This window comes from Mus caroli, unplaced genomic scaffold (assembly GCF_978045245.1).
Source record: "Mus caroli unplaced genomic scaffold, Mus_caroli_1 scaffold_9, whole genome shotgun sequence".
NCBI lineage: Eukaryota > Metazoa > Chordata > Mammalia > Rodentia > Muridae > Mus > Mus caroli.
In genome coordinates this window covers 91,563,084-91,707,262 of record NW_028227264.1, presented here as the reverse complement: position 1 = coordinate 91,707,262, position 144,179 = coordinate 91,563,084, and the positions used below count along the sequence as shown (strand labels likewise).

The 144,179-nt window shown below is 39.5% G+C and overlaps 1 protein-coding gene across 6 annotated transcripts; it reads left to right on the top strand.

The window, feature by feature from the left end:
- The first annotated feature begins 53,006 nt into the window (after positions 1 to 53,006).
- On the top strand, positions 53,007 to 143,231 carry LOC147002716 (uncharacterized). 6 transcript variants are annotated; one of them, XM_085843387.1, is made up of 12 exons: positions 53,007 to 53,062; positions 53,405 to 53,550; positions 56,008 to 56,067; positions 81,518 to 81,629; positions 82,339 to 82,447; positions 83,045 to 83,172; positions 84,780 to 84,905; positions 114,626 to 114,830; positions 125,740 to 125,884; positions 134,238 to 134,446; positions 142,622 to 142,782; positions 142,883 to 143,230. In XM_085843387.1, the coding sequence occupies exons 3-7, from the start codon at positions 56,028 to 56,030 to the stop codon at positions 84,856 to 84,858; spliced, it is 468 nt and encodes a 155-aa protein (XP_085699513.1). In that variant the 5' UTR covers positions 53,007 to 53,062; positions 53,405 to 53,550; positions 56,008 to 56,027; the 3' UTR covers positions 84,859 to 84,905; positions 114,626 to 114,830; positions 125,740 to 125,884; positions 134,238 to 134,446; positions 142,622 to 142,782; positions 142,883 to 143,230. The 6 variants fall into 6 exon arrangements, with proteins under 6 accessions (XP_085699513.1, XP_085699510.1, XP_085699508.1 ...); XM_085843384.1 differs by lacking the exons at positions 53,007 to 53,062; positions 53,405 to 53,550 and having other exon boundaries at positions 55,510 to 56,067; positions 134,347 to 134,446; positions 142,883 to 143,231; XM_085843382.1 differs by lacking the exons at positions 53,007 to 53,062; positions 53,405 to 53,550 and having other exon boundaries at positions 55,510 to 56,067; positions 142,883 to 143,231.
- Positions 143,232 to 144,179: the final 948 nt, after the last annotated feature.

Sequence of the window (144,179 nt, the reverse complement as noted above, 5' to 3'; positions counted from 1 at the left end):
ATATGCAGCTAGAGACATGAGCTCCACCATGTGTTTTCTTTGATTGGTGGTTTAGTCCCAGGGAGCTCTGGGGGTACTGGTTAGTTCATATTGTTGCTCCTCCTATAGGACTGCAGGTGACAGCTATATCAGGGTCCTGTCAGCAAAATCTTGTTGGCATCTGCAATAGTGTGTGGGTTTGGTGTTTGTTTATGGGATGGATCCCTGGGTGGGGCAGTCTCTGGATGGTCCTTCCTTCAATCTCAGCTCTGAACTTTGTCTCTGTAAATCCTTCCATGGGTATTTTGTTCCCCCTTCTAAGAAAGATCAAAGTATTCACACTTTGGTCTTGCTTCTTCTTGAGTTTCATGTGTTTTGTGAATTGTATCTTGGGTATTCTGAGTTTCTGGGCTAATATCTACTTATCAGTGAGTGCATATCATGTGTGTTCTTTTGTGATTGGGTTAACTCACTCAGAATGATATCCTTCAGATCCATCCATTTGCCTAAGAATTTCATAAATTCATTGTTTTTAATTGCTGAGTAGTACTCCATTGTGTAAATGTACCACATTTTCTGTATCCATTCCTCTGTTGAGGGGCATCTGGGTTCTTTCCAGCTTCTGGCTATTATAAATAAGGCTGCTACGAACATAGTGGAGCATGTGTCCTTATTACAAGTTGGAACATCTTCTGGGTACATGCCCAGGAGTGGTATTGCTGGACCTTCTGGTATGTCCAATTTTCTGAGGATTTGCCAAACTGATTTCCAGAGTGGTTGTACCAGCTTGCAGTCCCACCAGCAATGGAGGAGTGTTTCTCTTTCTTTACATCCTTGCCAGCATCTGCTGTCACCTGAATTTTTTATCTTAGCCATTCTGACTGGTGTGAGGTAGAATCTCAGGGTTGTTTTGATTTGTATTTCCCTGATGGTTAAGGATGTTGAACATTTTTTTCAGGTGCTTCTCAGCCATTCGGTATTCCTCAGTTGAGAATTCTTTGTTTAGCTCTGTACCCCATTTTTAATAGGGTTATTTGATTTTCTGGAGTTCAACTTCTTGAGTTCTTTATATATATGGCTTGCTCTGTAAGATCAAGAATCGGCAAATAGAACCTCATAAAATTGCAAAGCTTCTCTAAGGCAAAGGACATTGTCAATAAGACAAAAAGGCCACCAACAGATTGGGAAAAGAATTTTACCAATCCTAAATCCAATAGGGAATGAAACTAAGCTTTGAAGGCTGCAGATCTGAAAGGTCCAGCCTGGAAAGCGGTGATAGAGAGGACAGATGCAAATCTCTATTTCCATCAGGCCTCACCATCTCCTCCAGTACTGTCCTTCTCAGTTACCTCACAGCTAGTTAACGAGCAGAGTGAGATTATTTCCCCCATGCCTTTGCTAGATGTTCCTGTTAACTCAGGGCCTTTGGTTGTGGTACCCCTCTCTTTGGAACACGTTCTTTCCCACTTTGCCTGGGTAATTATCTATTTGTCTTGGAAATTCCATCTATAGTTCTCCTTTCTCAGGCAAGCTTTACCTGGATTGGCCATGTTTGCTTCCCATAAGCTCTCATAGTCCTCAGTACTTCCATTCATATTACCCATCATGGTGGCATTTTGTATGAATGTTCAATCAATGGAGGTTTCCTTAGAGTGATGAAGTCTCTCTTGTCTGTTACTGAAATTTCTGGTTTCAGCACATGGCCTGTTCTTGATAAATGCCTACCAAGCAAATGAATGGACATTTGTGTTTCTCAGGTTACACTTAAGAGTTTCTGACAAAGGGCACTTAGATTAGGATGTATTTTGTTCCCTGTCTGTGCTGGCACGGAGTGTTAGCAATTAGAGTGATTTGTTCTCATAGTCTATAACTGTGCTACTAATGGCTGCTGAAAAATGGAAACTTGTCTCCTTCCCTGTTTTCCGGAAGTGTGTTTTGTAAGTCCTGTTATACAGTTAGAGCATTTGGTTTGATGCATGACTCGGTGATCACCACTGTAAATGAAGCTGAAGGAAGTGAAGGTAAATGTGCGGTAAGTCTTTGGTGTGTGCAATCACTTCTTTAGAAGTCCAGTAATGTTAGTAGGGTCAGAAGTAAGGTTAGTACCATGATTTCAACGGGGGTAAGAGATTAAAGGATTGTAAATTTGCTTTAATCGGTATAGTATTTTGGAATGTTGAGGGAAAATTATGGGAGCTATTCCTGGTGTGCAAAAAGCTCATAATCTGGGTAGAAGTGGCTTACAGAGACAGAAAATCTGGATGTATAACACACACACACATACACACACACACACACACACACACACACACACACACACACGGGGCAGGGACAATGTTAGATGCTCAGCTTCTCCAGTCTCTACATCACCCACTCCTTCCTCAGCTACTCCGTTGACAGCAAATGTACTTGCTCATCTTGTCGTTCCTATGCCCTCTCCTGTCTTTCAATGCATTCAGCACTAACAGGAGATTATTTTTCTTTCCTCTGTAGGTTCACTAACTTTTCTCCCCAGAACAGAAATACTGTGGGATTTTTGTCCTTTTTCACTGCTGCATCTCCCATGCATAGTATAGCACTGGCCACGTAGCAGGAGTCTAATTAGTGAAGGGGGAGTATGTAAGCCTTGAGAGGACCTCCCATGGACACTGCAATCTCAAGCACAATCTCTAAGCTGTGTTAACCTTACCTTATCCCCCATTGGAATTGCTCTCTATATGTCAGTATTAACTGAGTTGCTGAGCCACTGTTCCTATTGCTTCTTTGAGTGCCCTGAGGAATGGCATACAGCATGCCCTTAATAGATGAGTAACAGACAGTGGTCTCTGACTATGTTCCTGGTTGAGTGAGGTGGCAGACACCATGATCTCAGTATTCCAGAGGCTAAGGCCCAAGGATTGCCAATTTGATGATGGCTCTGGCTGTAGTGTGAGATCCTGTCTCCAAAGCAAGACAACAGAAGAGTAAAGAAAGGGTGTCTGGAGAGGCACAGGCTGACTACCCACGATGCTATGTCTAGCATTCACATGCAGAAGGAGAGGGTCTGCTCCATATAGAGAGGCATGAGAAGATCAGGATAGGACTCCTATCATCGAGTCACCCAAGGACAAAACTGTGAAGGAGTGTTCAAATCCAGGCAATCTGAGGTAGCCACCTTTACCACACATGGAGAGAAAGCTTTCATTTTCCAGCATATTCACATGTTGGTAACTGGGAAAAACAAGTCACAGTGTTTGGCCTTAGTGAAATATTATCTTGTGGGATGTTAGAAATGTCCCTGGTTTGCATCTTGATGGTGGGTATCTTGGTAAATGCATATGCTAGTTCTGTGTCTGTGTACCTTGAGTATAGTAACTCAATTCCATCCATTTCTGCTTACCACCTGAAAGCTATATTTCAATTTTTAAAAAGGGGAAAAGGTCTGTGGTTGTGTAGGTGTGTGGTCACGAAGGAAGCTCTCATGAAGGAGGCTCTCTTGACAATGATGATGTCAGGCGAGCAGTAGAAGCATTTAAGAAGGGAGAGATTTGAGAGGGACATTTGTCACCCATAGGAGGTACAGAGAACTGGAGCTCCAGAAAGTACGAGGTTCTTGGTTCTCCTGATGCTGCTGAGAGAGTGGGGAAGAAATGTGTGGGGTCTCAGCAGGGAGGGCAGGGGGCTTGAGGACTTTCTTGGGGCCACTCAGTGCTGAATCTCCACACGGTGAACTATTAAAGCACTTCAAGTAAGAGAGCTCCTTCTAAAGATAAAGGAACAAAGGACAGAGCAACAAATCCAAGAAATTTCTGCTGTCTGGGCAAGGGGTAAGCTCTCATCCTTGGGGAAACTGGAGATCAGTTTAGCTCCATTTGAGTAGACGTGAGAAAGCTCTAGAAAAATAGAGATTTCAAATGTAATACCTCTAGAATCAAACACTTGTGAGGATGCTTTGCTGAGCATGTGGGGCTGCTATTATTGCACAAAGGTCAGAAGGGCAGACCTGAAGAGGATCTCAGACGAAGGGAAGGGATTCAGTAAGCCTGTTCTTGTAGTTTTGGAAAGTCACAGTGTGGCATCCTTCCTCCCTCTCTCTTTACTCTTTTCTTATCCACCTGTCCATATCTCTCTTCTTCTACCCCCTCCCTCTTCCCCTCTCCCTTTCTCTTTTCCATTCTCACTATCTTCTTCCTTTCCTTCCTATCCTCTCCTGCTTCCCTTTCTCCCTCCCTCCCTTTTTGGAAAAGCTTTAGTGACCCCTTGAATAATGGCACCCCTGATTAGTCTTTAGATATTAAGAAATTTGTATTTCATTACACTGTAGTCAATAAATTGTTACCGGAATCAAATTGTTCTAATGTATTTAAATGTATTCTGAATCTTTTATCTAATTGGATCTGTGAAGCAAAGTAGCTTACTTATTTTTCTGCACAGGCACTTTCTTTCAAATCTGTAATAAGATTGTTTTAGGGTCAATAGCACCTTCACAGAAGGAAGGCAGAATCATTGACATTATAATCTCAGGTAAGCTGTGTAAACAAAGACCACAGCACGCCTTCATTTCTTTAATTCACACGAAGTTGTTAGGGAAATTACTTATGTTCACAGTATGTATTCCTACTTCTGGGTCTTTAAGACTAAAACAGAAAGAAACAACGTGAAAATATTGAGTGAAAAGTCAACAGTTAAAACCTCCAAACTTAACCTACCCACCATCAATTAAGCAATCAAGGAGGGGAGTCGGTTTTGAGAGAGATTTCAGAACATCTTTAATTAAAGGAGAGACTTCATTATTATCCTGTACAGATATTGAAGTTGTAATTGAAATTCTAAATACTATTTTTAAACTAGACACTAAGATTAAAATTTAATAGATCGTTGTATGCTACATGAGGGTTTACTGGACTCCTTTTATTTCAAATATAAATTTGAAATAAAAGTCATTTTCACCTCTTAGTAAAGTAGACTTTGGTAGGTTAACAAAAAACAAAAGTAAGACACATTTCTCTCTGTAAATGCATATGGGAAAAAATATCAGAAAATACAGTCTTTCCTGACCTCTAAAAAAGGGAATGAAAAGAAACAGGGGAAAGTAGAGATGTGTGTTCTCTTTGATCCGATCTCTGTTCATAAAGGAAACTGGGGTTATGGAAATTGGTGTCTCTTTGATGCGGGTTTTGATTAGAGTATTTATAAGCCCTGGTGGAGTTCTTGCAGGGAAGTAGAGATGGAGAAACCTCCTACCCCAGACCTCCTTTGGTTCCCATGTACCTGGCATAATTACAGAGAGTGCAGAGGAGCTCAACTTTTGTTGAGGGGTTAAATCAGATTGCAAACCAGTATTTATCTGAGATCCACGGGGTGCATAACTTTGAACAGCACTCCAGGCACAAACAGCCACCTCTCTGTGCTCTGCTCCGTAGGTACCAGACTTAAGTGTGGTTAAGAGCTTCCTACTGGCAAATGTTGCCGTGGTTATTTTTTAATCCAAGAACTGGCATTAGATCTGATCCAAAGCTCTTGCTGCTGTGGTAGAATTCAAAAAGGTTGGTGTGGAAACTTATTTGTGTCCTGGGAAGACCACATCTGTGCTGTGTCTTGGTATTATCCTTTCTGAGTTCTTCAGTTTCCAACATCAAGTGGAAATTTCATTCTATTAATGATCCTGGTTATGCCCCTAGAAAAACAGTGAGGGCTGTGTTTCCGTACCCTTTAGAGTTCTAATTGGATTTGGGATTTTCTCCTTTTGCTTCGGTTATACATTGTTATTGCTATTAAGCTCAGAAGGCTCTCTCTGCTCCCTTGTATGGTTCTTTAGCCCATATTGAGGCCAGACTGAGCAGTCAGCCATCCTTCTGAACCTGTTTCCTAACCGTCAGAGCCTAGGCTGCTTCACTTCGGAACCTCCTTCTCTCCTCCTTTTCATCCTGTGGAAATAGAATCAGAAGTCAGTGGAATGGAGTTAGAGGAACCAGTACCCCAAAGATGATCTTGGTATCGAGGGCTTTTTCTTAACAACAAAAAAATCAGTTCCTTAGCTCATTTCCTGGATTTTTTTCACTTTAGTGAGTTCGAGATGAATTCTGTTGATGAGATCTTTTGACTATAAAGGTGACTAGAAAGCATTAAGGAAAGTGCGAAAGGCCAGGCATGGTTGCTCAAGCCTGTAATTCTTTCACACTGAAGGTTAAGACAGGAGACCCATGAATTTAAGACAAACCTGGATTATATAATAAGATTCTGTCTTGAAAGCAAAGAAAAGTATTAAGCTCTCCCCCTGCCCTGTATCTGTGTGTCTGTGTATCTGTGTGTTGTGCAGTGTATGTGTTTGGGGGTAGATATGTAGTATATTAACTGTGTGTAATGTGCACATTTATGCATGACAATGAGGAAATTTTAATTTTATCCCTGATGTATTGTTGTGTGAGGAGTGTATTAATAAAGTTCCACACACTGAGAGGATTCAAAATAATTTATTTTGTCACAACTCTGGATGGCAGAGATCTGTTCTCTGTGAAGATTAGGGGAAGGATCAATCCCGGGTCTGTTTCTTAGCCTTTGGTCATTTCTTGGCTGTGGAATAACAGCACAGACCTTCCATAGGAATCTTTTAGCCAATGTCTCTTTCTGCGGATTAGAGCCCCCTTTAATAAGGGCTCTAATCATAATGAATTATGGCCTACCCTAATTACATCATTGCAATTTAGTCAGCTCTTGAAATAGCACTTAACGCAACTTAAGATGTGTATAAGTCAGCAGAGAGATTCCTATCATGCGCAAAGCCTGGGTTCAGCCTCTAATAGCAAATAAATTGGTTGTAACTGCAATCCCAGCCCTCTTGGAGATGGAGGCAAGAAGATGGAAAATCAAGCTTGTTCCCTGCCACATAGCAAGTTCAAGGTGAGCCTGGAGTAGAGATCCTCTCTCAGAACATGAAGAAAGGCCCATGCTGAGGTACTGCCCAGTACTTCAATCTACAAATATGGTGGTTGACATAATTCAACCAAGCACTTCTTCAGTGAGGTGACAAGAAGAAACAGATTTGGGAGCTCCCAGTCTCTCCCCATGTCTCATCTTCATGCTTCTCTCAAATTGGATCAGAAATACTGTTGAGAAATAGCCTCTAGGATTTCTATGCTCTGCCCTTGAGGTCAGGCCAGCCAGGCTGATTATGCTCAGCATCGTTCACAAAACACAAATCCTGCCTCCTGCTGACTTTTACTTCCTGACCATAAGTGAACACTGGACCAAGACAAATATCTTTGATGGACTACTGGCAAAGTTTATTTCCACTAAAAATCCAGCCCACCATCATTTCTCTCTAATGGCTCAGATGGTGCCTGATCAAGGTCTACAAATCCACTGAGCCTGTAGTCCTCATCGCTTTGGGAGACTAAAATGTCAGCTATCTTGTTTACTAGGCACTCTGTCATGCTCCCCTGGGGCCTGCTTTATGATCACCTTGTCTGCGAGGTGTGGTCTGTGCATAATCTGAAACAGTTGGCTACCAGCCGAACAATCCTGATTTAAAGAAAAAAATCTGTATCCCTGGACTCCCCTTATGAGTCTCCTGCTTAGATAAAGGGGATGAAATGAAGCTCTGAGTGAGAAATGGCGTGGGTCTCAGAACATTCATATTCATGGAACTTGAAGGGACATAGGCAAGGTTGCATCTGTGTAGGAGAAACTTCTGTCAGGAGAGGATTTCACTGAGTGGCTTCACAGTTACTCTGAGTAGCTCACACAGCAGAATAGAAAAGTATATTCATATGAAATTTGTCAAGGGCATCTGCATTTCTTGCACTTATGTTCAAGGTGTTGAGAATTTGTAGAACTGGATACAGATGAAAAAGAAGGAGGTGCTTCATGTAGGAGCTTTCAAACTTTGCAAATACGGGGTTGATTTTGTAGACATGAACATTAGCTACCAGTGTCTAGCTGGGAGTGGGGTCATTTGTAGATGGAATATGAAGGTATCCTGACATGCGTATAATCAATTAGAGGCTAGCAAAAGGTATTGCAGACTGTTTGACCATGACTTACAGTGGAAGATAAACTTACATTTGGATGTAGATCATCTGCACTCACATACCTATAAATCTGATGCCAGCTTTTCAAGCCACCCCCTTACTATAACCTTTCCCTCCTTGGCCATTTTTCTTCCCCTTTTCTCCCTCCTATCCATCCTTTCCCTTTCTCCTGCTTCCCTTCCCTTCCCTTCCCTTCCCTTCCCTTCCCTTCCCTTCCCTTCCCTTCCCTTCCCTTCCCTTCCTTTCCCTTCCCTTTCACTTACTCACTTCCCATATTCTGTCTCCCCTTCTCCTCCTGTCTTAGATTATTCCCTGCTGCTCTGATAAAAATACCCTGACAGAAGCTGTTTATACTAGAGGAAGGATTTAATTTGGTCCACAGTTCTGGGATCCTAGCCATTACAACAGGGAAGTCAAGGATTTTGAAGCAATAGGTCACATCACATCTATAGTAAAAGATCAGAGTAAATGAAAGCTTGTACCCTCCACTTTATGCAGCCCAGGCCCCCACCAGTCACTATCACCCAGTGAATGGTTCTGCCCTGATTAAGATGGGTCTTTCTACATCCCTCAGTGTAATCAACAAAGTTTCTCCCAGACACTCCACAGGGATAACCTTTAATCTAAGTAATCTGACTATCCCTTGGGAGTTGGAGTTGATAGTACTAGCCATCACATCTCTCCTCTGGGTTCCTGTACCCGTTGTCTCTCCACCCCACTCCCTTTCCCTCCTGCTCCCCTCTTCCTGCATCCTGGTTTGTTGTACCTCATTCTACCCACTTCTATTTGACTTCAGTCATTTTGTTTCTTCCCATGACGCCTTACACCAATGCATTGATTGTATGATCCACCCTCTGCATCTCACTGTGTTTCTCAAAGGTATAGCTCTTGAGTGAAAGGAATGGGGGAACACTGGACGGGGGTAAAGGTTTCTGAACATGCAATGATTGGAATTTAGTTCCTTTCATCTTTAATAAGTGGTAAAAAATATTCATACAACAGTGAGTTGTTTTAGACTTCATGATTTACCATCAGTAAAGGGTCTATAAACCTATTTTATATAGCTGCATATTTAGGGATGTGTAACATTTCTTTGGTAAAAAGTGGGAGAACACAAGTACAAATGCTTAGGGAGCATACCAGGCAGGAGATTTGGCCCAGGTTCTGTGGCTGCTTCAGAAACCCAAGATGTGTCTGACAGTTGTCAGCGTCATCAGGTTGCAACACAAGACTTCAGAATAGCGATAGTTTTGAGAATGCTGCATTGCACATGTCTGTTCAATGTCAGCAAATGCCATTTGAGACACTTGGCTCGGATTTGAAACCATGTAAGGAATGTAGTGTTTTGAATGCACAAATAAAGCTTTCAACTATTATAGAACCATCATGTTTTAATTACTCAAAACATTTTTAAATAATCTATATTGTATGTAAGGATTTCTTTTTTGCCTGCATGTATGTTTGTGCACCACATGCATGTCTAGTACCCGAGGAGGCCAGAGGAAGGCATCATATCCTCTGGGACTGACTGGAGTTACAAACAGTTGAGAGCTACCATAGGGATGCTGGGAATCAAAATCAGGTCCTCTGTATGAGCCACTAGTGCTCTTGACCGCTGAGTCATTTTTCCAGGCCCAGAGAATAAAATATCTTTATAGATGTGATGCAAATGTTTCTAAGCACACAAGCTTCAAATTAACATCTTTGGATTGTATTGTGTTAAAGTATTTGTCTTTAAAAATTGTCTTTTGGCAATTTGGTGGTTTCTCAGAAAATTGGGAATAGTGCTATCTCAAAACCCAGCTATACCACTTCTGGGAATATACCCAAAAGATGTTCCACCATCCCTCCAGGACACTTGCTCAGTTATGTTCATAGCAGCCTTATTCATAATAGCCAGAAACTGTAAACAGCCTAGATATCCCTCAACTGAAGAATGGATAAAGAAAATGTGGTTTGTTTACACAATGGAATACTACTCAGCTATTAAAAACAAAAAAAAACCTCATGAATTTTCCAGGCAAATGGATGGAACTAGAAAATATCATCCTGAGTGAGGCAACCCAGAACCAAAAGGACATGCATAGCAGGAGCCTAGCATAACTGTCCTCTGAGAGGCTCCACTTAGTATCTGATGGAAAGAGCTCCAAAGATTCACAGTAAAACAGTAGATGGAGCTCAGGGAGTCTTATTGAAGACTTGCAGGAAGGATCAAGGGACTGGAAGAGGATAGGGACACCACAGGAAAACCAACAGTGTCAACTAACCTGAACACCTAAGGGTTCCTAGAGGCTGAACCACCAACTAAAGAGTGGATCTGGGTCCCCTGCACATATATAGCAGATGAGTAGCTTGGTCTTCATGTGGGTTCCCCAATAAGAAAAGGGGGCTGTCCCTACAACTCTTGCTTGTATGCTAGTGGATCCAATCCCATTCCACTAACTGGGCTGCCTTGTCTGGCCTCAGTGGGAGATGATGGGCCTAGTCCTGCAGAGACTTGATGTGCCCGGGAGTTGTGGTAGATATCTAGACAGGGGCTCCTCTTTCTCAAAGGAGAAGGGGAGTGAGGAATGGGGGAAGGATCTGTGTGAGGGGGTACTGGAAGGAGAGGGGGTACTAATTTTGGGATGTAAGCTGGATAAATTTAATAGAAAAATTTTAAAATTTCTCATTTGAGTTGCAGAGTTGAGTTTCACTGAAACAACAGCATTAACGAACCTTGGCTTGAGAACAGAACTTTCAACAGATTCTGAAGTGGCCCTAAACATGATTTCTGCATTTTGTCTGAGTATTTATGGAGAGCAGCATTTTCAACACTGACAATTATAAAACCAAAATACCATGCCAGTCTGAAAAACTGTTGAAGGTGCTCTAGGTCCTGCAGCATCAAATATTCAGCCAAGATTTAGATCCTTATGCAAAATAATGAAGCATCTTATTAGTATGCAAATTGTACTTCATCTTTAATAAATTGGTAAAAAAAGTATTTGTTTTGAATTTCGTTGTGATTCACAATTGATAAATGTTTTACTTGTATTCCTAGTTTATAAAGTTTATGCTGAGGGTTGTATAAAAAAAATCATGTCATAAGAAGGTTGGGAATGGAAAGATTTTTAAGAAGGCATGCTCAGGAGAACAGCAAGTGGGTCTCCAGGGCTGTTTAGGGAACGTCACAGTTGGGAAGGTGTGCAGAGGCCAGATTTATTGTAAAACAATGTATAATACAAACATTACCCCTGCTATGCCAAGAACACCCCTGCCCCAAACAGTAATACTCACACTACTGCTACTGCTGCTGTTGCTGTTGCTGCTGCTGTTGCTGTTGCTGCTGTTGCTGTTGCTGCTGCTGCTGTTGTTGCTGCTGTTGCTGTTGCTGCTGCTGTTGCTGCTGTTGCTGCTGCTGCTGCTACTGCTGCTGCTGCTGTTGCTGCTGTTGCTGTTGCTGCTGTTGCTGTTGTTGTTGCTGCTGCTGCTGCTGCTACTTCTACTGCTGCTACAGAAGCTGCTTGCAGCTACTGAAAGAGTGATGTATGCCTGGCTTCCAAATAAGCCTTGTTTACTTTTTCGATCTAAGGACACAGCCATGTTGAGAGGTTCAGAATGCACTCAAGAAGTCAAAAATAGTGCAGAGCCATCGAGCTCTAGGGTCATCCCTGATACCTCTCTATGAAGCAGGACAGAGCAGGCTTGCGTTTGTAGGGTGATCAGCCTTCTGGTGACATCCAGGGGTCTTCCCTGATCTTAGTCCTGACTTCTCAGGACTACTTCCGCACTTGGCAAGTAGAGACACTTAGTCCCTCCACCAAATATAGGAACAATTCTGCTTAAATCAAGGACTGGTGCTCTAAAGGCACTGCTTCCCCTCTTGTAAATCTGACCGCCAAAGGGTGTTGTAAGTCACCAAGGCATCATTTTAAAATGTTATTAATGGGTTGGGGAAAAGGCTTGTGAGGAAAGGCTGAAGACCTACGTTTTTCTCCCCAGGATGTGAACCCTGGAGAGAAGAAGGCCTTAATCAATGTCTTCATGGGAGCCGGGTGTCGCTCCTTGACTCTAAGCAGCTGCTCTCAGCTCCCACATTTGACAGATTAAGAGGGTTTCTAATGAAACATTAGGAAGCACTTCTTGCCTTTAAGGATGTTTTTGGTCTATCTTGTTCTTGCCCCACCCCCATCCCCTGAGGAAAGAAGAGATAAGAGTCCACCTTTAAATATATAATTTTGGTGAATCAGATCCTCCCTGTAAGCAAGGGACTCACAGCTTCCCTAGCATCCCTTTTTCCTCATTCCATGAATGGTATAAATCTTTACTGGGTAAGTGCCTAAGGCCAGTTGAACTCTGGAATTAATGAAAAAAGACACAAACCCTGTCCCTTAGGAGATGACATTCCCCAAACAGTCAATCAAACATCAACCGCATCCCTTTTTAGGTCATATCTTCTTGAAAGAGTCCCTAGAAGGATTTTCCCCCCTATTTCCTGCAAGTCAATTTACTGTGCTTCACAGATAGTTTCTCTCAGACCTCAGAACTTCAACTAATTAAACTTCAGCAAGCGGCCGCAGGACCGCCACCCCCTGACCTACTTTTGGGGCCACTCTGTTATATTTTGCTTCGGCCTCCTCATATCACCTTCTTGGAAGGTCAACAAAAATATTTCAGAGCTATAATTAATGATAACAGCATTTGTTCCTTCGTTTTCTTTTGACGCCACAGAAAGTTTCCCTCCCGTGTGTTCTGAATTAAGATGACAGTAATAGACCGAGGTGGTTTCTTCGGACATTCTCTTTCTAGATGAGATGATAATAACAGTTTCTCTTGTGAAAGCAGAGTATCAATCAAAAGGGAGGGAGCAGGGAGGCATTTCTGTGTGTGGAATAAATGTCTCCAATCGTTATAAAAATAGAAACTAGTATGTATTTCCCCAGTGTGTCGGGCTCTTGTATAACGGTGACATCTTGGTGGAGTCTGTCCATTGAGATGGAAAGTGCCAGAAAGGATCAGTTGAGAGCCCAGATGCTGTCACCTATTCTGCCCCTGTCATAGACACTTCTGGGACTGCAGATGAGGGCATCCAAGGGGCCATGTGCTCACAAATGAAGCTCTTTCTCCAGCCTGCCAGGCTGCTTCTCTATGCAAACTGCATTCCCTAACAAGGTAACACCTCATTTCCTTCCCACAGGAGTAAAGCGCCTCTCTCTAAAAGCTCAGGGACTGTGTCACTGTGTTTACAGTATTTTAATTATTATAGACCCATTTGCTCAATTGAAGAGGCTGTGGATAGCACTTAAATACCTGAATGGTCTAGCCTGTGTTCAGAGAGTCACTGAGCTCTGAAATGCTCATTTGCCAAACCCCGTTGTCTTGGGCCATTAGGCAGTACCAAGATCTATAATGATTTGGCCATTTTTAGTGACAAGCACAAAGAAACGGTTCATTATCCTTAGCACCCACAACTAAACAGACTGGTTACAACCCTTAACCGAATGGTTGCTTTCTCAGCTCTGCCTGAAATGGAACTTAAAATAAAACAAACGCCACACTTTTCCTCCAGCAACTGTGTTCATACTTTCCTCTGAATGTGCATCATGACCCTAGCAGAAAGTGAATGTAGAAATCTCTCTTGCGTTTTGGGTAAACTACCACCAGGCAAAGTTCTTGCTGCTTGAGTAGAAAGTATCTGTACCAACTGCCCATATGAGGTAATGAGCTTACGTGCACTGGCTGGTCAGTAGCCACACTACGGCTCAGCATCTATGCTGAGGACTAGATGATTCAGAGGAAAGGTAGAAAGTGCATGGAGATGAACGCAGGTCCAGGATGGTTCTCTGGTCTGCTTTATATTTCTTGGGTTGGCAGGAGAACTAATTTGATAAACACTAACCATTAATGAGCTTCCATTCCTAGAGTGAAAACAAGGAAGGATGCAAATACGTTAAATCCACAACAGAGAGGTTTAGGATGTCTGGAAGGGAACAGATAAAGGGAGACGAACAGAGCAAAGGTACAAGAGATGCTAGTGAGTGGGTGGGGTCTGAGTCATCTCAAAATCATGGAGCCAAATACTGAATGTTCATCTGACATATAAGCTCTCTCACATTGTCAAAACCTTTAGTGATATCCAGAGTGGTTCTTGCCCTCCTATATCACTCCTTTAGTAAACCACAGATCACCTTCTAAAACTCTACATTATGTTTACTTGTTTATTTTCTATGTCTGTTTATGATCTAGCTTTCTCCTTTTAGATGAGAAATTTGTAGTATTGGGGATTGAACCCAAGGCCTTCTGTGTGCTGGGCAAGCACTTTACCAACCGAGCCATTTCCTTGCTCCATTGAGGTAGTTTTGACCATTTTACTTCGTGATGCAGTGTTTGAATTAGAATGCCCCCCCCCCAGGCTCATATGTTTAAATGTTTGATTCACAGTTGGAGGAGCTGTTTGGAAAGGGTTAGGAGGAGTGATCTTGTTGGAAGAGGTATATCACTGATGGGTGTGGGCTTTGAGGTTTCAAAAGCCCAAGCCATACCCTGCCCTCCACCTCTTCTTCATGCTTGTGGATCAGATGCAAGCTGTCAGTTACTGCTCCAGTACCATGCCTGCTACCACGCTTCCCCCAGTGATGGTCATGGACTCACCCTCTGAAACTGTAAGTGAGCCTCCAATTAAATGCTTCTTTTTATAAGATACTTTGGCCATGGTATCTTTTCACTGTGACTCAAGTGGACAGTGGGAAGTATTATTTACTTACTGAATTAATAAATGTGGCAAAGACAACTGCTATCACCCAGGGACGTGGGGGAAATTCAAAGACTTGTTAGACTGACTTGGATGGTCTTATTTAAATTTCCTAGCCAGTGTCACCAGAAGGGTAGTTATTAGCAGCCCTTTCTCTCTTGAATATTATCCTTTTTAGTAGCCTAGCTTTTACCTGCAAAAATCTCTGACTTCTCTCCCTATTCCAAATGCATGGGATATGTTGTATACAGTTGTTTTTGTAGATGAAAAGATGGGGAGATTTGTAGAATCTCATTCATTTAGGAATGGGAATGTTTTTGTGTGTCTTCAGTTTTTAAAAACATCATTATTTTGCTTCACTTGAAAAGTGTCTTTTTTTTCAAGTTACAGAGATGTAGATAACACTAAGCAGAATCTTAATATTACAAATCCCCCTTCCTATTTCATGTTTTTCAGCTCTGGACTTTGTAAGCTGACAACTCCTGCATTCAAGTGGCTGAATGCATGCAGACTGTTATTGGAGAGACAGTAGACAAGCTCTCGTGGTCCAGGGCACCAGTGTAAATGGATGAAGCTGGCTTGCCAGCAAACGTAGGGAGGGGTGAGGACTAGGATGAACCAAACGTTCTTGCCTCATCTGAATTCAAGTTCACATTTTCAAAGGTAATGGTGGCAAAGTGTAATTAACACATCTTTATTACCAGATTGGAAATGCTGTTTTTCAAATGAGGCTGCAAAATATTTTAATCGAGAGTGCCATATTTATTGGATGAGTTCTTAAACATTTCTTTGTTAGTTCTGAAACAAATACGTAGAATTGTGTGAATACATATGATATGAATATGTATTTATATATCCAATGTATTCATTTATCACATATCATATATCACATTTCAATATTACATAGGATATTATATATTATAAATATTATATGTTCAATCACATACACATGCGCATATATATATATATATATATATATATATATATATATATATATAAATTGCATATGGAATTTCTGGGGTAGTGGTAGAGAACATGTATATTCCTTAGATGTACATATCATTTATGGAGGGTTATATATGGTTATATATGGAAAAATAAGAAGACAATTGTTTAAATTTAAATCATTTTGCACAAGCTAATACCTAGAACTAGAAGTAACAAGGAACAAATGTCACTGCTGTGCTGCCCTGAGCTTCTGCCGAGATCAGTGACTATGAGGCCTTCTGACTCATCACACTTGTGTGTAAGCAAACCCAATTCTGTTGGTGCTGGATTCAAATCTTGGATCAGCTTCATTAGTTGTAGGACCTTGGAAGTTACTTGGCTGGTCTGTTGTGGTACCCTCCCCTGTCCAGGAGGGTTTGTAATGGCTAATGTTGGTTGGTTAATTGGGAACAAAGGGGAGATTTACACAATTGGAGATGCACTTTAAGAGTATCTCAAAGGTTGAGTGAGTGAGTGAGTGAGTGAGTGAGTGAGTGAGTGAGTGATTGTTGTTATTAGAACAGTGATGTTATTTCACAAGGTGGGAAAGCTGTGCTGACAGGTTCTCTTCATTATTCCTTTCATCTTTCTTGCCACATATGATAGCCACTTGTATAGGGCAAATTACAATGGCTGAAACTGATTCTATAAGCTCTATACAGATCATCTAATTCCATTTTTTTGGAAAGAAATTTTTTGTGGACTAATATCTTTCCAATTTTAAGCAACTGAAGTACAGAAAAATGCCTCCCTTTTTTTGTTAATGACTGATCTGATGTCAACTCTGTCTGTAATATTTCACAGTGTTGTGAAATTTTGTAGATCATAGAACAAGACCTGATCAATGGATTCAATGGATTCCTTCTCCCTAGAGATATGATTAAAAAAGGAAATTGGCTCCCTTCCCCCCTCTTACACACACACACACACACAGACACATAAATACAAACGACTTTATTACCATCATTATGAAGGAAAAGAATAGTAAAATCTTATTCTTTCTGTAAAAATAAAACAATTCCAATATCATTCCAAAGCAAGCACTCTAATCCCCTGTGCACATCAACACATGCTCGGCACTGCTCATGGAAGGAATTGTCAAATTCACTTTGCCAACAGGAAGATTAATCTGTCCCTTCATAATCCTAACAAAGGAGACCGTCATCAAAGACGCTCAGATCCTTCAGTGAGAGATGAGGTTGCTTCTACTGTCTGCAGGTCTTTCCTAGGCAGCCCAATTGTTTGAGTTCATTTGTAGGAGTTGGGTAGAATCAATAACATTCTAAATGAGCTGGCAGAAACTCGAAGAAGCTGAATGGAAGTTGGGTCCGAATGCAGCTACTCACTGGTCTGAAGGTCCAGACTGGTTTTCACATATTCCTGAACACGACATTTCTCTCTAGTTAAAATGAGAAGAACACAAGACTTCACCAAGCTGCTGATAGCCAGATTAAATTTCGAAACAAACCACTGACTCTACCCTAGCTTCCTTAGATGAAGAATAGCCTTGACTAGCCAGAGAGAAAAGACTACCAAAGGGCCATTGGTCAACAGCTCATGATGCATAGGGATGGTTCTGAGGTTGCTAAAGATGATTTACCCCCAAATCTTCTATTTCTGGATTGGGATATTTTTGTATACGTCTGCCACCTGCACCTACCTATTTTATTTTTACTTTACTTTGTTCTTCGCCTTTCTTGTTAAGCAGCCTGAGCTGTGAGTACTGGAGTATCGGCTGTGTGTTACTAAGCCTAGCTTCTCTCACCCTCCTTACTGGAACTACTTCTACTGGATCCAAACACAGTCACAAAAGTGTCAGTTTGATTGTTTTTAAAGTCTCATCACTATAAAATAACATTGTATAACCTTTGGATATCAAAGAGCAGTACAGCCCTATCTAATGTCTCACATGGCAAAGATAAAGTGACACAGGATTGTCACAAAACCACAGCAAGAATATAAAAACTTGTCAAATTTCAGATGTCAAAACTGTAGAAAATTTTTGCCATGTGCATCAAAGGTGCTAAAGAAATGTTATGAGTCCGATTTGCTTATACATACCTATATCTAAGAGATATAGAATCCCAGGGAGCGACATACCATTATCTCTAGGATAAACTATCAGTTGAAGGTACATGAGCTCACCATCCTGCCTTAAGTGTTCCGTTCTGTGGCAGGCACTGTGTCTAAGTGTTCCATGTGCATCAGATCACAGCTGAACAGAGATTCTTGCACAAGGTCACAGAGGCCGAGCCAGGATTTCATCACACACAATCTGAGTTCACGTTGCTGTGGTTCAGAACAGACAATAAATACTACTGTGAATTGAAAGACTCACAGTCTAGCACAAGCTGAAATCCACCTTTCCTTTTGTTATACAGTCTGGTGGTACCCAAGAGCTGCCCGTTCTTGAGGGCTGTGGCTAATTCCTGACTTGTGGGGAATAAGAGGAAGGCTGGGGGGAATCTCAGGAAAACAATTTGAATAGCTCATCAAGTGCTGAGCTGCCACATATTTCTGTTTTCCCTCTTCCTTTCTCAGACTGACAACTTGAATGTGAATGCTGATCCAGTCACACAGGAGTGTGGTCTTGGGGCTGAAGCCATGGGTTGGATGATGGCGCAGAGAGCTCTAAGCACCCACATGAAGCTCTGTCTATGTCTGGGATCCTTTATCGTACTGATATTCAAGACTTTTATGTGTGTGTGTATGTATGTATGTATGTATGTATGTATGTATGTATGGTATATACCTGTGTGCATCTGTGTGTATGTGTGTGTGTGTACAGGTGCATGCCTGACACAGTGTGCACACAGAGGTCAGAGGGCAAATGGTGGGTTTAGGTTCTCTCCTGCCCATTTGCAGGATTTAAATCAGGTTCATGTCTTTCAACCTTCATATCGACTCCTCTACCTGATCGGGCATCACACCAGTCTCACAGTCAAGACTTCTTAAAATCTTCATTTGGTAATATCCCACTTCATTTCTGTTTATTTAATCTTCCTCTAATTCTGCCCTTCCCATTATTCTCCATCTCTTTATATCCTGTATTGTTCCACCATGTTGTCTAGATTGCTCGTCTGTTCACATCCTGCATCCTGCATCCTGAATGCCTCTCCTCTTCCTCCCTCTCATCATCATTGGTGGCTTCTTTCCTTCTCCTCTCCCTAGATCACTTCCAAACTCTGCCTACAGCTTCCTCATTTTTTTTTAAATAGTCAGGATGAGAATTCAGAATGCACACAGTGAGCTGCAATTTTGAATGCAAATACGGTAATTGTATTTGCATGGTAGGATTACGGATAATTTCATGACTACCCTGTCACTAATAATGCATTACAGTGCTATTTGTTTTCAATAAAACATAATGGGAGACTGCTCATTTGTAACTCTTTCTAAATCAGAAATAACCATTTTGTACTTATTTATAACTTTTATTAGTTTTGTTTGTTTGTTTATTTGTTTTGAAGACTATGCAGGTTTTTCTCACCATTGATCATGTTATCAAACCTGTCACAGCACCAAAGAATAGTAACCAGGATTAGGAGGCTAAATTATTTTATCTTATTTTTTAAAAATCAAAAATCGGAGTTTAATCCCCTCCTAAACTAATGATTTGGGGCTAGTCTTCAGGTCAATATTATAAATGCCAATGACTGCTCCATGCAGGAGTGATGCTAATTGAAAATTAATATTTTGCTCATTTAATCCTAGAGGCATATTGCCCAAACTCCCTTTCCTTGCACAAGGACAAAACATGTACTGGGAAGGAAGAAATGAGAGCAAAGAGCCTATGCTATCCATTCTTGACTTCCTGAAGTTTGTACACAGTGAAGATCCGCTGGTTCTTGAATTAAACCTTTCTCTCCTGGGTGTGGTAGAGCATGGTCACCGGGCAGAGACAGGCAGGAGCTGAGTTCGTGGCCAGCCTGGGCTACATAGAGAGTTCAAGGTTCATCTGAGAGTTCAAGGTTCACATGGTGAAACCCCATGTATGCAAATAAGGGCCAATGATGTAGCTGGGTAGCAAACAGTTGCTGTAGTTGTGGTCATGCACAAGGCCCTGTGTTTGATTCCCAGCACTGGAAAACAAACAGACAAACCAAACCAAACCCATTAGCTTTACCTCCCATTTACTCTGTGGCCACCTGCATCATTAGAGTCCCACCCTATTTTACAGACCCAGAGTCATCATGTCCGTTAGCCTGTTTCTTAACATTGTTGGCCAAAGAAGTCTATTGTGAAACAGTTAGAAGACCTGGCATTGTCTTTCATCAGTGCACATTTTCATTTTGAGGCAACTCTTAGCTTCAAATACAGAAGTGGTGGTATTGGCTTTTCTGTAAATCTTGAGATTATGCGGGTTCCAGCGGAGATTTTTATTAGGACAACTGGGAAAGAGAGATTCTGATTAAAGTTTCTTCAAAGAGGAATATTCTTGGCAACTAAAGTAAAATGCACCTTCATTTCTGCAGTTGAAGTCCAAGCAAACAGGGACCCTTTTCGAGGCACTCTGGGAAATTCTCTTGAGTCCTGGGAGCCTGGTGTATCTGTGCGGGTTGAATCACGGGGCTATTAATTGGAGCGGCAAACCAAGCAATTTTCTGGGCTTATTTATTAATGTTACCTGGGCTTTCAAGGGCAGCCTACCAGGTGCTGTATTTTATACATCAGGCTTTAAGAGTCTTTAACTCTTTCATGCCACCTGATGTGTTGCTCAGAGCATCTCAGTTTGCAGTCAATAGCAAAAAGCAGGTGGCTTTGATTGGCGATGAAAAAAATTGCCCACAGTTTCTCGCCAGCTATCAAGAAATATAATAATTAAGTTATAGTCTGTGAATTATAAATTGTGTTGTCTCATGTAGGTAGTTCAGGTGTTTGTTGTCTGTTCATACAGTAAATCTCTCTTTTTCCCCCCTTCTCACTCCTTTTTTCTTACAGTATTAAAAGCCAGTTCAATGGCTTCCTTATCTGAAGAGACCAGCTGTTTCCTGACAGTTGGATCTAGTCTTTCCTTTCTAAATCAATGTCTGTCATAAGGAGACAGAAATATGTGTGTGACTTACAGGATTTGTCTTCATAATGATGAATGTTTAGTTAGAACATTGATTATAAAAATAGAATCCAGACTCTGAAAAGCAATTTAAAGCCATGGTATCTGTCTGTGACGATCATTAAAAGCTAATGAGTATGTTTCTTTGCTGTACTTAATCTTTCTGCAGTCTGACTGGCAGCATTAATGTCGGAGAGATTACACTCAGAGTACGGCAAGCATTTTGTTTATTGGTCTCCAACTTCTATGCTAACTATCTAGTCCATTATTGAAATGGGATATATGCTAGAATCTGCTTTTTAATTAACAGACGGGAGGAAAATAACCCAGATTCAGGCGAATGGAAAGGAATATTCCAATGGTCCGTGCATCCCTTACTCGAAGATACATTAAGTGTGGTTAGGGTTTGAAATCTTTGTAACAACAGTTGTTTTCCAAAGAGATGCAAGTAGGATGTACACATCCTTCTGCTGCTGCCTTATAATTTTATCAAATGTCTGATGAGGCTAATCAATTGATTCTCCATGCCTCTTACTCAAATTATAGGCCTTTTTTTTTTCTTTTTAAGGACTACAAAAAATTTTTACATTTTTTTCTCTAGATTGAGTTCATCGTAAAGCAAAGCACCTGAAGCTCATTTAAGAAATCTGAATTTAAAAAAAAAAAAAGAACTGCATGCTATTATAGATAACAGATTCAAAGCAGCATATGTTTTTAGGTCTGGGATCTAGTTCAGAGACATTTTGTTATCCTAACCCTAATTAACTTGTCAAAAGAAATAAAAAAAAAACATTTAAAAAATCAGCTGGAGGGAGTGGCTGGAGAGATGGTTCCATGGGTAACATTTTGGGGTCTTTACATCTAAAAGTCACAAGAGCCTCATCTATACCGGAAATGCTGACTCTTCTTAACGGAGAGCATCAGTATCCTCAGAAACTCCCAGAAAACTGCCCGACGTGTTTCAGCGGTACTAGAGTTTCTGTCCAGCTAGTGCAGACTTATTTAAGTGACTAAGACAGAAGTTCAACCATAGGTTCAGTGATGGGCTCTAGAGTTTGAAGCACTATGATCACTGCCTGGAGACAGAGGGATACCTATGTCTCTCGAGCCATCACCACCGTCTCATTGTCTCAGGGCAGCGACCACACCTTTCAGTGTTCACTGATTATAAAGATAGGCTAAGCTCTTGAAAAAAATTAGAGAATCCCTTCAATCACAATCAAACTAATCACACAATCTCGTTTTCCAGGCTCTGCGACGAGTCAGACATTAGCTAACGATGATCATTTGGTGTGTGATCTACTTAATCAAAGTCTTAACATTAAGATTCCCCCTTCCTCCCCAAAGTCTTCATCTTATCTATCAATCGAATCATACAGCTAGGTTCAGTTTTGCCGTCTTTTATCTTGGAAGCAGACAGTCCTGGAAAGCCCTTCTTTGCAACATTTAGAACCGAGAGTTTTTGAAAGAACGAGGTGAGGTGGAACTGCCGAGCAAACAACGGTTGCAGGCAGTGCCTTGCTTCTCGCTGTGCTTTCAAAACCCTTTTCGGCTTGTCTTTTAGCATTGTTGGATGGAAAGGTCATCGAGTCTACCTCAGTTCTAAAGGGCTCTAAAGCTCCCCCAGGGTTCCGAGACTTGCTGTGGAGTAGTTCCGCAATCAGTAGCAGGATACAGCCTGACAGTTGCAGGCAGAACCTTTCTCTGGATGAAGGAAGGTAAACTCCGAGCCTGGAAACCGACTGAACATCAAGTCACTGCGTTTCCTTTAGTCTCTACCTGCACAGTGTGTGGGCTGGAAAGCCAGTGTGAAGGTTGTGTCTCGCCATTCCATGATTTCCGGGAAGGGGGGGGGTGCCTCTCAAGGATTTCAGAAGAAAAGTAGTATAAAACAACACGGTGACTTCCTTAATTGAAAGTTTTCTTATTGTGGTGCTGATGCCGATCTCGTGATTCCACTTAAGTATTTTATAGTGTCTTTTTTTTTTTTTTTTTTTTTTAGGAAATACAGAACAGCTACGATTGAGCCCATGGGATTCGAGAGAGCAGGGAGTGAGGATCAGAGCAGTCTTAGAATTGTCCTGCGGGTATGGCAGCATTTGGTGCCAAGGATGAAACTGTCCATATTCATAGTTATGACCATCACAGATCAGTCTAGAGAGGTTAAGAAACTAGAATTACATCACCAGGAATAACTTTTGGTGGCATCTATTTTTCAGTCATTCAGTTTCTTCTCATTAGTTGGAATGGAAAACGTTATTTTAAAAGTGAGTTGTTTTTTATTGCTATTTTTAATAAATAATATAATTATATAGGAAATATGGGGAAGCAAATAGAGAAAGGGAAAAAAATCTGTTTCTGCTAGGGATGGAACACTGGCCTTAACTGAACCGTGGAGGGTTTTCTCTGTTCACTTGAGTAGGACTTTCTCGTATTTGACTTGTAAGTAAGATGGAGAGCTTACAGAGACCCAAAGGTGAGTCTATAATGCAGTTACTACTTACAAAATGCTAACTCTGTCAACATCATGCCAAGAGCTATAAAGATATTAAATAATATACAGCTCACAAACACTGCTAACGCCTGTGAAGTAGTTCCTGAAAGCCCTGATGGACTGCCCATTTCACAAGTGAGGGAGTTAACAAATAGACTCAGCCCTTGTGGGCATTGGCCTTACACATGCCACCCTGGGCTACCTGACTCCATGGCCTGTGTTCTTCACCTGGATTTTATACCTCCATTTGCACTCTTCCAACATTCTAAGGAACACCTTGAAATATGAGACCTTGGGACATTGGCAATGCCCCCCAAACAGTGCAATGGACAATTATTTGGGCCTCTTGTGCTTCTTTGAGATGTGTTGAGCAGTTAGGGGTTTCCAAGTAGAGCGGCTGCAAAATCCTAGCTTCTAAATTGCTGTCAGGAGATCATGGAATTAGATATGTACTGCCACCGATGCATCAGACTCCCAGGATATGGTCAAGGTGATGGAGGACTTGGTAGCTTATTGGCTTTCCTTGAGTAGAATGCACCAATCAGAGTCTTTCAGGGGCATGACCTGCTTTTTGTTGTTTTTAACACCCAGAATGGATACATGGACTAGAGACATGTTTTTAAATTGCAAATCACTGCTAAAAATATTTTTGTTGACTTTAAATATTAAATAATAGCATACTTTAAAAAAATTACCAGAATACAAAAATCTAGAATTCCACCCCTTAGGAAGAGGGATAGCAGATCATGGCTTCTGACTCTGCGTTTCAGTGTGTAGACACTTGCTTTCCATTGTATAGCCTTGACCACATTTCTCAATGTTTATGTCCTCATTTCCCTGTTCATTAAAAGGAGGGTGATAACTTGACACATCTTTAAGGGGAGTGTGAGAATTCTTTTAATAGCATTAATAATTCTGTTACCATGTAGTGAGTATTTAATAATATCTGATGTTTACATAAGTGCCAAAAATAAAGATGTTTCCAGAAACGACCAAAATGTCCATCCACAGGTTCATGACTAAATAAATATTAGCGAATTGCACTGTGAACGATTATGCAGCCACAGAAGTTAATCGGGTGAATTTAAAGTATATCACAGAGGGTGCAGTACAGTTCAAAGTTCCGTTCTCAGGCCTCAGCTGATACATTGACAAGTACTCTGTGTTTATGAATTTTAAAAGAAAGTACCTCCTTAGGAATTACTGGACAAACACCTATTATACATTAACTGGTGAACAACAGTGCGCAGAATTTCTCTGCTTACCTCTTCTTAGCCCCAAGGCTTTTATGTCTCTGAAACCATTGCCTAATATCTTTAGGGATTTTCTGTGCCAATTTTCCGTGCCAACCCTGTATTTGTCTCCTTCGTTAGGCTGATCACAGTTTGCAATCCTTTTATTCCCATGTAAATCTATCTCTACTTTCTTATAATAGAAACATATAGGTTGAACCCCTGTCTGTTCTCACCACCACAAACCCAATAATCAAGCACACAGTATACACAGAAGAAGCATGGTGGTGCACCCAACGGGGACACATAGAGGGGTTCACTGTAGACTGTTGGCTGGGATTTGGTTATGAGAATGCTATGGTAGCTGATTCTTTTCAGACTAATTTTTTTAAATAGTGCGGCTCACATTTTGGCTACTACATAGAACTCTGTGAGCATTCAGACTTGGCTAAGATGTCTTAATATTCACTAACTCATTTTGGAATAACCATTGCTCTTCGTGACCTCTCCGTGGAGGACTCTTGACAATGAAAGATGATGGTTCTATGTCCTCTGGTTCTGTCTTAAGGAACTTCCAGTCTCATTAGAGACTTACTAGTGGACCCACACTTTCTCTCCTCTCTGTCTGGTTTCTATTAAGCATGATATCTGGTTATGTATATTTTGCTAGTGAGTTTGTTTAGAATACATTTTCTGAAAATCTCTCACGATGTGCTGAAGTGTGGCCCCAGGTGCTTTGGAAGATCGCTTAATTATTAATAGTGATGAGAAAAGTCTTACTGTATGGGACGTGAGGCAGGAAGGCAAAGGAAATTAGCACAAGGCAACATAGGCTAGGAGAATCATTTGTTCATCCGCGTCATATAAGCAGAAGCCAGCACTGAAAGTAGAACAAGAACGGATCCTGACACGTGACAGTACTTCCACAAGATGAAAATGTGTTGCCCCGAATTGAAACTGGCCAAGTGCTTGCCTCAGGCATGGTGATAAACCTAGCTTCAGAACCATGCAAGCCCAGTAGAAGCCTTTGCAGTGTAAGAAAATGGATGGAGTTTATAGATCTTGTCTGTACACACACACACACACACACACACACACCACATTCTGATATCATTTTACTCTGACAACACGCAAGGGCCTCACTCCCTTGAAACAAAGCTTTCCAAACTTTGTCACTTAACATTTTGGGCCAGAATGTTTTTGTTGTGAGAGATTGTCAAACATATTTCTAATTTGCTTTGTTGTCTAAAACATTCTCCCTCCCTCCCTTCCCTCCTTCCATCTCTGTCCTTTGAAACCTCAACATCCAAGTAGTATAATGGAAGAATTAGGGTTTTGGAAACAGATCCTCTTAATACAAATCTTGGTCTCAATAATTCCAGAATTGCTTCTCCCAAACCCCTTTTCGGTCTCTATCCACTAGATACAATACTTAATTCTACCCACAACTGCAACAACCAAAAGTGTCTTCAAACTTTGGCAACTGTCTGTTGGAAGTCGAAGTGCCCTGGATGTGAGTTGTTCCTAGAAACCACCTTGATGGAGTAATGAGAGCTAAGATTAATGCTGCCGGTTCCATTTGTCTAGCACCTCACTGGGCCTCCAAAGCCATCCGAAAGTTTTAGAAAATCAATTCTGTTGTCACCAGGGAAAACAGTATGAAAAAGTGGATGGTTGTGACTTAACAGAGATCTTCCAAGGGCTCTCATCACAAAGACTTGTTGCCCAGCAGGAAGCTGAGGAAAGGAGGAACATTCCTCATGGTTTTTAGCTCCTTTGATGCCACCTGCAGTTCAAGATCCCAGGGCACATTTTTTGTTGTTGTTGTTGTTGTTCACTCTTTGCACCTCCTTTTTAGAAAAACTGTCAAAAGAAATGCTGTCTGGAAAGAATAAAGCATAACTTAAATTATTAACTATAGTGAGTTTGCTGATCTCTTATGTTCCTGTTCTTCAGGGGCATGGGAGGAAGCAGGGAGGAAACAGTCAATGAAATCTCTTTCTCCCTCTCTCCCTCCCTCCCTCCCTCCCTCCCTCCCTCCCTCCCTCCCTCCCTCCCTCCCTCCCTTGTCTGACAGTCCAAAATCCTTTGGTCACAGCCTGTAGATGAAAACCCAACTGATGTTTAAACACATTCAGAATCCTGGGCAGCTGGATGTGTGAAATGGCCTTGAGGCTCTTAACATTGTGTGACCAGTCCATTTAATGGTTGTCTTAGCTTTGTTCAAGATATATTCTTTTGTCATTTCAGCTATTGATCTTTTCCCGTATGTGATGTCTAACATGCATGCGTGTGTATGTCCCTCCTATCATCCTCCCCCTCCTCCTTCCCTCTCTACACCCTCCCTCCTCCTCTTTCCCTCTTTCTATTTCTCTCTCCTCTCTTCTGCTTCTTCCTTCTCTCCTTTTCTGTTTATCTCTAGCACATGAAACCTTGAGCTCAGGGGCTAGACTAAGAATAATGGCTTTAGAACCAGACAATTCTAGTCCTGGTGTCAACAGGTTTACCACTTTCCAAATTCCAGTGGAGTTCAGGATGCAAAAGAAGAGTGCCTACGATACCGGCTAAGCCTCTTCAGTTATGATTGGTGCAGAACCTTCTGCAAGATGACATAAAGGAAGGATTTTTAGGGGAAAGGCAGTAAGACCTAGGGGTTAGGTACCATAGTAATGGTTTTCCTCTCTCCACCATCACCTACAGAGTATATTCTCAGATGAGTAAATACTAATGGAAAAGTTGGGAAATTAAAACATAAGCTATACAGATGTCCTATTCGGCATCTCTGGAGCAAGCGCATGAATGAAGATATGAATGTTCCAGAGCAGGACAGTGAATTCCATGTGTAAGCCTTAAGGCTACACTGTCAGTCTGGCTTCTTTCTCTCCAGGTCAAGCAGCAGTTTTAAGTTTTTGTCCCTGATTGGGGTGTGGTTCAATACCTGAAGTCGTAAGTTGTCACTGTACTGAAGGAGAATGGATAGAGTTAGCTCTGTAGCATAAACTCCATCAGTTCAGCCTGGGAGCTGAAGGCAAAACCCAGCCCATACTGTAAAAGGGGATGGCCTAGACAGTGATCAAGAAAGTACAATAAGAAACCAAACCAGAGCCAAAGGCAAAGCTCATAAATCTGCTAGAAGCTGAAATACTAATTAAGTCACCAGAAAAAAAGCACCTTCTGCTGTAGTTTTCTCCTGTCACATGCTTTGAAAAGGACATCAGGCTATTTCCATATTTTAATATATTTTTGCATGGTGTGTGCATATGTCTTACACTTTCTCCTTTCGATTTCTAGAGATAGTTTATATACCTATGATCAGTGCATATTTCACCTTCTCATGTTCTGACCCTGTTTCTTTTCCTCCTCTACCATCTTTCTCTACATAAATAAGAGTGTGTTATATATATGTCATTGTCTTTTTTAATGTCATATGTGGATCTTAGTGGTTTATCCAGATGTGCATTGAAAAGATGCTGTCACACTATCTCATTATATCTTGTTATCCAAATGCATGTGTTTGTTTCTGAGATAGTGGGTGGGAGAACTGCACATTTTATGCTATAATTTACATCTTTCCTTATCTGATTCTTCATATCTCTACTACTGATCAGCTTCTCCATTCATGTGTTTGGAACTCAATACCTTCATCTCCATTTCTTTTCTAGTAATAATGACGCTTTAGGTATGGCATGACCAGTGACAGACAGCTGCTGTACCTGAATCACCCGGGTTCCTGTCACCGGAATTTTATTGTCACTTTTGGGTATTCTGTAATTTCAGTTTATTAATAGCCTCTTTGATTGAATGACTTTTTGATAGAGAGCCATTAAGTAGAGATTCAGCTAGTGGGTGATTTTTCTGGTTTTGTTTTGGTGCATTGAGACCAGGTAACATTTTTAATTTTACATTTACTTCTTAATTTTTTTTTTAAATCTTTCCTCTGGGCTCTAAAGAAGGCCTTTTTTCTTCTTTTAAAGGTTATTCATTAGATAGCTGAAAATATAAACATTCTGTTTTCCAAATAAGAAAAGTTATCTGTGTATTAATGAACCATATTTATTGCTCTCAGGATTATTGTAGGCATTGGGGATATATATATACATATATATATATACGTGTATATATATATGTATATATATATATATTCAAATATTATAGATAGTGCACATACTTATGTAATATATCAATGTGCCTCATTTTCTTTTCTCTTTTCTTTTACACAAGGACTCATGCATTTCAGAATGGCCTAAAATTTCAAAAATATCATTTTTCTCATTGCAATACTGACCTTGGGTTTCTGATCTTCCTCTATCCACTTTCCAAGGGCTAGGATTATGGGCATGCCCAGTTTAATTCATTTCTTTTCTCCCATTAATTAATTTATTTATTAACTTTCCATCCTGATTCCAGCTGCCCCCTCACCTTCTAGTCCCCTCTTCATATAGCGCCTCCCCCATCCCCCATTTTCTTTTGAGAGGATAAAGCCCTCTTTGCCTCAAACAAACACACCCTGGCACTTAAAGACTCTGCAGATCTAGGAACATCTTTTGCCACTGAGGACAGAAAGGCAGTTCAGTAAGGGAAACAGGATCCATAGGCAGGCAACAGATTCAGAGACAGCCCCTATTCCGGTTGTTGGGAAACCCACATGAAGACAGAGCTATACATCTGCTACATGTATGTTAAGATCTAGTTCCAGCCCTTGTATGCTCTTTGGTGGGTGGTTCAGACTCTGAGATCCCCAAGGGTCCAGGTTAATTGATTCTGTTGGTATTCTTATGGAATCTCTAACCCTTCTGAGTCCCTCAACCCTCCCCCCAACTCTTCCACAAGACCCCCTGAGCTCCGCTTAATACTTGGCTGTGGGTCTCTTCATCTGTTTTGGTCAACTGCTATATGGAGTCTTTCCAAGTACAATTGAGCTAAGCTTCTGTCTGCATAACACAGTATCTTTAGTTGTGTCGGGGATTGGTTCTTGCCCATGGGATGGGTCTCAAGATTTGTCAGTCATTGGTTGGCCACTCCCTCAATCTTTGCTTTATCTTTGTCCCTGGACTTCTTTTCTTTCTTTTTTTTTTTGGTTTGGTTTTTCAAGACAGGGTTTCTCTGTGTAGCCCTGGCTGTCCTGGCACTCACTTTGTAGACCAGGGTGGCCTCGAACTCAGAAATCCGCCTACCTCTGCCTCCCGAGTGCTGGGATTAAAGGCATGCGCCACCACGCCCGGCTGTCCCTGGACTTCTTGTAGGCAGGACAAATTTTGTGTTGAAGGTTTTGCAGAAGGGTTAGTGTCCTTATCCTTCCACTGGGATGTTTTGTATTGTATAATTTGTAATTTTGGCCCGAGGGCCATTGCTGTGTTCTCTGGTAAACACACAATGAGAATCACTCTGTACCTTGTATCTTTAAAATTATAAAGAAACTGCCGGGTACTAGTTCTTACTTTATATGGGACACTTTGGCTGATTTCACAATATCTCTTCTTGTCATTTTATTCTCATTCTTAATTTCTTTTCATTTTCCATTCCTTTTTCTTTTCTTTTTAAAATTTGAGACAGAGAAAGTCTTACCACAATAGTTCTAGAAAGCTCAGTACTTTCTGTGTAGATCAGGATGGCTTCAGATTAGCAGAGATCTGCCTCCTTTTGTTTCCCAGAGTGCTGGATTTAAAAGCACAAGTCACTAGGCCTATACAAGCTGGAGACTTTCTACAAATATTTTTCTTTTTGAGGAAATTCGGTCAGTTTTCAGTAGTGATATGACATGTGTCTTTGATTCTCGGTTTGGTACTTTATGTTTGATTTCTGTTTTGATTATTTTCAAATATCAAATATTTCACATGTAGTCTTTTCTTTATTGCTTTATATGTATCTCTTTTTTTCCTAACAGGTCTGAAGATTTTTTCCATGTTGCTTACATTATTGAAACTACTGTTCATGTTTTATTGATTCTTATAAATATGTTTTTCTAAGGAGCTTGAAGCATTTTATGGTGTGTGTGTGTGAGTGTGTGTGTGTCTGTGTGTGTGTCTGCATGTGTGTGTGTTTGCCTATCTTTGTAACAACTTTTCATGATATCTTTTATCCTCACCCATTAATCCCTTACCGTGAATTGCAATCAAGAGCTTTGCCTTCCTTCTGGTCCCCTTTCCTCCACCTCCTATCCCATGGTAGAATTGCTTCTTATCTCTTTATGACTACCTTGCCAGCACTGAATAAATCTTTCCTTCTTTTCCACTGTGTGTCAGCTTTCATTGATTTTCTTTGGTCTCTGTCTGTGAATAATATTAGAAACATCACTGGGAGCATTTCACAGTCCATCTTAGATCCTCAAACTTTTGCCATTCAAACCATTTCTAATTCCCCATGTTTCCACCACTGCAGAGTTCTCTTTCAGACAATGCCAGCATTTGTTTAACTCTGAATCCTAACTTGGAATAGATTCACTTTCCACTATTGATCCATTGCAGTAGTATTTTATTTTAAGTTATTCCTTTGTTGGCATATATTTGCTACCTAGTAGAATCTTCATGAAGTAGTCATAAAAGATGTTTTGAATCCTTTAATATTTAAAGCTAATGATTTTCTTTGGACCTGAGTGGAGTTTTGACCTCCTTGATATTTTAAGATGGAACTGTGTGTCCTTTGGGGCTTCAGAGGTTTTATACTTACTGCTTTGGGGAGCTGGAATCAATGCTCCTTATTTTCATGTTTACAACTTACCTTATCACTTTGCCTGGGTCCCCAAGAATCCTTTAGCCTTCTCTAGTAATGCATCAGAACTGACACTTTGGAGACAGTCCACTCCAGGAATGGTGCACGTTTCTACCAGGAAGTCTGGTGCATTTTGCTAAAATTGGAAATAGTTTCTTTATATGCCTTAATGTTGTTCTGCTTAATTAATTTGTGTTTTTTGATATTGCAGCTATGAATTATGAACTGATTATGTGTCAATGTGTCTGTTTATGTAAATATTCTTAGGCACCCTCTTTCTGCTTTCACTACCTCCTTTTTATCTCTTCTTTACCTTCCCTTTCTTCCCTTCTGTTTCCTTTCTCTTGCTCTCCTTATTTCTGCTCTTCCTATGGCCTGTGTGACACAATGCTAGCGGAAGCCATACTCTTACACTTGGGCTGATTCACCTTTATTCTTTGGTTCTTTTTTCTTTTTTCTCTTTCACTTTCTCCCCAGTGTAGCAGTGAATTAATTAACCGGCTCTCTGCTCCCAGCTTCCAGCCATCCGCCCATAGAGCTCTCTGGATTCTCAAATGAAATTTACGAATGGACTCGCATGCACATGCACATGCGCAAGCGCACACACACACACACACACACACACACACACACCCCAGTTAATTTTGATATACCTTGACTAGCTCAGTGATTGGGCACTAATATTCCTCCCCTCAGCTAGCATCTTGCCCTCCAGTGTTCCTTGCTTAACACCTTCTTTTTTTTTAATTTTTTTTTATTAGGTATTTTCCTCATTTACATTTCCAATGCTATCCAAAAAGTCCCCAGTACACTCCCCCCCCCAACTCCCCTACCCACCCACTCCCACATTCTGGCCCTGGCATTCCCCTGTACTGGGGCATATAAAGTTTGTAAGTCCTATGGGCCTCTCTTTCCAGTGATGGCCGACTAGGCCATCTTTTGATACATATGCAGCTAGAGTCAAGAGCTCTGGGGTACTGGTTAGTTCATAAGGGCCCCCAATGGAGGAGCTAGAGAAAGTACCCAAGGAGCTAAAGGGAACTGCTTAACACCTTCTAATTCTATGTTTTATCTTTGCTGCCCTGTTACCTTCTGGGTAGCCCCCCCACCATAGGGCCGTTTTCCCCTTCCACCTACATTTTGGATGATTTTTTTCTCTAAGTTCCAAAACCCTATCTCACTGCCTCTGAGTCGTGGTGAATCTCTGTGTGTCTCTCTGTCCCGTGTTCTGGAATCCTAAAAGTCCTGCTTTTGTCTGCCCTGCCCAGCCATTAGCTGCTGGTGTCTTCATTTACCTATCGGAACCAACTGGAAGCAGCGTCCCTCAGTGTCCTATGTGAGACACTCATGTAAGCAGCTTTGGAGGCCAAAATTAACTTTATAATATAAGCAACATTAGGTCAGACCCACTTCGCCCCAGGTCTTTGGAACTCTGTGTTTTTATTTCACACTGCTTTCTACCTATTCTTTCATTGGGTCCAGTATTCTAAGTTGTTTCGTCACACTGTAGAGCAATCATATTATTGTTTCATTCACAGTTAAGCATGCCTTTATGTTTCTGTCTACCCTGTTCTAACTTAACCCTCACACTTCAGGGCTGACAATGTAACACAGTGGCTGGAAAAAGTATTTATCACTATACTTACAGTTCTCTTCCTTAACATTTTTTATGGTAGTATTTCTGTGTGGTATTCTCATATATCCCTCTTTTCAAATAGTTCATCTTGAAATAGGTTTCTATTTCCACAACCACTATTTGTGGGGAGGTTCTGTGTGCAGGAGACCTTGAATTAATCGGCTATAATTTGTTTTCTTCCTAGAAGATTGCGTGTAGTTTTAGCTTTGAAACAGCTCCCTAGATCAGAGGCAGATCCAACTGTGAAGTGGTTTATGTTGCCAACTTTCTTAACTCTCTACAAGCACAAGCTGTCTTTTTTTTTTTTTTTTTTTTTTTTGTATTATTCTTCATTGGCCTAACGTCCTGCTTTTCAGAACCAAATCAAACCCAGGGAGTTGCCAGCTATGATGTCACATGCTTGTCATTTCTGCACTTCTTAAGACAGAAGCTAGTTCCAGGCCAGCAGTAGATTTAACTGTAAGCTTAACGAAGTCTAAAATCACCTGAGAAGGGAGTCTCAATTGACAGATTTCTTAGACTGGATTGGCCTGAAGGCATGTCTGCAGGGAAGGGGATGGGGTGGTACCCAAGATCTCTCAGACACTGAGCCACCAACCAGGCAGCATACATCAGCTGATATGAAGCTCCCAACACATACAGCAGAGGACTGCCTGGTCTGGCCTCAATGGGAGAAGTTGTACCTAACTCTCAAGAGACTTGAGACCCTAGGGAATCGGGAGGCCTGGTGGGTGTGGGTGTGGGGCTGTGTATGGGGGTGGGGACATACGCTTGGAGACGGGTTGGGGAGGAATGGAATGAGAAAATGTCAGAGGGCAGAATGAGAGGGGAATAGCAACTAGACTGTAAAAATAAGATTAATGATGATGATGATGATAATAATAATAATAAAAAAGAGTATGAATGGCTTTTGCAGAGGACATTAATTAGGTTCCCAGCACCATTGCCATCCAGCTTAAACCACCTGGGCCTCCAGCTCTAGGTCACCAACATACACATCATTTTTAACTGAAATAAATATTTTTTAGGAATAGAGACTGCTATCACTAGCATGAGCCTATGAACCAGCCAGGAAGCTATGTTTCTATAGTTTCCCCTTTAAGATCCTGCTGACTCCCCTCAGTATTGGGCTGTAGCCTGTAAGCTGAAACAAACCTTATCATCTCTTAAGTTGCATTTGCTTAAAGTGTTTTATTACAACAGCATAGATAAAACTAGGGCAGCCAACCTAAGCTGCACAGTGAGATCGTCAATCTAAAAACTGTAAAAAAAAAATCCAGGAATCTGTCTTGTACCAATTTTATCTCTCATGTTGGATGACTTAGGTCTTTTCCTTATATTTGTATTATAAAGAATAATATGTGTAGAACAATAGCTTGCCATATAGATCTTGAAATGTCCCTAATTCATTAATTTGATTCAAACACTTATTTAAGATGCTTTAGTAATGCTTTTTAGTTATGATCAGAAATAACTACTCACTGTGCAATGCTAGGGTGTTTGCACTTATTAGACATTCATTTGGCTCAATTTTCTTTCTACTAAATTTTAATAATCAGAACATTATATGTGATTATTTTCAATACCAATTAATAAATAAAACTAAATTTTTCTTAAAATATGTATTTTGTCCTTTGTTTTCAAGGACTATGAGAAGTAACATTCTGAATCTAAAGAATTCAGTGTTTAATTTTGACAGGTCTTTTCTATTCATAATAAAATCAATAAAAACAACTAGGCACATAGTACAAATGGCTTGTCTATACTCAATGGCCCTGCCTAGTCTCTCAGTTTATTAGTCAAAAAATATTTGTGGCTACATAAGATGACCACATGGTTAGAGGACCACTGGAAATGCATGAAATTCAAGGAGTCCACAGCTTGCTCCATTTTGCTTGGGACTCTATGTATGATTGGAAGTGATTAGAAGACCTTGACTAAAAGCCCTACTGTAAGTCAGGAATCTATAAAAGAACAGAACTGATAGAATATATAACATAATATACAATATATAATTTTATATTTTATATATTGTATTATATATATAATTTATAATTATATAAATATATCATATATCATACAGCATATGCATATATCATATCATATATAACATATGTCACATATCACATATATGTCATACCACATATATCAGATATATCATGCCATATGTCATATATCAAATATCACATATCATATCTATTTTATAATATATAATTCTATATTATTTGTAAATTATATAATATAATTATGTATTATATAACATAATATATGATATATAAAATATGGTATATGATGTATATCACATATGATCTATGGTCTGTGATCTGTGATATAGAATATAGAAATAGAAAGTAAGATATAGAATAATGACTATATTTTAATATATACTATACCATAGTATTATGATTATAGTATTATAATACATAGAATATTTAATATACAATATGCTATGTTATATAAATTGTTACATATATTATATCTTATATATCATATGGTATATAATATATCTTAACGTAATATATCATAACGTATTACATATACAATATATATATAATATATTATATATATATACACATATATAATATATGTATGCATCTTTGTTACTTTATATTTCTACTTTAGGATACTGTGGCCAAGGTAATTTATATAGGGACGTATTTATTTGGGGCTTATAGTTTCAGAGGGTAAAATTTTATGACCATCATGGCAGGAAGCATGGCAACAGGCTGGCAGGAAAGGCACTGGAGCAGTTTCTGAGAGCTCATATCTGGAGACACAAGTGTGCAGTAGAGTGCCAACTAAGAATAGCTTGGGCTTTTGAAACCTCACAGCTGGCTTCCTGCTTCAAATATATGAGCCTTTGGGTCCCTTCTCACGAAAACCACCACAGTGCTAAAAGGGGATATGTTAGATTGGCTCACATTTGCTGCCTCCCAGCAGAGGATCCCTTAACTGTTCAGCTCTCAGAGCAGTGCTGATGGCATGGAAGATTCCTGGGAAGCCGCTGGTCTTCAGTCTACTATGGAATCCTGAAGTAGGTTCTTACATCAGTGAAGAAATGGCACAGCAGCAGGAGACATGAACTTGCCAGTGAGAGAAAAGACAAACAGGCAAAATCAGTTTCTTTCTTCCAGGTTCTATTATCTGGGCAACCACCTGACGATGCCATCCAGACTTGGGAGGACTTCTTGCTTTAAACAATCTGATCAAGACGAACTTTGACTGCAGTGCCTAGTGGCTTGGGTTTCAGTTGATTCTATGTACAGTTGATGACTGAGATTAACCATCGCCAGTCCCCACTTTGTTGCTGAAGGAGAAAAGCTTGAAACAGATCCTCAAAAGTAGCATCCAGGATATGACAATGGCTTTCAAACTCAGGACTTCTTGTCCCATCTACTCTGGTCTATAAAATCCTTTCATGGTTCTCTATCTCTCCTAGAATATCACTTGGAACTTCTAATTCAGGATCTGGCCTTTGTGCTTTACCTTCCTGCCTTTTCACCTTTGTCTGTTGTCTGGTCTCTGTCTTGCTTTTACAGGAATAGAAATCCTTATTCCCATAACACTTGGTATATGCCTCCACCCTGGGGCCTTTCCCATGCCTTTCTTCTTGCCTGTATATTTGTCTCTGAGCTTTTCCTCTTCAGGTACTGTTACACTTTATACCTCACCTTATGTGTCTCTTCTTCAAGACTTCTCCCCTGGCCTTCTTGACTACCTGAGTTAGGCTTTCTTCTCTTAAAATCTACCTTTCTCTCTCATGTTTTGATTTCCCTCTAGAAACTACAGACTCTGTGTGTCTGCCTGTTTGCACTACTAGCGTTTATCACAGTGTCTAGAATATAGCAGGTGTTTAATAAATCATTGTTGAATCAATAAAGCAAATGGAACAATTAGTTAGGAAGCTATCACCAAACCAACCTGTAACAGCCATCTGCATAACTTTTATCACAGAACAGACATTTCTTTGAGAAAATATGATATAAAGCAAAGATGTGTTTAAAGAAAAAATATAGAAAGAAGGAAATGAGTCTATTTTAGTGTCCTTGAGGAAATTTTTTGATGTTGTAAAGTTGTGCATATTTACATCATGTGTTGTTGGTTGAATGTGAAAGGTACCCAGGAGTCTCAAATTTGCACCCAAACTACCCAAACTCTTAAGTTATAAAAAATGAGCAAGGGTTTTTTTTTTTTTATGTGTTTTTATTGAAGATGTATTTGGCCTCTTGTGCTTTAATTGACTTAAATTTACAAGAAACAGATCAGATTTTCTCACAAATTTCTTATTTAATCTCTTGGTCCAGCACTACATCAAGCAGCCAAGAGCAGTGTGTAAAATAGACTTTTTATGTACTGTGGTTGGGGTCTTTGTCTTGTGGAATGAGATGTGTCACAAGTTCAGAGCACTGATTTCTCAAATTTGCCCTGTGTTAATGTGCTTGATGAACATGCTTACTCTGAGTTTGCAAGAGAAGAAGGGGGAGAGATAATGGCTGGAGACAAAATGGCTGTATTTGTTTAGCTGTACTGTGACTGATGAGGAAACTGGAGAGAGACAGGGGCAGATCCAAGGCTGCACCTGATCTGTGTCAAATCAGGTTTTCTCATGATCTTGGTGTAGAGAGAGGCAGGGGAGGGGAGAGGAGGGGAAGGGAGGGAGGGGAGGGGAGGGGAGGGGAGAAGAGGGGAGAAGAGAAGAGAAGAGAAGAGAAGAGAAGAGAAGAGAAGAGAAGAGAAGAGAAGAGAAGAGAAGAGAAGAGAAGAAGAGAAAAGAGGATTATTATTAAAAAAAATCAATTTTCTAAAAGTGCCAAAATAGTGTCTTGAATACATATCAATATTCAAGTCCATGGACCTTAAATGTATGCATATGTGTGAATATGTGTATGTGTGTGTGTGTGATAGTGTGCCTGTGTGTGTGTGTGTGCCTGTGTGTGTGTGCCTGTGTGTGTGCATGTGTATGTGTGTGCCTGTGTGTGTGCATGTGTGTGTGTATGTGGTACATGTTATTTAATATTTGGTATGTGCACAAACGTATATCTGGGTACCGTATTAGAACATTGAATGCTCAGCTCTATTTCTCTCTATCTTATTTATACCCTTGATTGGATCTTTTAATGAACTTAGAGTTAGATTGGTGGCCAACAAATCCCAGCAATCCTCCTGTCTCTATCCCACACAGTCCTGAGGTTATGAACATGTATTAACCATGTTGGTCTTTTTACGTGCATGTTGAGGAATATGAACTCAGATCTTCATGCATTCATCTCAAACACGCAGAGCCATTGTGCCTCTCTAAGCCTCGGTATCTTGGTTTCTATATCATCAAAATTAGAGAATTGCTACGAAACCTCAGTTTTTAGTGAATCAATATGCAGATAACAGGTAACTATTACATTAAATAGTTCATGGATTGTTGTAAAGAACAGATGCTACAATGTGTACATATTAAAGGTGCATGTGTCAGCCCAATGCCCTGCTTGTCCTGAGCCTGATGGAACCATTTGTCTCTGCTTGAAACTGGCTTTTTCTCCTCCAGAGGGCTCTCAGGAAAAGCACCATAGAAGTAGATCATGTCAGCATTACCTGACATGGAACATGGGCTGACTTTTTTTTTCCTGCACTAAGTATTTAAGTGGCTTATAAAATGACCCCTGTTATGGTTGTTGTTGTAAATGACAGACAAACTTTCACACTCCTGTGATTGAAAATTGCAGCTACGGGCACACCAAACTTCTGCTAATGTGTTGACGGGAACAGTATTTATATGCTTGCCTCAAAGTCTGTCAGTGTAAAAGATTTGACTATCAACCAGTAAAATAACAGTTTTTATTTTATTTTAGTTTAGTTTTAGTGCAAAAATGAGCAAGTCAAATTCAGTCTGACTCATGAAGGAGATTTAATCCTTCAGAAGGAGCGAGCAGCTTCACAACCCTAAAAGAATATAACATAGTAAGCTGAAATGATGCTCTGAACCTGTGCAGTCTGAATTTTTCCATTAGAGATGCTAAGGGCTTGGGGAAAGGAAGAGGCAGCTGACTTTAGTGGGATCACTAACATGATCTTTTACTTCCAAGTGCCATGATGAAGGACCATGAGAAAAACCTGGGTGTGGTATTGTGACTCTATTTGTTCCATGGGAAGTGGCACTATTAGGAGGGATGGCCTTGTTAAAGGAGTTTATCACTGTGGAGGCAGGGCTTTAAGGTAATATATGTACAAGCTCTGTCCAGTGTGAAAAAGAGAGTCCTCTCCTGGCTGCCTTTGGATCAAGATGCAGAACTCTCAGTTCCTCCAGCAACATGCCTGATGATAATGGACTGAACCTCTGATACTGTAAGCCAGCCCCAATTACATATTGTCCTTTATAAGAGTTGCCTTGGTCATGGTGTCTGTTCACAGCAAGGAAGCCATAACTAAGACACCGGGTGTTGTGGTTCCTGCTTTGAACCTTAGGTGTAAGGAGGTAGAGATAGGCAGATACCCAAGGCCAGCCATTCTAGCCGCTTAATTAAGTTCCAGTCCAATGGGGAGCACTATCCCACAAACAACAGACAAGCTAGGTGGCTTCTGAGGAATGAGAGATGAAGTTGATCTCTAGTATCTGCAAGCATGCATGTGTGCAAGTGTGCGCACACACACACACACACACACAGAGAGAGAGAGAGAGAGAGAGAGAGAGAGAGAGAGAGAGAGAGAGAGAATCCACTTATCTTTAAATGTCTGTATGTCAAGATGCAATTTTAGGACTTTCAGAATTTTGACTTTTCAAAGCCTATGGGTAGAGCACCTGCCTCCTTCTCCTAGTTTTTATTTTTCTCTCCTCAGGTTTTTGTGCACAGATGCCTTTGGAGAGCTCCCTGACGTGTTTTGAGCTTGTAACTGCTATTGGTTCTGCCCCTTTGAATGTGAGTACTCTTCTACTGAGAGTGAAACAGAATAACAACAGGTGACTCTGACAGGTCCTCTGCCATTGATGACACTGCACCAGCTCCTGTGGAAGCCTTTCTTTCTGTGTGCGTAAGTGTCCCACATTGCCTTCAATGTTGTATACTAACAACGAAGAAACCATATGTCCTGTACAGGGAGTTCAGTGGTGGGTGAGACATGGTCTCAGGTTCAGATCTTCACACAGCATGCAGATGTGAAAAGCTGTGCATACATGCAATGTGGACTGTGGTTTTACATGTGAACCTGGAATGCCAAACCAAGGTTCAGATCATATCTCCAGTACCCAGTGGCTTCTTAGCTTGTAACAAAATGGGTTTAGTTGCTTTGGGTTTCAGCTTCCTCATCTAGGAACTGGCTGTAGTTGTTAGGACCCTTCACAGTGCTACTGAAATTAAAGGAGTATAGTTTTGACGTATCAGATATTTACAATAACACCTGTCACATGATCTCAATCAAAATTTTCATTGTTTCTTATAATGTAATGAAAACAACATTCTCTGGTCCCTTACTCCCTTCCACACACAGTCCACCAACTATCATATTTCAGCTCTTCCTCTTTCCTACACCACTCTGTATGTTTATAACAGCTCTGTAATATAATGCGATGGTCTCGCTCCAAGGTACTGGTTGGCAATATAAGGAAACATTCACTACTATTTGGAAAAGCCATTGCCTCAAGGTCAGCTTACCACCCAGTGTTGTCATATGCTGTCTTACTGGAGCCTCTACCACCTTCTGACGTTTTTTGTTTGTGTTTTGGACTTCCTTTAAAAATGTAACAAATGTAATAATATGGCAGGGGTCTTGAGGGGTCTCTCATAGTGTTAGCTTCTGTTCTACCCTTTAATTGGCCACTGCCCAGCTATGCTATCTTTACATGTTTTTAATTTTACCATCTCCTCATCTGTGATCTCTATAATATATGGGCCCATCCATCATCCTTTATCCACTTCTCCAAAAGCGAAACAGAGCTAAGACCAAGCTTGCTTCCCTCCTTCCCTCCTTCCCTCCCTTCCTCCCTCCCTTCTTTCCTCTCCCCTCCCTCCCTTCCTTCCTTCCTTCCTTCCTTCCTTCCTTCCTTCCTTCCTTCCTTCCTTCCTTCCTTCCTTTCTTCCTTCCTCACTTCCTTCCTCTCTCCCTTCCTTTCTCCTCTCCTTTCTTCCTCTCTTCTCTCCTTCCTCCCCCTTTCACTGCCTACTTACATTCTTTTCATATTGCTATAAAGTTTACAAGGCCTATATTGTTCCACATTATATCAAATGTGATAGGTCACAAAACAACTGCTATTCCCATTGCATTCGATTATGGAGATGACATTATGAAATAAAAATATATCCATCTTCTTATAGCCCTGAAGTACCAAGTATTTCTTAATTTTGTGGAGTATTAGGTCCAAGAATTTCTGATAAGAGACTTGAGTGTGTGTGTGTGTGTGTGTGTGGTGTGTGTGTGTGTGTGTGGTCTGCCTATCTGTCCAGATGAAATTAGAAGTCTACTTCCTCTGCCATTCCTCAGGAGTCACCCACCTTGTTATTTGAGAATTGTCACTGGCCTAGAGCTCACTCAACAGGCTAAGTGGGTTGGCCACTGAGTCCCAGGTATCTAACTTTCTCTGCTTCCATGATGCTGAGATTACAGACAGACACCAAGCTTTTCTATGTGGATTCCGGGGATCAAATGCAGATCTGCAGGCTAGTGTGGCAAGCACTTTACTGAGTGAGCCTTTTCTTAGCTCTGGCTTACAGTTTCAGAGATTCACTCCATTATCATCATGGTGGGAAGAATGGCAGCATCCAGGCAGACTGGACTTTTTAGCCCAATATTTTTCACTGAAACCCTGTCTTATCTCTATAAACTGTGGGATATTGAGCAACCTAGTTAACTAACACTCCCTCAGATGTCTTAAAGATCCTACCTATAAATGGAATGACAGTTGTGTCCACCCATGAAGGTAGCTTATGGGAATTATTGTATACATGGCCTATCTCAGAAGAGACACTCACTTTCTTGTCAATACTATTTTTTTCCAAGTTTGTTTTTGTTTGTATCTGTGGTGGTTTGAGTAGGTTTGGTCCCCATAGACTCATGGGTTGGAATGCTTGGTCCATGAGGAAAGGCACTATTAGGAGGTATGTCCTTGTTAGAGTAGGTGTGGCCTTCTTGGAGGAAGTGTGTCACTGTGGGAGTTGGCTTCGCGATCTCTATGCTCAAGCTCTGCCTAGTGTGGAAAGATAGTCTTCTGCCTGCCTTGGGATCAAGATGTAGAAATCTCAGCAACTTCTCCAGCACCATGTCTGCCTGGACACTGCCATGCTTCCTACCTTGATGATAATGGACTGAAACTGTAAGTCAGCTCCAATTAAATGTTGTCCTTTATGAAAGTTTCCTTAGTATCTCTTCACAGCAGTGAAACTCTAACTAAGACAGTATCTCTGGGTGTTTTCCAACTTTATGTAAGAGCACACATTAGAGACTTGTGTATAAGCCCTTGGAAGGACAGCATGAATGAAAAGATGACCTCATTTGATCCAAGTAGTAAGTTGATTCCTTGTTCTTTCTTAGAATATAGGTTAAAAAAAAAGAAAGAAGAAACCTTTTCATTTGTCATGCTTTTTATATAGCTTACTTCACCCTGTTCTTTTCTTCCTGAGAGACTATGCAATCTTGCTTTCTCCATTCCTAGAAAGTCTTTCTTCTTCTGCCTGCTTCCATGCTTTGATTCACCCACATCGGTTCAAAGCACACCTTGACAAACAGTAATGCTTTCTTCAAATGTCTCTTTGTATCTCGTCTTCATCAGTTGTCTTATTTTCCAGAACTGAGGTTCTAATGAACTTGCCTCACCCTTGAGGCATCTGCCTGTTTGTTTTTCCTCCTAGAACATAGTCATCTATCTGTATTTACTAGGAATCTTCTCAAATCTGCCTGCAACGTGTGTACTCCATTTCCATGGCTGCTACAAACCACAAATAATAGGGATGTTGCAACAACCATCATCCTTGGCCTCAATGAAACTATACTACTCATGACAACTCATTTTCAAACCTTCCTCCCTCCCATTTCTATTTATGTTTAAAGTCTTCAACTTCAACCTATTGAAGAATTACAATGACTGAAATTTACCATTTCTGTTCCCTGGGAAGGTTTTCCTTCTGTCCTTTCTTAGCCCATAAATATTGCCAGGATCCAGTGAATGTTCCCACTGTTTCTCAATAATATTGCCAGGGTCCAGCTAGGGTTCCTACTGTTTCTCTTGCCACAGCCTCAGGCTTGTGCCTTCTCTCACTGAACAACTCAACTTCATTGATGGCAAAAAAAAGAAAGAAGAATCCGAAATTGTGCATCATATTACATTCAAGACCATGGACCTCAAATGGGCACTTATGTGGGTCTGACCAACCTTCCATACAATCCGAGGAAGTCCATCTTCCCATCATATAATAGGTAAAGTATCTGTCCTTGACTTGACTCCATGCAACCTCCTCCCAAACTATTTTTCTAAGTAGTCTAGACCATGAGGTTTTTTTTTTTTTTTTTTCAAAGCATGGTAAGTGCATTTTTAACAGCAATGCTGGGTCAACTTAGTGAAAACTCCCTGCCCTTATTGTTTGACCATCCTCCATATCTATTCAGTTCCTCATCCCTATACTTAACATTTTATCTTACCACCTTTTTTAGCTCCTGTCAAATCTACTTAGACAAAAATCCCCCCTTTACTGATATTTTCCTTAGTATTTTCCATTCACAGCCCCAACTTTGGTCCTTAGTTCAGAGGTTAGCTGAATTCTTTCTTTGTAGCAAAACATCTGTACTGGCTAGTTTTGTGTCAACTTGACACAGCTGGAGTTATCACAGAGAAAGGAGCTTCAGTTGAGGAAATGCCTCCATGAGATCCAACTGGAAGGCATTTTCTCAATTAGTGATCAAAGGGAAAGGTCCCTTTGTGGGTCCTGCCATCTCTGGGCTGGTAGTCTTGGTTCTATAAGAGAGCAGGCTGAGGAAGCCAGAGCGAGCAAGCCAGAAAGGAACATCCCTCCATGGCCTCTGCATCAGCTCCTGCTTTCTGACCTGCTTGAGTTCAGTCCAGACTTCCTTGGTGATGAACAGCAGTATGGAAGTGTAAGCCAAATAAACCCTTTCCTTCCCAACTTGCTTCTTGGTCATGATGTTTGTATAGGAATAGAAACCCTGACTAAGACAAGATCCATCAGTAGCCTTTACTCCATCAAGTCAAGAATTAGGACCCCTTCTCCTGACCAACTCTGCATCCTTCTCTGCTTCCTCAACTCTCCTCTCTTCTCTCCTTCTGAAATGGAGAAATGCCTCTTCACAGAGGCAGGTCCTTCTACCTGTTTATCTTCTTCTTCTTTTTCTATTTATTTTTTTTGTCCTAGTAAATACCATTAATTTCCTACTAAATTCTCTTTTCATGAATCTTGTCATTATATATGCTCTGGCAGAGAGAGAGAGAGAGAGAGAGAGAGAGAGAGAGAGAGAGAGAGAGAGAGAGAGAGAGAGAGAGATTGCCTCTTAGACACACACACACACACACACACACACACACACACATACACACACGAACCTATCATATTTCCCACAGCTAATGGATCATCTGTCTTTCGTGAGCAAACTTTTCAAATATCTATAGAACATAAAATATTAACTTACTTATTTCCCAGTTTCCTCTCTCAGCCTGTTATGATGGAACTATGACTTCTGGCATCCCCAATGGCCACATGTGAATTCCACATGACTTAGCCCCCAGGACTCTTTTCTCTTCCTCCTTGACCTCTAGCAATGATACACACAGTGGGCCACCTTCTGAGACAGCCTCTTTCATGAGTTTCCAAGGCTTCACGGTCACGGTTTCTTCACTACCTCTTTGTCCACCCCACTCCTTTAAATGTCGACCTTCTCAGATCTCCAGCTTTCAACTCCTTTTCTATATTCTGTGCAGAGTTTCTGTGTGCGAATCTGTCTTTTTCTCAAACAGAAAACAAAAGTTCTTTATATGCCATTTCTATGTAGACCCCATACAAGTTTGCATGTTGAACCTAGAGCATCATTTTCTTTCCTCTATATTCTTCACCCATAACTACCACTGCCACATTCAAAACTAGCCCTACCACCCACACAGTCTGTCCTCCTCCACATGCTGACAGTTCTACCACTCTCCTTATGAACTCATATTCATTTTCTTAATAGCAATCCTTCATCTTGACCCTTAGCATCTTTTACTGGCTCAAATAGTTAGTTACCTCTGGATTTGTCTTCTTGCTTCTACATTCAGCTTGCTCTAATCTAGTTTAGCCAAGGGAATGTAGGATGGTCATTAAAGTTAAATTTTGGTTGTGTTTCCCCCCTGTTTAAAAGCCTGAGAGAATATTCCCTTGCAGCTGGCATGAAATTGATCTGAACCCCAGTTTTCGTTTCTCCAACCATCCGTTCACTTACCTCATTGTATGCACGACAGTATTCTCCTTTTTTCAGACACAGAATGATCTTGCTGTGTCTGGAACATTTCTCCCACACAACCCACATCTCAGATTACAGATGTCTGCTTCAAAGACATTGCTATTTTCCCTAATTAAAAAATAAATGTAATGTTTTATTAGCTAACTAATTTTCCATCACTCCAGCAACTCCTACCCAAATTGGAAGTTCTGTGAATGTAAGGGTGGCTTGTTTTATTCAAGAAACATGCTCCCCCCACATACACTTGCCAAAAGGTCTGCCATGTAATGAGTTTAAGAAGACTTTTCAGGGACTGAACTAGGAATTTAGATGATAGATTTTACTGCTTCTTAGGCTCTGGTTTTAGATGATGAAGTTTAACATTATCCATAGATTGACACAAAATCTCAGTGTTAATGAGAGTTTGTATTCTCTTAGAGCTATGTTCCTTGCCAAAGTATAGGAAATCACTATCTCTTTACCTTCAAATAATGTTGCCAAAAGTAGTCTTTCGCCCATGCCTACCTGTTCTATGTCCTAAGACTATGTCTTAAGAATTCTAATAGTACATGCTAGTCCTTATATTTTGCTTCAGAGTCTATCTTTTACTTATTTTCCAGGTTGAATGAAGTAGAATCTATGAAAAAAAGAGAGAATAAGACTAAGTTTCCCATGACACGTAATTTTGTTAAGGTTAAGAATTCAGGTATTAGCTAGCCAATTTAAACTGAACATTCCTTGGACATTTTAATAGAAGAAAGTATGAGAATGGAATAAAGTATAGGTTGTAGTAACTATAAAGTGAAGCTCCTGGGTCTCAATATCTATATAGAAATTAGCTTTTAATGTGAAGCGTATAATAAAATGTATCTTTACTACTTTCATGGAAATGGTTTTTTTCTTAAGTGACAATTATTCTTATATTGATTGCCATCTCCATACAGTAATATATAGAAATAAAAACACTCAGTTCAGTAATAATCGACAGTGAGATTCATTTCCTCATGATGTGAAAAGGCATTTGGAGCTAAAAGTTTATTTGTCATATATCCACAACTCCCTGACAAGAATTCAATATATTTAATAAGTAGTTAGAAAACAGACATTCCCCTGAGGAGTACAGCAACCTCTGACTAGGATCATTCAGGTACTAGCATTATTAAATATGATGAAGAAGAAAAATCAGTGTAATGTTCATAATTTATTTAAATACTCTATTTTAATAGAAAGAAGAACCACATGAGATGAGAGAACCATTACTGACCGAATCCTTGCTGTAGTGGGCGCCTAAGAGCACTGCTTGATTTCTTGCTCTGGTTTTTACTGTTTGACTAGAAGTAAGTAGACAGTGTGCATTGATTAGCAAAATGCTGTGTATTTTAAAAGAAAAGGGAGGAAAATTATACACATAAAAATCAAGTACACTGAGATAGAAAAGTAGACTCAGTGCAGGATTGCGTGCTGCTATGAAGACTAAAGTAACTAAAATTGAAATGTTTTCATTGTGAACTTTTATGTTTAACAAGCCCAGACACTCAGAACCCTGTAGTTGATATTAAAGCCTTTTATGAAGGGATTACGTTTTGTATGATGAGTGTTTTAATATAAGTATGGTACACTGAATAAAATATAACTACATTTAACTCACAGTAATTATGAGAGTTCAGACAAAATTATTTTTCTGCTGTTCTATCACATTGATAGACGGGGGAAACTAAAGAAGAAAATCTGCACAAACCTTCCAGCAGTGTCTCTGTTTCAATTATTTTTGGCTGTATATATTGCGCCCCTGCTTCAGCTACCCTTTATATCGACAGTTGGTAGCACAAGCCTTTTAACACACAAAGGGCAGCAGTGCTTCAGCCAATCTGTGATAAAAGGGAAAAAAATGAAATCGCTATGGAAACTGCGCAAAGGATCTAAAAGCAGTCTTTATAAAGTAAATGCCTGATGGTTGTGACTATGGGCAAAAAAAAAAAATTCACAAATCCGAAGCTATCATTTCTGATTTGTTGTCACTGTAAACGACAAGTCCACACAGCCTGACCTCTGCTTCATTGTGTGTCCTGTGTTCGGAAATAGTGAGAATTCTGCATGAAGAGGACTCACTGTGGAATACAGGGGGCTCCGAGGGGCTGGAAGCTCACACCGTGCAGGAATGAGAAAAGAAACTCACCCACTTAGAATGTTAATTTTCCCTCCTCTTGCCTGCTCTCCATTTTCTTTTGATTCGCAGAAACTTTATTGAGTCCATGAAGTCTGTTCTGCTCCATCTTTTGGTTTAGGTTATTATTGAGAAATAAAGGTCCAGTCCCCAAATTTAACTCAGAAAGCAGTTCCCTCCTATTGCCCATCAGGTTTTAATCTCGTATTGAACACTGCCAACGCTCTCCTTCCTATCCAATGAAACGTTACTCTAATGAGGAAGGCATTCCCACCTCCCTCTCGACTTTGTGTCCTGCAATGGAATTAAGAACAAACAAACAAACAAACAAACACCTGATAGGATTGTAACTGCATAGCTCTGGTGACATTAGTTTAATGCTGGACAGCAGCAAATAGAAATCAGACTCACAAGTTTGATGATGTTTGTAAAGTGTCTGAAATATGATTTAAATATGGCTTTTCAAATTTAATAATGGTTCATGAGTAGAAGAGGGACCTTGGGGTCAAGAGTACACGGACAAATTCTCAAAAAGTGAAATGCTTCAACTTCAAGAATAGATTCTTAACTCAAGAGGAGGGATATTCAAGTAAGTAGAATGTATTGGACTGCATAACTACTATGTTTACTTCTCTGATGTTTACAATTGAGTCTTATTTCATGAGTTTAAACTTCAAGTGATCGTAACTGTTGCTGTTTTTGTTTGTTTGTTTGTTTTGGGTTTTAAGTTTATGGCCACTGCGGGAATGTCAAAGACTGGTGACTGATTTCATATTACCATGCTGCATTTAGACAACTATTAATATTGCTAATCTAATGTTTCAAGGTACTTATGGACAATTAGCAATCTCACATTGGCATCTTAAACACACTTTATAGGACAAAAATATCCAAGAGTTCCTTTGGAACCTTTCCGGGATGGAGACTGCAGAAAGTCAGTATGATTCCCACCAAAGATGACATGTGGCTCTCTAAGCAACTGGCTTCATCTGGTCCACAGCACTGACTATTACAGTTCTCTGACTACTAATGACTTGCCTGGCTGTGGAGGTGGCCTTTCCAGCTTCCATGGGTGCGCTTCCTCTTCCATTAGAGGAGCGTTAATGATCAGTTACACAGAAGCAAATGGGAGTGTGTTTGGGCACCCGAACATAAATACAGACATACTTTGATTTGAAAAATATTTAAATGCCCCATGCATACCGACTTCACTGATTCCTTTTGTGCACATAATGAAAGTCAATTATCTGTGGAGAAAACTTGACTGGGTGGAAGGAAACTAAATTGTTTTTTAAAGACTTTCTTAAACAGCAGTGGCTAGGGAAACGTCCAATAACATTTGGGTTCATTTTGTAATGACTATGCCAAGTTAATAAATCATGCCTTATCCTAACTTTTAGCCAAGGATGGGGAAGACTATAGAGGACAGAAATGTAATTATGGTTTACTTCCTGTGAAGCTCTTCCTGTGTCAGGATACTACCGTTGCTATATACATCTTTTTCTTAGAGAGGCCAGATAAGTCCTGTTTCGCTCAAAGATCTGACTGTAGAAGAGTGAGTATCTATTAAGGAAAAACTTCCAAAATTGGATTCCTGAAGGAAATGTTTGTCCTAGAATGTTCTATCTTTTTAAAGGCTTATGCAAAGATGCAAAGTAAATGTAAGGAAATCTCATTTTCATTTTTTTTTCCTCCTTGGCTAATCCCCTCGTGGGAGTCTCCTAACTTCTGTGAAATGCTTTTGTGTTGAATATCAACTCTCATCAGCCAGTTTCATGTTGACTTCTTTTTCATTGTGTTGGAAGTCTGAAAGTACTTTGGAAACACATTCACAGGGACTCAGAACAACATATTGTTTCTTTTACACATGCTACGATGCAAATGCTTTCCTTTCGCTGCTACTCAAAATATTAACATTCTCATCCCTGTGTGTGTGTTCTCAGACTTGACTTCCAGCAGCTACTGTAGAATAAGGAAGGCAGAGTGCTCTGCCATTATTTCAAAGCATCCTACTGCTTACTAACTGATGAATAAAAATAGCTCACAGGGCCTTTCTAAAGCCAAGTAGTTATCTCATTTAAAGTGTATAACTGGGAATAGATCAGCTAGACCACAAAAAGTAGATCAAATCGTGGGATGGTGAAAGACTAGCAAGGGAAAATGCATAATTTTGTTCTCACTAAAGACTGCATGTTTTGGAAGGTGTCAGGTACCACCTAATATTTTCTATTAAATTATCCATGACCTTTTAAAGCAAAATTCCCAGAAACAATATCTTTATCCAACTATGAATTAAATGGAAACGGAGGTAGCGACTCATATTGCATTTTGGAACTAAAATCCTGCAAAGTCTTGGTCTATACTTTATTACATGGTCTCTGAAGTATGTACGTGGGTCTTTTTATTTTCTTTCCACTTTGAATGTCATTTACACCAATACTTCCCCCTCGTGTCTCAAGGAAATGTTAGCTTTCCTGACTACTGTTTTCTAGCTTCAAGAGAATAAAGCTCTGGGAAGCGGAAGTCTCGGGGGTATCTTAATGACACGAAGTGATCATGGTCTGAAGAGAATTTCAAATTCTCAGAATTTGTTCATTGCTTTAATTTTCTTGCTATTACAAAATATCTACAATTGTGCCACTAACGTGCCCATCAGAAATCGTCATTCCTCACAAGTTTTCACTCCAAATCAGAATTTACTTTGTAATCTCAAATCAGCCAACATAGATAAGACGGAGACTTTTAATTAGAATTTTAATATGCAATCTAAGCCACTTGCAGATTGTGCACAGAGGTGATTTTCTGTGTATCTAATAGCTGCATGGAGAACTTAGATAATGTTTAATTTGGTGGAGAGATTATTTTTAACTTTGCTGGAGTTGAGTTACTTAAAGCATTCCTGACAGTCCCTCAGAAGTCACTCGAACGTGGGTCTTATTTGTGGGAATAAATAACTGCATGAGACTGTGGCATGCCCTGGGCAGGGGGGAGTTGATAAAAATTGTAATATTCACTGATATGATGACAACATTATGTTTCCTTACACATCTCTTCTGGGAAACTCTGTTTTGGGTCTCTCAGATCAAGTTATGTAGATATAAAGGGTTAAATACCCAGAGGAGCATCACAGGACCCAGAGGATCCCTGGCTACTGTGAACAGTTGGGCTCCACACTCTCCTGTGTTTAGATGTTACAAACCTAGCACAGGACAGTTTGTCCTTCCTTTCAAAAAACAGTTGGCACATCCTATTGAGCTCTTACTTGAAGTAACTTATTTGGCAAATTGGGGAAGGGTGTGATTTATAAGCTCAGAGTATAGATCATAGAGTCATAGAAGCATCGTCGTAGGAACTTTATGTAAAGGAAGCACTTGAGATCATTTCCCTACTTCAACACATAGAAAAGTGTGCACTCTGCACAAATGCTAAGACCTGTTTGCACACAGTGGACACACACACACATGCATCTACACCCTCCTTACCATGCCTGTTTTGTGTTTCCCTGAGCATATGACCCTCATTCATGCTGATAGCTCTCTTCACATGCACCCAGAAAATGATGCGTGCTGACTACGAGAACTGTCAGTATTCAAACCTGTTAAGAGCTGAATATTTAAAACCAGTTTGTCACACCAACGCCCGGTTTTCTGAAGAGAACAGGAGTGGTGCAGAAAGATCAAAATGGGGAGGGGACATTAAAGGTGACACCTGGATGGGAGATGGGTGCTGCTCTCTTTAAGTGCATGGAAGTCTTCTTGTGTGCTCAGGAGGAGAGGCTACAGGTTCCCTCGAAACTGTAGCCATGCGCAGCACTAAGAGCTGTCAACTCTACTGAAATCCAGGGCTTTTCTGTAGAAGGTTTTTGGTTTCATGGCAATGCCTCTGCTATTTTATTATTAAGATCGTCATGACACAAAGCTGTCCATTGACAGAGAGCACATCCTTTAAAATGAGGTGCGTGGAATCCGATTATGAACAGGGAAGAAATGAGCTACAAGATCCTCTTGCTTTCTTCCCGCTTATACATGAAGATGGGGTGCGTCTAGTGAGAAAATGTTTACACTTCATTTTTCCTCTTTTCAGGTGGAGTCAGTTGACATCCCGAATCTACTAGAAGCACCTTCTCCCCCACCCCCACCCACCAAGCAGAGAGCACACGACAGGCTTTTCAGATGTCACCAAGTTAAGCAATTTAAACTTCTGGGTTTCTAAAGCCTGTATTAATTGGTTAGAGTTTTGAGTCAAATCAGCATGAGTTGAAATGGTTTCAAAATGCTGGAATTTAGGACAAGAGACATTGTACTTTTGCATGCCCTCCTCACTCCCATGCAGAGTTTTCTGAAACACCCTGATGTCATGTCATCTACTTACTAGTTTGCTTATAAAAATAAATAAAGCAAAGCCTAACTACTTAGGAGAAACTGTTTGGCAGTGCATAGCTGTGTTCTACATGTCTCATTACCATTAACAGCCATGCATGACTAAACCTCCTTCTACTGCTTTGAGTATTTACCCTCTGGCTTTGTGAAGTGATGCCTGAGTGTGGCTTTTACAAAGGAATTTCATAACCATCTATGCTCTCTGCAGCACACCTACCATTTCAGAATCTGCACAGTTCTCCTTGGGGGAATCTTGGCAACAATTAAGAGTGTTCAGTGAAAGTAAAGTACAGGCAGTGAGCCTTTTCTGGTTCACCTCTTGTCTTAACTCAGGGACAAGCTACTTTTATTTTATTCTATTCCCCGTTTTCCACTAGTGTCATATAACCAAACGCAAAGCCTCCTTTTCTACACTGTAAAGGAAAAGCAGGCCATTCAGTTAACACCCAGAGTTGAAAACTAGAAGCATGGTGTGGTCTGTTGAGGTCCAGGAATTTAAAGGATCAAGTCTGCTATCTGAATCTTCAGATCCACCAAGGAGAAGGGAGAATGAGCCTTTTCCCCCTCCTCCAAGTTTTTGTAATTTTGCAAGATTTAGCCACTGGTGGGGAACTAGAGATGAGAGACATTTGGGGGACTCTTGAGAAAGCAATAGAGTTTATGAAAAGGGACAGGGGGATCAAAGAGAGTTCAGTCCCTAGGGAAGCAGGTTTACTGGGGTGGTATTTTATAGAGAATATTTTAAATGGGCTTTACCCCTATGCACAAGATTGGGACCCTTCTGGTTAACGGACCCCATCTGTACTGGAACATCTTTATTTACAGTCAGGGCATTTGAAATAACCTTGATTTTCATCTTCTTCTTCCCTTATTAAATTGGCAGCCCTGTGCTAAGTCTTCCTCTTCTAACCCTTTCTAACCCTTCATTTCTTCCCAGAGAAAGAAGGCATTTACCTTCAAATGCCACATTTCAGGACTAGTGGCTAAAGTCCCTCTTTGTAGGAAAAAAAAATGCAGGCTTAGCTTCTGTCATGAGATCATCTGTCTCAGCCCCATTTATTTCTCCTGGGTGATGAGAAGACCTCTGCTTCTCTGTAAAAAGGCACTAGGAAAGAAGGAGTTAAAGTGAAGGCAGGCTCGCTGGTTTGCTGAGATCTGTCAGAGGCTGACTGGCTGGCTACATATCTGTCTCTGGAACAATAGGTACCTGTATTCTGCACGGGGCTTCTGGGCAGGCAGCACTAACACTCTGGAGAAGGTCTGCCTCTGTCTGCGCTTTCCTGGTGAGAATCCCCAGTAACAGTTCTAGTTTTCAGAGGAGACAGAGAGAAAGAGAGTGAGGGGGGGGAAAAAGGCTGTCTACTCTGTTGATGAAGGACAAAGCTTTGATCACTTTTGTTCAGGCTTCACTTGGCGAGAGGTTTTAGGTTCTTAGACTCAAGTCAGTAGTTGTGTTGGCTTTCTTTCTTTCTATTAGTCTCTCTGTAGTGTGCTCTCTCTCTCTCTCTCTCTCTCTCTCTCTCTCTCTCTCTCTCTCTCTCTCTCTCTCTCTCTCTCTCTCCTCTCTCTCTCTTCCCTTTCACATTCTCCTTCTGTTGCCCTCCCTCTCTCATTTCTCCTCATAGGTTCAATGCAGGCAGATGAGTGTCACAGATGTAACTGAGGCACTGAATAATCAACATATCGAAGCCAATTCCTATGACGGCAAGAGGGGGAACCAGCAGAGATGACTGACCGTGGAGGATAAGAGCATTCTTCTGACAAGTTTTAGGTAAGGAAATATTTATATACAATTCTTTCAGAATCTTTGTGCCTCAGAGGGACATTTGTGATTTAAAAAGGAAGCCACTATAGGTAAATATCTTTGAGAGGGTACCCTCCCTGGTGTCCCTTGCTTGCAGAACCTGTCAGTGTAAATGCCTGCTTTGTGTTACTAGACTCTTCAGAGGTGAGGTGTGTGCGGGACTGGAGGAAGGGTGAGCTGCTTTTTATGTCTGTGTGGTGACATTTATCATGCTGTTTAAATCTGTATCTGTAGAAAAAAATAGAATTTCTGTTTGACGATAGTATCGTTTTTGTGCAAGGCAGAGCATATGGCTGTGCAGAATTCAAGTGGCGTTCTTTCATTCTTAATTTGTAATTATTTTTACACTCAACTGTACTGAGGTCAGAGAGTTTTAAAAATTAATGAGATTCCCTGTGGAGTTCAAATAGTAATATCTACCGTGAGCCTCCACAAAGAGATAAGATTAGGCCAGTATATTTTTGCTATAGATTTGGCTGTCTTACTTTGAATACACGCCATCTGAAAGCATATGTAGGGTTCAATAGTTTCTGGGAGTTGCTGTGATTTGGAGACTAGCCCTTAATTTAATGTTTAGTGACCAGGAGCCATGCAGTCCCAGTTAGAGTGCTGAAGATGAACACTGTGAGCGGAGACATTCCTAAAACTTCACAGACATTATTGTCATGACAATGGAGGGTGTCTTAGACTTTCGAGGAAATAGCAAATGATGAATGAGGCGCGTGCTAAGAAGAGGAAAAAAATCTGCAAATGTATTTTTATTTTTAAGTACTGTGTGAAAATTCTATGTAGAAACGGCTATTTAGGATCAAAGATTGCTGGTCTGAACAAAGAGGCAAGGATCTGTACAGGTGAAAATTTCTTTGCCACAAAAAGAGTCTAGCTAGACCTTGGATTAAGGGCAGTAAGTGATTTGTTATTTATTTATTTATTTGTTTATTTATTTATTTATTTTTAAATCTTTACTCTTGCCCCACAAAGGTAGTTCACTGGGCGAGTCCAGGCATTTAAAACTTTGATTTCCCACAATTTAAAAACATTGTTGATGTCCGTGGTCTAAGATACTGTTTATAAGAGAGGCACTGCCAAGTAGTCTGAACATAGAGTAATCTGGGCTAAAGATGTTTTTATCCCCAGCTCCCCATTTACAAGATCCATTCAGGTCTTCCTCTGACACATTGTTATGTAAATACTGTTCAGCCAGAGAAAGCCGGCGATGGAGATTCTATTTACTTTGAAAGTTGTTCATTATAGCAAGGATGAATGTTATTTATTTGATGCGATTCAAAGACTGGAAATGACTTTTTCATTGTGGTACCTTTTGTGATGGGTCCAGGGTGATCTAATCTTTTTAATTTTGGCTTTCACACCAGTGGAGATGAAAAGAGATCTGAACTCATTTATCGGTTGCTAGGTCTTTCTGGAAGCCGAAGTTCTGCTTGTGGTTGCTATGGCCGGGCTGACCTCAATCTCTGTGGTTTGAGGGACTTAAGCAGTCATTTTTTTCTTTTCTTTTCTTTTCTTTTCTTTCTTTTTTTCTTTTCTTTTTTTTTTTTTTAATTGAAGAGCATGTACCTTGATTTATGTCCAAAACTGTAGCTGAATGTCTTTGTCCGCGGGTGATATATGGTGCAGAACAATTCATCTGTTCTTACGAGTAAACACCGCTGTCCCACTAAAAATATGTTTTGTTCGGAGTTAATGGTATGGAACAGGGCATTCTCCACAAACTGCTATCTTTTATTGTGTTGGGGCCGCGGAAACGCTGAGCAAAGTGCAGGAAATTGGCATCAGTCCTCGCGTCTATTAGCATTTCATTTGTGAGTCGCATGATAAGACGGTAGGTGGACAGAGCGAGCCAGCGAGGAAGGGTGTTTCGACATCCTCACTTTCTCAGCTGGGACCGCCTAGCCTGTACCCGCATTCGCCAGGACCCAGTAAGTCAGCGCTAGTTTCCCCTGACCTGGTGAGAGCATCGCTTTGCCCAAGCGCTAAAGCACACCCAGGAGGACGGGCTGTGGCTCCGCGCTTGGAACCAGTAGTCTTAGGCTCCTTGAGGGAAAGTTGCTGGGTCCGATCTCGGCAACACCCAGAAACGTAATGCCTGTGTGCGATTGCACCAGTCGCTTGCTTTCTAGACCCTTGTTAGAAAGGAGCGCGGGTGAATCAGAGGCTATGGAGAACACAGCCCCATTCAGCAGATGAGCCCGAATACAGCCCTGCTCCCTTAAAAACTGCTAACTGATGGATGCTGCGGGGGAAACAGACAACGCGAGTAAGATGAGAGGGTGAAATGGGAATCAGGAAAAGCAAGTATCGCCGCTAGCACCATCATCTTCCTTCTCACAGCAGCTTGGTGGGTTTTCTTTCTTTCTCTCCCTCTCTTTTTTAATATGCTAATGATTTTTCTTCTAAATCGGCCAGCATGGACTATCCTCAGGAAAATGAGATCCAGGAAGAGTGACGCCCTCCTCGAACTGAAAGGTAAAAAAAAAAAAAAATATATATATATATATATATATCAACCTTTTTCAAACATTGCATGTGCTTTGGAAAACTGCTTTCTAAATATGCCTATTTAAAATTTGAGTAGTTTTCTTTTAGCGTGTGAGGTTTGGAGATAACCAGTTAGAATTTTATTGTTAGTCATTTTCAAAAGACTGCCTAGCTTTTGTTAACCAAGTGCAATCAGGTGCCTCCCGTGTTTCTTTTCATCCCTGGGAACCGAGAGCTGCTGATTGCTTTGGTGTAGATCCTCATGCTGGGGGGTGGGGGTGGGGCAGGAGGGGGGCGAGGCAGTGTCAGTAAAAATAATCTTTACGTGTGTAGATTTCATTGTTAGAGCTCGCTAACTTCAGCCAGAGCTACAGCATGTCAAAGGTCTTTTCAGGCTTGGAAATTCTTTACAGGGTCCCTAGTTCCCCCTCCCCCAAGCCTGGGTAAGGATGCTTTAATTGTTTAATTGCAGTGAGCTGGACAGCTCACCTGCAGCTCTAAACTGAGACGCTTTTAAGAAGTTCTGTGCTGCCCTGCTGAAGTCATACACGGTGGCTTGAATTAATTTTGAGATAATTGATTTTTTTCACCAGGTTATTATTATTATTTTGTTTTGTTTTGTTTTTGTTTTCTGCTGTATGCATGCTTTGCCAACCTCAGCTTTTGCAGAGCTGAGCCCAGGCTCAGTTCCTGGGGCTTCTGGCCTCAGTCTTCTCCAAGGCAGCATTTTCTGTGAGTTTGTTAATTTCATAAGAAATATTTAATTGTAGGTGCCTGAAGACAAATAGCATCCTGGTATGTATATGAGTGTGCTGTGTATTGTAATATAAGGTGTCATAAATTTCACATTGTGTTTTGCTCTGCTGTTATTTCAGAGGATTGTAAGTGAATCCAGGATAGCAATTTCCAGAAATGATTCCGTTCACTCTAAAGAATCTGGGAGGCAAGGCCTGTAATGACATTTTGATGACTTTCATTTTAAGGTGCATTAGAAATTGAGTAAGATATTTTAATAGCTGCTCTCTAATATCTCACTCTCCAGTGTTGGGTTTTCACCACTCATTCTGGCTTTACCGTTTTATGTTGGCTGGTAATTGTTTTCTTGTATGTAGGAATCATTTTATCCATATGTAGAACTTATTCCTGAAAAGTCTGGTTGCCTTTATCACAGCTCACCTCTTGAGATGAAACAGTGAGTATTTCCAGCTTGCGTCTCCTTTCCTTTGTCATATCTTAAGCATGATTTGTCCATTCCTAAAGAGAGGAACATTCAAGATGTTAGCCCTGTGGTTTAAAGAGAGGCAGAAAATGGCATGCAAGCGAGAGGAGCCTTGAGAAAACAGAAGAAATGTCTGATGGGTGCATAGTTCTATATTTTTAAATTAGACTAAGAGTAATGTACATAAATATGTAGACATATTTTTTATTAATAGGTAGATGCAGATATTTCAGCTTAATGAGGTCTCGGTGAATGTTACCAGGGACATCTTTGCACTTCAATTCTTTTGGGAGCTGTACACACAAGCTGAGTTAACCACATAGCTTTTACAGAATAAAATCCTTTGGGAGTTGAAGTTGTGACACAGTGGATCAGTTTTCATGGAAGTCAAATAAAACCCTTACATCCATTTTCCTGTGCAAGTTACACAAAGTCAATTGCTTCCCAACTGCATTGTTCTCAATGCTAATTAGGAATTAAAAATACAATTTAACTTGACATGAGTGAATATTTAAAGTCGCAATATAATCCTGCTGAAGGAATACACCATTACTTTCATTTTTTCATCAAAGTAGAATGAAACTCTCATATCTGATTAAATTTATTCCCTTCTCATGATATATTTGAAACTATCTTGGCACCTGCTTTCTTTTTTGTAAATAGTATTCTTTTCCAATTATTATGGTCACAGTGCAGTTGAATAAGAAAAGACTAATTTTTTTCCTTGCCCACTCTAATTTTGTCTTTTGTTGTGATATATGATTACCTTACCTGTCTTCAAGAAAAGTGTGTTGACTTTGAAGCTATTAATCTATCCCATGTGTCAGAGTTCAGGATGAAAAATAGCCCCAAACTTGTTTCATTAGAGATTGTGTCTGAATTATCAAAAGTTATAAGTTGGTCTTGGGATGGTGTATTCAAAGCATCCTTAGGATGCATTTTCCTGGCAGTTAACAAGTTCCTTGAGTCATTGTGTTAAGTGTTTCCTTAAGCTACATCAGTTTACTTTTCCTAAACAATATAACCTAGTAAATGTTTTACAGAATATTAACTGTCAGAGGATGGGCCTTCTGGGGTGACTACTGACCCCAGATCCCTACTTGGATTAGCATCCAAGTAACTGTTCTAGAAGTTTGCTAAGGATCCATGATAAAGTTTTATCTGCCGGTTTGTATTTAATCATGTTTGTGATCTGCACACAGATTTTAATTTCGTGGTCATCAGTGATACCAGAATGGTTTAAGAAAATAAAAGTTATATTCAAAGCTTACTTGTCTGCCACTTACTTAAAAAATGTTTTAGCTTTGGAATGCATAGATTTTATTAATGGTGTTTCTAATCTGATTGCATGATTCTTTTCTCCTGATCTGTTTCTTGGTGGATGGCCTGGATACACTTGTAATGACCTTGAATCCTTCTGAAGTTGCTAGACTTTGTGATTTTCTGATAATACACCACAGCACACAGAACCTCGGAGTCCTTAGTAATGTCTCTAAGGCATATTGATGCCCTTGATGTTTCTTGACATTATTTAGCCACAGTACATTTATCACGTATAAATCCTTGGATATCCTGCATTTTTCTGACAATTGAGTTCACAGTTCAAATGCAAATCCTGAAATAAATTAGTAGGCAAGGAGTTTCCTTAGAGACAGAAAGATAAGGTCACATGTAGTGAATAGGAACATATGGCATATAGTTAATTATGTAAACCTTAAGAATTTGAACATAGTTTGCTATAGACATTTCGAAAAATACTTATTTTTCAGGAAGTATTTGAAGAATTCAATTTACTAGAAATTTGAAACGTGGAAATCAGACATATTTTTTAATACCCTTCTGTAATGAATTTAGCAAGTATTTGTACCTTCAGAAAACATTCTTGAGTGTCAAAAATGTGTTCGTGTGTCACTACTGATTAAGTTTTCAACAATATCTATCTGGTCTTGATAGGTTTAAAGAACTTAGTAGATACACATTTATCATCTTGGAACATATTTCTCTTGCTGATGTTCTAAAATGGTTTAGACGTATCACACACACACACACACACACACACACACACACACACACACCAGTTTAAAAGAATATTTAGATATGTCAGTCAGCACACACTTCAAGTAGTCATCTTACTGATGTATATTTTAACTCTATGCAAGTGCACCCCTTCTCTCCAACATTCAGATCTGTGATACAGCACAGACTAAATAGCTTCTTCTTCGTTCCCTCTTTCAATGCTTCTTCGAATATGTTGAGAGTGTGCATTATAATCTACTATTTAAAGAAATTCTAATTCTTGTTATTAATGCCTCACACCTATTGGTTCCAAGCCCCTTTCTTCCATGTTCTAATCTTCTTAATTACTTTGTAAGAAAGGAATCGCCACACTCTGATTTGCAGATGAGGAGACAGAGGTTTTGAGAAGTTCAATAACCTCCCCCAAGGTCACAAAGCTAATAATCAGCTGTGATAACCTAAAGCTCAAGGTCTTCAGGTTCTATTAATTTTTCTAGTCATTCAACAAATATCACCAAGCCCTTGTGATATCTTAGACTTGTTCAAGACACTCAAAATAAAGGCGTAGATACAGCAGGCATTAAACCCCTTGGAGTCCATTGCCTCAGTGTCTGCCTATGGAGTGATTCATCTCATAGTCACCTTAACACTATGATGATATTTCCTCAACATCCCTTGAGCCAAAAGAACACAATTATAAAGTTTCAACCCTTTTTAGATCTCTTCCTCTGTACCTTCAGTCCTTTCCAACTGCATAATTGCCTGTTTCTAAGCAGGAATTCTACACTGGAAAAACCCATCTTCTTGAGTCCCCAGTAAAGCTTGTCTTGCAATTTGCTCTGATTATCCCTGTACCCAAAACAATTTTCCTGTGTCCTTTCAAAGAGTTCTTCCTGTTCTCTAGTACTTGGGTGGGGGTGGGGTGGGGGGGTCACAAAAACAAAAACAAAAAACAAAAAACAAAATAACCCTGGATCCCAACAAGCACATCCTAGAAATGAAACCTTCAAATTCGCTTCTCTGCAGCAATCCTTTGACCCATGGCATTTCCAACAACTAAGGTGAAGTGAAACTGGAAAGGGCTCCTCTCATCTCTTGTGTTGGGGTTTGTGGATGTGCCCAGCTGACAGGCTGGCAAAGAGTTCAAGAAAACAGCAGTAAAATGAAGGAAGGAAGTAAAAAGTGTAGGTGTGGAGACCTCGGGGCTACATGCCCTGTTGCCTAGCACAGTGGCTGAACAGTTAGCACATACTCTGCCCAAACTGCCAGGGTGAAAGAGAGGGAGGAGATGCTGACCACTGTTGGGAGACTTAGCAAGAAGAAGGAATCTTAAATTCATAACTCAATGTGTTTAAAGGCGTTCAAGTGTTTATATTGTGGTTAGTGATGGCATTAAGGAATGTACAGGTACGTACAATCCCAAAGTTTTTAACTGTGTTTGCTTCTTCTTGGGATAAGCTACCATTTTAAAGCAACATTTACATGTTTGGTATGGAATGGCATCTATTGTTTCTAAGAGAAAATGCCAGGGTGACCAGCTGATACACTCCTCACAAAACCCATGGTGCCGGTTTCATGATATAATTATATATGATTATCCCTCTATTATCTGCAGCATACTTCATTATTATAAAAGCTACTCCCCACCCCCCAGCCCCACCCTCAACCAAGAGCCACCCCTTTAGTCAATATAAAGTTTTGCTAGTTAACTTTTCTTGGTAGATTTTTACCTTTAACAAAAGTCCAATTTAATCTTCAAGGGCATGTTGCAAATCTCTATTAACACCCAGTTCTTGAGGTTATTTTTATTTATAGTTTTGTTCTACTGTATTTTAAAAATATGTAACCTTGGTGCCTAAAGAGAAGTTCCTACAGCTATATTTTTGTGCTGACTCATTCCAAGTTATGAAGGGACAAATTGGGTGGGCATTTTTAAAAGCAGATACTGTATCTGTTCTACTTTCTGTTCGACTGCCTGTTATAGCCAGGTTTATATATGTTGATATGAACATAGGATTTATTCCAGCAAAGTTTATATATACACATATATAAAATTAGTATATGATATAGATATGCATATGTATGTCACCTGGTACAAATATATATTTACCATGTGTTATATACATAATTATAAAATATCAAACATTATATAGATGTTTAATTTGAGCATAATATATGATGTGATGTGCCCTTTTTGACTTTTGGGGAAGCATGCCTTTGAAACTGCTCTGTGCTTTCAGGATTCCTTGTTCTTTGAAATAGGGGATGGTTAAACTTTGGTCCTAAGGCTCTGAGCTGGCCTCACTTTAAAAAATGAGAGATTTCTGCAGTTGTAACAGAAGCAGCTGAACAGACCAGTGGTGTTCCAAAACCAAACTAGACTCCATATGCTTATCATACACTGCATTGATGTTGATAAAGGGCAAATGATGAATTTGGAGTTCCTTTAAAATCAGTGTAGTACAGTTCTTTAGTTTTGACATTACTTTTAGGAATGAACCCTGCCTGGCACTTCTAGAGTATAATTGTGGGTATCTGGCTGCCACCTTGGTGTACGATGGAGAGCAGCGGATGTCAGACAGTATTTAGCTCCTGAGATTTTGTCATAAGTGTAGGCCACATACAGTTGATAATAAATATTCAATTAGCCAGTTTTCCCAGTCCACTCCCAATGAGTTAAGTTTGGTAGAGGTCCCTGACCCACTCTGAATTTTTGACCATCTCTGTCTTGAATTCAAAATACACAAATTTGGTGACACTGTATATTAATTGGTATCTACAAGTACAGGCAAGATACTTTAGAAATAGGCTATTTATAGCTAACTTTTATCAAAAGATTACAACGAAAACCTCCTTGCAGCCTTTACTTTGTTAGCTGATGATGAGAAATTAAGATGAAAACAAACAAACAAAAAAACAAAACAAAACACAAAACAGCTGTAAGTGACGCACGAATAATACCATTCTGTTTTTAGGCGTGTTGAAGGATGATGCTGTTGATCTTTAAAAGAAATTCCATGTGGTGACATTTGCAAAAATAGTTTCACATTACCAGCTTTTAATTTTAATCTAAAAGATGCATGGAGGATGGCGAAACTTTCAAGTGGCAAGGCAATTATCTGCAAGGTGCGCACAGACTTGGTGGAGACCGAAGTGCAGGGTGACTCTTATTCAGTGCTGTGGTTATGTTTCACAAGTTGCGAATGCTGCAGGATAAAAACTATTTGTGTGAAGGAGCTATCATTTTAAAGACTTTTTTTTAAAGTCCAGTGTTTTCAAAGAGCTAAAAGCGATCTGAATCTGTTTGGTAGTCCTCATCCGTTTGCTAGTCCCCATAATTCCACTTAGTGACATCCCACCCACTGAGCTCACCCAGCTACCCAGTACATCTCTACCACTTAGGAACATCTTAAACTCAGCCTCTCTCCTGCTTTTATATTTTTGTTGGCCAAATACAGTAAGAAAAATGTTAGTGGAGTTTTAAAACTTTAGCATTGCTCTAGGGTTTAGAGAACTTAATAGTTACATTTCAAATAAGGACAAAGGTGGTGTCACGCATGCCCTTGCTTACTCAAACGCTGTTTCTTTGATTCAATAAATATGATTGTTATCATAAACTTGGCAAAGGGAGCTATTCCTTCACTCGCTTGTTTTCCTGGCTTTTCTTCTCCCTTAGTTATCTCATCTAACTGGTGTTGCTAAGACTACATGAAGGGTTTTATATAAAGAGGAAATGTGATCTTCCCTTCATCAACTGTAATAACTGGAAAGAGAAAAGGAACCTTCAAGAACTAATTGGCTAATATAATGAAATTACTCTCCAGCAATCGTACGTTAGCACTAGGGAGGGAAAAGCTTTTTCATCACAGGTGCAAAGCAATATTAACAATTAAATGGAGCTTTTAGGCATAGGAGGTTGGCTCAGATTATCTGTGAGGCAACACAAATATTCAGAAGGAAGGCTGATTCTTGAAAACAGACTTGAAGGTTGTTAGTTGATTTTTTTTTCCAGCAGAACCACAACAAGATGTCTGTCTCGTCGGAATTTTTGAAGTTTAATTATGTAAGATTGTTAATTATTAAGCTGTTGCATGTTTCATCAGAGTGTCATAATGAAAGAAAATGTGTGTGTGTGTGTGTGTGTGTGTACACACACACACACACACACACAGAGTGTTGAAAATTGAGAAGTTAGTAAAGTTGATGACTACTCCAATTATACTTCAGGATATTCTTCAGAAATTTGGATGTAAATGTACATTGAAGCTTTCAAAAACCTCTTGATCATTGTTTATGTGTCTACCATTTGAAATACTTCAATTTCTTTTCCATCTTAAGAAGACAGACTCAAACACTGATGAGAAACTTGTGAAACTGTCCTTATAACCTCTAGATGTATGATACTTTATAGAGAGATGCCTTTATCTTCTAGCAGAACTATGCCATTTCCATCCTATGTAGATAAAAAACACTTGTAACATTAAGAGCTAACCTTGGACTCTTAGTTTTAAATATAAAATTTTAGGATGTCAAAAAAATGACTTTATATGTATGTGAATCATCCTTTCCCAGAAAATCAAAATAATATTTCAAAATTTCATTAAAAAATTAAAGGCATGGCCTTGCTTCCTTCCAATGAAAAGCAAAAGCCCTGAGATGACTTCTTTGAGAGAAGAGCTGTGTTATTTGTTCCATTTACTGCTTAGGTAGGGGAAGAATTGGATGGGGAATAGTGCACCCATTCTTGTTACTTACCTCCTGTGGGTGACATTTGCTATTCTTTAGAAGATGAAGGCAAATATCGTTTTATTCAGGATGGAGGAGAGACAAAGTGTCTGTCCCTTCAAAAGATGTAGAGGGAAGTTTTGTGAGAATACAGGTTGCAGTATCCTCTAAGACACTACAGCTGTGGATTCTCTGTATCTTTCGGTGACAAGGTGCATGATCCACCTGTCTAAACAGATACTTAAAACAGAGACATGACACACCTTCTGCTTATGCCTAGGGTTGCCTTTGGGCCTCCCGCAAAAAGATGTTCACTCGTTCACATCTGCTTTGAGTTATATTTCATTTTGATAGTTATTTGCAGAAGGTACTTTTGAATGTTATACACTAGGAAAGGGATGGCTGAGACATCATCCAATGGGATTGTTTCTCCCCATCTCCATTCCCCACAGGGTGATATGGGACATAAACATTAGTGACAAGAGGAATTGTGTCTGACCTTCTGCTACACATCTACTTTAGGCTCATAGGGTTTAGAGCAAAGATTATTATAGGTGCCAAAACTTGAGCACACCCAAGTATTGCAAACTGGAGAAATCAGTAGGTGCTTTAATTTGTAAGTCAGGAAAGTGGAAAACAATATTTGAAGAGAAGGGTCAAGTGTTCAATTACAGAGTCGACTATTTCCATTTTTGCTTTACCTAACTAGCTTGTAGTGCTCAATTTCTTGTTCATATCTAATTTTAGTGCTATACCTTGCAGTAAATACATTTTAGAGTAGGTGTCCTCAAACTGCCCACTCTCAGGAGATGGTAAACCACTATGGTGTGTCTCCAATGTGCTTATTCGTAATAATTTAACTTTGACATAAGATGCTTATCACCGTCAAGGTCTTTAGCCCAATAATGTAGCTGACTTATTTTGAATAATGGTCTTCCTAATGGTAAATACAATTTTCCAGGCTTCATCCTGAAATATTTAAATAAGCAATCGGGTTAAAGTGTTGCATCAATGTCCAGGAGCACAGAGCAATTTTCTTGGCCTGCTAGTGAATTCATTTCTTGTCAGTAATCAATGCATTTCTGATTCTCACGGGCATGTTCATTTTCTCTGAACACGAAGACACTGAGGGTGGTTTCTGCCATTTTTTTAAACACTAGAGTTCAGTGTCTGGTTGAGGGTATTAGATATTTTTAAAGGTCTGGTATTCTAAACTTGAATACACATTTTAAAGAGAGGCTTGTTAGAAGGCCTCTGTCCTGTGATGGTAGTTGGGGATCTGCCCAGTGCATGTCTCTTTTTCTTGTTCGCCCTGAGATTCAAAGAGAATCAGTAAGTTTGATGGTCATATGATGGCTAGAGGCTCTAAATCAGACAAAATCAGATCAGCCTTCCAGACCTATTCTTATCTTGGACCATGCATGACTCAGCACTGAGAAACACTTTCTCCTGAAAATAAAGCTTACACTACTGACTTTGTTAGCATCTTTCTGACCATTTTCTCCACATCAGAAACCGTAACTAAATACATCATGGGGTAAATAACTGTAAGTAACTACTTGGAAATGTCAAAGAAAAGCATCACCAGATAATTACTTGTTTTAGTAATTAGTTGTTTAGTTGTTTTTTGTATTTTCCAGTGAATGTTGCTTTCAGAAAAAGACACGTGAGGTCAAAAGGTCAATATGTAAATCAATTTCACCGAAAGCCTTTGCATATAGGATGAATGCTATGATGCATTGGTAACACCATATAAACTGGCATGCATTCTTCATCCACGTGGCCACACCACACACTGATGCTATCTGAGAGTGGGCTTTAAGTGGCTGTGGAGGGCTGCATGCTATGAGAGCTGCTTCATGCCTTTCTTTGTGAAGATGCTGATGGACCTCTTAACCTGACGGACTTCACTCCTCAGTTAAGACTCTAGATAAATGTCCACTGCTTGGAACGAATGCTATCCACAAGGCAGTTTTTATACCTAAGATAAGAAGTGGATGCCATTTGCAAAAGGGCCTGACATTGCCCGAGACTGTCTTTATAGCTTTATAGCTTTAAAGAATTCTTTATCTGTGATTCTTACGGCTTGATAAAGAAAAAAAAAAGAAAAAGAAAAAAGAAACACTATGATTTGGTTAAATTTTAAAACTTTCATTCTCCTGTGGCTGCTGTCCATTTTCAGGATTTTTTTTTAATACCCCTGGTTTCTTCTACTTCATCTGTAGGCTCTTGAAGTCTGTGGGATGCCCAAGTGTATATAGAAACTCAGAAATAGCACAGTCCCTTTAGTTAAGAATAACATGTCAGTTTTCTTCTCTTGCCTTTGTGTGCTCTTTAGAGCTCACCCATACATGATGTTCCTGTTGACTTCAAAAGCAAGTCTATGGGTAGATTAGCTCCACAGGACAGAGAACAAGGTAAGAAAGTCTTAGTGCTTTTATGGCCCATAGGGCCACATAGAGCCAAGCTATATTGCTACCAGAATGGATTTATTCAATGGTGTCCTTCCATCATAAGATAGGAAAATTCACACAATTCTTAACTTCATTGTCCCCATTGGATTTTCTGAATTCTAAAATTATAAGTATTAATAAAAATGTATTTTAAATATCCAGAGAGGTTTGAGTTTGAAAAGATGAAATATAGACATAATCAATTTGCATAGAGAAAGAAGTACAAAGGAATGGGGCATTCATATGCAAGGAACAACTTAAGTATTAGAGTGGAGGACAGAGTAAAATGTGACGCGTATATAGGAAACTACAACTGAGGATTGTTTGCTTTCAAGATATTTCCGGTAGGATTAGCTTTTCTATCAAAGACCAGATACAGTCCTAGCTAAAGGAGGTCAGAGAGTTAGGCTGAGTAAGCTGAAGGTAGCATTGTACACTTGGGATGTATACTGGCAAAGGGTAGAGGAGAAGCAAAAGAACAGTGATTGGGTGATATAGGCATGAGGTAGATACAGCAGGGCAAAGAGATAAGAAAAATCTGTCACCGCAGGGTGTCCACATCACTGGGAAGTCAGGAGAGCCAACTATATGAAGTATTTGCTGTAGACACCAAAAGAAGGAGTCAGAAAGAGATCAATGGGAATAATAACACTACCAGTTCTATGGAGTACAGATGACAGGGTTGTTCATGAAAACCGGGAGATTTAGGAATGCAAAGGAGTTTTTTTTTTTAACTCTCAGAAAGTGGAGGACCAGATTTAAGAACACAAAAACTAAAACTAAACCAAAAACAAACAGGCCAAAGAATCCAGCCAGATGTGTGAGCAGTAAGTTTTAGACCAAGACTACAGATACAATATAAGATAAACTGAACTAAGTTCAGGATTGTGGAAAGGATAAAATCAAACAAAACACTGACAGAATTCAACACTGAAGAAACAGGGATGAAAACAGCCAAGGGTGGGAAGGAATTAAAAATCTCTTGACTGGGTGAGGCTATGCCACCTTCCAGAATGCTCTAGAGAGCAAGGCTGGCTCAGGCTATGCAGTCTTCCAGAAGAGTCTAGAAAAAGAACCAACCGTATTTACTGCCATGATTCCATCTGCTGGTCTGTGGAGGAGAGAAGAAAGGATATTTCTTTGCAATTTAATTTATCCCACTTTATCTCCAAGATCACAAGTACATGTTGCTTAGATTTATATACAACCAAAAGCAGGTTTTAATTGCCTGGCTCCCTCATTCTAGAGTCCTTTGAGGCCATGCTGTTTAACATTGTCTGTGGTGACTCTACAGGAGGAAGTGGCAGTCTGTGTGGTGACAGACCACATAGATTTTGTATTACTGAATCTCAGACTGAATCTGTACTGTGGTTATGTTATAGTGAATAGAGCAGAAGCAGAAATGAATCGTTTGTCTCCAGAAACTGTCACTCTGATGTTGCCTTTGGAGTTGCTGGCCAGTGTACTGAGCCTGTAACAATGCTGCTTTGATTTGTCATCAACCCCTTGGTAGGGGACTTTGAAAGGAAAGAGAAATATTGTGAGATTCAAACATGCTTTTCATTTGAGAGAGAAAAGCCAGTGTATGGAGCTGGATCTATCTTTTCCAATTATTACCAACAGGTAGTTCTCTTCTAAGACATATGCCATGATTGTAAGACCCTTGGATTACTCGGTGTTTGCTTCACAGCCATGAAACATATTTATATTTAATTTCCTAGATTTTATAATGCATGACCAGGCTGTTTATCATCAATTTCTTTTGCTTATACATTCTGGAAGAAGGAATCCTTGGAGAGTTTGGAGATGGTCCCATGGCTAAGTGGTGACAAAACCAGGCAAGCTCAAAAAATGTATTTATACCAAGATAAGTCTCTTTTAACTATGCCGTACTCTCCGTTCCAGTGTAGGAGACTAAAAACTGTAGGAAGCTACACTATTCATCAATAAATCAGGTCTCCTGTTGGATGTCCCATAGTATACTTGTACGCATATTGTAAAAGAGGTATTGCACAGTATAAATGCTCAGAGAATTAGTGGATTGCGGTTAGGTTGGAATGAAAAAAAAAGGAAATGTATCCAAAAAATAATAATTATGTAAGAGACAGATTCCCTTTTATCTCATTTTGTAAGGAGATATAATAATTAGCAGTTCTGAATTTGAGTTTTTTGGAGGTTTGTCTTGCTGAAGAGGTTGAATATGACAAACAAGACGAGGGCAGCTTACTTGGAAGTCATCTCCATGTGAATGCCATGGTGAACACATAGAACAAAGGCAAGAGGGAAAGGGAAGAAAGATTCCTAGGGAAGCTAAGGTTCCTGGGAGGAAGCTGAGGTCTAGGCTGGACTTCAGCACAGATGATCATGGCTCAAGTACAGCATTTCTCCTGCCCTTCATGTCCTCCCACTGTGATGGTCCCTCCCCATACACTCTGGTCTCTCCATCTTAACAAAGCATGTAACTTGATGTCAATGGACTTGAAGTTCGTCATTGTCTCTCTCTTACCTGTTTTAGCATCTGGCGCCTGCCTAATCTTAAGACATCACTGAACTGAATAGTTTCTGGGTTGCAGATTGCAACTGGACTCTTTGGTTCCCTCACAGCTATTCCTATGTGCTTGGTCCTGATGATTCATTTTCTCCTGAATGTTCCCACTTCCCAGGCTTTCCTGGTACTTGGTCATCCAAAGGGTGCCTTCCTTATCTGTCTCTGTCATAGACTTGACTACCTCTCTTTCTCCAAGTCTATCCTCTGTTGGCCTTCATACTGCACATGTTGTTGCCCCATGGTGACGTCCTCTGCCATGATTTATAAGACTCTTAAAATTGACATTTGTCACTCAAGTCCCTCACATGACATATAGAGTTGAATTCCCAACAGCTTGCCCCATGCATCAAGAACCTCCCTAAACCAATTATGTACAAACTAACTCATCATTGTCCCCTCCTGGTTTTTCATTCTACCTTCTCTGTTGGGTTTTGTGACATTGTTGCCTACGTATACATCAGAAGTAGAGATACACCAATTATTTTTACCCTTCTTTCCCAAACTTTGTTGTTTTGTACTTCGGGCAAGGGCTAGAACTAGTTAATTTTCTGTCCTAAATATTTTTTGATTCCCTTTATAATGGTCATTCATTATCATCACCGTCTGTAGTACAGAACTATTGCCTCTTGGGGTTTGTCTCCTGCTGGGACATCTAAACCATTTAAGTGTCTGATCCATTAGTGTCAAATCCATCCAATACAGAACCTACAGTAGATAGGCTGTGGCAAGTCCAACGGCGTCCAGTGCTTCCCCTCCCTGCCAGATTCAGGACAAAATAGCCTCAGCCTACATTCCACTTGAAATCTACCACTTTCTGCCTCTTTCTGTTTTTTTCCCCCTCAGAGCACTCAGGGCTTCTTCAAAATCTTTATCTCTACCAATAGGTAACAAATAGTATAGTCTGATACATATGAACGCCATTTGTTCTCATTTCCTATCTACGGTACTCCAAAATCCCTGTTCTTCATTCTTTCCTGCCCTGTCCCCAACCCTCTTTTAGTTGACATTGTAGTCACATTCTTGAGGGCATCTCCTTTGGTCTCATCTTCTTGCCATTCCCAAGTGTGCTCAGCCTTATCAATACACTATACGGAAGCTAGGATGTGCTTTAGTTATACGACCTTTCAGCTTGCGTTGGTAGCGGTGAGGTGATTTCCTTTCACTAAAATTAGGACTTTCTTAAATAAGAATTTAGCCCAGAACTGGTAAAAATGTTTGCCCATTCCACTACCGTTAATCTTCCCCTTTTATCCCCTCAAGGGATACTACTATCTTTATTTGACCTTCTTTCCAAGCTCATACACTACATGTTATCGATATCTTATTCTCAGAGATGCTATAAAGACTAGCTTTTTGGCTTGCACAGAGTATCATAATTAAAGTGTCACAGGAAGCTATTTTCTGGATTCCAGACCAGTCCCCTTGACAGTATAAGGCATTGCTTCTCTGTGATTTTGAAACATTTAAAGGTGTTTTCTAAGCACTTTCATTCAGGCACATACATAGACACATCTCCAAGGTAGCCAGTTATAATGCCAGAAAAGGGCTTTTTAAAGCTTTATTCGTCCACACTTCAGAAATACATATTTCTTATATTGAAAAGTAGCACACTGAGTGTTGCTGTCCTTAAAATATTACACATGCTATTTCCTCAGGAAGAGAAGTGAGGATTATTTTTTGTTAATGAAATGTCAAACAAGCCCAGCCAACTTGCCAGGCAGAAAGAAATCAGAGCATCTTTGGCAGTAGCCTGCATTGCTCCATCCATGCAAATGTTTTGCAAAAATTCAGCTTAAGCAATTATATTTTTTTTTGGCCAGGTTCTTTTCAGGACAGAACTAGGGCATTCAGGAATTGAGGGAGTAGCCACGATGCTAGAAACGCTTGCAAACCCATTCAGCAGCACCCATTGGTATTGCTGTCCTTCAGACCCAAGGCTTTGGTCTAGGACCAACAGTAATGTAAATGATGTGGGAGAATTCAGATTTAAACATTCATTCTCCCTACCATGTTTTTATAATGTAATGTATATGTCACTTTCTGTTCCTCTGGGTACCCTAGGAAACAAACACATGTCCATGCTTCAAGAACTCACAATTAAAACTCTGTTTCAAAACAGGAGTCCTCCAAAGAGCAGAGCAAAATAGAAATTAGAGACATAGGAACGCTTCATTTTGTTACCACAACATCAATGTTTTGTTAATATATCAGAATCCGTGCAATTAGTGAGCAGTTTAGCTGTCATGGGAAGCTTGTTATCTACAGTGAAGGCTCAGCTTTTCTGCTGTGGCTCTAAAGTAAGCAGAGAAGATGCTTAAACACATGAATACAACTGTGTTTCAATAAAACTTTATTTACACAGACAGACAGCATCCTGTATCTGGTTTCCTTGTTGTTCTTTGGCAGTTCCTCATTTAGCGCATTGCTTCCACGAGTAGCTCTTAGTTAGAAGATTTTGATTTTAAAGTCATGAAACTCAAAATAGGCGTCGATTCCACCTTGAGTAGTGAAACTTTAGGATATATTCAAAATAAATACTTGAATCTTCTAAGGCTTAGGAAAGATTGATAGATTTTAAGATTCTTCTTTTCTTGTAAATTTTTTTTAAATGGTAGGTTTACAAGAAAAGGCATGTTTTGTTTTGTTTAATCTTAATACTTTAACCTCCCCAGTTTAAAACAAAAAGAAAAGTCCCATTTGCTGGGAACGTGAGTTCAGAGCAAGGCACATTTACTGTTATTTTCTCTGTCCTGGGCTGAAGGTCTTTATGGACGTCATGTTCTGGATGGAGCTTTGGAAGGCCCTGTGAAGGGTCAGTGGCCGTGGGCCAGAGAAGGTGCTACTTGCAACCCCATCAGGCACAAATATTTACCTGGCAGAGCTAGGTGACTAGGAGGGACAGTTGTAAGCCAGATTGCACAAGACTCAGGTTACACTCAGTGTTCTCTGAGTACAATTGCAATGGCCTTTAGTTCATGTGTGACATCAGCAATTAATTATAAAACTAATAATATCCACAGTGCAATTTAAAGCACACAAAGGAGCTTCCTGCCTCATCTTCCAGCACTTCCCTTCTCACTTCCACTTCTGTTCCCGGATAAAACAGAGTAAACAAGTTGATTAGCTTCTTTTTTTAGACTTGCATGTAGCCCAGGCTGGCCTCAAGCTCACTATCTAGCCTAGGATGGTTTTGAACTCCTGATCCTTCGGCACTGCCTCCGAATGCTGGGATTGCAAACTTATGTCATGAGGCTCAGCTTAAACATTTTGATTTTTTAAGCATTTCACCCTTCTCCACTTGTCCACTTGTCCATTTGTAGGTAAATGGGACCATGCTATATTTAATGCTCTATGATTTGCATTCCCACCCAGTCTTTGCAATGCAATCATCCCATGCCAACAGAGCTCTCTAAATGCTTAGTCCACTTATGGATGCTTCCCTTTGCATCATCACTGTGCACTTTACTCCTTCCTGATGGACATTGTAGATTGCATGCACTGTGCCTATAGCAGTATTCTAAAATGAGTTTATTTAGTTAATTGAAGAGATTAAAAAAAAGTACTCCCCTGTGTGCACCTTCTCTTCTTATGGGAGTATGTATTTCTGTGTAATTACATAGGTTTAATAACTATACAACTACACATTCATGACCATGCACATATACAGGGGACAATTCAAATAGCTGATCTCACAAATGGAGATCATTTTGACTGTATCTATTGTGACCATAGCATCCAAGTGGAGATAGTGTGCGGGTGCTGAGCTTCCAGAATATTCTACCATTCATATAATAATCACTACGTGTTTTTAACCACATAAACAAAGAACGCCTTGCCTCTTGCATGCGGATACCTTTCACCTCCCTGGTTCAGAGAGAGTTATTTTTACATTTTCTGAATTTGCTTGAAACCCTATTCTCTGCAAGATCTTCCCATCTATCCCAACTCTGTCAAACTATGACAGAAACAGATGGAAACAGGGGTAGACTAATGTGTCACTCACGCTGGCTGAGAGATAAGCTGAGAGAGCAAGAATTGGGTGACGAAGGGAAAAATGTGTCACGCTTTCAAAAAGAACTCTTCTTGTCCCAGCTATATATATATAACTTACCCGTTGTAAATGACTAAGGTTATCATTAGCTACAATAACACCGTACATGTGTCTAGGGCCACATAACTTACAAAGTCCTCTTTGCCTGTTAATTCATCTCATCCTTTGACAGTCTGTCAATCTGCCAGCACAGACCTTATTAGTTCCTCTGTGTGTCCCAGCCCTGTAGTTACTTCCTGCTGCTCTTTCTAAACCTGGTACCTCAGATCATAGACACAGGAGAAAACCAGACAGGCACACCTCCGGGAAGGCACGGCGTTTGGCCCTCCTGCTTGGGTGATATGTGGAAATTTGCACAGTGCAGTGAGTTTCTCCTCAGAAATAATTCAAATCATTAAAAACTGTAGGTCAGATAGCTGAAAATTATTGAGGTCATGTGATTTTTTTTATGGAGACATGCGACAATATTAAAAATGGATGGTATGGATTAATTCCAAAAAATTTATTCCCACTTTTATCATAGAGTCACTTGGGTTCCATCCATTTCTCTGTAAATTAGCCTCTGATAATCATAATTATGACCTGTAGGTGCCATAAGACGATGAAATACCTTCTAATTACTAGGAGGTGTTCATTTGTGTCTTTTTGATATAGAGTTTCGAGGATTTTACTGCCTTGTCATTTCTTGAGAATCAGTCACCTATATCTGTAATCTGCACATATGATTTAATGTTTCTTAGAATAGTATTTCTGTTTTTTAAAATGCCTTCAATATAGTGTTGAATAAAGTTAAATCATATAGAGACTTTCCCCTATACCTCTGGTTAATGACAATCAACCTGGCTTACTTGCTCATGAGCCTTATGTCCTTACTGAGTTAAATAACTATGTTGTGGGACCATCAATCTGATACCATATCATGAGTGAATTTTTCTGAGTCACATACAAGGTCTGATGTGGTATAAAGCCCATAAGGTATTAGTTCCAGCATCTTATCGAGTCATCCTCAGGAACTGTATGTTGCTCAAGCATACATTGCTAAAAGCCAAATAACAATACATGGCAGAGAAACACGATTCTGTCCACATAAGTCAAAATCTTTCCCCATCAAACCACAGGCATGTCAGAATCGAGGCTTGCAGTATTAATGTTGGGTGTTTCAGCCAGCCCTGAGTCTCTTCACATGAGGACTAGCCTGATAGTTCTCGATCTTGACCCTCTCAGAGTAGGTAATATCAACCAAAAAATTAGAGGTCGAGCGAGGCACCTCCTTGTTGCAATCTTTATCATCAGTGTCCAGTGATTTCCTTAGTATTCCCTTACAGTGCACCCACCTTGGGAGAGGCCCCTGCCCAGGGCATTATGTCACTTTGTGGAGTTTTATTTATTCCGAGTTGAAACAAGACCATGACATGACAGGGCCCTTTGTAATATTCCCCCACCCGCTCCATGTTTGAGAATAGGAAGCTTTGAAAGGAAATACTGGGACAGGAGTTCTCCATTTACCTTGGATACAAAATAGATTTTTTTCCCTGCTTTTGTCTGAGAACAGAACAGGAGGTGCCCACTCTTCGTGGAGAGTGTGAAATAAGAGAGAACTTTGAACATAGCCTTCTGAATCTTCTTCTCAGTCTAATCAGAACCCACTTTTAAACAAGCTATCCTGATATTAACAAGTGACTTAGAGAAGTCATAGCCTTGAACATGTTACTCTTCTGCACGGTGGCATGAGAAAGTGAGGGACATCTCTGAGGAAGCTGAGCTTGGGCTATTAATTATGTGTAAGGAACGAACAGTCCCTGGGAAGCCACACACAGCGAGAGAAACTAAAACACTGGGCTGGGGCTGATTTCTACTTTTTCATGAGGGAGGGCTGATTCCACATGCAAATTGCCAGCCCATGGAAAGCTGCTGAAAAAGCAACACTGTGCGTCTTTGCTCAGGAATACTAAAAACGAATGTCTTCTGTATTTATTGAGCACTAATACTTGCTCCTGACATGTCAAGTGCAGTGAGAATAGAACTGGTGAAGAGGAGAAGAGTAGAATTTTAGCATGATGTTAGTTTTTAAAGAATGGAATGAGTGGCTCCAGAAATCATCACCCTATAAGTATGACTCTATCATTTAATCATTTAATCAGAGAGAGGGAGAGAGAGAGAGAGAGAGAGAGAGAGAGAGAGAGAGAGAGAGAGAGAGAGAGAAATATTGAAGGGAATTCTATCATCCTTCTGGGTAATTTTGAGTAGTGAAGCATAGTGGGAAGATCAAACTTGATGTCACACCATAAGACTTGTTAGAACCTAAGGACAATGGGGAACGAGAGGTGTGTGGCAAGGACTTTGGAGTGAGGACATGGGTCACTTGAGGGCCCACTCTTCCCTTCCTCTCCTCTGACCTTGCTCCTGTGTAGAAGGGCTCATAATGGGGAAGAAGAAGAAGAAAAAAAGAGCCTAAACAAGCAAGATTTCTTAAGAGAAGAAATTCCGGTGTCAGTACCAAAAGAGGTGACTTTTGCATCTGGAATGTCTGAGGGCTTCCGAAGTGTTGTCTCATTAAAATGTATGACCAGAATTAATTCACATTCATTTTGTTAAGAGCCAAATCACCTGGGTGGAATTTGTGCGTGGAATCATAAATAATGAATAATAAGAAATGACAACAGTTCATGGAGTGGCCAGGAGGAGGGCCATAGGTAAAGCAGAGCCTCTCTGACTCCCTCTGTTATTTATTTATTTTTATTATTTTAGCTTAATTTTATTTATTTATTTACTTGTTTTTACTTTTGGTGGGCTGGGGGCTGGGGAGATAGTTCAGTCACTAAAGTCGTTCCTTTGCAAGCATGGGGACCTTTTGCCATTCACAGGACCCATGTTAGAAGAAAAGAAACAAGGTCTAATGCCACTGTGGGGGAGGCAAAGACAGGACAGGAGGAACCCCAGGGCTCACTAGCTAACCAAGTGCCTCTACTTCATGAGTTCAAGGCCAGTGAGAGACTTGGTGGGTAGTACCTGAAGAATGACATTAGATGTCTTTGGGCTTACATACACATAAATGCACACACATGTACACATGTAAATTTACACACTCAGGGATATGAATGAATATACAGACATACTGAGACATGCACACACACACACACACACACACACACACACACACACACACACATCCAAATTCATAGAGAGACACACACAGGGTTTTCATTGTGTTTATAGAAACTATTCTGAAATTGTATATGATATAAAATAAATAGAATCTTTAAAACAAATGACAGGTTGAAGTTTGTAAATGTCTTTTCATGGATTCTAAGTGTATGGTAACAAAGGAGAAAAAGAAAAGGAAAGTAAGAATTATACATTTTGATAAGACAGTCTGAAAAGCACATTTAATGGTCTCATGGAGCTGGGGTAAGGAGAGAAAACACGAGTGGGCCTAAGTAACAGCTGCCCACACCAATGTTTTCTAGGCCATGCTGTGCCTGGTCCTGTGCTTCTCAGGGCTAGGATGCTAGAGCTTTGACTTAAATTATCTCAGAGCCAAAAGAACAATGTACTTTGCCTGGTACAGGTGGCTCATCTTTTCAAAGGTTCAGACAGGTAGGCTCAACTGTTCCTCAATGTCCTCTCACAACTTAAGGCCATGGTCCCCTTGCCTACTTCTATTCTATAGATGGTGCCCAGTAGATCATGCTGTCGTTCCTGCAAGGTTAAGACATTTGTACTGAATTGATATCATGAGATATAATGTTTTCCTAAGATTTCAACCACTCCTGACCTCCCAAGGGTTCTAATTTTAGAACTGTCCTTGATTGGCAGCTGGCTACTTTGGAGACATGCCAGCATCATCTAGAAAACGAGAGGCTAAGTATTACCAAGACCTCATTTCACAATGAGAGTCTCCTAGAGCATGAGGTGTTTAGGTCCCTTCTATCTAAGGAGAGGCCTGGATGTTGATGGGGATGAATTTGTGCAAAGATGCCCATAGGATCAAAAATGGAGTCTGGGTGGCCTTTGTTTCACTATCTGTTTTAATATCCTCATCTCAAATGAGGCTGCACACACATCCCTTCATCAAAACCATAATTCTGGACCAATATGCGTTTTTTTAACATCAAAGTTTCCCTTCCCTCATGTATATCAGAGAATGTCTGGTCTCTGAGGCAAACAAAATTAAGTATAGGGGCCTCTTACTGTCAGCCTCTTGGGGACCAGAAATTGGTTGTCCCATTTGACAGCAAGCAATCCACATAAGCACTTCAGTGTGTCCTGGGGGAGTGACCCAAAAATAGCTTCTCTTTGGGTCTCTTACTGTGTCTCTGAGCGTTTCATGCTCTCTGGTGGTGATGTCCATTTTAAGACCAAAGTGAAAGAAGTTTTAGTTCATTCCATCTTCTTTGTGTTTCACTTAATGTACACTGTCATGGGAAGGGGCACCAAACCTCTCATTTTCTCCTAAAACTTGTATTACTCTTCTTTTGGGATATGCATTTTTATTTGAGGTCCCAGGGCAGCCTTTTTCAAGATATCCATGTGATCTCAAAGAAGACTAAGCTCTTGGAGCCATGATTCTCAACGTATGGGTTGCAATGCCTTTGGCAAACCCCTAACTCCAAAAAATATGTATACTACTATTCATAACAGTAACAAAATTACAGTTACAAAGTAGCAACCAAAATAATGTTATGGTTGGGGGTCATGACAACATGAGGAACTGTATTAAAAGGTCACAGCATTAGGAAGGTTGAGAACCACTGGCTTAGGGTTTCAGAAAGGAAAGCTGGCCAAGTAGAAACAGGTATGAGGAACACAGAGTTGTCCCATGCTCAAATTGAATAGTTGTTAACATCATCTCACCACTACCCAGACCAACTGGATGTGTCTGACTATGTGGTGAAATCTGGCTTATGCTTTAAGGAAACCATTAAGCCAGTCATCTTGTCACAGCATCTCAAACCCTCCCTTCCCACATAAGACACAGCTTCACTCTTGTGAGAAAACTGTCTGACATCCTTAGGTGGTTCTGACAGATTCCATGATACCCCTATGTTCCTGTAAAATGAAGCAGATTGACACCATGTGTAGTTATGGATGATGATACAATTTTACAGCTGTGTTGTTCCTGGGATGAAAGGATTCCCTGTGTCCACATTTGTCTTTTCTAAAACGTGTATGCCTTCTCACCCAAAGGATGGCTTTCGGTTGTTAGTGCCTAATCACAGCTAGAGGCTCATGCATGTAAGCTAAGTGCTCTCCAATGCGTCCTGCACTGAGTTAAGCATTTAGCGTAGATCAATTCTCAGTATAGTTATTTTTATTACTATATTATAGGTAAGGGAGCCAATTTCTGAGGAAATAAAATAACACATCCAGCTTGAGGATGTGACCTCAGGGGTCCTAATCCCATAGGTTACACGTAGGTCAATGGTCTTCTCAAAGGTTCTAGGTAGTCATTTGTGTGTGAATGAGAAATAGACAAAAAAGTCTGGTGGTCAGGATAGATCACTGCATCAAGCCAATTAGTTCCATTCAGAGAGGAAGAAAGAAAAACAAAAGCCAAAGAACAAAAAAGCAAAAACAAACAAGTCTAAAGAAATCACCTTCTTGTTTAAATCTCTGGGAATCAAGAACTTAAAAATCAGTAACCCATAGCTCAGATAGGCACATGTCTGGGCAGTGTGAGCATAGAAATTGTAGGGAGCCAGGATACCTATGTTAAAATCCCAACTCCACCACCTGGTCACTAGGTGACCCAGACAAATGACATGCTGCCTCTGTGATTCAGTCTCATATGGATAGTGAATGTGATTGTCTCCATTCTACAAGACTGCTGTGCTATCAAAGAGTTCAGGTATGCAGATTTGGAATAGTGTCTATGATAGACTTAAGTGCACTGCATGGTGTTTGCTTTCCTGTCGTTCTCATGATCAGCTGAGAGGATGTAGTGAAGAGACTGGCAGTCATAGAGGGTCTATGTACTTAGAAGCTCTCAGTACTCTATACAGAAGAAGATATCAACTGTTACTCCTGATAGACGAACTTCAGTGACTATGGACAATGTAGTCTAGAACAGTGGTTCTAAACTTGTGGGTCCTGACCCTGCAGGGATTGCATATCAGATATCAAATATTTACAGTACGATTCATGACCATAGAAAACTTACTGTTATGAAGTACCAATGAAACAATGTTATGGTGTATGTGGGGGCGGAGGGGTCACCCATATTAAAGAGTCTCAGCATTAGGAAGGTAGAGAACCATTGCTCTGGAACTCTTTGGCTTTATGTCATTGGAGGTGAAAGTGACAAGGTAATGGAGCAATATGCTACCTGCCACTGTGGTGAGTTACAGTTTTGCACCTAGCCGAAGGGGATTTAATATAACATACCAATTGCATGATTTTCAAACTGAAACTGAGTGAAACTTATTTTGAAAGCCTGAGTCTTGATCTAGGCGAATTATTCAGTCAACAAAATGCTTGTTGTGTAAGCACGAAGACCCAAGTTTATATCCCCAGTGTACACATCAAAACCTGGTGTGGAATATGTGCCTGTTAATCCCAGTGTTGGAGAGACAGACACAGAAAGGCTCTGAGATTTCAGGTCGGCTAGCCTAGTCCTGTTAGTAAGATCTAGGTAAAGTGAGAGACCCTCTCTCTCTATCTCAAAAAAAAAAAAAACCAAAAAAACAAAACAAAAATAAGGTGATTAGAAATAATAATTATTATATTATTATAAATAATAATAGTGATTAAGAAAGCTACTTAATGTTAACCTCTAACCTCTACACATCCACCTGTATGGGTGGGCACACCCGCATACAAATCCACATACATGACAAATTTGGAGTCTTGACATGTCAGAAAGGGGGACAAATTCCTATATGCAAAGACCAAGAGATTAGGAGGCCAGGATGCAGCATCTGTCTTGATAACTCCTCTTAGGAAGATACAGTAGCATATTTGATATCTTGTAGATAGGATTGATTCCCTCACGTTTAAGCCTTCACTTCTGTTTTCTCCAAAGAATCAGATTGGATGCAGGGAAGCCCATAGAGGGCTTTCATAGGGTAAGGTAGGTTTTATGCCTTTAAGGCAGTTGGGCCCGACTCTCCCAGCCCACCAATGGGAAAGGTTGGCAAAATTCCAAAGGTGATTAGTGTTATATCTGTTATTTCACAGGACGGAGTATGTTTGGGTGGTTGAAAGGGAAAGCCTATAATTTTATAGCTATTAGTAGAACATTGCTGCTAAAGCTCTTTTTATTCTAAAATTTGCTTAAAAGAGTCCTGGTACTCAGGACAATTCTAGGCCACTCTGTTACTAGAATAGAATCCACCCAGACTTGGTACTGAGTCATGATAATGCAAGTGATCAGAGTGTAAATATTGGCCCAGACTATTGGTTACAATGTCCCAGTCCCTCCCTCCTTCCCTCTCTCCCTCCCTCCCTCTCCCTCCCTCCCTCCCTCCTTCCCTCTCTCCCTCCCTCCCTCTCTCCCCCTCCCTCCTTCCTTTTCTTCCTTCCTAAGAACAAGGTTGTCTTTTGTGAAGATTTTCCTGTGTAAATACAGAAGTGGGGTTTGAACTTAATCCCAACTACTTATGAAAGTTTGTACGGCTGCTGTATTGCTTAGAAAGAAGGAGCATGTCCAAGCTCCTTGTGGAGCCGTCACGTGTTTCCATCCTGGCAGCCATCACTTGTGCCAAATGTACACATGTTCTTTGAGCTCCTTGAATCACATTCTAGATGAATGTACTGTACATGCCTTAGAACCAGAATCACGCGATGGCTTTGCTGTCATTATTGTATTCATGGGTCACCCTTCTGCGATGCTTAGTGATGCCATTACACTTGGGTAATTAGGTGCAGGAGCACCTCGCCACCATCCATGGGTCAGCTATGTGGACTCTAGCTGCCAAAGGCGCTTCTCCTTCTGAACAGAGCGCTTTGCTCAGCCAGTGTAGACATGGCCTGATAAACACTGGAACTTCTCCCTTGAGAACTGGAGTGTGGATTGATCTAATCCTTTAACTGAACACTGTGCACAGGTTTGATGAATGGTTGAAATGACTGCATTCTAGTAAAATGGATCCTAAATTGACAATAATGGGATGCGTAGCATAATTGATAATGAACTTGAAAGGGGTAGCACTGAGTGTTGCAAAAGCTAATCAAGGGACTATTAAATCAAAGCTTTCACGTGATCTTAACCATATGTGGCAGGGAGGTTCTTGCAGGCTGATATCTGTCACGTCTGAACACTAAACCTGTCAGAGTCATTTTTAAGCCTGGTCATGTCACTTTTAACCGAGATGTCACCTACCTCATGAGAAGCAACCTGCCTTGTGTTCTGTCTGCTACCTCCATTTTATTGCGGATAGCAAATGCAGAGGGGATGCCTCTGTTAACAGCACACTTTTATTTTGCAGATACTCAGGCTGATGGAGTCAGGGAGGAAGTGGTTTATCAACAGCACAGGATGTGTGCAGGGAACAGAACTTTTTCAGACATGCCCCAGATTGTCTGCCCATGGGGACTGAGGTACCTCTGAGATTTACAGCAGATGTGTGCAGGATGCTAGAAATGTGAATTGTTCACTGTGTGATTTCTTTCCTTCCTTCCTTCCTTCCTTCCTTCCTTCCTTCCTTCCTTCCTTCCTTCCTTCCTCCATCCCTCCCTCCCTCCCTCCCTCCCTCCCCCTCTCTCTTTTCTTTCTTGCACTTAGGCCCACCAAGAAAGTGGGGAAATTGGTGGCTTAAGTCTTAAAGCACACCATGACATCAAACCACTCTCTCCTAGGATTTGATATACTCCAAAACCAGCTTTCCCAGACCCTCTACACCTCCACAAACTTCTGAGCTTTAAATTTTGAAATCATGATCATCGTTTTTCTTATATTAAAAACAGCTTGGTTTTGAAGCTATGTTTTAAAAAATGAGACTTGACTTTTTTTTTTTTTATTTTTTTTTAATTGTCTATTTCCTTATCGGGGGAGGGTGTTACTGGTGATATAAATTAACTGTGAGAAATCCAAGAAAAATATTATCTCCAAATGCTCTTCAAAATTGATGCTCACATTATCTTTAAATGGTTGTTAAGTGGTTCAGAAAAAAAATTTTTTAAAGCTAGCAACATTAACAGCTTCAGAAAATATAAACTATGTCTCTTTAGAAGATCACGTTGTGCTTAATAGCCTATACGCTTAATTTGGTCAGAATCTCCACAGTCTTTGTCGCTGTATTTTTGTTAGAGAGGAAGGAGAGGCTGTTTCTACAGGTGCCACAGAAAAATCGATGCTGAGCCACGGATTATTGGATCTCATAGAACCGTGGAGACTTGGCAGTGAAATTCTTCCAAAGGTGAGTAGGGGCATTGATTTTCCTTCTCATGCCTGAAGAAATACGGCAAATGGAACAGAGACTAAGTTTAGATTGGAAGCAAGCGCAACATGATATTTTACTTCAAAATGAAAAAAAAAATGCAGTAACTTCTCCCAACAATAAGAGTGGAAATTCAGTGGCCACCTGAGCTTATAGATGGGTCTCAATCAGTTTTCTTAGATTTGCTTAAAAAACATTGTTCTTGGTTTAAAAAAAAAAAAAAGCACAATTGTTTGACATTTTATCTGTAGTCCAGATTCAGCTAAAGAAATTTTGGTGGAATATTTGTATCATGTAATATGGAAGTCTCTCTATTAAATGCGTGATATGGATACAATAATTTTTCAGTATCTATGGAAAACAACCTCATGATTCACATCATCTCACTTAAAAATAGAAGCCTATCACTAACCTTCATCTTTAAACTGTATTTTCCCATCTAATTTATACGATGGCTTTTAGACACACACTCACTTGCTTGTATGTTTACATTACAGTTTCTTCTGGATATCAGAGAGTTGAAAGGGAAAAAACCCACAAAGCTGTTTCTAACTTCTTGGTTGTTTTACTACTTAGCATTCCATCTGCACAGGCAGAGGTGTTCCTGGTTTGGGAAGTATAAATCCCGTGGGAAGTCAACTGGAGGACATTTTACGCATCACTCATCCTATTATGAGCCTGCTGCTCCTTCCTCTCTTGACAAGGTAAGAGATTTATTATGAACTGACTGCACGAAGTAGGGAGTGCTGCATTCTAGCACATCCTGTTTGCAACAGGTGTATTTTGCAAGTTATAATGAGAAATGTGCAACATGTTTTCTAGACAACTGTAACATTGTAGCAATTAAGCTTCTCGCTTTCATGATGGCAAGCTCATCTGTCTCTGGTGGTGCCTGTGTGTTCTGTCCTGGGGTCTGGTTTCTGTAGTGTTGTCTTTCTCTTGGGAAGTGGTGTAGGGAATTCTTTTATAAAGTATTTGAGCAGGCTTGGTGATCCAGGAAGGCGACATGTACACATCAGCGTGATCAGGCTTAAAAGCAGAAAAGTAGCCAAATTGCTACTTTTTTGCCTATTCTAAGAGATGTATTTGAATTAGACAAATTTGTGCAATCAGAAAATGATTATAAAATGTCAAAATACAAAAAGTAATGAATGTGATGATATTGGCTTTGATTTTTATTAGATAGATAGATAGATAGATAGATAGATAGATAGATAGATAGATAGATATCTTTCTCTTAGCTTAAACTTTTGATTGAAAGGAACGTTTGCTCAAATTTGGATCACCTAGACAGTATTCTATTCTGATTGTATCCCTGTTCTGTGCAAGGCCACCAACTAGAAGGGCACAGAATTGTTCATAAAACAGCTGAATGTGAACATCTTTGGATTCCCATTTAATGAAGTAAGGTTTTATAATGTGCTATAAAAGTGCATTGATATCTTCCCTGTCCATCATGCCTCATGTGTGTTGTCTGAACTGTGACTCCTTTGAAATGCTTAGAGTTAGTCCATTGGATCATTATGTCTGTATATAAATCAAATTATCATCATTCCTTTCCACCTTCTTTAGCTTGTATAACTCAAAATATAATTCGAAGTATAAACATAAAGTGTAAATGGTATACATTATAGTGCTTTACGGCAAAGGACATATTCTTACTCTTTGTTGAGGTTTAATGACTGGTGTATGAGTTCTTCAAAGTGAGCAAACCAAAGGCAATGGCATCCTTTCCAATGCTCCGAGGTTAAAGCTGAAAATAGAGAGTTTGTGATGAGTGATAACCGTGTGTAACACTGTCTCAATAATGGGGTGTCTTAATGAGATGACTGAAAAGTACAACCGCCAAGGCTGAGATGGTGCAAAAGCTAGGTGTGGGTACAGTTCCCGGTGCCTGTGCACACCATTCAGAATGTGCTAGTATCTAGCTCTCTTCATTTGGCATGCCAGTTGTATAGACCAAAATGAAAACATTTTTTCCAACCTATCAAGAACACTAAATTGGAATCTCTCATAAGATACTGAATATTTGCTATTTATATGTAACCTGTATGATGCAGCCATTTTCATTCTAGACTAAGCAAGACCGATAGGGTTTTCAAGGTGCATATTTCCTAGGTGATTTGGGGGAAGTGGCATTTCATTGAGGTATACTTATCTTTCGTGTCCAAGCTGTCTGAGATGCCAACACCGCAGAGCACAATATCTTTGAGTTGGAAACATGTCATTTGCTTGTGTCTCGTCATCCTTTGGGGTTTTTCTAGACTCCCTGCCTCTTCTGTTTCTCATCGATGCTTCCATTGTATTCCAGTTGGCAGCTAAAGGACAGGAGCAGCAATAAGGCTTCCTGGCTACATTTTCATGGTGCCACCAACTGCGAGTTAAGCTGACAAACATTTTGAGAGCTCGGCCCATTTCATTCCCAGCAGGATGGCAGGTAAAAGCATTTCTGTATTAAAATACACATTTTGTTTCTTTGCGGTTTAGGGTTTAATTTTTCTGGCTTGCCTGTCGTGGGGAGAAATGGCAGTAATCTGGGGATCAAATGCCTGGGGTATTTAATCAAATGCCCAGCAACTCCTGATTACAGGATACAGAAATTTCACTTTTAAGGGTTACTGTGGTAGATTTTTTTTTTGTTAACTCAAATAGGTACCCCCTTCCACACAGTGTGGAGTTAGATTACTTCCTTCTCCACACCAGCTGAACAGAATATACTGGAAGAATTGCAAAGTGTTTTTATGATGGCTACTGGGTTATTAGAAACTAAATGTGCCGCATTGAAATTCTCCCTGCATCTGTATATATGTACATAATGGCACACATCATGTGTTCAATCTAAGAGAGTGAAACTGTGTTCTGTTGAGTTGATTGTGATTTCTTAAGTGGTGACTAGGAGCCACCTTCCATGGTGGGTGAAGCCAGCTTAATAAAGTAAGCACCCCAAAGCAAATTGCATGCTAATCTTTGACCATGTGACCTTTTTTCACTCAGCTGAGCTAAAGGTCACTAAGTTCATGCAAATGGGAGCTTGGGGCAGGGAGAGGGGGCAGTAGAGTGAGACAAGACTTAAGCTTTTCTACCCAAAGACTGAGGGAAGTTCTCCAATGGCTGGTTAAATGTGGATGAATAACATCCATTTGCATCCATGCTGATTATATTTTTAAGGAGGTTAGATCTCTATGTACGAATCACCTGGGAGAAACGAGTGGAATATTGGCACACTGCTGGGAGAACTGAAGTCCTAAGATATGGCAGGTAGCTGGAATGAGACCATTACTGTCTACGAGTAAATCAAAGTTTCCTTGGCTGCTGTCCAAAGACACAGCTACTGAGGTCGGTTTCCCAGATCTGGGAGTAGCACATACATGGGTGCCTGCCGTCTTACCTTGGAGTTTGACAGGCAATTTGTTCTGCATCCTGTAAGTTTTTGCAGACTAGGTCAAATCTTAGGAATGAGTATAGCAGAAAAATAAGAGAACCTTTCCCCAAAGTTTTATAAAGCAATTGAAAGCCCATGAAGGCCCGATACTGTGACTATGCATAGAATCTTCTCAAACGTATGCGGTCCCTTCTGCTTCAATAGTTGGACAGCTCCTCTAGCCAATTCAAGGGTGACAAAGAATTTCTATTTATAAATATTCCGTAGGGTCCACAGGGAAAGTTGGAAACACATTTGTTTTCCAAAGTAAGGGTTCGGGATCAATAAGTTAAAAAAATAGTTCAGAGTTATTTCTCTGCTTGCCTAGGGCAGCACTGCCTCAGAGATAGCCTACTCCATTCAGAGAGTAGACAAGGCCAGCTCGGCTGTACTCTAGAGTACTAGATGACTTCATCTTCTGCTATCAAGAAGAGGCCTTACCTTTGGTTTTTGGCTTTCAAAATAATTTTTCAGGATAGTTATATGTAAGGGCAAGGTTGGGGATATATCATGGGAGAAATCTTTCAAAAAGATTTAAATGTCTTTGTTTTGGGATCAAATAGTTGAGTTAAATGCAGCATAGCATACCTGTTATGAGAAGGAGTAATTAGAGAAGGCGGTATCCTATAGCTAATATGGTTCCTATGGGCCCACTAGGCTAAGTTAATGAACTTAAAGCTAAAAAGATGTACCGTTGCTGTCTAATGTTGCATAAAGATAACAGTCCACCTTGATCTGGTTCTTTTCTCACTATTAATCCCAGTGGCCCACAATGCAGGTCAAATACCTATATCTGCAAGCATACTTCCTTGTGAACCATTTTCTGCAAGTAATGAGATAGGCAGGGGAGGGAAACCTCAGTGTTCGTGGGTGCCACCCCAAAGCAAGACATTTTAAATGTGAAGTTCAGATTGGTTTTTTTTTTTTTTTGGAAATATACATTTTTGCCTTCCAGATTTACCACACGCCTTTGATCATTCAAAACAAAACAAACAAACAAACAACAACAACAACAAACCACTTCAATGTGATTCTCTTTGAGTAAAGCTGGTGTTTGAGATGGGCTTGCCATATCCTCCGCCTCTGGACTCTGTTAGACCTTTGTTGTGTGCCACCTAGGTTCCCAGTACACACTCCAGTTACTCAAGTTTAGAAAATACAGACTAGAGAAACATGGAGCTGTGACACATGAATTGGCAACGGGGAAAGCCTTGTAAATGATGGTCAATGATCAGAAGACATTTCGTACCCAGAGATTATAGGTGACCATCCTCATGAAGTATAAATGGGTTTTCGGTGAATTTGCAAAATTGTATTGAACTACCATCAGTCCTTCTGGGCTTTAGGAGGCTGCGGCTCTGTGGTCAGCAGCTTAGAGATAAGGGAACTCTTGGCTCCCCATCACTAACTTTGACAAATGTTCGACACTTCAAGATTCTATTCTCTTTTTACTTTTTTTTCTTCTAAAAATTAACTGCTACCTTTTATTTCTTGGTTCAAATTCTATGCACATAGATTTCGTTAAACTAGAAGAATGAAAACTGGGGATAGGGGGTTCTGGCTTCCTTGGTATGGGTCTAGATCATTTGGTATGTGTGTGTGTAATCCAGTATATGTATATAATCCAATATGTGTCTGTGTGTGGATGTGCACACATGAGTGTGTGTATGTGTTTATGTGTGTATGTATGCAATCCAAAGAGAACCCTGCAGCTCCTGTTAGTGCAGGCATGTACTGGTTAAACTAGAATTAACTTGAGTGTTTGAATCCCTGCCCTTCTAGTCATTACCTCTATGAAAAGTTTCTAAACCTGCTTCTCTAGCTATAAGATGAGGATATTCACCCCCACCCCCATACCATGGCAAAGGAAATTAAATGGTACAGTGAAACCAAGAGCAATGCTTAGTGCATGGTGAAAGGTCAAAAGCCATCACTAGTCACCATTCATTCATTCAGCCGCCATTTCCTTCATGCCTGCACACACACATATAACCCACATACACGTTTTCAACACAACACATTATTATTCAAAGCATGCTGGCTAATCTTCAAGGGGAGTCGTGAAAAGGCACTGCTTGCCATCAGCATTGGCATCTTCCAGTGAGCAGGTGCATCCTTCACTTACTTAGTCACAGTGCCCAGTGCCCTGTCTCTCCGCTACTCTTTGCGGGCAGGATCCTTTCAAGTTAGAACCTGCATTTCATCCACACAAAGTTGTAGATGTGGGGAAGCACTTGCTGTAGTGCCCATCCAAAGGTCATTGACCTCTTATCGGGGATCAAATACTGAGCTGAGGAGATTTCGGGCACAGTCAGCAGCTGGAGAAATTATTCTAACTGTGAAGTTTTTGCCTGTGTTCTGGAGAGGTCCCCAGAGCTGGGATGGTTAACTGGGCCAAGAGGTGAGGTTAGTTCAGCGGCTGAGGGTGCCTGCTGGGGCTCTCTGTGGGGTTTGCCTGTCATTCTCAAAGGTATCCTCTCTCTAAGCCTGGGGCCATTTAGGAATGACTGTCAGCTTTTCCATTTTCTAAGCCCCTTTTCATTTAGGACTGTGGGTTTCCAAATCTTGTTATGCCTTAGACACAAGCTATAGCACTTTGAACAGTTTTCCCAGTATTATTCTCGTTGGTTGGCAATGTCTGTTTTTCCTACCCATAACCTAGCCACGTATTCTGTCACTCTTTCCCATTATACTTCTCTCCCAAAGGTTTGTATTCAAGGTTGAAAGTTTTTCATGCATACAAAGGGATTTCTGACATTTTCTTCTGAAATATCCCCCAGCTTCTTTGTCTTTTATGCAGCCTATAGGCAGGTTTTAGGATTTGAAGTGTTCTAGCTTAAGGTACATCTTCACTAGAGGTTCATGTTTCAATAGCTTTGCCATTTTTCTTGGATAGTATGCACTAAATGAACAAATTCTAGGGTAGCCACTGGTAGCTTTGCTACAAGATGCCACAGAAAAGCCCTTCCAGTTAAAGGGGAGAATTTGCAGGGAGCTAATCCTATCTACTTTGTACTCCTTTCCTTCTTTGTCCTTGGGGGAATCCACTTTGTAAGAACCAGTCAGATCATTGCATTTTGTAAACACCAAAGTGGTGCAGACATATTGTTCTCAGCCTTTTTAAAGATGCTGTGTGGTTTTGATCTCATTGCTCAGGAGGCAGAGGTATGTGTGTCTCTGTGAGTTCAAGGCTAACCTGGTCTACAAAGTGAGTTATATTCCTGTCAGGACTACAGAGCGAGACCCTTTCTTGGAAAAAAATTTTTTTTTCTTATCAGTTACCTTCTTAAGGAGTTTTGTTCTAACAAAGGTCTTAGAGAGATGCAGTTTATTTGGTAGTTTGTAAAAACTATATAAGATTACCTCTCCTTAAATGCCCCCTACCCTTGTTGCCCAGAATATCTTTTCTGGGGAATAGTTTAGCCTATAACATAGCCATCAATACCTTCCCTAGGATTCTTTTACATCATGTACAGACATCCAAGAAGAGAATATTCTCAAAGGTAGACAGGACAAATGTCCAGTTGTGAACAGATGGGCCACAACAGGGTCCAAAGCATTGTACATTGCCTGCCCAGGTTCAGCATCCAGTTCAGCTCACTTTGAAGTTCGCATTAAGGCCACAAGACATGCTATTTTCTGTTCAAGTGAGAAAAGAAGATTGCTAATGTCTATTGAGTACCTAGTATACATGAGATACTTATGATAATAATCATTACTATATAGCAATAATAATGATAGTAGTAGTTATAGCTAGTTTGAGGTGTTTTAACCTAGTACTAAATAGGCACTAGTTTATGCAAGTTGTTTAGGTTCTTTGTCTAACCTGTGACATTTGTATTATTGTCTGTTATGCAATTAAGGAAGCTCAGACCAGTGCTTAGTAAGTATGTCCCAAGGATTTTGCTATATGGATAACATTCTGTGTATTTAAGGGTTGAGGTCATTGAACATTTAGCTCTCTTGTCCATATGGCCCATTGTGGAAGAGCTGGAATTCATGCGGTCATTCGGCACCACACTGGCTTTGCTAACAGAGATACCCAGGGAGGATTTTCACTGCTGCTTGTTATTGTTTGTTTGTTTTTTCTTTTATAAGTCACCAAAAATTTACATATTCTTCAAACAGAATATGAAGTTACTAGAAAACAAAAATGACAGACATACAACACAAAAACATTCCTTTTAGAATTGAATCAGAGCATATGTGTGTGTATGTATATAGATATAATGTTCTTTTATTTTCTAAAAAATTCATATATATATATATATATATATATTAATTATGTTTTCTCTCCCCCAATTCCCCTCACATCTTTTTTACTCAATGGGAAAAGGTCTTTACCAATTATATATTTGATAGAGGGTTAGTATCTAATATCTATCTATCTATCTATCTATATCTACATCTCTCTTTCTTTCTCTCTCTCTCTCTCTCTCTCTCTCTCTCTCTATATATATATATATATATATATATATATATATATATATATCTTGAACATCACAAAAACAAGTAGTCCAATTAAAAAATGGCCTATAGAATTAGGCAGAGAGTTCTCAAAAGATGAAACAGAAATGGCTGAGAAAAAAAAAATTAAAGAAATGCTCAATATCCTTAACCATCAGAGAAATGAAAATCAAAACTAGTTCAGTATTATTGTCTGTTCTGTAGTTGAGCAAATTGTATCTTACACAGGTCAGAATGGTAGTGATCAATATCACACATGACAGAACATGCTGATGGGGATGTGGGGAGCACTCACAAAGGAGCACTCATTCATTGCTGGTGGGAGTCGTACAGCTACTATGGAGATCAATGTGGCAGTTCCTCAGGAAGCTGAGATCTACTTTAAGATCCAGTTATAACAGTCTTGGGTGTGCATAAACCAATTGGACTTCTAAATATTAATAGCAGAGGCCATATATAACACCTGAGTTATACCCAGGAGGGAGGAAATACAGTTAGAAGTCTCTTTTCACACTTTTTGTATTTTTTTAATCTATCCAAAATTAAATAGAATGTCTTAATAATATACTCATAAGACTTAAATTCCTTTTGTGTGGGATTTGCCTAATATTAAAGCCCACTGTCTCAGCACTCTCATAACCAAAGATCATGGCCCCTATGAAATGAGTTCCCTTGAGAAAATAGAGATACCACTATATTGGAGGTATGTTCCTTTACACTCTGGAGGTCAGGCTCACTGTTGTGTGGATTAACTAATATCCTTTCCCTATGCATTTATGGAGATTCAATAAATTAAAAAAGGGGATAACAATGTCCGAAAAACAAACATTGTAGGTTGTTTCTACAGATGGGAGAAGTCCTTTCCCTCTGTGCCTTACTGGACTGAACAAGACATCTTAGCTCCTTTTCCCTTTGTACATTACCCTTAAATAAAATCTCAAAGTAATATTCAAGTACATAGGAAACCATCTCTCCTGAGGTATGGAGGGTGTGGAGGTACTAGGGCGTGTACCAATGTTGATTGAAACTGTAGAATTATGTACAGAAATCGATGAGAAGTAAAGGATGAGTCAAAGTCCCGTGTTTAACCAACAGCAGAAAAATGCCCTAGAATTTAAGATAAAGCTTAGTTTCATTTGACCTTGCTCATTCTTCTACGTATACCACAGATTTCTGTAATGTGTTAGTGGTATCCATGCTGGCCTTGAGAACCTTTCATTTCCCTGTTTCTGTTTGTTTTGTTGAGACAGGCTCTTGCTCTGTTGACTAAGCCTTGAAGTTGTAGAGATGTTTCTCTGCCTCTGCCTCTGCCTCTGCCTCTGCCTCTGCCTCTGCCTCTGCCTCTGCCTCTGCCTCTGCCTCTGCCTCTGCCTCTGCCTCTGCCTCTGCCTCTGCCTCTGCCTCTGCCTCTGCCTCTGCCTCTGCCTCTGCCTCTGCCTCTGCCTCTGCCTCTGCCTCTGCCTCTGCCTCTGCCTCTGCCTCTGCCTCTGCCTCTGCCTCTGCCTCTGCCTCTGCCTCTGCCTCTGCCTCTCCTTAGTGAGTGCACTGTTTAAAAAGTTAAGAATTCTCTCTTTTCTTTCTGGACCCAATCTAGCTTGCAGTTAGCAGTGTGGACTTAGGTTTTTAATTCTTTACATCCCCCCCACTTGTTTTTACCTTTTCTTTTTAATTCTCTAACCTACAGTGCTGAAAATGGGAGAGATCTAATTCTATTGTGAGATTTAATCTGTGCTTCAAACTGAGTGTACACAATGATATTCTGATCACGTTATGATTATGGGACACCCAGTCTAGGTTAACACCCATCATGGTTGGGTGTTAAGGTCTCTGAGACACAACTGTGCACAGTTGATTTCACCACCATAAATGAGTGTATGGTGGTTACAGTACTCATAGTGATCACTATAACAAAAGGATTGACTGTTCCTCTGAGTGTGAAAGTGACAAAGTTGGGTGGTTGGAGTCAGGAAATGCTTCAGCCAAGGAATGACATTAAAGCCAAGTGATGAAAAAAATTAACAAGTTGTGGATGACTGCTCACGGATTCTTCAAGCATACCTCCCCCATCCCCAGCCTGGACCAGTCTCCCAGCACAGTGGTGGTGTTTATGAAATTGTTCTTATTGTTTTCTTGCATCTCTACATCATGTTCTGTACAATGGCTGAGAGTTAGTGTGGTGAAAAGCAAACTTTACCTATTTAGAGGTAACGTGATTACCACTTATGATATGCCAGATAATGTCAATTTACTTCTCATTTCAAACACTCAGGATCTGCTGGTTAATTTTATCTCCTTTGCTTTGACCAACTATTCAGTAGTTAGTATTGCCTAAGTATTAAATGGAATTGTAGCTGGCATGTAACTTAAAATCCCACAATCCTATGTAGATTCCATTGAAAGTATGGAAACCAAGAAGGGGGGGCTTTCATATAGAGAAAATGAGTTAGTAAATAAGATAACTTGAATTCTCCCTTCTTTATTTCTTTTATAAGAGGATTTCAGGGGCCTGAGGAAAATGTGGTGCAGTGATTGACTATTCAAAACATCTTGGGTTCCATTTTCAGCACTGTAGCTTAGAGAATTAAAAAGAAAAGGTAAAAAAGGGGAGGGGATATAAAGAAATAAAAACCTAAGTTCACACTGCTAACTGCAAGCTAGATGGGATCCAGAAAGAAAAGAGAGAATTCTTAACATGTACCTACCTGAGCCATTGAGACTAGCTGTTTGTTTCTCAGCAAAGGAGGCATGGGTGGATTCACACAGAACTGAAGAGTCATTTATAAACACCAACACTGCAGGAAATGCCAGCTGACATGTGAAGGCAGCAAAACTCTGTATATGTCAAATGGGAGGCTGGGTAGATGTCAGATGTCGGTAGTTCGGTTTAACACGTAGTCCATCCCCACCCAGAAAGTCACATGTTTCACATGAATAAAGCTATGCACAGGATGGTGCTGAACAGTCCCTGTGCATTGTCAGCTGTTCTTCATCCATAAAGATAGGCTGCCACCATTAAAACAGCATCGCCTTTAAAGCAAAACTTTGGCCCATGACAGCCAAAGCTTTTTTAAGGTTTCAAGTTAAATTATGAATTCAAATACTAAACAGCTTGGTATGGGTCAAGGTGAAATGCACACACAAACACACATACACACACACACACACACACAGAGAGAGAGAGAGAGAGAGAGAGAGAGAGAGAGAGAGAGAGAGAGAACATATGAATTATAACAAGTTGACTATGCCCCTAGGGTATAGATGAGTAAAGGAGAGTCAGTCATATATCACCAATCATTTGAACTAAGTGTCATATTAATAAATGATATTCTTTGGTATACAAAAAGAACTTGAGGCTAGAATACTGTGAGGTGTGGCTGGCAGACTTGATGTTCCTTTTCACTAGGCAGCTATGACATTTTTTTCACTAAAACCTGCTTACATTCTCATCCTTTTTTCTCCCTCATCTATAAAATTTAATGCAACCCTCAGAGCCAGACTTGCTGACTTCAGAACTGAGTGCGCCACTCCCTTATTAACAAATTCAGGCAGCAATTCATGAACAGCCTCAGAATCCAAATCAGAGCCTTGCACAGTTCCTTGGACTTTCTTGTCACGTGTTCTACCTATCACTTTCTTGTCACGTGTCCTACCTATCTGTTCTGCTCCATATTTTCATGTAAAACTGAACCTTCTGAAACACAGTTTTTTTCTTAGTTCTCCACTCTCACCAGTTCTTTCAAACCACACACGCACACACACACAAACACAGACACACATACAGACCCCCCCACATATACACTCACACACACATACACACACACATACCACACATACATACATACATACATACACACACACACACACACCTATACTACTTGTGGTTATTTTTCATGGAGTTCTAGAAATTTTAAGCTGAACAACAAATGCAAGTCTTGTTAATTATTTATTCCCTATCTTACCTTAAGCTACCTTGAAGTCAACCTAAGTACCCGATTATAAACATTAGACACTTACCAGTTATTAGGCTTTACCTTCATTTTAAAGACCAGTTTTCTTAAAACGTACTTCTTAATTTATGTCAGCATTTACAACATGGCCCCAGCCATGAGTCCCTTGACCCATAGTCTAAAAAAAAAAAAAAAAAAAATGAACAGGAACAAGAGGATGTGTACCATCACACAGTTGAAACTTTGCTACCCTTGTGAGTTTTAAGGGATCAATAGAACGAAAGAACATGTCAATGGGTACAGAATGAAGCAAAAGGGACATATCAGGAGTTATAATATGGAAACCAAGCAAAAAGGCTGTTATGCTGAGAGGGACCCTGGTGTCAAGGGTTAGTAGGTTACAAGAAGTGGAAAAGATAGGCAGAAGTAACATCAGGCTTTGGTGAGAATTGAGGACACTTGTGGTTCTCTCAGAAGGAGGGAATTGGTGGAAGGGATGGAGTTCTGGCATGGCTTGAGGAAACTGAGTCAGCAATGGCAGGCAGCTTACAGTTTCTGCTAGTCTGATGCTGAAATAAAGGAAGGAGAGGGCATGGTAAGTACCAGGGATGATAAGACCAAAAAGATGACACCATTTGAGAAAGTGAGGCTTCTCTAGAGAAAGGTTCTTACAAGGAAATGGAAGAAGAGTCATACATTACCTACATAGCTACTTAGAACGAGAAGAGGGTCTTCTGAAGAAAATAAGAATCTCTTCCTCTTCCAAGATGGGAGGAGAGAAGATACATTTGTCAGTGAGTAAATTGAATCAGATATCTACCTTTAGGGCTCATTGATCCTCAGGTGGTAGGAATCAAGATGGCCGTCATATCCCCAACAAGATCACTACAGATATGTGTGTAGCATCTGCTTTGAGGACCAGGGCAGAGCAGGGAGTTGAGGAGAAGCAAGTGATGGCATTCCCCAGAAGCAGTATAGTGCCACACTAAGACCCAAGGCCATAACTCTGTGGTGGGAGCCTCTAGACTGGACGCCATTTTTTTCTCAGCCTCATTAAGTAGCTTTGTCTCAGAAGTTGAGAAGAGCTTAGTCAGTTTATGCACAGTAAGATGCTCATTCAGAAGTACAGCAAAAGGACAATGGGACAAAAATAGACATACTAGAGGAGTGAGGCATGGTAAGCAAAGACTCAGCACTCAAGGCTTATTCTGATTGTCCCTGTTCTAGTCAGAGGTGTAGGCAGAATGACTTAATTTACTCCAAGGCAGCTTTAAAAGAAGGCAAATATTTAGAAAAGAATCAACCGTTTTCTCTCTCTCTCTCTCTCTCTCTCTCTCTCTCTCTCTCTCTCTCTCTCTCTCTCTCTCTCTCTCTCTCTCCCTCCCTTCCTTCCTTCTTTCCTTCCTTCCTTCCTTTCTTTTTTCTTTTTCCTTTTCTTTTTTACCAGACTCTTCATTGTGTAAGGCAGCATCGGTGAAGCAAAGCAAGTGTCTCTGGTTGAATTTTCCTGAGATTTTATAGTTAAATGAATTCTCAGAAACTTCAGCCTTTGAATCAGGTTTTAGCCAGAGGATCATCAATCCTTTATAGTAGCAGCTATCTCTGCAATTGCTTGCATTTCTCATTCTATTTAGTTGGTATGGGGTAATAAGGGTGAACCTCTGGGGAGAGAGACAGACGATCCTTGAGTTTCTGTTCTGTTGTCATCTGAAGTCAAGCCTTTGATTTGCTGACATCGAAATTTGCTGGTCTGCCTTCAAGTATAAAAAGACTTTCCATTAATATGTTCTGTGGGATGTGATACAGTGTGGGGTATGCTGAACTCACTGGTCCCATTCTGCTGTCAACCACTTAAATCAAAACACAGCACTTTGCATCTCAGAGTCTCGGTGAAATATGCATTAAAATACCTGTGTTTTCCTCTAGATTCAGACTGAGATTCCCAGCCACACAGAGAAAAAGAATGATATAATAATCCTATACTCACAGGTGGACAATCCAAGTATCCTTTCTTCTGTGCCTCTTTCTTTCCCAGCCTTCTACTGAATCCCTTCCTTCTCTTTTGCTCTCCCCCCACACACTCACTGACTGAGGTCTGGTTATTCTGAATAGTAAAGTCAGGCATACTTCCTTACCCATCATTCCAGTACTTTTTGTAGGTGTTCTTACCGATGCAGAAGCTGTTCCATTGTGTTCCTGATCCACTCACATTCTTAGCCAGTCAACTAGTATTTTTTGAGAACCTGCTATGGTGTAGATATCCTTCTAGCTTCTGCAGCCACTTGTGAGCTTAAATGACTCTTTAATGCTTTTTTTTTTCTTATCTCAAGCTACTGGAGTTTTGTTTTTCTTTTTTTTTTCTTTAATATTTTTATTACATATTTTCCTCAATTACATTTCCAATGCTATCCCAAAAGTCCCCCCATAGCGCCCCCCCACTTCCCTACCCACCCATTCCCATTCTTTTGGCCCTGGCATTCCCCTATATTGGGGCATATAAAGTTTGCAAGTCCAATGGGCCTCTCTTTCCATTGATGGCCGACTAGGCCATCTTTCCATACATATGCAGCTAGAGACAAGAGCTCCGGGGTTCTGGTTAGTACATCATGTTGTTCCGACAATAGGGTTGCAGATCCCTTTAGTTCCTTGGATACTTTATCTAGCTCCTCCATTGGGGGCCCTGTGATACATCCAATAGCTGACTGTGAGCATCCACTCCTGTGTTTGCTAGGCCCCGGCATCGTCTCACAAGAGACAGCTATATTTGGGTCCTTTCAGCAAAATCTTGCTAGTGTACGCAATGGTGTCAGCGTTTAGAAGCTGATTATGGGATGGATCCCTGGATACGGCAGTCTCTAAATGGTCCATCCTTTCATCACAGCTACGAACTTTGTCTCTGTATGGAGTTTTGTTTTTCAATTTGGCTTAACAACTAGACTACAGTGACCTGAAGAAGAGGGTCATGATTTCTTTAGTTAAATCCCTACCATCTAGTATACTGTCGATACAGAATGGGTAGTGAGTTAAGGTTTTTGGATACGTTCATCAGGAGATAGTACTTTATTAATATCTATGTATACTTATTGCTATTGTGAGACTTACAATAAAGGACACAGATTGAGGGGTGAGCTCATGTAACTCTCCACAGTGTTCAATATGAAGAAGTTCATTTAGCTGGATGCATCTTTTTTTTTTCCCTCTGATGTAATAATGAAAGAAACTTTGTAATTCTGGAGCAAATTTCTAGTTAAACTTTCACAAGAAGCATTTTATGAGAGTGCCAATAATTAATGAAGGTGTTATGAAATTCTGGTATTAAAAAAGAATGCTCATGAAGGCTCCCGAGGAAAGGAGGTCTTCGGTTCTCATAGTTACCATTTACGAAGCGGTTTCTGTGAGTCACTTGTTTGTTTTGAAATTGAGCAGGTCATAAAATGGAATGAGCATCCACAGATAAAGATGGACTATCAAACCCTGTTACTTAATAAGAAAATTTCTGTGGTCATTAAAAATGCTTAATGCATTGTGTATCAATAATATTATTCCTTAAGAGCCGGCTCTGCTGTTTCTCTCCGTGCACAGTTACCCTGTCTAAAAGGGGGCATTTTCACCAAATTGGCAGTTGCTTGAATTCCTCTGTTAGACTCTCCTTAATCTTTTTTTACTCCGTGAGGTACTTGCTGCAGAGGAATAGGCGAGATCAATATTAATCATGAATGTTCATTCTATGTGACATCCACCAGTACCACAGTTGAATAAGAGTCAGGTAAGCTTCTTCAGTATAATGGGGGCAAATGTTTAAAATTTTAATTCATCACAGATCTATTGCATCATTTCCATGAGACAAGCATGCAGGTTTTTAAATTTTTTTTATTTAATTCAGGATTTTCTATTTTATTGTTTGATTTTGTGGAAATTCTCTCTTCATGAGGACAGATATAAATTATTCAGAAAAGTCTTTCTGCCCTGCTGTCTCTCCCACCACCTGCCATGCCACTAAGAAAGATTGCATGAACTAGTGAAAAGAATATAGGGATATGCGGAGTGTCACCATAGTCACGCATTTGAAAATCATTTAACATTATTGAAATTCAACCTGACCACGTGTTATTTAAACAACAGAATTTTCTAGTTAACTAAATTGAATAGAAGTTTTTTAAAAAGAGCCCAAAGAGTTCTAATTAATAGTAGCAATTTTGTCTCCATTTTCTATTCAAGGAAAGACTGTTTTGATTGTACCATTATGCTCTGTGCATGCTTTCTAATCCCAAATTAATATCTCAATGAGGATTCATATATATATATATATTCATATGAATATATATTCATATATATATGTATATATATATATGAAATTTAAATTCTCTAAGACACCTGATCTTGCATGTTTTCAATTATATTGGTCAAGACATAATATCTGTCTTACTAATGCCTTAGTTGACTTCTGTAGGAATGGGTGCTATTTAGAAATAACTTATTACAATAAGATTAAAAGCAGATTTAATTAATTTGGGAACAGGGGTATTTTAGGGGGAGCTGAAAACTTATAGAGCAGAGGCTCTCAACCTCAGGGTTGTGACCCCTTTGAGGGTCGGATGACCTTTTTACAGGGGTTGCCTAAGTACCCTAGAAAACACAGGTTCTTAAATTACAATTCATAGGAGTAGCAAAGTTACAGTTGTGAAGTAGCAACACAGGTCAGGGTCACCACAGCATGAGGAACTGTATTAAAGGGTCACAGTGTTAGGAAGGTTGAGAACCACTGTTCTACAGTGTGACACATACAAATAACTGACTCCATTATGGGTGCCTAGCCTAACCAGGCCACTCCTTTATGCTTAACTCCCTAAAACCCCCTACCATTCATGTATTTTAATGTAATATTAGCTATTGGAACACTTCTTCTAAACCAACAAGATGATATTCAGCACACCCCAAACCTTTCTTTAGATTCTTAAGGACCAATTTTCTGAGCAAAGACTATGAGGAACCTGGTGTGTCTATAAGTAGTAGGTAAAAGAACTTAATAGCAGGTGTCCTGCAAAGACTCAGGAGAAATCACACTTGATTTAAACCTCTGATTAACTAATCCAAGGGCCAAATAATATATCCAGATTCTGAACTCACAATGTAAGACTAGAATTAATGGGTAGCTGTTTTTAAAAATGGCATATTTTTAGCTTAAGACCAATAATCTTGTACAATCTTGTAATCTTCTGATCACAAGCGTCATTCTGCAAACAAGATATCTAAGGAAAGTGGATACCAACTTCATCTTTGCTGAAGGTAGTTAAGTAGAAGTCAGAAGATTAAAGTCAAGGATATGTCCAAGTACAGAGTAGGTCTAGTGTACCTGAGAATTTATAAGTTTCTAAGTCCATTTTTGACATATAATGCATAGTTTCTCAAAATTTAGTAAAATAATTGATTGATTAGTTGATTTTGTGTATATTGATGTGTTCGCATGTGTTTACATGCATGCATATCCTTGTAGAGGCCAAAGGATAATTTCAGCCTTACATCTACATTTTTGTTTGAGATAGCATCACTCACTAGCTTAGAATACATCAAGCAAGCTAGGCTGCCTGACCAGTGAGCTCCCAGAATCTGCCCATCTCTGCTTGCCTACCTCTTGGGATTTCAGGCAAGTGCCATCACACTCAGCCTTGTTACATGGGCTCTGGTTTTCAATCTTGGCTCTTCATTCTTGTATAAAAAACACTTTTCCAACTGATCCATCTTTCCAGCTCCCAGAGCCAAGGAACTTCTACATGATAATATGCCTACAGGCTATAACATTTCAGGCTTTGCAAGTTTACAATTATTTCTCTGTCCAATAGATTTTATAGAAAACTGAAATGAAGCTTTTTATTATTTATCAGCATTGTTCACAAAAAATGTTGTATGATATGTGAATTTCTCAATTTTAAATGGTGACCCTTGGAGATTTGACTGTCTAAATCCATTTTCTTATCAGGATTAGAAATGACAGGTTATTCTAATGCCCCAGTATTAATTTCTAAGGCATATCTGTGTATGTCATCAGCAAACCCTTCAGTGAATTTTCTGGATTTCGATTAGTTTGTCCTAAACTCTTGGCAAGCTAAATTTCTCTAATAGTCTTCAATTCATTGCATTAAATGCCTGTTCAGCCTTGGATGATATATTGATTTTTTTTCCTCAGCAAAGTGACAAATACCATTTTCATGACCATAATAGAGATTGATTATATTTTATGGAACACACATAGTGAGAGAGCTGATCTCAGTGAGACAAACAAGGGCCTTCCAAAAATGAAGTAAAATATGAATTAATAATGAAGCTAATGGATTCTTCTGTTGGTGATGAGATAGAAATAGTATTGTAAGAGAAAAATGAAACAATTTTTGGCAGAACAAACTGCAGAACTGGACCAATTTCAGTACTTTGAGAGCTTCTGGTTCTATCAAAACTTTTAAGCAAGTGAATAGTCGCAGCCTTCAAAGCTTAGGCTCTGACATGGGCACCTCCAGCCTACTTGAGCATGCTTAAGTTAGAGCAAAAGTCAAGCAAGATCAATGGGAAGTTTATTTGACATATTATAAGCCTATGGGGAGTAGTTAATGTTTCTGATGCGATTTATGCAATTTTTATTTAAAATTCAACTGGTTCCACTTTCAGTCTAATTTTTAAATAATTAGGGTAGAACTTGAGCAGACAAAAATGTTTTTTATTATTCTGCCTTGCTGCTTAATGATCACTAATTGAACATCTAAGAGATGTTACTTATATCATAAAAATGCATACCTTGTCATAGTCTTAAATTCTGTAGACCCCAGTGGGAAATGAAGAGACATTAGAGCCAAGTTGATCTGAGATGTTGAACTAAACAGTGTTAGATGGAGAGACATTGCTAGGGGATATCATCACCTTTTCTCTTTTCTCTAAGAAGAAAGGAAAGGGAAGGAAAGGGGAAGGGAGGGGAGGGGAGGGGAGGGGAGGGGAGGGGAGGGGAGGGGAGGGGAGGGGAGGACAGAAACACACAGAAATCAATCTATGCCTTCTTAGAATGGTACCTATTTATTTACCTTCTGTCTTTATCAACAAACATTGTACCCAGTATTGTATACAGTACGTGGTACAAGTCTTCCAATATCTGCTAAGTGAGCCCCCACCTTCCTGACAGTGATCTAGATAAAAGTTCTACAGACTTGCATAATGTACACAGTAGATAGATAACAGAAAGCATACACTCATATAAGCATTCACTTACAGAAACATGGGAGACAGCTGGTAAGTGCAGAAGTAAGGGAAGAAAGACATCAGCACATACAGAGACTATTAAAATCCATGCAAAGATAATGTTACATTCTGGGGGGGGGGGGGGAAATCTGTGAAACGATATGCAAGATAAAGCATTGATTTGAAAGAGCAAATTAGATTGAAGCATGTCATCTGACTTTAAGGTAAACAGTAACAGACTCCTGTGCACATCTGCAAGTGAGTTTTAAGTTCTCAATTAACAAAGCACATAGCAATTAGTGTATTTTGAGCTAGTGATAAGGACTATGGGATGCTGTATGATAAAGTTCTAATCTTTGTCAATATATGATGTAGATTGATGAGTCACAGTGGGAAACAAGGGGCGTTAGTGAAGCTGAACAGTATTTCAATATATACAGAACATCCAGAGATTCCAAGACTTTTTGAAAGTCTTGTTAAAGAATATGGTGTCCATTTTTTAAATAGCTCTGTGGCTAAGTCATCCGAATCTAGAGTTAACTGTTTCTTTTTCTTGTGTTAAGAGATTCCTTCGCTATGACTTCTCATGTCGTTTGACCTTCTGATTTTACATTTATGCAAGAACTCAATGAAGGACGAGCACTTGCTCACGTGACTTTAAATGTAATTTCTGTTGGGGCAGTGGGAACATTGTGGTCCTACTCTATGGAACCCTGCCTTCATGCCTTTATTGTCAATGTTTCCTGATGAGGGCTAGTGAATTTTTAACATTTTGATTTAATTTATGTCATAACTTTGATAATTTGGCTTTTGCTTCATGTCTCTTAACATTGAAGTTAAACTAAACTTTGGTTAAAATCAACTACTTGAAAATGTGGGGAAAAAATTGAGCATTTCATATCAGAATTAAATTCTTTATCGAAATATTTACATTTACCAAAGACATTTTTCTAACTCTTAAAATTTATAAATTTGTAATGTTCCATTTAAGCATTGATTTGGTGAGTGTAGAGAAAGGTCCTTCTTACCCATGTAGAATTACTGATTTCAATTTTATCTGTGGGGCATCCTTTTCCGAATGGACTGATATTAACTGCTCCCTTTTCGAGCTATAATATTCCATAAGAACCAGATACCTCATCATGTTAAGTCAAGGAATAAGTAGAAGTTAAGCCTATTCATCAAATGGTTACATGACAGAATTTAGTATAAAAATTCAGGCACCAGATATAGGTATTTACTTCATATTCTAGTTCTTGAGAATTGTAGGTCTTTTCCATCAATATAAAGACTGATAGAGCAATTAAGATAGAAGGCTCTTTGAATGTCGATGTAGCATATGTACCCATTAACTTTTCTAAGTGATTTTTAAAGGCCGTAATTGCATTAAAATATGAGGCTTAATTAAGCAAAAGGAATGTATTCCCTTGTAACCATCTTTGTGACACGATTGCCTGAAAAATTTAAAGATCTGTGATGAACATTTCATTTATTTTTTTCAAATAGCTATACATTTTTAAACTACTTGAAAGTTAACATGTTTTTTTCCTTTCAAGTTCCTTTTTAAAATGAGAGCATTTTTCATTGTTCAGATATTAAAACGATAGTGCAGTACGTAAAGTGGAAAGCCTTAATAGCGTTCTATTTGTCACGTCCACTGTGAGTGGAGGATTTCTGAAAACTAAAGCGGAGACATCAATATTCTTGAGACCACATCACTGTTTACCTTAAAAGTCAGATGGCATATTGCAGTCTAATTTATTCTTTCAAATCAATGGTTTATCTTGAATATTATTTTATGGCAGCACAGATTGTTTTCATAATGGGAGATTATCCCTGCAAAGATGTTAATAATATGCATACGGCTTGATGTCCCCCTTGCCTTACTTCTGCATGTGCTAACTGTCTCCCATGTCACGTGAAGTGAATGAGTACCCTCAGTTCTCTGTCTATCATGTATTGTCATGTGACTCTGTAGCTGCTTTTCTAAGGTGGACCATACTCACTGTTTTATTGTTGCTGTAGAGTGTATACAATGGGAATCTCAATTGACTGTTGACATAATAGATCAAGCCAAGCTCCCATGGGTTGGCCCCTTCCAGAATCTTCATCAGTACTAAACATTACTCCTATTGTTATAACAATGTGACTGCGTTGTGGATACTTTGCTTTTTTTTTTTTAAGTGGTCACTCAACCTAACATATCTTTTTAGGAATTGTCAGTTAACCTATATTTTATAAAAGAAGTAACTGGGATAAAATTAGCAGAAGCAGAATAGAAAATATTCTATTCTGAGATGGATTAATGAAAATCTTTTGCTGACAATAGTTGAAAGATATTCTTGGAGATAACCCAGGACATTCAAACAAAAGAAAATCAATGAGATTTTGGCTTATGATTTTGGAAAAATAAAGGAAAATATCAGTGTTTACTTTGAGCAAAAATAATTATTGCTACTATACTCCTAAATAAAAATAAGGAGTTGGGTTTTAAATTTTTGTTCAGTATCTCTTGTCCCTCCTTTAGTTCTCATCTTCCAAAATGCTCAGAGGAATTAAAATAATGTATTCTATAAATGTACTCAAATCTCTAGTCACCATGAATTATCTCCAGTGATTTATAGTCTCAATGTCTAAAGTGGCTCTGATAACTTCAGAGTTGGAGCAGAATGCAGGCCAGGTGATTCTTCAGTCTGCGTTTGGAGAAAGGGTGGAAAAGAAAATTTAATTTGCCGATAGAGTAATTGAAGATTCCTTGCACTGAATTTTGTGATCTTTTCTATGAACATCTCTCTCTTTCTCTGCTCCCTAGACAGATAGAGTCATCTACTCACACATAGTCCATTCCATCTCTATCCTTCCATCCTTGAAAAAATGACTCTTTCTCTACCTGGCTTTCTTTTAAAAAATCCTAAACCTAATCTCACTTCTTACATGTGATCTCTATATGTCCACAATGAGCTTCCTCTTATATCTCTTTTTTCACATTGCTGCTTGTGAATCGTGTATGATTCTTCTCTGGGTCCCACACATTGTCTTAGACAACCAACATTCCATGAACATGGTTGAAATAGGAAAGGAATGATGATGTCAACAGCCAGCCAAAGCCTGCACTTTTGACCCTGCTCTGGGAGAACATGCTGCTCGCCTTCTAATTGGATGTTCCTTGTTTTGCCGAAGACAACAAAAGCTAATGCCTGCCATTTATTTGAGCATGTAACTGCATATTTAATTCACAGAATGTTGAGTGATAGTCAACACCAAATTAGAGCTTCTAGATGCTATTTGAAATTTATCTGATAAAACAATAGTGGCTCCCCCTTGTCCTTCTATCATGCAGAAGACCTAGCTTGCCTAACTTTTTAAAATTAGTTTAGTTTTCTTCAAAGAAAATTACTTTAATGTTTACAATAATTCATCAATAGTTGCAATCGAACATTGTACTCTTGTATTCTGAATATAAGAATACAATATCCTTATATTCAGAACATTAAGGATAAACAACACAGACACAGGCTCTTAAGGATTTTTAATTTCTGTGCTGTGTTCATTAAGCATAGAGCTAAGTTACATGATCTGTGCTCCCATAAGTAGAATTTGGCAATGTGTTTATAGCACATTTGAGGTGTTGTTCATGTGAGTGAAAAATAATACTTTTTGAGGTTGCAAAATAAAATTCCATTGACCAGTGTTTGTAAGACTGTCTTTAAAAAAATCAAAAACCAAAAAACAACACTGTTCATTTGAGGAAGAAGAGGTGCAGGAGACAGCTACCCCCTAATAAGCACAGTTCATCATTTATTTCCTCTCGTATTTTGAAAACACTGGATAAGTCACCTTGGAGAAATGGAAGCAATTTATTAATTTGTCACTTGCCCGGGATGAAATTGTTTGGAAGAATAAAGCAAAGAATACTGGACATGCTTGCCTTTCTTTAAAGCCACATTACTGTCCTGTAGGTTGGTCCTGGAGGAGCAAGTGTGAGATTGCAATGTGTCTTTACAAGGGTCTCAGTGGGGCTTCCCACCCTTGCCTCTGCAGGAGACAGCTCATCAGTTTAATCCTTATGTTTTAGTCAACCTTTCTTATTATGCAGACAGGGCTCTGAGGCTCTGCTGGATTTTGACTCTGGGAATGAATTGATGGGGCTCTTTGATCTTAGCTGTGTATTGCATCTGTTTTATCTTTCTTCTTAATGCAGTCTTCCAAACTCCAATTCTAGCTGGCATTCCTCAAATAAATCCATAATTACACAAACAAACAAACAAAACCTTGCCTCTGACAACTCAGATTAAAAACCTCATTCTTTCCCCTGTGTGGCATAGTGAGCTTTCTTGGAAAAGAAAAAAAAAAGTAATTTAATTCACTACTGTGGACAAGACCAGAAGATCTGAGAGGATTTAGGTACCAATTGGCATGTATGTATCTCATGGAATAGGGGTCATATGTAAGGAAAATGGCAAGCATCAGACTTGCAATTACATAAGTTGGTATAACATCATTAAACCTTATTAACAAACCATATTATAGGGACCTATATAAAACAGGACCTACTTAGAAATTCTACCAAAAAATATGGACATAAAAAGAAATTCGCCCTTCTATGAGAATGAGGAAATCTGGGTTGCAGAGACAATTATTTTAATCATACAATTATACAATGCAATGAGTTTCAGGATAGGATGCTAAAATATCTTTTTCCCATATATATCTTTAAAATAAAATACATATCTTCTGGTATGTATGAACTGGGAGTAAAGACATACTGAGAAATACTGAGAAAACGGTTTCTGTTTTGGTTTCTCTGTGTCCTTGAAAACACACAGAGTGCCAATCAGCATTCTTGATGTAATTCACTTGATATTAATCTAACATTTTCAAAATTTGTATTATTTTTACATTTAATTCCCTTGGCTCTTCACTTTTCTTTAAGTATACCATGATCTTGTGATGATAATGTAATGTCAGCGCTGTCAGAATAATTCCAGCTGAACAAGGAACTGATGGCCCCTAAAAAGCCAGGGGCCTTTGAGAGTTATGCAAATGTCTCTCAGAGAGGAAGATGGCAATATGGCTGTCTGCTCTGTCTGCTCTGTTTAACGCAGACTTTATCCCAACATATGTGAACTGAGTCTACAGATAACTCTTAGTGCTTTGTCAGAATATATGTTTTTCTTAGACACAGAAAAAGATAAAATGAGATTTACCCAGGACTTGACTCTTCATCACGATTACAATATTGTTTTCATAGCATGTGTAGATGTGGTCCACCCTCAAGCTCCTGCGAACTATCCAACTGGGAACTTGGATCTCTCAAGGCTATTTTACTTCTCTTAGAATCACTCCGCAGGAAGTAGATGTGAAAGGTTACCCTATCTTTCTGTAGGCGCAACTGCTCAGAGATATACCGAAGAGAGCTTCCTTCTTGTATCAACTAGGTCTATCTTGCTACAATTGCAATACGGTTTTATTTATTTACACAATTACTGGTCCAACTTGTAGGAAAAGACCTAGTACCCAGTCAAGCATAGGTAAATGATTTAAGTGTAGTTCACTCTGTTTCCTTCACCTCAGCTTGCTTGGTTTCATAAGTCACACACAATGCTTTTAGAATAGTGGAACAGAATGCCCATATTCCAGACTATGAAGATTCTCAGCTATGTGAACTTCTTAAAGGCTTTATTTGATCTTTTCCACATAAGATGAGACAAGACAGATTAAAATTAGTGGGTTTTGCCTTGTGCTTTCTTGTAATAGATATTTCTATCACAAGAGTGATAGAAAAAGTATGTTGGGTGACTCTTCAGACTATTGATGTAATAATAAGAAGAATCCTAAAGTAGAAAGTCAACTTTTTACATCAGAATTAGTATTAAAAGTTCTAAGCAATGTCCTACACAGGCCTGGGTGATTATCAGTTCTGACCTACTTCATTCCTGTCTTGCTCTTTTGCTAGTTCCTAGTAGGAACTGAGCTGTGAAATTGTCCTCTATCACACTAAGTCTCTGAAGCCTTTATCTCCAGAAAGGATGCTAGACAAAACATTTGTATTGAATTTGTTGGTGGAGAAGGACTGACACTAGCATGCCCTTGCATAGACTTCCTGGCTGTTCCTTTGGTCTGTGGGTGTCACTTCGTAGTGTCACTTCTTAAACGTCTTTTGTACTCATGAACTCTCAGAGGACCAGTTTCAGGTCCCAGCATTTGCCAAGTGATTGTCGTTTTCAACACCATAATCATGAAGAAACAGTGAAAATGTCATGGTGGTTCTGGGAAGATGCATTTGGGAAAGTACCTGAAACACAGCCATGAGGACTGGGATTCAGATTCTATCACCCACCCACTTGTCTGATGGGTGTGAAGGCCTGCCTGTATTCCCAGTGGTCAGAGTTCAAATCCTACCACCTACTCTAATGATATCAGTGTTCTCAGTGCTCAGAAAGCAGAGATGGTGGAATCACCAAAGCAGACTAGCTGGACAGACAGACAGACAGACACACACACACACACACACACACACACACACACACAAATAGAAGTCATGAAATCTACTAAATCATTGTAAATAAATAATATGAAGATTATGCATATCAGAATACACTGCTATTATTAAGCTAAGTAGTGCTTCATGAATACCATTTTTACAAGTATATTTTGAGTCTGTGTTACTCTTGGCTATGTTATAAATGTTTTCTTGTGGATTTCACTGGAAGAAATCCTGAAAAGGGAAACAAAATCCAAACAGAGAACCAAATTATATTTCCTCTTTTAAGATTTTACCTGAATGCTAGACTTTTACGTTTAGAATATTATTTTTTCCATTCTCTTTTTAAAACAATTACCCTCAAGCGAATCAAGGGAATTAGCTCTTGGCAAAAAATAAATAAATAATCATGAAAGCTTAGCAAATGCTTCCAGAATTATTACAAGCTATGCCATATCCGCTTACAATGGTCTTACTGATTAAACCATTTAGGTTTAGGTAGCTGTATAAGGAAAAGACATGAATATTTGGTTCCGCAGCAAGAAAGTAGGGATCACAGTGAAAGGATTGTGTTAATGCCTTATTTTGTTATTGGGCCAAACATGATGAGTATAAACTACAACTGCATACCTGTGTTACAAGAAAGAAAATAGATCCAGGTTTTTAAAAATAATTAAAAAAAAACAAAATCATTGTGTCTTCACTGATAAACATGCTTTGAAGATGTCACCCTTCTTTTCATGAGGAATTATATAGCCAATTGTTTTTCTTTCCTTTGCACCTGCCAGGAGTTAACTAAAACAGAATAAACTAAAAATTGTGCCTTCATTGCACATTTGCACTGATTATCAGCACTGAAAATGGCTAAGTTCTGCTCATCAAGGTAAGCTATAAAGGAGAGAAATATATCCTTTGGTCTTGCATGAGTTTATACTTTAATGTTCCCATGTTTGTTAACAAGCATGCCATTCTTACTCCCTGCATTGCCCACGGTAGACTATAGCTTTGATATCCATGGCTACCAGCTGGGATATCTGTCATCACCAAAGAGCTTGGTTGAGAATGTGGAATGTCAGGCTCCATCCAAAACCACTGAATCCAAATCTACACCTTGCCAATAGTCACGGAGTTTTCCACTACCATTTAAAGTTGAGAAGAAGAGGCAAACCGGAGATGTGACATCAGTGGCTGTATTGAACTGAATCCATTTCTTAGATGAGGTTTTCATATGCTACAAGGGCACTAGCTATCAACTGCTGTTTAGAATGAATTGGAAGGACAGTGATAGTGCCTCTTGCTGATAACACAACCCATTAGTTATCAAGTATATTTGGGTATTGACTGTATCATCTAGCCTATGACCTAATGCATTTGGCAATTGCCTTTCTTCCGTACGTTCTGTGGACAGTTTACAATAAGGTAATAAAAGCAATGGGTGACCCTAAGCCATAGCTGCTTACCAATGCAGATATTCTGATGGCTAGAGTTGCCATGCCCAAGGCAGTATAATTGGTAGTTGGATCTTCAGAAATTAAGAAACACATTTTTTTTGAATGGGGAAAAACATAACACTTTATATATTCTTAGGCAAGTACCAGGAGACCCTGAGAGGATATCTGGAATTAGCCTGCCTTGTCAGATTTGTCTATTCTGGAAGCCAAGGGATACCTTGGGTTTTAAGCACATGGCAAGCTTTGACATTATTATCAGTTCACACTTATTACATACAGAGAACATATGTTATATGGCTTCTTTTTGCTGCCCTAGAAACCCTAAGCTCTATATTCTTCTAGCATGTAGAAATATTCATGTCTCTCTCTCTCTGAAAACAAAAAATTGTATGTTTGTACATGAGAAGAGAGCTCCTAATTTTATAGGATTCTAAAATTGGATAGAACATAGGAATATAGCCTGAATCTCTCACTCTGAATTAAAATCTTGTCTAAGGAAGGCATTCTTGGAAAGAGGAGATGCTGAGGGCATACCAACATTTTGAAATTTAGTACATGAAGAAAACCTACTCAACAACAACAAAAACTCCAACAAATGGTATTGAAAGTAGTGTGGAAATAAGGACTGGAAGCAAGAGGTACTAAGGTGTGACTAGGGCACAAGTGGACATAAAAGTCTGTATGCCCTCCCTGCTTATTACCCAGCCACACAAAACTGTGACAACCATTCAGAGCTCTGGCAAAATGGAAATTTCTAGAACTATTTGGATAGATTTGTACAGAAATCAATGACTCATGCAAGCAAGAATGATGACCTTTCTTTACAAAGTGTTTTTACATAAGTTAATATTTTAAAAACTACATAAATGTGTGTATACAACTATGATATTGCAAAGTATGTACATTTATGTATATATAGATCTATGTATATGTATGTGTACACACACACACACATATATAAAATTATACCTATATCTGTCTATATTAAAAATTGTCCAGCAGGAAAGTATGTAGTATGAAAAGGAATTCCTTTTATTCCAAGACCTTTCTCTATTCAGGAATCTATCATGAGCAATTCCTGGCATAATTTTTACAGATAGTCTCTCAATGTATTAATTAAATACAATATACTTATCATTCAATAGAATTATATATGATATATGGCTTTGTACTGTTCTTTGTTCTAAAATGCATCGTAGAAACAACTTCATCTCAGAATGTCTTCCTTTATTTTAGTAACCTCATGGCATTATTCTGATTTACCTTTTCTCCTATGAATAGTGCAACATCTGGGTTTTCCACCATGCACTGTCAATCATATGTGACCATATGTAGATATATAATATGTATTATACACAGACACATGCACACACACACATACATATATGCATATATATGCCATATATTTGGCTGTATCTATATGTGTATTCCTAGGTTTTCACATTCAAAGTCCTTATTTGTTTTGACTGAAATGAGTTAAACAACAGCAAATTACTAACCAATTAGCCTAGAAGGCAGAGCAATAATAATTGGCAACATCATTTACTATGCAGTACTTGTAATTACTCCTTTAATTCTTATTCCTTATTGAGGTAGATATTATCACTTCTATTATTGTTGTGATTCATCAATGGAGAAAGGCAGGCTTTGATTCCAGTCATGAAACTTCACCATGAAGTCTTTTGCTGCTTTTTCAAACACTGTTGATTCCCAGTGATTCTGTTGCTGCTGTGCCTGGGATGCGGCATTTATTGGATACCTACTGTATGCTAAGCAGTTGGCATGCATTATGTGCAGCCTTTGTCATGTATTACAATATGTTATTGTTGTCTACCAGCCTTAATGAGGCTTCATAACTTTCCCAAAATCTCAGATGTAATAAGTTAAGGCCGAAGAATAGAAAGGAGATAGGACCTCAGACACCGCCCACCCAGGATGAAGACAGGCAGAGGAGGGAATTTATTTATATGCTTAACGTTATGAAAGGCTGAATTTAAATATGCATAATACATATATGTTATATATGTATATTCAGTATACTTATGTTTTATATGTATAGATATATGGATCTAATATATATGTGTGTATGTATTATGTGTGTGTGTATATATATATATATATATATATATATATATATATATATATCAATGTGTGTGATGTAATTAATTACTCAAGCCATCTGAGACCTAGGTAGAAGGAACTGGTCCAAGAGCCAGTGGGAGAGGATGCAGGGCACACAAGCAAGAGCATCTGCTGCAGAGTCAGGCTTAGTGGCTTGTGTAGACCCCAAGGGGATCTCATCCTAGGAGAGTGACTCGTCCTCATTGACTGCTTCCACCTCTAAAAACATCCCACATACATGTGTTATGTTTATCCAACAACAGTCCATCGTGAGGAGAGGCACTAGATGGCTCTGCTCTAAGTCAGGCTTTGTGGCCATGGAGAGCACATATGAGCAAATGTCAGATTAGGCAGTGTCATTGCCAAGCAAAGAGGAACATGCGGCTTCTCCAAGTGCTGTCCGTTCTCTGTGTATTGCCAATGGTGTAATAGACATGCTTCTGGAAATTTCTAGCTATGTGGATACAGACAGCTTTGTAGCCCTTTAAACCAGACCTGTGTGTCTGATAACATGTTGTTGAGATCAAGTTTTAATTTGTGACTGAAATTTTGTCTATTTGGGGGAATATTAAAAAATTGGTGAATTTTTTTTTCTTTTACATTTTGCGATTTCTACAATCTTGGTCATATCTACACATGGTGTTTTGAGTTGAAAATACCACATGTCCCTTGTTTCAAAATACCTCCTCTCACTTCATGGGGATTGGGTAATGATTGTTAGAAAGTCCCAAAACATGTAAGAATTATTTATATGATAATTATGAGTAATAAGCTAAATAATAAAGATTAGGGTACCTGCAAAGCATTTTATATGCATAATATGCTAACACTGAAGTCCTACCATGTAGCCAACCTGATATCCATGCGGTCTTTTATTTTGTGTTGAAGATAAACAGTCACAATGGTGAAAGAGAAAATCCTTTTTCATGTCCTGTAGTGTGCTTCCTGTTGCCCATCTTCCAGTTTTGAGCCTGTGGATTCAACTACCCTCAGGGTGAACTATTCAGGGGAAAAGTAGTGATAACAGAATTAGAGACGTGCAGGAATTTAACGTGGCACTTCCAGTGTATTATCTTAAGTGTAATTGAGAATACAGAGAAGAGCTGCATGGGATATACGTGAACACTGACTTGACCAATGTGGCTGTTGGAAACCCCTCCCCTCACATGCCATGAATGGTGAGAGAAATTGTGGTCCCTATTACAAGAGCATCGCTCCTTCTAGACATCTTGGTTTACACATCATCATCATCAGAAGTTTTCATTCCCCCAAAGTCAATTTTTTTAGTCTTCCTCATGATCAGGCCATGACTACCTATGAGCAAATACCAAATTTTATTTATGAGTTTCTTTCTTTGGAGAAATCTAGTCTGTTTCCTATAGGTTCTACAGTACATTTTTTATTCTCTTTGAATTCTCTAAGAGAAAAATCCTATCCTCAGTCTGAGTCAAGGTCTCTTAGATAAATTATAGTGTCCTCAGTTAAAATCATTTCAGGGGAGAATTATTGAAACACTTGGCTTGCTTTTTTAAAATGCCCATTTTAACTCTCGTTTTTGGAATTGTGCTTTCATCATTTAAAAATATACCTTTAGGGCCCGGCAGTGGTGGCACATGCCCTTAATCCCAGCACTTGGGATGCAGAGGCAGGTAGATTTCTGAGTTCGAGGCCAGCCAGGTCTATAGAATGAGTTCCAGGACAGCCAGGGCTACACAGAGAAACCCTGTCTCGAAAAACAAACAAACAAACAAACAAAATACCTTTAGATACATGAGTAATTAATATATGTTCATCAATAAAAGGTCCTAAAGAATGAATCTCTGCATTATTCAGATGACGTGCCTAGGCTAAGTAGCCACTCTTCATCAACATACATAACTACTGTGTGCTAGGACTTCAAGTAGCTGCCTGAGCTGTCACAGCTAACCCAATAGGAATAGCACAGTTCCACACAAAGCATATTGGAAGTGATTATCAAAGCTTTTCTCCTTGAAACGGAGCCACGACAACAAACTTCCGTCCTCGGACATTTCCAGCATCTTTGCTCTTTTGCATCTTATGATTCTTTAAAAAAAAAAGAAAAAAAAAGAAAGAAAGAAAGAAAGAAAGAAAGAAAGAAAGAAAGAAAGAAAGAAAGAAAGAAAGACAGCCTCAAAAGATCAAGGTTAAAAATTATATTACTCTCAAGAAGAAACCTAGATCACACTGACATGAATATATAAATAAATTGCAAACATTTCTGAGATCTTCCTATCTAATTCTTGTGGGGTTGTGGGCATTCTCCCCAATGCCACGCCACATACATATCTCTTCCTATTCCCAGTGAGTAGCTTTAAGTCATATTAAACTATACCTGCCTATTCTCTCAGGCTTTAGGATAAATAATCCCAGTGTGGAGACTTTGAACCCTGTTGTGGTGATGTTCTCCCATGCTAAGAGAATGAGTATATAAGACTTCATGTCAGAACATTGCTTCCACAGGGTTGGTTTCAGGCTACCCCATTACAAAACCAGATTCCCCAGGTGGCACTGCTCTCAGACACATTCCTAAGGCAGAGTGAGGCAGGAAAGGAAAACAGAAGGGCATCGGAAAAGGGGGAAACTCTGACGGGTACTTCTGAATCTATATAAATGTGTTTCCTGCTGGTGCCTTAGCTGTTGAATCTGAGGCTTGTTCCTCTATTGTAACTTTGCACCTGGATTGTTGTCTGAACTCTAAACCCTCAGAATGGCATGTCTGAGATGTGACCGTGTTCCTGGCCTCAAATCAATCTTGTCAGCCCTCAGAAAGCAATGCAAGATAATAAGTCGTATTCACCTGATTGCTTTCCTGCACTGAGACAGCTAGTGACGCGTGTCTCCCTGATAACCAGGAGTCTCAGATCTGAGGCAGGGATAAAGGGAAGCTCCGCAGCTTGCGGAATCTAAATTTGACAGTCGATGGCTGAGGAAAGGGTCAGCAGGGATAGATTCTGTGAGAAGGGAACAAAATTTATCTGCCTTGGTTGCGATGATTAGATGTCTCTTTGTCTGGCTTCCTTACAGCGGGTGACTGATTGTCCCTGCCAGCTGGCTAATATCATAATTAGCAAAGTTGCTACCACATCTGCAAAGTTTAATCGAAAAATTTACCAGTGGTACGATGGCATTGTCACCGCGATCCTGAGGGGATCAGAGTCTACTTCTGCTTCAGGTGGAACGACAAGGCTGTAGAGCTGAGATGAGAAACTGTAAACTTGCTCAGCCAAAGGTATGTTTTCTTTATACTTCTACATCCAGAGTTGTCTTATTACGATTTTTATTCAGTAGTCTGGTGGCTTCCTTCCTGTTTTGTGACTGAAATGCTTTATTAAAAGATCCGTATTTTTTGATCATTTAGATGATAATCTCTGAAAATGAAAAACGTTAAGGTTTTATTTTTCAGAAATCTGGAGATTTGAAGAAATAATTAAGTAGCTCTTGATACCGAGGGTGGATATTCGAGAACAATATTTTGCCTTTTTAAAAATCTAGCTAATTTTTAAAAATCATTTTCAGAATAACTCTTCGGCAGCAAATATCAATTGAATACTTATGTTGTGGATATTTATGTATGCTTGCCTAACCATATAAAAGCTGTTGTTTTTCCTTCTTTGATGTGTCACTTATTCAGAAGAGAGAGAAAAGGGTAAACACTGCTATAGAATATGTAGAGCCTATCTTAGTTTGAAGAAGGGATCAAATCGGAGAGGAGTGGACTTTGTAGAACCCTTAAACTAAGTACCCTCTCCTCTTTTCACATCATTTCGGGAAACAGTGTGCTGCTGTCTGTCACCAGTCTGGTCCATGATCGTCCAAACTGTATATTCCTTTCCTTGTGATTTGCTTGGTTTGATTGAATATGCAAGCTCTGGGGTGTTTCCCGAATTATAGCCTTCACATATTGTTAATTAATGAGTGTGAATATTGATGAGGAGAGCCATGTGCCTTTGTGAATATGCCCGTGCACTTTATCTGAGTACAAAGGAGGAGGGAAGGGGCTCAAGACTATGCAGAAGGCAAGGTTGACTTATTTATGCTGTGTCACACCACCGCCATAATTATCCTGGTGATGGATATGCAATAGAATTGGGGGCATACATTAAGGCTCTTTTATGTTCCCTCAATCCAGGCCATTTAATCATGACAAAAAGCAATAATTTGACTTTTGCCTATTACTCTTGTCTTTTGCCGTAATAGCCATTTTTAAGCCCAACAACACTTTCTAAAAATGGATGTGGAGTGCGTGTGTATGAAGCATGCGCATTTCTACTTTCTCATGATTTGATTTCTAACCTTAGATGGCATTATGATCTCCATGTATTGATTTGAAATGTTGCTAATCAGATTTCACATTATCAAAATAAGAAATGGATCACCGCGTGGAATTCTCGGCTTTGGAACATTTAGGCAGGCAAATAATCTAAAACACAGTTTATCAAAATCGTGATATAAATTGACTTAACTTCTCTCAAGTCTTCACTAAAGTTTAATGAAGTTGATCAGAAAAATGGAAAGTGAAGATTTGGATTGTTTGGTTATATCCTGAGCATCAGTTTTATAGGATGATGTATCATGATAGAGATTCTTTGATGCTTTAACTTGGGGTCCTCTTTCTCTAAATCTGCTGTAGAGCAGAGAGGACACTCACTGTATGTCTCAATACACAATTAGATACTGAGTTAGTGAATTTAATTATTCTAGTCCTCTTCAAATATGATTGACATGCACTTCCTCCAAATAAATAGTTTTGGTTCCCAATAAGCTTCATCAACAGAACCAAGCAGATGGTTAGCAAAGTCAAGTTCCAGTAACCACACACTGCTGTTTTAGCCAAAACATTATTTCATGTACTTGAGTGGAGTAGCAAAGGTGTCTAAGAGTTAGCAAGGGCTAGAAAAAAATCACTCACAGCTAATAGCATGGTTTTGCTATTTTTTGTTTGTTTATTTATTTGTTTCTTTATAAAAAACTAAAAATAAGACTATCCCTTAAGATATGTAGAAATGTACTTTTTTCAGAGTTCCAAAAGAATTTAATATTTTCAGTTTAATTTGGTAAGGTAAAGAGACAATTAGTGACACGTAGGAATAAAATGTGTTCTTTCACATGGAAATGGGAATATAATAAATGTCCTGCAGGTGATTGGACCCATCGCAATTTTACTGAAGATTAAAGTTTGACTGACCTTTGTTAGGGTGATTAACCTTTCTGAAATTAAAAACTCCATCTGAATTAGTCTGTCTAATTTAAATGCAAACATCAAGCAGACTCTGAGCTGTTAAAATAATAACAATAAAACCCTTGTGTTTTAATTTTCTTGTTTGCATATCTCAGTGATATGCAGCCTGGGAATGGCCAGAGCTCTGGCAGGAGCATTGCTTAAGCAGAAAAATCTAGAAATAAATGAATACATAATGGGGAACCAAAGTCCCAAGTACTATCTCTTTGCTATAAAACCTAAAAAGCCTTTACCACACCAAAGGAATGGAGCAGGAAGCCTGGCTCCATTCAACTGAAAATAAATGTTCTCCATAGAGAAGCAACGTTCTGAATGACAGCAAGATCTTTGCCCTAATCTCAAAGCAGCAACGAAGTCTGCACTCCATACCTGGGTTAAGTTTATACTAGGGATCCTCAAAGCAGAAGTCTTCTACCACAGCTTCTTGAGAAGCAGTCCTGAAAAGTTGAGTTCTTGCTTATATCTGGAATCTCATTCCCAAGATCTCCTAGAATCTATGGCTATAGTCAGTGTTTTTCCCGAGCTCAAAAACACTACAGGAAACGTAAACTACTTCTCTCTGGAATTTCATGTAACGAGATTTTGGTTTATTCCCCTTTGGTAAATTTTCAGGAAGCTTTTGTGAAAAGTTTGTATATTCACGCTGCTTCAAAAACTACTTTACTTCTCCAGACCATATTCATTTTCTTATTTCTAAGTCAGTGTGTCTTTTTAGCATTGGTTCCTGCCACACAGTGAATGTGTCCTCTTTTTATGTGGACTATTAAAATGGTAATAAAGGTACCCTTCATATGGTATGCAATTCATTTCTCTCTCTTTTCATCAAAGAATCCACTCTGAGTGTGTAAAGATAGAAAAGTCGAAAGAATTATGGTATAAAATTAAGAAGCCTGAGGTGCTATCATTTTTTTTCACAAGCTTTTCATGTGTGCTCTTCACGGGCTTCTCAAAGATAGGCTTCTACAGTAGGCCTGTGAAGAAAGTCACAGAAGAAATACTTGTGACAGAGAAACTGAGACTAATCAACTGGCGGAATGACTCTGGCCTCCTCCAGAGACTTATAATACCTCAAAGCATAGATTAACAATATGTTTAACTAGAGTCTGTTTGCTGTAAGGATAATTTCCTATGCTTATTCATAGGACAAAGATTCACCATAAATTATAAACAAATGTGTTGTTCTGATAAGATGGAGAATATCAGCTTTAGTGTTGGCACACCAAATTGTCAAACTTTACAAAATTCATTCTTTCTATGTTAATACGTGTTTGCTTATTAAAGTAATGCTTACAAATAGCTCTCTGATATATAAAATCCCCCAAATATATACTCTTCACTCTTCAGACATAATTACGAATTTTGTCTAATGTGGATAATCCCCTTTGAGTTCTTACGAGAATGAACGAATGTAGTTTTTTGGAAGACATTGTTGCAAGTATCACGATATTCTGTGAGCATAACTTGCGAAGGTATTAATGCTCTGACATGTCCATACATTGTACTGTCACTAATAATCAAGAGACTTTTCTCATGGAAGAGAATCAGAGCTGGGGGTTGGTGGTGAAATGCGCCCTTCTTGGTGTAGAAAAATGAATTGGTAGAAAAGGAAATGAAAGGAAAAATAAGGTTCTATGCTGTTAAGTCTAATCATCTGGTTTACTTCACTGTGATTTGAAGACGTGTGTGTGTGTGTGAGTGTGTGTGTGTGTGTTTTCTAGCAGTCAGTTCTCTTTCGAATCTAACTATTCCCTGACATTTTCCCTTGTAGTTGTGAAATAACACGGTTTGCTATTAATAAGACAAGATTAATCCATGTGATCTTTCTATGGACTGCATATTTGAGTTGGATTCCTTCTGCTTAAAAACTCAGACTGAGGAAAAGCAGCCATTGATGGCATTTAATTCCTTGCTTATTGTCCCTTGCTGTGTATTGTGTCAATGTCAGCGACTTAAATTCACAGAAGTCAAAAGTCTGCCTCCTGTGAGTAGTTTTATTTCACTGAACAAAAGGAGAACCAAAGTTGCATATGTGAAGGTTTTCAGTAATTTTTTTATATTAAAAAAATAGTCACCTACAGCTTTTAAAGATGTGACTCTGTTCCACAGACATTAGAGTAAAAGTATTGGCTAATCGTAATTAAACAAACTATTTCTTATAATCTGTTTGATATAATCTAAAAGAAGAAAATAAGAAATGATGAACACCCCAACATTAACTTTTCAGATTTAAGAGAACTATTCATTCGTTAATTAGTCCTTAATTCACATGCTTGTTCATCTAGTATAGTCAGGTGGCTATGACCTATTTGACATAGTCTATGCAATTTGTCCTAAAATTAGCACACCATTTAGGTTTTCTTCGAATGCTTGAAAGATGGCTCTGGTGGTACAGAGATTGTTCCACAAGCCTGACAGCCTAAGTTCCAATCTCTTTAAACTGTGGAAATGACTGACATAGTAGCACAGATATTTCTGAATACCAGAGAACCCCCACCTGAAGGAAGGAGGGAGAGAAAAAAATGTGTCTGGGGTAGACTGGGGTCTGTAAAAGTGGACCTGAGATGCTGTTCCAAGCAAAGAGAATGAATTCATTTGACTTCTGAAGCAATTCTCTGACCTGCGAACATATAGCTTACACAGCCATACTGACATCCCCCACACACACACACACAACTTAAGCCTATACAACATATACACACAGAGAGAAATGAAAAGATATCTTTAAGATGTTTATACTTCTTTTTCATGTAAAGCTCATAAGTAACTTTGTTTACCTAACAAGTGTCTTTGCCAAACATACTGTACACCACTTGATGACTGCACTCTTACAGTCTGATGATAAATGTGCCTTTCTATTTGATAGCTCCAATTACAGAAATTGTGTCCCAAAGACAGTGTCTGTCAGGTTTCTGTGTTATAGGAAATTGTACAGTTGTTTATGATCAGTTTATCTAAAGGCTACGTGGTAAGAACATCATTTTGATAAACACTAAAAATGAAGAATAAAAGTTGTTCTAGAATGCTATAATGTGGAGAAAGGACAGCATGCGCCTTAGCAAGAGAACTTTTGTTATCATTTCCTGATTTATTTTCAGGGGAAAAGAAACAGGATTATCCTGAGTTAGACAAAAAACAAATCTCCAGAAGATTAGCCCAGGACATTTTGGACTTGGGAGTGCACAAATACAGCTATCCTTAGTGACATTTCTACCTTTGAGAGTTGATTCTCTTGGTTTATAAGCTGTCTGAAGTTGGCCCAAGGGAGTGTGAACACTCTAAAGTCTACCTTTGTATTGTATACCCTCTCAGGTTTTAGGGAGTGCCTAAGAGTCAGACAGAACTAAGGAATGTTAACTAGTTAGTTAAATTGGATTGAATGCAGCACTTACCATTCAAATAAAGCTAAAGAGACCAAAGCCCTGTTTCATTAGAAAGGGCAGGCGTGCAAGAAGCACACCACAGTTTCAGGAAGAAAAGACATTGAGAGAATGGTTGAAGAGGTAGATGGCTGAGCCCTTTGTTGGTATATCAGATACTTTTAAAAGTAACTCCCACCTTAGCAGCTAAATACTTAGTAAAAAAAACAAAAAACAAAAAAAAAACCCAACCAGTTTCTCTGAACAGAATGGTGCTTCTGAATTATCATTTTGGTTTATGTCTTTAAAGAGACAAAACAAAAATCAGCCAGTTCATCGTATCCATTTTGAGAACAAATGTAAAAGCCCACTAAAGGGCATTGTGTAGAAATGCTAAATAATATCGACATGGAAATAGGGGCGAAGGATATTATCATGACTCAAGCTGTAAAAGAAAAGGAGTCCTGGCAGACAGGATCTCAGTGTATGGGGAAATGAGTCACCCAGAGTCCTGCCTGGAGATGGGAGATTGATTACTAAGTCTGTGCTGAGTCTCCCGCCCCCCACGTTGTATGAATCCTTGAGGATTCACTAACCATTTACATCTTGCTTGGTGGTGATTACACTCTTAGGCAGGTATGAATCAGCCTCGCGATATGGAAACATTGAGGAAAACATTTATGAAAAATATGATCCAATTTCTGAAAATACAGGCCAATTAAAGAGTGAGATTTAATTTTGAAATTTTACTCTGTCTACATAATGTATATATTAGCGACGATTTCTCTCCCCTTCATCCTTCATCGTCATACACAAAATGAGAAATTTTTAACTTATTGACATATTACTGAAGAATCTAGCTTTTTCCCCCAAAATTACACATTTTTTGCATAAATGTGCCTAATTACCTGAATTCAGTTTTGATTAGCAGTGTTAATTGATGCAGCTGTGGACGGGATCTGTTTACCTAAATTACCATGTGCAAACAGCAATATGTCTGGAAGTGAATATCGTAACGTGAAAATACTAATTAGCTAAGACAGATTGTTATTCAAGTCACATTGTGGAGCTTTCTAATGAAAGCCCCAGCTATGTCAGGGCTTTATGATATTCAGACAGAAATGTCTATATTACATATGATTGCTAAATTTAATTCATAAGAGCAGATGGGATGTCAGCCAGGCTTCTTCTGCCTTATCCTTTTATTAATGTGAATATTTTACTCAACTGGAGATATATTCATATGTTTTTGTGGGAGTTTCATTGGATGCTTTGACAGTGTGCCAACCCTGTACACGGAGCCTTATCTATTTCTTGACCAATATAGTTACAGATTATATCCATCCAAAGATGGGGGTAAATAAACCATCTAGCAAGTTTAATTACACCATTTGTTTCATTTAGACTTATACCAGAAAGGCAAGTGAAATAGGCAGCTTACACCATTTTATTTTTGTGTTTTATCTTGCCATCCCAAATAAATAAGAAGGATTCAGTCCTAATATTCTTAAAAATTCTTCAGTGTCCCCTGGGCTAAAGGCAAGTGTTCCTTGTTTGTACATGGTCCCTGTCTTTATTCATTTAAAAAAGACTAAGAGACAATGGTTCTTTTCCAGTGTCTGGTTCAAAATGCTACAGCCTTCTTGTGTGTGCTTTTTTTTCCCTCATTACCCTGTTTACCCTTGTCCTAAAACATGACCTGCTTTGCTTAAGGTTTCTCGCCAAAGAAAACATTCATATTTTACTGTCTCCTCTGGTTCTCTGCTCTCATTAGTGGCAGTGTCCCTAGCAGGTACCTAAAGATTATTGAACCAACCTTACATGTCACAGTGAAGAAATAATGGACCATCTTTCCTCTCCCAAGAGGCTACAGGACTGTGTCTAATGTGTAATGTCTCTTCTTCCCAAAGGCTGGGGAGATAAGGCCTCTTGACTCTACCGGAAGAGCTTAAGATCTCCCATTAGATATTTTAAGATGCCGTGAGCAAAATGGGGATAATTTTCACGATGCAAATTTGAACATAATTATAGTTTGGCCTATTTAATTTAGGTTTAAGTGAGAATTATAATTACCAAAAATTTAATTATTCCAATTATGCAAATTTCTATCCCCAAAGTTTTGTGTAATTTGGGTTCCCTAGGATAGACTGAGACATAGCAAAATTACAATGGAGTTTCATAGAAAGAATAAGAAACATGAAACAATGAATCTAGCTACAGTTTTGCTATGAAAATGTAAAGGTAGTGCTCACTACCCCAGGGAAACTTAAAATGCTTTATAGGCTTAAGTAAAGAGCATCTGGGGTGGTGTGGGAAAGACATTATGTATTAAATGTTCCATTTTCTATATCAATACCAATGCTTGCATGTAATCCTCCTTGGCTATTTACTATCTATCTAATTATTGCAGATAATCTCAGTACTTTTTCGAATGAAATTCACGTGTCATATGATGACCTGTATTAGTATATTTTTTCCTTTGCTTTTGATTGTTACCCATCTATCATTGTTTCCAGAGGTGAAAACAATAGATTACTGTATTTGAGGTTCTAAGCAAAACAAAACAAAACAACCTCCCTCCACCCCCAAAGTAAGAACAAAAATCTTGGAAAAGTTCTATTTCCCAGTGCCTGAAAGCAACTTGCTGAATGTTGTAGTGTTGTATGAATTATATGAGAGAGTTTAGCACTATAGATTCAAAATATGTGTGTGTGTGTGTGTGTGTGTGTGTGTCCTCAAAAAACACACAATATAAGCAAAGACTTTTGATGTAGGGTCTGGCCCGAGAGTTCAGTTATCTGGGAGGAATTTCTTTTTCTGCTAAAGAAACTGATGGAAACCTAAGACAAGATGCAGCCATGAGAGGCAACACTCCCAAATTTACAGTGCCCTGATCTCTATGGAGCAATATCTAAGCCTCTCCTCGCTGCCCATGGGATTCTCTGATATTTCAGTAAAAACTGCCTTTTGTTTGCTTTTTTTTTCTGTTTCCATGTGCAGGTATGAGCATCTTTTGTGTTTGACTCTGTCTGTACATGTGAGTGTTTCTGCAGGGACACTTTAACAAGGAGAGGGGTCAGGGGATGTCAAATGAGAAATGGGACTGTGGCGTCTTATCAGACATTCCAGTAAATTGTCTTGGGGCAAATCACTTAACCTTGGGTGTGAAAATTAGTTAATTTTAAGAATAAATACATCTATCTTTCTGACTTATTAAGGATTTATCACATGTGCCCAAGGTTCAACTGATCTCCAAATGAGGTGTAGGACTCTTTTCTTTGAACTCTAATTGGCTTGTGGGGGAGGCAGGTCTGACTGAGTTAAAGGGTGTAGGACTTAATCCTTTGAAGAAATTTTGATTTCCTTTTAATACTTCTAAGTATTGCTAATGCATTCTGAGATTAATTTGACTCTCACTGCTTCACTTACTCTGATTTCCTTCCCAAAGGGTAGATTGAGGGCTCCCTGAGGGAAACCAGCTACCTCAGTAGCCCATCTCACACCCCGCACACAGCTTTAGTCTCAAGTGGCAAGATGCACCCAGTAGGTGCTCTGAGTGCCCTTGGAGTGACTAGTGGCTGCTAGATTAAGAACCATGACCACTAATCCTATTTGTAACCCCGAGTCACCATATTACAAGATCTGTATCCCTAACCGAGGCAGTCAAACCTTCTGAGGACATTGAAAAACTGCTAAAGCCCCTGGTTCTTTGAGGAAGCTGGAAGTCATCATTAGTGTATATTCTGGCCGAAGGAACACTCACGTTTCTTAACAGATGTGACTAGTGTAAACTGGTTCTCAGCTAAGTGTGGCATTTGCTACCTTGGGTTACTGCACAGTTTAAATAAAGTGGGTTTGGACTGGTGAACAAAAAGCTCTGTGAACAGGTAACTTCATTTAAGGTTTGCTAGCTGTATAAGCTTGGGTATTTTTATTTAAACTCCTGTGGACCCTACTTTACCCATCTGTAAAAAAGAGATAATAATAACTCTTTGCTACGTTTGTATGATGTATACTTTAACCCAACACCTAGAATCATGAAGAAAGTGTTAACTGTAGTCACTATGTAAAATGCAGTAACTTTGTACTAGAAACCAACAGATATGAGGTTGGAGAAATGTTCCAATCAGAAAAGCCTTGTAATGAAAGCATGAGGATCTGATCTTGGATTCCTAACATCCAAGCAAACCAGGCATAGTGGCACAAGTTAATGATCCCAGTCCTGAAGAGGCAGAGACAGGCAGATCCCGGGGGCTCATTAGCCAGCAAGTCTAGTCAACCTGAGCTCCAGGTTCAGAGACCTTGTCTTAAATAGCAAGGTGGGAAGTGACTGAGGAAAACACCCAATGTTATACTCTGGCCTCTTACATGTATGCACATGTGTAAACATGCACATACATATAGATACACACAGACACATAGATTCACACACACACACATACAGAAAGAGAGGAATGGCAAGAGGGAGGGAGCCCAACAAAAATAGATCATTAATTTACTTAAAAGGCTATGGATTAAACTTATGTGTATATATACATATATTTGTATATGTATTTGCATATATGTATACATACATATACATACATATATACACATGTATATACATATATGTATACATATACACATTTACACACACACACATATATATCATCTGTCTTAAAGTTTGTCTGTGCTTGTAAATCCAGATAGTTTCCTAATTCCTGCTTTTCTAATAATTTCTAAGTGTTAACATTTCGTAGCTCAAAACCCATTCTGTACCTCCTGTCCTCTATGATTTCATAGCAATGGAGCGGGACAAGCATTGCCTTCTCCCTTATAAATGGAGCATAGCAACTTACCTCACATCTCTTACTTCAGGGAGAGAGAAACATATAGAAGTACAATTCACCAGACATCTTTTCCTAGACTGGACAACAGCCAAAAGTGCCGTCTGTCTGTGGGATATTCCCTGTAACTGGCACTACGTCTGCATTCAGAGGCCAGGAATGAGGATAAAGAGAAATCTACAATATTTACCAGGCTTTGACAGGCAGAGAACTTGGGTTCTCCTCCTCAATACACATTCATGACTGTATATGTATATAATTTATAGTAAATAAATATGTATGATCTGTATTATAACTAGGGATTGAGTAAAAATGAGGTGTATCAGAGTTGGAGAAGCTGAGACCGGGAACTGGGATCTCCCTGAAGCTTGTGCAAATGTCCAGAGATCTAAACATGGGGAAACGTCTAAGAATTTCTTAAGAGAGTAAGTAGCACATAGCTAGGTGTAGTAGCCATGCCTTTGTTCCAGCACTCTGGTACTAGAAGTAGGAGGATAAAGGTTCCAGGGTTCTTTGCAGGACTTGGGAGATAATACAGATGGATGCACAAACACCTTTTATCTGTGAGTATTTTAAAAGGTATGGAAGAAACCTAGAGAGTAGAGGGCACTGTGCCTTTAAGGATTCTAAACCACTAATCACTAAGCTATGGTTGTATAATGATTCTTCAGATGGACAGTGGTTAAAGTTGTAAATCCATCTTCTTTTAATCCTTAGGGTATTAGGAAATATATCCACTCATTCCTACATCTATTCGACAAATATTTGTTCCTCCTCACCGTGGGTAGCAGAATACACATAGAAGCTTAGAAGATAGATGGCCTGGGTTCCTATCCTTGCTGCTGTCTTAACTATGGACAAGGTAAATTATATGAACCTTCAGTTCTCTTGTCTATGAATTTGGGTTGACTATGGTAAGACTGATATGGCTATTAAGAATATAGCTAAAGAGCTTTCCACTGCAAAGCACACACACTTGGGGATGGACAGTAGAGAACTGAAGTAGTCAGAACAACCTATGTATGATAATATAGACTCTAAATAAGTGCCTTTGAAAGCAACCCATATTCCATGAGACTGCTAGACTGGAGAACTAGGAAGGGGCTTTTAGAGAAATGGCAAACAACAGCAACTTCCTGTGCAGTGTGATGTCTAGAGTAAGCTATTCTTTTGTTCAGTATGTTCAGCCTGGTGAACATTTCCCTAGTAACCACTGTTAATTTAGGGACCTATGACATCTGTACAATTTAAATAAGACCAGAGCTCAAACCGAATGCACATAGGGCATGATTTTTCTATTCAACATGGATGAATAGGGCCACATCTATGCCAGCCTTTGATTCATGAACTCCATGGGGCTAATTGACCCTGGGTTGCAGCCTTCTTTGAGAGGATACATTGTAGAGGTAGGCTCTGTTTGGACTCACTCTGTGTTCTTACGTCCAGAAAGTCTAAATTAGATTTTTGTCATTAGCTTGTCAACCTTATCTTAAGCCCACTTAATGAGGTCTGCAGTGGAATGTCTTTTATGCTCTGTGGCCTTTGTGCTTAGCCCCTGTTACTTTGGAATTAATGGCATAACCGCAGTGTTAGCTTGAGGTCTGCTGCTTTGAAAAACACATCCTCGTACGTGTACGAGTATTTAAATTTTGTTTTCTAACTTTTAGAGTTTACATCCTGGTGGTGCATTCAAGTGCTAGGGAAATGAGACCAGATGGAAGTGACAAGCAGCCATTCAGCAAATTGCATACACATTACATTTCAGAAAGCCAGTGTACATATGTCTGTCTGGATGTGTTCATATGTTGGATTATTTCTGTTTCATTCAAACGGTTGTGATTTCAGTGAAGCAGTTACCTAGAATGTCTGTCAGCATGGGAATTTTTCTAGAGGGGGAAACAGGACCTTGGCTGAGCCATTTTGTCAAATGAGGCTAAATGTGTAGGGCAATGAGTGGCCCCTATGAATCTTTTCTAATCTTCTGTAGGTTGTCTTCCATAATACTCACCGATCCATGACATAAGTTCATTTATTGTACTATTGTATAGCATTCTGCTACAATGTAAACTTTAAGGACAAATATTTTGCTGTCATTTAACCCTATAACATTTGGCCTATGCCAATTAATAAATTGGAAATGACTGAAATAATTAAATGGTATTTCGTTCTCACCCAGGCCGAAGGCAAATGTAACAGAGTTTCTTGTGTCTTTTAAGTGATGGACCTGTGATTGTGAACAACAAGGAGGGGAATGTCTAACACTTACATGGCATTTGCTACATGCTAGGCACTGTTCTCAAAACTTTACCTCTAACGCAAGCAGAAACCTTCGAAGCAGGGGCCACAGTTTCCGCGATTTTATGAATGGGGACACTGAGACACTCCTTCTGTGTGACAGAGCCATGTTGAGCTCCATTAGCTTGATATTCCACATCACATAGCATTGAAATGTGGCCTCTGGGGTTTGACCATAAGTCACCGCAAGAACCTATCCACCCTTTCAATTAGCAAAACCTATCACAACCATGAGCATTAGTTCTACATCATCTTAAATATGCTATTCAGTTCGATCCAGCAGTGCAAGGAGAGCAGATCGCATTTTTCACTCTGAGATGCAGTTATTGAGAGAGGCTCTCATACTCCCTGTTTGGAGTTACCTTCTTCATTGATCTCCCTGCCTCCCTTCTCTTCAGAAGAAAAGGAAAAAGAAAAGAAAACAGCATGATTGATGCTATCACTTACGATTGTGGGGTTCTGTACTCATTAGAATAGTGTATTAACAGGCCCAAAGCATATTTCCAGACTGAATGGAAAATTTGATATTGAGAATTTAATCTTACCTTACTCATAGTGAGTCAAATGCATTAGACACAAATTATGATAGAACCATGAGATTTAAATGGAAGGATTAACACACACACACACACATTGTATTAAAAATGAATGTGTCCGGTCAATTGGGTTGGTTAAATTTATTTTCAAAATCAGCTAGTTTCTTCACATAGAATGGATACAGTGTTGCAGGCTCTGGCCCAGGTGAATGCTGGGAAAAATATGGTGAATTCAAAAGAAACATCATAAGTTCCCTAAAAACAGGTGTACATTCACTCTCAGATACTAGGATGTTATATAGGACACTATAGAGGACATTGTGGCTAACATGTCTTCAGAACAATCATATGATTTTCATGAACGAAATTTTATTCTGATGGTATTAGACCAAGGAATCTTGGTAGAGTTGAGAAATTTGACTATAACTTGAACCTTTTCCCCTTTTCTAATATTTATCCATCCCCCACACAGCAGCATGTCACAGATCCCCAAATAATTTCTTATATCCATTCATCAGTTTCATAAAGTCCAAAATAAAGTAGCTTTATCTGGGGCTTGGATTCTATTGTCCCATTGTTCCCTTTTATATGATATACAATTGCATCCTTATACAATCTTGCTGATGCAGAATCTCAATTCCTGCTCCCCAAAACTGATATCACTTTTGCAAATTTCTAAGCAATATTAAGTACTTGGTAACAAATCTTAATGGTGTGTTGTTAGACAATTTTTATTTGTGAAGATCTTCATATACCTTGGAAGGAAAATGCAGAACATCCTTTTAATGAAGACCTCCTAGATAGAGTCATGGTTTTTGTTTGTTTGTTTTTTTTTTTCCTCTGTCAAGGTTAAATCATCAAAAACATGTCATTAAGTAATGGAGTTCCTTGCAGACTTTAGTTTCTCTCTGCTCGATTTCTTTATATATTTCATTGTCTGGGTTATGAAATCTGATGGTCTTTATTTAGTCGTCGTCATCATCATCATCATCATATCATTACCACCATGGTAACCACATCTCCCCAAGCACTGCCAGCATGTACACTGTATCCAGAGTGTAATTGATGGTGCTGAAGAGGGAGTGTCCATGAAATTTGATTTAAGGAGAGCTGAAGATCCATGTTGTTCAGTAGTATCTACCTCTTCATCATGGACCCCAAATTTAGATGCCACCTTCATCCTTGATGACTTCTATCTGGGGTAGATGAACAAGGCTGTTTTGTCAACATTTTATTTTCCTCCTCCTGAATAATATATGAAAAAAAATACTAATTTTGTGGCTTAGACTATTTTTGCTGATGGAAAGTAAAAAAAAAAAAACCTTTGTTTTTCTATTTAAGACAGTGTTTTCTTATCTAGCCTATGCTGAACTCAAGCTTGCAGTCCTCCTGTCTCAGCTTTTGAAGTACTGGGAAAAGAGGTACACCTGGCACATCTGCATTAATTTAATTGTGGATATATATATATATATATATATATATATATATATATATATATATATCATGTGCAACATGATGTTTTAAAATGTGCATACTTTAGAAATGGTCCAACTGAGCTAAATAATGCACTATCCCACAGATGTTTCTGTGTGTGTTGGGAACATTTAAAATCTATTCTTAGTGATTTTCAAAATGCATGTGTGCTATCATAAACTATAGTCACTTTGTTCAAAGCATAGGTCTTGAGTATATTTACCCAAAACAAAATTTGCATCCTTTAAATGCATTTCCAAGTTCCCTAACTCCTGCTTCCATTTCCCAACCCCTGGTACTACAATGCCCTCTATAGGTTCAGCAACTTTTAGACTGAATCTATAAGAGAGATCTCCCTGTGCCTGGCTTATTTTGCTCCCCACATGATCTTTGGGGTTTTGCCCATGCTGTTACAGATGTTAGAGCTTCATCTGCTCAAAGGTTGATAGCCTTCCAGGTTTTTTTATACCTCATTTTCTTTATCCACACATCTGTTGATTGAAACTTACATTAATTCTATTCTCTGGGCTGTTGTGATATATGCTACAGTGAGCATGTGCACAGCACACAGATTTCTCACCAGCATGATCATTTTATTATAGTTTTCTTCTTTGCACTCAGTGTGGGATTGCTGGCTTCTGAAATGGCTGTGCTAACTCATACTCCCACCAACGGCCTACAAAGGTTCCTGTTCCCCCACATCTTTGCCAGGGCATTATAAAAGTATTCTAAGGTTGTTAATATCATTTCTCGATGTGGTTTTAATTTGTATTTCTCTGGTAATTAGTGATAGGAGAAGATTTTTTTCATATACCTGTTTGTTGGTCATCTGTGTGTTTTCTCTTGAGAAGTCTCCTTCATCTCTTTTGTCTTTATTTGGGTTGCTTGGTTTTTTGCTATTGCTGTGTTTGATCTCCCTGTACTCTTCAAGTCCTAACTACTCATCAGATAAATAGCTTACAGATAATCCCCCCCCTTCCCATTCTTTTTGTTGTATCTCTCTTGATGGATTCCTTTGGTGTACCTGCTTTTTAGCTTGTTGCCATTTCCATTTGTCCCCTTTTCTTTTAAGCCATAAAATCCTCATACCCTATACCACATGTATATAGTCAGCACTGACTGGACTCAGTGGGTCATATGTGAGTGGGGAGAAGAGGATAAGAAATCAGGAGCTAAATGGGGTGGGGGTCTGGGAGAAACTGGGGTATTGTGAGAGTGAATATGATGGGAATATTATAGATGATGGGAATGTATAGATATATACATTCTCAAGGAATAGATTAAATAATAAAAATCATAACTTATTCTGACATCAGGGAGATTTTTCTGTTTTCTTCTAGTAATTTTGCGGTTTAAGGTCCTATACTTTAATCCATTTAAAGTTTCTTTATGATATGAAATAAACTCTGTTTCATTTTCCTGCACACGGATACCCAATTGCCCCAGCATCATATTTCAAAGAAGCAATCTTTCCACAATATGTATTTTTGGCATGTTTGTTGAAGATCAATTGACTGTTAAAAGTGTTAGTTTATTTTAGTGCTTTCTAAGATATTTCAGTGGCCTCAGTGTCTGGCTTTATGCTAGCCTCATGCTGCGTTGATGACTACTTGTTTTGTACATCTTGAAATCAGGGCTTCTAATGTTGCCAGTAGTTTTATTCTGTTTAATGAAGAGGGTTTTTTTTTTGTGCTACATTATATATTTTAAGATTTTTCCCCCTTTTTTTGTGGAAAAACCACATGATAATTTTGATTGGTATTTTAACAGAATGTATATGTTGCTTTGGACCATATGTGTGTTCTAGTGACATGAGTCTGTGAAGGTGGGAGATATATTGTTTTCTTGAGTGTCTTTCTTCAGTGTTTTGAAGGTTTCATTTCGTAAGTCTTTTATCTCCTTGATTAGATTTATTCACATAACTTATACATGTTTTTAGATCCATTATAAATAGAATGGCTTGCATGGTTTCATTTTTTAGATAACTTGTTACTAGTATTCAGATATGCTTACATAGGATCCCTAACACAATCAACCACAAAGAATTAGAAATGCTCTAGGAAGCCCACACTTGTGAAGGAGAAGGCTGAAACCCTGGTCCTGAACAGGAACTTGCCTTCCAAGAAGACCGCTCCCTGCCCACTGGGCCAACTCTTAGCTCCACTGACAGGTTTACCTCCTAGTCCTTGTTTCTTCCCTTCTAGGAAAGTATAATATCATAAGAGGCAAGGTAGAAAGACTATAAAAGCCCTCCTCCCCAGATTTGGTGGGGGGTGGAGTGGGGTGGGGTGGGGTGAGACCCTGTCAATACATCCATTTTCTTTTGTGAAGTTGTGTTTCATAATTTCTCTTGAAATTTGGTGGGTTTACGGGTCTCAGTATCTGCTAGCACTTTTTAAATGGGAATGGGGAAAATAAAGTAAAACAAGGTTTACTACACTTAAGAAATGAACTCAACCAAGTACATTTTAAAAACAATGAGTAGAGATTGCCTTGGGAAGATTTGTCTATATTTTATTCTTTCCGTAGGCTCTAAAGTTTGAAACACAACTTTAGGCCAAATGGATTATACCTGAACATCATTAGCATAAAACAAAGCCCATTGAGAACACAGAATATTCTTAATGGAAGCAATTTCTAGAGCCTGGATTCCTATCTGGATTGCTTAGAGCATGGTTTCCTTTTCCCAGTGACCAGCAAAGCATATAGAATAGTTTTTATATCCATTTGTATGTAGCGAACCCATGAAACAGTCCTTTCCCTTCATAGACTTGCAAAATCCCTGGGCATCCTGAAAGCCAATGACATAAACAGACAGCTTATGGTCTGTTTACTGCCAGATTCCTTTTCAAACTAGTCTGAAATGTAATGCGTAGGCCTCTATGTGCTCTAGTGAAGAAGAAAGACGAGGACTGAATAACGTTTGGCAGGATTGCCCTACATACGATGTCAGCCTCATGACACAGGCTCTGTGAGATCAGTTTGAAAGGGAAGAGCTAAACAGAGCCATGAGTCTGATCCTACAGAGCATTTAAAACTTCCTCAGCTGCACTGTATCATAGATCCAACCAAGCAGTGTATTTGTTAAGAAAATCTGCAAACGCAGGCTTTTTGGTCCTCTCTCCCAGTTTCATTATGGTGTGTCAGGAGTACATGAGGTGCTGATGAGACTTAAGTGTTCAAGAAAGGTAGGCTTTGATGATAAGAAGCTGTAAACATAAGAAGTATCAGTTAAGGAAGGGCAGGACTGAAGCATGAGCTGCATAGAAAGAACAGAGCCACAAACCAAGCCTAACTTGACAAAATCCATAGAATCTGTTACTTGACAATATATGCTTCCTTTCTCCTCCCAATATGGCAAAAGGCCAAAGCATGCCTTTGTAAAGTGATTGGCATCCATCAGAAGTTAGAAATTGAAGGAAAATTGAGAAATCAAAATATTTTAGGGTACAACTTTCTTAGGGTTCTAAGTGCTCTATTGATGCCTTTTAAAAATAGGTAATTATTAAGCTGATAATCCTAGCATGGTGGTACAGGCTTCTTAGTCCTAAAACTTGGAATCGACGGAAAGAAGATTTCAAAGACAGCATGGGCTTCCTCAGGAGCTCCAGACCAGCCTTGGCTATACTGTGAGATATAGTCTCAAAACTGCATAGACAAATCAAAATAACACCATACAGTCTAGATAGGAATACATTGCTTCAATCGTACAACGTGATTCTTGTTTGAGAGAGTCATCCGTGTCACACGATTTAGGTAATTTTAAGTGTGGTTAGTGAATCCTTCCTTCTGAATTGCACTTGATGAAATAGTCATACATATCTGTTAGTAGTTACAAAGTCCAATTGGAAGCCCATTTTTTGCTTCTATGGGATGAATTCTCACTCTAGAATCTTTATTTTCCTGACTACTTTTTGGATGAGGAGTACATTTTTATATTGTCATGTCACTGTAGATCCATTGTCTTTTATGGTATCTTTCCTTAATGTCCTTAGGACTTCTCATTTATCTAAATACATGCAAAGTTAAAGTGGAATGGTATTTAACTTACTAAATCCTAGAAAGTAAATCACACAATGTCGAGTCTTCATTAATGTTATTGAAGGTGAGCAAAGCTACAATGCCCAGGATGTGTATGTTCTTTATACTTAACAGTTCTTTATCTAACAGTCTTGATAAAATGTAGATGTATCACTACCTGGTAAACAGGAAGAGTGATTTAGGTGTGAGTCATCATTTCCAAGGCTAGCTCAATAGACTTTAAAATGGGGACCGACTCCATAGTCTTACTACCATGCCAGCCTACACCATTCTACTATCTCAGAAATAGCATCTATTACAAATATAAAATTAATTGGTTTGAGTTTATGGACCATTGTGAATAAAAACATACTATTTTTATACTAGGCTCCCCTGTCCTCTTGGTAATAAAATCACCAGTTCCAGCATTTATTTGATGGACCATCTAGAAAGCTATGGGAAGGCAGATAAAAGAAGAAGGTTAAGAAAAGAAAATTTAAGCTTTACATATGAGTATTTGGTGGCTGGTGAAGTAAGTAAAAGGAAGATGTTTGGTTTTATTTCTGTTTAAAGAAGAACACTTTAGGCAGTATGAGTTAAAGGTTGAGTGGAGGATATTCATGTGGTCATAATGGCCAAATAAAGCAAAGGAAGGGGAGTTAAGAGTTGGGAGTTATTTCTCCATCTCCCTGGTCATCATGCCCTTCACAGAATGAGAAAGTTATTGTGGCTTTCAGGCTAGAGTTGTCATGCAAGAAGAATACGCTAATTTCGTATTTTCTCATCACTTTCTTTTGGGGATAAGCATTTGAGTTTTCCGCTGTTTATTATTTCAAAGGCATCTATATGCTAATACATTTTATGCTAATTATTTTCATGTTTGCCCCTCAGGTTATGCTTCACATCACCCACCAGGGAGGATCATCTCTCATGAAAACTTTCAAATTTGATTTTGAAAATTTATTCAGAAAAATTTAAGCCACGCTCTTTCCCAACACAGGAAATAATATGCTCCAGAGAATCCTCTAATTCACCGAAAATGGACTTGGATAACATTTGGGTTTTCATACTACCACAGTCCTCTTGAGAAGGACAGCCAGGTACACAAAGCATTTAACATTCTGACATTGAAGTATTGGAAGAATGATTAAAATAAAAATTTAATAATATGTTTTGAGAAATTGCTAACATAGTTTATGTGGTCCAGGAAGGAGGAAAGGGCCGCTTTCATTTCTCCACCATGTCTGGGGATGTGTTTCTGCTTCTCTTGCTAGAACACCGTGTTTTAACTGAGTGTCATCTTTCCATAGCATTGTTTCTACACAGTTCATTGTGATAGCGTTGGTGCCCATAGCTGAGCCTATGCACACAGAAAGGATCAGATAAAGCAGAAAGCTCATGCCGTGGTCTAGCTTGGTGTTTCTTCCAGTGCTTACATGATGGAGATTTTCTTTATGAAATTGTCATTTGCGAGCAAATTGCTATTTAAAAAAAAAATTAAATTGGCTAACTAACTTGTCTCTAAAATATTATTTAGAGCATTCCTCTGTTGAAGATAAATCGGCTTTATATAAATTTCCTTGACAAAATTCATTGAACATAGACGATTGGGATGGTGTTTTACATTCCTTCTTGGTTGGGAATTCTACTCCTTTTTTTCCCCAAAGGATAAAACCTCCTAAATACACTCTCTATATTGTTCTCAGTCCTGCTCTGTACTGAAGAAAGGCAATGAGCCTGAAATACTGGAGGGGGCAGAGAGCATCCTGCAGATTTAGGCTCCTTCTGTGATCAGCCTCGTCTTTACACCTCTTTGCACCTCTCAGTAGCTGTGCCTGATTTCTTCTATTTTAAACGCTTTCACCCATTCATCCTTAAGAGTGACACCATTTTGCCTGAAGTACAGCCTGGGTGTTGGTATATCTCCCATTAACTGACTCATTTTAATGGCCCTTGAGTTCCAAGATACCGTTGTCATAGGAAAATGTCTTTATAGGCTTGGGTGGCAGTGGTGGGGAAGGTTCCTTTCTGTCAAGGGAGCTGATGCCTTAAGGAAGCTATCTCCAGATAAAGGGAGATTTGAGGGAAGAAACCAACGAAAGATACCATGTACCAGAAAACCAAGCAGGATTTTGACATTTATAACCATAATCTCTATAAACAAGATGAATCATGGCTGGGGATTCAGTTAGTAAATCAACGAAAATAAATCCTGGTAAGGTAAAGATACAATTTTAACATTTTTGTTGAAATCTAACAATGTATGGTACGCTTTGCTGCAATCAAAGACCTGCAGTATTTTGTGTGCTAAACTCTAATGACCCATCATTTATTTTCTCTTTATTCCACCTACTTACCTGTGATAATAACCAAATAGCCTCACATTTCCCCTTTCAAAGTTGTATCTCAAGAGGAAAGCTCACTGACCCCACACATTAGCCCTCCAGTAGCTCCAGCTGAGAAGTACTCTCTCCTCCATCTTTTTTTCAGTGCATAATTCAAAGATAACCCAAGTAAGAACAGAAAGTTGTGTGTCATAGTTACTGGCATCTATCCGGTGCTTCTGAACCATGAACCACATGACCTGATTAAAGAGGTTGCTGTGAGTGTGTTGTACTCTTCGTGAACTAAATTCCATGATGACAGAAAACAAACCTGAAAACAAGAGTTATTTCACAACTCTAGAGCTCCACAGAGTCTGCTGCAATTGGTTGAGTTGAGGTGAATTTTCAGTGGCCCTGGCTCAGTGTAGAAGGGCAGGAACATTGGCTCAGCACAGCCCCAGGCTGTGCAGCATTCAATGTGACTTGGGACTGGCCTTCCTGGCTCAGCCTTGCCGGTGAAACATGGATTGGAAGATTTGAATGTTGGAGAAATAAACAAGTCTTGGTTGGAGTCCCAGTTTCAATAGTCACATATTTTCAAACCTAGACAAATATTCTGGTCTCATCTCCTCATTTGGTTTATTTCAATCCTCGGAGAGAACTGAATAGGACAATGTATTTCTTTGGATGTTCAACATAGTGTTTAACTAATGGGTGCTATTTGAAATATTATCATCTATTATCATTGCTATTCTAATAAAGATGATACTTGCTATAAGTATTATTGAGGAAAAAAACTTGGAAGTGTTCTTGAACAACACAAACAGTACAAAATGGTAGATATTAAACACCCTTTTTTTTGCACGTAAAACTATAAAAATAAAAATGTAGAAAATTTTGTATGTTAAGTGTGATTTACTGGCAGCTTGCATCACAAAGGTCTGGAATGACCTAGGGCTTTTATTATCTTTTAAAGTTCTAAGATACTGTATAAGGTGGAAATTTTAAAACTTCACCAAATTCTGTTGCTTATCGTGAATCACTCCCAAACATTGAGGCTACACGTATAGAAAAAGGCAATTACAAGCAAGAGCTTACTGCCCTCCCTGCCAAGAATCCAGATGTCCAGTTAATGAGCTTGCCTCTTCCCTTTGTACAGGGGCACTTGACATTATGCAAAGCCTCCTTGTGTTTGGCCTCCTTCATTGTTGGTTGTGATGATCTGTGGAGAACACAGCTGTAGAATTGATCAGCCTGAAGGCTGTCCATAGGAAAAGACATCTTGCTGCTTGAAAGGCTCTAGTAAGCTGCCAAGATACTCCCCATGGGTTCAGACCATCTTGGGAAAGCATGCAGACAGGTCTCAGGGCCATTAAAAAGTTTAGCACTGCTTCTAAACAAGAGTAAACAGACTTGTGTTTGCTTCCCCACAGAAAGAGAAGTCAGATGTTAATTAAAACTTTGCAGAGCTGGAAAGGATCAGGGCATTCTGTATTGAAAAGTCAGCTTTAACTTCTAATTGGATGCCAACAAAAAGAAGCAAGAGACAGGGAGGGGGAGAGAGAGAGAGAGAGAGAGAGAGAGAGAGAGAGAGAGAGAGAGAGAGAGAGAGAGAGAGAGCGAGAGCCACAAATATATTTAAATATATTTGTTAACAAAGGCTCTTATTGCATACCAATCTCATTTAAAGAGAAATCTTTGTTTTCCCTTTCTCTGTTGGAGAACGTTAATGACAATAGAATCTTTAGTAGAAGAAGGTTGTCCATGGATATTTGTATGCTTTCACTTCACTATCTCCTGGGGGTTCTTGCTCCCCCTCAGCCATCCTCAAAAACTATGGGAGCAGCACAGTAGTGCTCACCCCCAGTTGTACCTCCTGGCATTTCATCTTAATCATTTCCCTGGAGTATAGCGCAGTATCACGTTGGTTTCCTTGTGCTTAGCATAAGATAGAGGTGAACTAAATAGCAATGAACCGAAATAGATTCACTAGAGTTATAAGGAGGCTTGCGTGCTCTGCCCTCCATTCTTGTCAGCCTGCAGAGGGGAAATCGAGCAATTTCTCCTCAAATGGGCAAGCCTTGGAATTTTTCACAGTCACGAGCCAGAGAACAAAGTCAAAGAGGTTTTCATTTGTAAGATTGCCTTTCCCTTATCTGCTGGTCTTGTCTCCCAGACTGTCTGTCTGTCTCTAGAAAGCAAAGTCAATAAAAATGATTAGAGTTGGCATCTCACAACTGTACACCCTTAAACCATGAAGCAGTGCTGTGCAGGAAATATTTTTCTGACCTTTTCAAATTGCATCCAACTGTCTCGGGAATTTCTCAGGGACTCGAGGTAATAAGGTTCAATCCGTTTTACTGTCTGCCTTCAAATTTACTTCCTCCAGAGCTGGGACTTATCTATTCCTTGCATCCTGGTCCAGGCATCCAGTCAGAAATCTATGCATCTCATCTTTTTCACCCCATCTCAGTTTTTTTTTTTACCCCTGCCTTTCACACAGTATGGAATCTACAGCCATGCCCGCTTCCACTTATGGCCCTCTTCAAAAGCAGAATGCTAGACTGAGAAGAATTTGATTATGTGGTCTTTTGAGAAGTTCTTGCTGAATTTAATCAACTTTTTTGAATTTGATTCTATCTTAAACCACAGGTTTTTACCTATGCGATTTGTTGCCTCAGTGGTCTTTAAAAAAACAAAAACAAAAACAAAAAAAAAGCCCAAGAAACAAAAAACAAAACCCCTTTTCAACTTAACTATGCTGTGGGCACTCTTAAAAATAAAATACAAAAGAGGCAAAAAGGGGGCGGGGGTTCTTTTGTTCTGAATCGATTTCTGCTTTTCCTCCTTGAGTCGAAATGAGATGGACAAGCTCCCTGGGAAGGAAGGGAGTTATCCAAGTGTGACATGTTAAAAGGCAGCTGAGTGGCCCCATTCTTCAGTGTGCTCCTTGAAGGAGAACAGAAAACAGAAGCTGGGGACAGATTTTTTGACCTCTTGAAAGCCCCTGGTGTCAGGAAGTCTTGACAAGCAGTTAAAGAGCTCCTGGGTGGTTGACTCCCACATTCATAGCATGGCATGCTGCATCTGAGGCTGGTGCTGTAGGACATTCCTGATCCAACAGTGCACTCTCCTTAGTTGTCTTCTCCTTTGTTCCTGGACTGATCGCTGTGGAGAGTGGATTCTTGGCCCCATTGCCACCTGGTCTGGGGAGTCCAGAGCCTCCTTCTGACGTAGGAGGCATGTTCATGGGCAAGCACCTCGTGGGGAAGAAGATGCCTTTTCAAGGTTGTCCATCTTAGAGTCTTCTCTTTCTTGGATAATAGTTTGAGTTTGACCACATAAGGTCTCTGCCATCCTAAACCTGTAATGATTCCAGACCACCCTATTTGGAAAGCAGGCTCCGGGAAAGGGGATGAAGGACTCTTTTTATATTTACAGCAGTGGGGTTTGTTTTTTAAAGAAACTAGACCATGCATAATTAGAACAAAGCCCATCTTCCACAATATAGCTTTCTTTTCCATTTAAAGTAGTGCCTAACGTTTTTGGTAAAACCATAAAATGTTGTCTTCAGAATATTTTGAGTGTAAGCTGTGGATTTCTCCTTTGGAGCTTTTTAGTAGCCTTAGTCTCTATGTCCTTTGACAACCTGGACCTGGTTAGCTGGCCCTTCAGTAGAGAGGAAGTAAAAACATAGAATAACAACTTCTAAAATTTACATTTACCCACTATCTGAAATAAGGTTAGTGTCTTATCACCAATTGAAGTGTGAAGGTTTTCATGTGTGGTCATTAAAAAGGGTGGATTTCTATATGTGTGTGCAGCCATGCAGGAGTCGTGCACGGTACTGGGATTGGAAGGGAAGAAGTTTACAGACCAGAGGATTCTAGTCGGATATCATCATTGGATATTTGGCTGTGCCTCCTCTTTGAGAACACATAGTGCATGTCACTGTCCTGTACTTCGTGTTGCCTCCTTCTCGTTCCTAGAGCATCATTTTTTTCTTTTGCCTTCAAGACCTATAAATCAAGTGAAGTCACTGTGTAGACTTACCACTGAAATAGTAAAGTGATTAGAACCTACCAGAATGAAACCCGGCTGGATTCACACTGCTGGTTGGCACTGTGTTTGTTTATTTTGTTGCATGTCCTCGGGAAATGTGAAAGGAACTTTTAGATGGAGAGGCATAAGGGACAGAAGAACCTCGAGTAACAAATGGCAAGAACAATACTGGCTGCTCCTTAAAAGATGGTGACCATCAGGCGTCTCAAAGACAGTAAGACAGGGACAGCTGTCCTCCACATCAAGAGAAGGAAGTGAGGCTGAGAGAATTGACAACTCATTAAGTTTTGAGATGGCAGAAGGATGGCATGAAGCAGATTATTTTAGCAGGGAAAAGAACAAAAATCATGTTTTGATGAGTGGCACTTTGGTTTCTCCTGATTTCTTTCTCTTCTCCTTACATCTCCTTTTCTTTCTCCATCTTACTTGGTTTGTTTTTGTTTTGCTTTTGCTTTTGCTTTTGCCAAAGAGTGAACAGACTACAGAAGCATCTCTTTGGCTTTTTTTTTTAATATGGCTATCATGTTTGCTCCATTAAAGAGCTACCTTCAGTAGAGCTACCACCTCTAATGGTGGCCAAAATTGTGGTTGACGGATAATGTCGTCACTACATACTTTCTTATTCCTTCAGAACAACAACACAGTGATAACTCATTATCTTCATAGGCTCACGTTCTCCTTGTTCATCTTGGTTTGTGTTAATATCTACCCAGGGTCAAAAAGTGCAAAGTATAGGAAACAGTTTAAGGCAAGAGTGTGCTCAATTGTAACATTTTGTTTTAATGTGGACAACCTGTTTCTATTTGAATAATGTTTGTCTATTAGGATATCTAGGCATTATTACATTCCTTCAAATACACAGCTGAGAACTTGTTTTCTATTTGCCTCCAACATCTCTGTAACAAAAACAAACACTGTGGATTGCCAAGGCAAGCTTGTTACTGTGCCATCGGCACAATGGAGTTATCGACACTCAGGGATCCAATTTTCCTCTTATGGTAATGTCTAATATGCTTCGAGATGTGGCTCAGGAACATGGCTCTGTTATTTATTCAGGGTAAACTGGGCTCTATGGGTTGCCAGGGCATCACTCAGGCTCGTGAGTCAGGGTGGGCACCTGCCCAGCACATTGTGTGTTCCCAGGCATATCAGCGGATGGGGAATTGATTCAGATCTAATCAGGGTAGTAAGATCTTGAAGGCTGTCACCAACATTCACTGCACCCATATTCACCCTAAAATGTGTGCTTAGAAATTTTAGTCAGCATTTCACTGGAGACAAACGCCCCTTCAAAAAAAATTTTCAGGCAGATCTATATGGAAAGAGGATAGTTTTAAATGCAAATGTAATTTCAAAGTGTCCTCTCTCTCTCCATTGCTCTCTCTTTCTCTCTTCCCTTGGGTCTGAGGTCTCTTAAATATTCATGCAGTCTCAGTTCAGGGTTCAGGGGAGACTTTGTGCTTTGTACGAGATCCCCATTGATTGTCATTGTCAACCTTCTCGGACTCATATGAGCAAACAAGAATAAATCATTCTCAAGCCACCTGCCCCACCCAGCTCTCCTTCAGACTCTGCTGACAGCATGGCTTGGTCTGGTTTCTGAGTGGCACACCTGCCCATGTACTGTGATCTACTGGTAAGCTCCTCTTGCTGTCAGGCTGCTGCAGCATTTGTTTTGCCTTAATTGGAACCCCACTGGCACCCTGTGGGATTTTTTCCCCTTGGCAAGGCAATATATCCATATAGACCTATACAGCACTGTTGCCATGGCCGGTTGGATTTTTTTTTTTTTTTGGTTTTTCAAGACAGGGGTTTCTCTGCGCAGTCCTGCCTGTCCTGGAACTCACTCTGTAGACCCGGCTGGCCTCGAAAGGTTGTAATCTTATAGTCAGAAATGTTATTAACATTGGGATCCAAATTTAAGCAGAACCTAGAAATTAATGGAATTTCTCTGTCTTTCTGTTTTCATTTTGGTGTGGAGAGTGTTAGGAACTCATGATTTCTCTCAGTGTTTATTTTCGGGGCTGAAACAGCCCAGTAGAAGTGCAGGTTGATCATTTTGTCAGAGTTTCTTCTGTTTTCCCTCTTTAATTCACTACTCAGATGAGAGTACTAAATGAGGACAACTGTCAGCATTGCCAGCTAGCGCCCCTGTTGCACCAGTAAAGCAGTAAACAGAAATGGTATGGCATTCTATGTAGAAATAGCACCACGATATTTATGAATTTTCCTCCTTTCCACATGAGCCAGAATAGCAAGGTGAAAAGTAAAGAGAGCCTTACTTTGATTAAAACTAGATTAATTATAATTTGCAAGTCAGTCCTATTGATCTTAACTTTGGGTGTCAAAACAAGGTTTGTTTCCTTGGTCTCAGTGGACAGCCCATTGTGTGTTTTGGGTTTCAGCATCTGCTTCTCTCGTGCTAATTTTATTTTTGTCATTAAAGTTCATGAAGACTTAATCATTAGCCCTCTAATTTTCCAGGAAAAAATAATGTTGATTTATTGAACTGGCTGCAGCAAAAGAAGATCAATCTGACATTATAGGTTAATAGTAGGGAACAAAACGCATCCATAATTAGGAGAAAAAGGACTTTCCTTGTTCCTTCCAGTTTATAATAATAAAAAAAAAAGCCCCTTGCCAAAGTGTCTTGGAAAATAATGCATTCAGTCTGAGTCGAATCACCGCCTAGCACATTCTATTTATCTGTAGCTTAAAAAGCAGCTGCGGTTTTTGTAAGAAGCGATGAATGTGGCATTCCTACTTAAAGGTAGAAGAGAAAGAACACCCCTTGTTTTGTAATAAGGGGATTTTCAATTTAAAAGAGAGAGAGAGCCTGTTGTGTGAAGTAGGGTTATTACAGCCTCTGTATTCTATCTCACCCACCAGGAGGCTAATAATGAAGGGGCCAGGGAAGGAGGCCAATGCTACAGGGTTATCTCCTAACCTCAGATGTTGGATAAGTCCACGGAAACAGCAGCGCTTCTGGATGGCTTCAGAAAGGCTGGAGTGATTGTTTGGAAGAGAAAAACCCGCCTATTCATTCAAAGGTAAACAGCTCATTTCATTGTCGGTCGCGTGTTACAGCCCCCAAATATGTTTCTATAAAGATATCTGTAAAGCCTGCCTTAAAAACAACCATCTTTTCAGGTACATGAATGTTGTCGAGACTGTCCCATCTGAAGGTTCATCCTTAGAATCCTGCCTTAGACAAAGGAAGCGCTTGGAGCCCCACCACACCCAAAACCACGCTTTGAAGGATCTGCCAAGCTCACTTTTAATCATGAGAAAGAAATTACCCACATGGAGACAGCAGAAAATGAGAAAGTAGAGATCGTGCTGCGAATAATTCCAGCGAGTGCCAAGGGGCTAGTTGAGGAATGGCTTCATGAGGTGAATATCTTTAGCTTGTACTTAGGGTTTGGTTAGCGTATAATCATTTTCTCTTTTAGGAGCGAGTACAATCTTAAGTGTATTTTCCATCCAAGCACCGCTCAGGGCATTTGTCAGGATGTTGACAGATTTAATATCAGCCTCGTCCTAGCTGTTATTTATGATGACTAATTTTACATGTATAAATATGCAGAAATCAATGTAGGTGGAAAGGCTCTCTGAGCCCCAGTGTCTGTGGCTCACTGTCTGTCTTCATGTGCAGCACTCTACTGTGTGACCTGTCCAGTGCTGTATGTCTCTGTGTATGTGTGTGCTTTTGTTGTCTCTTCTCTGTTGTGAATGTGCACTGGGAGAATTAGCCTTATGATAGGATCCCAAAAGATGGAAGCCAAGTCTTTCATTTCATTTCTGGAAAAAAAAAGTTTATCAAATCATTTTCAGTTTGTACTGAGGAGGAGGGTGCCAATCAGGTCTCAGTCGTCACAGGGCAAAGCAACCAGGATTCAAATTGAACATCATCTTCAGTGTCAAATTAGTTACAAGCCCTCCACTCGCCCCCACACCTCCTTTATGGTTGCTGGCTGAACGTCTTGATGTTTGGTTTTAAAGGGTGGGGGTGGGGAGCTGCCTGAGTTCATCCACAGTACCATGTAGCTTTTCTTTGGTTCATTTTTCTAAAGATCACATTCAAGAAAAATAACAGGTTAGTAGTTCAAGACCGTCACTACTCATAGGATACCCCCCTGCCCCCCCCCAAACATGCCATTTCTTTGCATGCCAAATTTCATCAAGATCACTAAGTAAACAAATGAGCGATAACTTTTTTTTCTCTTTTTCTTTTAAGACTAATTTCACCAGGGAGTGAGAACAGGGAAAGTCAAGTGTCTTTGTGAATCACAGAGAAAGAATGCAGGGGGAAAAAACCCCACACGTCTGGTCTCAGGCTTTGATTTCCCACACAACCAAGTCACAGGATCGCCATGCCAACCTTAAGCAATTTTGGCTCCCAGCAATCCTGTGGCTGGGGAATCTTTCAAACTACCCTTCAATCCTG

Coding starts and splice junctions, on each gene's coding strand:
- LOC147002716 (XM_085843384.1), top strand. CDS start 55,977: ATGCTAATGATTTTTCTTCTAAATCGGCCAGCATGGACTATCCTCAGG. Junction 56,068..81,517: donor CGCCCTCCTCGAACTGAAAG/GTAAAAAAAAAA, acceptor TTTATTTTGCAG/ATACTCAGGCTGATGGAGTC. Junction 82,448..83,044: donor GCAGTGAAATTCTTCCAAAG/GTGAGTAGGGGC, acceptor TTTACTACTTAG/CATTCCATCTGCACAGGCAG.